Source organism: Protomyctophum bolini (assembly GCF_963924005.1).
Source record: "Protomyctophum bolini genome assembly, chromosome: 2".
NCBI classification, from domain to species: Eukaryota; Metazoa; Chordata; class Actinopteri; order Myctophiformes; family Myctophidae; genus Protomyctophum; species Protomyctophum bolini.
This window is the reverse complement of record NC_137863.1, coordinates 5,271,998-5,416,176: the sequence shown is the minus strand read 5'-3', so window position 1 is coordinate 5,416,176 and position 144,179 is coordinate 5,271,998. Positions and strand designations below refer to the sequence as shown.

Genomic DNA, 144,179 nt, shown 5'->3' with positions numbered 1-144,179 from the left:
TAATGAAAATATGATCAACATTCTTAAAAATGCCACTTTTGATAACCACTTGAACGCCAGCATGCCAATTCTGGGGAAAGGGGGGGGGGGGGGGGGGGGGGGTCAGCCAATCTACAAGCTCACAACGCGTTGTGAAGAAAAGCTACAGTATGAACTATAAGTGCGCTCTTTACAGGGTACATTTCACTAGCATAGACGGCTTAAGTGGTGCCGGATATGCAGCTCAGCAAAACTGAATTGATTCTAATTAAATTAAAATGACTTTCTTCCTCTTTTTCTTTCACGATAAATGATGATAACGATTATGGCCCCATGCCTCCCGGTTGTACATGACTGTCTGAACTGGACCTATTCCATCCCATGTGTGTGTGATCTCAGCCCCAGCTCCAGGCCTGCATGTGGGCCACACGCAGCGCTAGCTACGCGCTAATTAACGTATACTCTTCTTGGCAGCTAGTTGTCTTTGTTTTCCATAAACATAAATTGTGTTCCCTGCTGCTGTTCCTCATTATTATCACATATGCATGCTGGCATTGCCCGTTTGTTCTTTGCTTAGTAACATGGTTTCATTGTGCAATGGGGCATATATTTTTACCCCATATGAACTCTGCTATTTAGGGTTGAAACAGTGGGGTGGGAGCCATCTTTGGGAGAGCTTTTGTTCTGTTTTGTTTTGTCTTGTCCTGTCTGTGTGTATATGGTTGTACTGTTGTATTGTTTTGTGAACTGTGTATTGTACAATGTATCAGTGCTGAGGACCCCCTCTAAGATGAGATGTGACATCTTAACCCATTCTGACCGGGAACCCATGTTGGTGTTAGCATCATGTTATGCTTTATCTATTGAAAAATATCAGATCTACAAGCTCATATAGCGCGCCACCGAGTGGCGCGCTACGAGCTTGTAGATCTGATATTTTTGAAAAATCGAAGAACGACTGACATTTTTAGAATCTGATCTCAGGTCAGAATGGGTTAATCAGACCAGTGTGTGTCCAGTGGAAACCTCGTATGAATCTGATCTCAGGTCAGAATGGGTTAAGGGACTTATCCTTTCAATAAATGAGAGGCAGGCTGGCACGACCAGTGGTTCTCAAACCGTCTCCTGTCAAAAGAACCCCTAAAGACTAAATGAACCCATTCTGACCTGAGATCAGATTCTAAAAATGTCTGTTTGAAATTGACAGTTTTCTGAAAAAGCTATGTTTCTATGTCAGTGGTTCTTCGATTTTTCAAAAATAGCAGACCTATACAAGCTTGTAGCGCTATGAGCTTGTAGATCTGCTATTTTTCAATAGCTAAAGCATAGCATAATGCCAACACTAGAAGGGGTTCCCGCCCAAAATGGATTAATGTGGATTTGGCTGCGGAACCCGCATCAGAAAGACCCAAAGCGGTGAAAATAGCAGATCACACATTTACTACTGTGTAAACATGTACAATGAACAGCCATTTTTCACGACTTCTTAATAGTGTTCGTTATGTCCAGAGGCGACCGAGCCTTTTCCGTTGTAGCCCCTAAACTTTGGAACGCACTCCCCTCCCACGTCAAATCGGCCCCCTCCATCGAGACTTTTAAATCTCGCCTAAAGACCCACCTCTTTACCTTGGCTTTTAACCCCGCTTGAGTTCCTTCGGTCCTTGTATATGTTGTATATAATGTATATTGTCTCATTTGTTTTCACTGTTTGTACTTTGTTTTCTCGCTGTTGTTTTTCTGTGTGGTAGCTGTAGTGCATTTGTTTTTATTTTCTCCTGTACAGCACTTTGTAAACTCTTGAGTTTTGAAACGTGCTATATAAATAAAGTGGATTGGATTGGATATAAGTTTGAACATAATTTTATTTCTGAACATGTTATTAAGATGTTTTTTCTATAGGAAAGAAATGTAGATATTTACTCATGACCCATATAATAATGGGCCCACGACCCACACATGGGTCCGATTCAGACTAGTGATGCTCAATATAATCGGTAGCATATCGAAATCGGCCATAGAAATGGAGGGAAAAGGAACTGGTCAGAATAACGTGTTCCTTCCACGCGCTACGTACTGTACGTCCGGCCGGGGAAACTCCCCTCTGTCAGGTGAAAAGAAGCAGCTTGGACTCCTCATGCATAGAAGGAGGCATGAGATCAGTCCACTGCCCCCCCCCCCCCCGGTTGGCAGAAGAAGTGTATAGCACCCAGGATTACATTAGATAATTGACACTGGGTGAAAAGAAATGGGTTACAAAATTGTGGGATAAAACATTTAGTAAAAAAAAATGAATCGGTATCGGCAGATTTAACCTTGCAAATAATCGGAGATGGGATATCTGTCATAATTTCATAATCGTGCAGACGTGCACCCCTTTTGATGAATTGAACAAGGTGGACCCTCTTGTAAACAAGTGTAATGCTTAATTGGGTCGTCCACTCTCACAGTTAACAGTCTTTGTATTGAGTTTGTGCTTTAAATGTAACTGTAACTGTTAATAAATATTTCAATCAATCAATCAATCAATACTACAGACCATGAATGCAGCTTTTCGTGAGAGACATACCAATGCTCCCTTTTCCATGCCGTACCTGAACACAGCATTTCCCAACTATCGTGAACTTGAATGCATTGTTTTATGTTGAATGTAATGAATTTCCCTCTCCATGCAATGCATCTCCAGTAATTTTGGACCGTGGTGCATGTCATGGTCCCCCCCAGTGCCCAGCCGTGGTGCACGTCATGGGAGGAATGAAGGGATCCTAGAAATTATAGGTGTTGTTGATCGGTCCAGCACGCTGTGAGATTATCTACTGGACAGCTCGCCTCGGAGGAGCCACGACATAAAGATTATAATAAACATTGTTGTGTGTGTGTGTGTGTGTGTGTGTGTGTGTGTGTTTAGCTTTACGATCCATTTTTCAGATGGTGAATAAAAGTGTGCACGACATGAGTGTGATGAATGATGACCGTGTGTGTGTGTGTGTGTGTGTGTGTGTGTACACACACACTGGTCCTCTTTTCCCATTAGCCACAGAAGCACTCGGGTGTCATAAGGGAGAGAGATAGAGGAGACCGGAGAATGCCATTGACTGCGTCGACTAATTCAAGTCTTTGAGTGGACTACAAAAATCTAATTCAGTGGTTAGACATGTTCATGTGAAGGACTCCCAGTCCCCACATTAATGATGTCCCCCCCCCCCCCCCCACACACACACACACACACACACACACACACACACACACACACACACACACACACACACACACACACACACACACACACACACACACACACACACACACACACACACACACACACACACACACACACACACCTGAAAATATTTTGTCCCAGGGCGTGCGTGCGTGCGTGCATGAATGCATGCATGCACGCACGGGGACAAAATATTTGCTTGCGCGTATCACATTCATTCATCCACTTATTCATTCATTCATCCATCCATTAATTTGTTCCCTCATTCATTCATCCCTCCGCACTGTTCATTAATTTATTTCATATTCATATTCATAGCTCTAGGACGGTTCCAGTTATATAAATATTCACGGTGAATGAAACCGTCTTGGATCAAAGCCAGTGTGCAAGCAGCCAATGATTAAGGCTGTATAGCCCTATACTGCAAGTCTGCCATTCAACAAACTGAACATGAATGAGAATACTGTTCATATGCAGGCTGTAGGCTATAAATACAGTGAGTCACATGCACAGATATCCTTCCTGTATAGGCTACATGTTCCCATTCAGAAATATAGCCAAAAAACACCTCTTCCTTTTTCCATAAATTGATTACCCCTTACTTCAGCATACAAGACAAGAGTATAGACTCGCACTCTTTATTTCATTTCGTAGGATAATAATAATAATAATGCAATGGTTTTGCACATACAGTCAAGTCTGCAGCAGACCTTGTATTGAACTGTGCTTTAATTCTACAAACTGTTGATAAAACGTTCAATCAATCAATCAATCAATTCCAACCCGACCGCAACGTCACATGTTTCGGCAACGCAGCGCTTTGTGTGGACGGCGGCCATCCATCACAACCAACCAGGCGTCTCCTTCAATGTGGAAACCGACCGTGTGGCTTTTTGTTCACTTCAATATCAATACCAACACAATCCATCAATCGTCAACCCGGAGAAAGAACAGCTTTTTTACGCACATGAGCGAGCGTGCGTATACAGGCCGCCGTGCCTACTATACAGCCAGGTATACGCCCGTCGTCCACTATACTGATGACATTCACACGGCTGCCATCTTGCCAGCAAGGTGATACCTATAGTCCATTCTGACCTGAGATCAGATTCTAAAAATGTTCTTCTACATCCTGACAGTTTTCTGAAAAAGCTATGTTTCTATGTCAGTCGTTCTTCGATTTTTCAAAAATAGCAGACCTACAAGCTCATAGCGCGCCACTCGGTGGCGCGCTATGAGCTTGTAGATCTGCTATTTTTCAATAGCTAAAGCATAACATAATGCTAACACCAAAAGGGTGACACTTCCCATAGAAGTGTCATATAAACAGAAAAGGAGGGAAGTTCTCTCTAATGAATATGAAACAAGTCAAAATCACCAACATTGCAGCTTTAGAGAAAGCTTGAATTATCCTCTTTCAATCTGTAAAGATTTTGTTTAATAAATAAATCCACCGTAGACATTATTTAATGAGCTATATACTTCCTGTCAAGAAATTCCTTTGCAGATGATTATTTATGAAGTATCAGAGTTTGGAAGCGCTCATTATCTGTAAAGCAACCTCCTGCTGCCTCCTGCATTATGTGCACATTCAAAACAGGTGGTGCGCCTGGGCCGTTGAGTGACTGTCAACGAGCGCTTCCAAACTCCAGCACAAAAAATCACCTGCAAGGAATTTCTTGAATTAGGAAGTATAGCTCATAAAAAGGTTTACGGTGGATTTTTATGAAACAAACCCTTTACAGATTGAAAGAGGATAATTCAAGCTTTCCCTAAAAGCTGCAATGTCGGTGATTTTGACGTTGTTTAATATAATTAGAGAGGACTTTTCTGTTTGGATGAATGGGATGTCTATCTATGGGAACTTGGGAAGTGTCACCTATAGGTGTCACCTTGCTGTCAAGATGGCAGCCGTGTGAATAAGGCTAATAAGGCTAAACAAGCCATGTCCGAGTGACAGCAAACACACACCCACCCACACACGCACGCGCGCACACAGCACAGGCACGCACGCACGCACATGTCAGACATTCCACATGCCTGGTTCCCAAGCTACTGTACGGTCCGAGACCAACGGAATAATTGCAATTTACAGTAGCCAGTGCCACCACTGTATGCCGTTACGCAATAAATAGAGTGCGTGCGAGAGAATTAATCCCTGCCACTCTAAACCAGCCATTCTCAACCTATTTATCCCCCCCCCCCCCCCCCCAAAGGAAGGACCCACCGTCACATAATCATCAGAAAACAGATCATATTTTTTGTTATTTAAGTTATATCGATATTATTCGGTCGAGGATGCATTCACTCGTGTAGGCTATGGTGAAGAGATAGGGGTTAGGGTATTATTTACGACGAAAAACACGCATAAAGTTGAAGTAGATACGAGGCGAACTGTGATATTAAAATAGCTGGAGACGAGACCCCCCCCCCCCCCCCCCTTCATCAGAGTGTTCAGATTGAGAAACAGTGGACAGACAGGAAGAGAGATCTGAGCTGAGCATCCACCCATTATGGGTTATAAACGACAGCCATATAAACCAGCTTTACACGCGTCAATTTACCCCATAAATCCCCCTTAATGTCATAAGAGAGTACACAAATGTGGTTCTATAATCGGCTATTGTGTACTCTTCTGAGACAGTTACATTCACTCCATTTATCATGCATTCATCAAAATGCCACTCATATACTTCTCCTGTAGGCTACTGTTCCAAATATTATCAATAATCTAGCCTTGGAATCCAAGGCTAGATTATTGATAATATTTGGAACAAGGCTTGGATCAAGACTATATATATTTTTCTTTTTTACATTTGCATATGACCATAGATAGTGAAAGTAAAAGTCACTGTGACCCGATCACATGAATCTATGACAGTCTTGGTCCAACCAACGGCTAACAATAATCATAACTTCACCGACATTCCATTCAATACAATAACTTACTCATCGTACATAAATGGGTCAATATCAAATTGCGGGACTTTTTGAGTTTAAAAATTTCTGGAAAAAAAGTTATTATTTTCTAATATATTATTATTTTATCTTACAGAGTATTCCTTAGAGATTATGTTTTCAGTAATTGCCAAGCTCAGGCATGTTCTGATTTTAGATATTTAATCAAAAAACAGAGATGGTAACTCATTTTTGGTCAACTATGTTACGGACAAAAACTGTAATTGTCTGTATATGGATAAATGTCAGATTTTTAAACAAATCATTGTTCTTGGAAGAATATGTGTCCGCTTACCTTCATTTTCAATTATAATCTCCAATTATTAAAGGAAATGTGTTTTTTTTGCATTAAACCTCCTAATTTCACAGAATGCTGTTACCGGTCCAGATGTTTTCTCCTAAAACTCCTGAAATTCATGATAATTTTATTGAAAAAATTATACTGAGCTACATATTTCACTGCTACTAAGTTGCTAAGTTATTTACTTGGAGTTTATGGAACAACTATATATATGTTTTCTTTAAAAACCTAATGGTAACTTAGTTGACAGCATGGTAACATAGTTGACTAAAGTAACAGAGTTGACTGGACATGAAAAAGTATAATGATTTATTTATCAAATAACCTAATCATGAATAAAATGAATTCATGATTATTATTGTATGTTAGCAAACTGCATATTCCACCTCTTAGTGTATTGAATTAAGACCATTTGATATATTGACAAACAAATACAGATAGTTAACATGGAACACTTGCCAGTTTATTAACACAGATTTTACAGACATTGTAAAATGTGCTCCTAACCTGCAAAAAGAAAACGCCGTGTGAAGTGAGTGGTACAACTCCGTGGGGGGGTCCCCGGGGGGGTCCCCGGAAGTTTTCGTGCTCAGACGGACACAGACAGCTAGCCAGCCAGCCTGGGACGGACACAGCCAGAGACACACATAGCTGTCTATAGGAGTGGTTGCACCACTAAAAAAACACTCTTAGCTTACCACTATAGATGACTTTCATTCTATGCTTTCACATCGAGGGACAGTGACTGCAGACTACACACTTGTAGACAGATGATTCCTCATGGAGGGCGTCCCCCTGGGATTGGCCCTAGCCAGGAAAGTCACCAGCTTGACAGGGTGGGGGCCCACCCACAGTGACAGGATGACCAGGGGTGTGTAGGACGGAGCCCTGAGGCTTGCCCACATCAACTCCTGAATTTCTTTCTTTCCCTAAGCTTTTCAAACCATTCATACAAGTTTGCCATGTTCTGGTAAGAATCGAGAACACTACGACCATGTGCTACATCAACAGGAAAGGGGGACTGAAGTCTCTAAGCCTGCACATGTTTGGCACACAGGCTGTTGACGTGGTGCGACAAGCACCTCTTGTCACTCACGGCCTGTCACGTCCGGGACTCCTGAATACAGGGACTGGTGTGCATTCCGTTACCACAACTGGTCCTTTGCAGAGGTGGCGGCCCAGATATGGGACAGGTTCGGGGCACCCGAGGTGGACCTGTTAGCCTCAGAGAAAAACAAGAAGTGTTGACTCCTTTATCTCCCTGGCAGGATCACCAACCCTAGGCCTGGATGCCATGGAACAGGCACTGGCCCAAGGGTCTGCTCTACGCATTCACTATTGGACCTGATTCCTCCCGTTCTGGCCAGTGTGAGGACTCCAGCCTGGAGGCAAGAAATATTTCCCCTCCTTTACGACCAGCCTTGGTGGCTCCTCCTATGGAGGGACCTGCTCACGCAGGCAGGGCGCAAGATCTTCCACCCACATCCACAGGACCTGGGCCTCTGGGTCTGGCCCGTGAGGGGTCAAACCTGAACGCAGAGGGCCTGCCCCTGAATGTCGTCGCGATGATTCTAGGCGCCAGGGCCCTGGCGACTATAGACAACAGTACAGCATCGCTTGGAACATGTTTGAACGTTGGTGCTCGGCTAGACCTCATCGGGTGGTCCCGTTCCAGGCCTTGGTGGTGCACATTCTGACCTTCCTGCAGGAGATCCTGGATAGAGGCCTGGAAGGCCTCCGTTAAGGTCAACTTGGCAGCCATTTCGGCATACCACGTCGGCATAAAGCAAGATGGTGGGAGAACACCTGCTGGTTCGACAGTTCAAGAGAGGCGTCAAGCGTGCCTGTGCGGTTTCCAGATCTCTGGTCCCGTCCTGGGATCTGACTCTGGATGCCCTATCACATCATTCCTTTGAGCCGCTGGAGAAGGTGCAAGACCTGAAGTTTCTTCCGCTCTATTGGTTGCCCTGAAAACTGCAAAGCGTGCTAGTGACATGCATGCACTCTTGGTCAGCCCGAGCTGCATGAGATTTAGTGGGAACTCAGGGTGTCTATTAGGCCGAACCTGGTTTTCGTGCCTAATAATTTCCCCTCTGTGAGTGCTCCAGTCGACCTAGTGGCGTTCCATCCGCCTTTGTTCTCCTCGGTGGAGGACAGGAGACTGAATCTACCCGGTTAGGGCATTTAAACTGTATGCGGACAGAACTGCTCCCTTCAGGAAGGGTGATAAGTTATTTGTGGCATGGTCAAGGGAAAACCCATATCAAAGGTAAGACTTTCAAAATGGATTATGGAGCCATAGAGCGGAATATAGCCCCCAGAGGGTCTGAGGGCACACTCTACTATAGAGGCATGTCTGCATCCTGGGTATGCCTCCCTTTTTGCAGGGTCGGCATCTCGCCGGGGACAAATTACCAACGCTGCTTCTCTGCAGGTGATAATCGTGACATTTTCCCGAAAAACATGTTTGTCTTTTATTATATTTATTTATTTAATATTTAAAACAGTGTTTTTATTTACTGTACAGTTAGAATAGTAAATTAACTGCTGAAAACTATAAGAACATGACATGAGTGTCAACTATGTTACTCTTAGTCCACTAAGTTACCTATACAAGGGTAACATAGTTGACAGTAACATAGTTGACATATTTGCTGTTTTCTGGTCTAAAATCAACATGGCTGCCTATCACCAAACACCACATGGCATTTTTACAGAAAGATTCTTCTAAATATTAGATCCACGTTTGAGAAAAGTTGAAATTAAAAGTTATTTATAACAATATTGTAGTAACACTGTTGACATGCGATAATTCCACACATGACTCACACACTACTTCATGTTAAATATTGAAGAAAGAGGAGAAAGAACATACATTGGAGCCATGCCAGTCTGTTCATCAGTAGTTAATGACATCATGTGTAGCAGGTCATGTGATTTAGAAATGACACACCCCCTTGAGAGGTGCTTTTGTAATGGGTAACTTAGTTGACAGTGACTTCTCGGACACGGATAAAATTTGTTATTTTCCATATAATAGTTGATATATTGCCAAAAACATTATATATGAAATGATTATCTTAGCCGTATAAAAATAAAATTATCAAAACAATTTTTGATTAAGCTAATTTTATTGCTGTTTAACTAATTAGAAGATGGTTGTTATTACATTCGGACAGTAACTTAGTTGACATTTTAGTGATATCCAGCCATTTTTGTATTAATTAATGATAAAATTTGTATAAATAAGTATAGTATTTGTAAAGACAGGATCATAATGATCATAAATAGCATTAGTTTTTTTTATTTTACTAAAAGTACATACAAGTTACATCCCTCGGACTTCAAAACTCCCGCAATTTGATATTGACCCAAATAACAACAACAACAACAACTTACTTTTCATGGCTGACATTCTCTTCGATAGCTCCCAGTGCCGTGGTGGTGGTGGTGGTGTTGGTGGGGCTGGTGTCGGGGTGACAGCAGCAGCAGCAGGACGCCACCACATGCCGCCGATGGAGCTCCGCGAGGCGGCCGTTCTCCTCGCACAGCTCCGCCACCTGGAGCTCCAGCGCCTGGATGCGGTGCTTCTGCTGCTCCAGCAGCCGCTGCTGGGTCTCGATGATGTTGTTGAGCTCCGTGAGGTACTCCGCCGCCTTGCTGGGGTTCTCCGACGTCTCCCCGTCCTGCTCCATCATGGCCGGGTGGAAATAGCGGTGGCTCTGGTGGTGGTGGTGCGCGTCCATTTGGCGACGGAACCTGCGGTGGGTTTTGGGTTGTTATTCCAGACAGACTGCGCCGAGCGTCGGTCCTCCTCCTCCCCGGCGTCCCTCCTCCTCCATGGCTGGTCCGGTCGGTGTGTGGTGGTGGAGCCTCGGCCGGGGAAGCGAACCCGCTCAACCCGGTGGGAAGCCCTGGGTGACTGCAGGTCCGCAACCGGGTCCGAAGGCGCGTGCGTTTACCAGTCGACTAAAGAGCGAGCCTCGACAGCGAGCAGTAACGCTGCACAGAACCTAACCTAACAGTTATACAGGGAGGCACTGGAGGGGCTGCTCGGGTCGTTTCTCTTTCTCTACCCGCTGCTGTCGACGTCCAACCCGGGGCTTCTGGTGGCGCTGCGCCGCCAACCCAGCACCACACACACACACCCTCAACTCCGGTCTCCGGAGTGTTCCTTTAACTCCCCCCGGGACGCAGAGCGCACAAAATAGGCTATGCGACCATTGTTGACAACTTGGCACACTAAAGAACTGTGTGGTTCTTCTTCTCAACCGCCACCGCGTTTCATTTCATTATAAGGGGGGAGTGGGACCCCCCCACGTTGAAAGCATTAGCACACGGACAGACGGACCCCCATTTGATAATTATATTATTGTATCTGTCAGTCACGGGACGCGTGTGTGTAGACTAGAGTAGTTCACTGTTTCTATATTAAATCCACACACGACGACAGTTTGCGTTCATAATAGTGCGCTTCCGCTTTCCCAAAACACACAAAATGGGAGGTCCACTCAACAGGTAGTTTCATTGGTCGGTTGGTACTGATTACTTGCACCTGCGGCCATGATTATGCCACAATACAGGACTCCCAGCCTGTGGAACCTGAACCTCCAATCTAAGGTTTAATTGAGCCAAAATAAATTGCAATAGTTCAATGTTTTTTATTATCCCTACCCTAGGGTCATCCAAATTACATATTAAAATTTGTTGTATTGAAAAATTGTATTGATTATGATTGATTGATTGATTGCTTGATTGATTAACAGTTTGCAGAATTGCAGTACATTTCAAGTAGGCTACAACTCAATACAACTGTTTCTGAGTGGACTTTATGGCATAAAGCATTACACTTGTTTACAATAGGGCCCACCATTTTCAATTCATCAAAATAATTAGAGACAATATTATACAACTATATATAGTCAAAACAGGAAATCATGGCAAAATCCAGGGGTTGAAAGTTGGGGTACCATTAAAAAAGTTCACACAATGTTGTTTCATTAACTCTGAGAGCGTACAAATGAATAAATGAACACTGAGGATTTTTACCGGTGTACAGTAATAATAATAATAATAATAAACTTTATTTGTATAGCACCTTTCATACATAAATGCAGCTCAAAGTGCTTCACAGGGCAGGACACAAAAATAGCAAATACAATAAAACACAAGTAGTTAAAATGATAGAACAATGGCAAAGAACAATGGTAAATCACAGCAGAAAGCTGTACAGTAGATATTGAATGGCAATTTAATTATGGTGGTAAACATCGCTGTCCTCTAGTGGTGGGATTGAGAACACACTCAGCTGTTTGGCTTAGATTCAAATCTTTGGGTTTTTTTCCCTTTTCCATTTCAGCAGATGGACAGTAATGGGGATCAACTAATCAAGCAACAAAGTGCCAAGATGTGCACTGCATTAATTCACATACGCACGCATGCACAGTCGCACACACACACACACACACACACACACACACACACACACACACACACACGTGAAGCTCAACTCACAACATGACACATTGTGCAGTTGGAGATCTATTTTTGGCTAATGTTCCCCACTGGTCCAAGTGATATTAACATAAAACTGAAAACGCACGCGCACGCACGCACACACACACACACACACACACACACACACACACACACACACACACACACACACACACACACACACACACACACACACACACACAGATTAGAATAGCAATACAGTGCAGAGTAAATAAATAAAAAAAACAGCAATCAGAGAGGTTATCTGGGCTGTGATGTAAGGTATCAGAGAGTTGAAGCAGACCTGCTACTTGTCTGGGACTTTGTTCCAGACGGATCAGAGGTTGCCGTGGTAACGGTGAAATAATCATCCTCCCCATCTGTGATGAGAGGAAGACTTGAATTAAGGACCATCACCTCCTCCAACTCTGAGAGTGTATGATAATGATAATGATAATGAACTTTATTTATCCCATTCTGACCCGAGATCAGATTCTAAAAATGTTTTCTACATCCTGACAGTTTTCATTCTGACCTGAGATCAGATTCTAAAAATGTCTTCTATGTCAGTCGCTCTTCGATTTTTCAAAAATAGCAGACCTACAAGCTCGAGTGGCGCGCTATGAGCTTGTAGATCTGCTATTTTTCAATAGCTAAAGCATAACATAGTGCTAACACCAAAAGGGGTTCCCGCCTAGAATGGGTTAAATAGCACCTTTCAAAACAAGGACCTATAACATAAAATTCAACTTTTTCCATTTATTTTTGTGTTTTTGGGGCTCCCATGTGTGTTTTCTATCCCCACAAATAACCAATTTTGAACAATCATATTATAGGTGCTTTAATGGAAATTGCTCTCAGGAACAGCTCAACTGATTTTGTCCTCCTGGTGATGTCATCAATGTCACCCTACTTTGTATAATTCCATCTCTCCTTCAGTCTTCAGTTCCAAATTAGCATTTCCACTTTGTTTACAATGTCCACCATTGTTGATTTTCCAAGCTGGCATGGAATGGAAACAAGCCTGGTTTTATCATTAGACTGCATTATTAGTAAACATTAGACTGCAGTATTAGTAAACATTAGACTGCAGTATTAGTAAACATTAGACTGCAGTATTAGTAAACATTAGACTGCAGAATTAGTAAACATTAGACTGCAGTATTAGTAAACATTAGACTGCAGTATTAGTAAACATTAGACTGCAGTATTAGTAAACATTAGACTGCAGTATTAGTAAACATTAGACTGCAGAATTAGTAAACATTAGACTGCAGTATTAGTAAACATTAGACTGCAGTATTAGTAAACATTAGACTGCAGTATTAGTAAACATTAGACTGCAGTATTAGTAAACATTAGACTGCAGTATTAGTAAACATTAGACTGCAGAATTAGTAAACATTAGACTGCAGTATTAGTAAACATTAGACTGCAGTATTAGTAAACATTAGACTGCAGTATTAGTAAACATTAGACTGCAGTATTAGTAAACATTAGACTGCAGAATTAGTAAACATTAGACTGCAGTATTAGTAAACATTAGACTGCAGAATTAGTAAACATTAGACTGCAGTATTAGTAAACATTAGACTGCAGTATTAGTAAACATTAGACTGCAGAATTAGTAAACATTAGACTGCAGTATTAGTAAACATTAGACTGCAGAATTAGTAAACATTAGACTGCAGTATTAGTAAACATTAGACTGCAGTATTAGTAAACATTAGACTGCAGTATTAGTAAACATTAGACTGCAGAATTAGTAAACATTATACTGCAGAATTAGTAAACATTAGACTGCAGTATTAGTAAACAAGTACAAAGGCAAGAATAGTAACAACAACTTCCTTTCTTGACTGAAGCAAATACAGAACATCAACCACATAAGCATTAAGGTCAAGCCAAATATCAGTCCAGTGGTTTGGACCTAATAATAATAATAATAATGAGTCAAAGCTCAAATTCAAAGGCAGAGGAGCGAGGCGTGACAAGTAACAACTTTGAGGGACATATAGACAAACTATTAAAAAAAACATTTTAAATTGCACGTTATTTCTGCTTTAAAAAAGGTTTTAAAAAAAAAACTAAAATCAAAAACTACAACAACATAGCAAGTCACAATCGGGAGCAGTTTGAAAACGAGAAACACAAAAGGAAAAGAAGACAAATAGCAGCAGTTGAATAATGTACAATCTCCTATAGAAAGGGTAAAAAAACATTCTGTGTAATAATGGTGAGTTAAACACAGGCACAGATGGTGCTAACCTTACATGCACCGGTAGAGCATTACATAATCTAAGGCCCGATCACCTCTGGTGACCTCTGGTATACGCAAAGTAGGCTACTATATTCACACATCCACTTCGTTCAGATCCAAGTACGTTGGACACTATAACCATTAACCCGACCTGGGGCCGATTCTTCTAAATCTGTGGCTCTCAACACTTTCAAGATTTTTCAAAGAAATGTTCAAAAATAACAGATGAACAAGCTCGGAGTGTGGCGCGAAGTGTCAGCTTGTATATATCTGCTATTTCTGAATGATGCTCGCCCATTGTCTCTAAGCCAGCTAGGGTGTCTGCAACCTTTATTTCTTCACCCGATGCCCATTAACCCATTCTGACCTGAGATCAGATTCATACAAGGTTTCCACTGGACACACACTGGTCTGATTGACCCATTCTGACCTGAGATCAGATTCTAAAAATGTCAGTCGTTATTCGATTTTTCAAAAATAGCAGATCTACAAGCTCGTAGCGCGCCACTTGATGCTGACACCAAAATGGGTTCCCGGTCAGAATGGGTTAATTGTCTCTAAGCCAGCTAGGGTGTCTGCAACCTTTTTGAAACAAAGTGCCATGTTTTATTTTCTAGGTAGTCAGTGTGCCATGTCATGAATTTTAATGCCACCACACAAAATAAAATCCAACTTATTTTGATTAACCACGAATATAACCTTTTCCCTTTCTTTTTAAATATCTTCTGACTGTCACATTGTTACAATGATCATTAGACCCAGAGCAATATACCCTCCAGTCATGAGTTCAGAGTTATAATGAATGCACTGTTGTTTATGTGCATTGTTATGTGCAATTACGTGCAGAATGTAATTTACATACAAATGTGAGTGACTTTATTTATTTATTTTATGCCAGCTATAGTGATAACCGATCACCCTCCTTTGTGCACATGTTGGCACCGGTGCCAAATGTTGCTTACCCCCTGGTCTAAGCTGTAATGGTTTTACCCCCTGGTCTTACCCCCTGGTCTAAGCTGTAATCCTGGGCACTCTCCCTCTGCCAACCTGGGGAGAGCCCCAAACTGTTCAGCTCATGCTTCTTATAGCGTCTATGCCATGAGGAGTGAGCAGGCCGCTTCTCCTAACCGGTATAGGATGTAGTGTGTGGGAGGAACATGTTAATCCCACCAGTTCCTACCCCCTCCATCATGGCTCATGACCAGGGGAGGCATGTGTTTTGTGGGGGTACCTATACCCTAGATCCTAGGGTATAGGTACCCACAGGGTACTAGGGGCCTAGGGGACATGGGGAGAACATGCAAAAATGTTGTAACCCATTTTTCACCCCTGTGTCAATCATCTAATGTGATCCTGGGCTCTACACACCCTCCACCAACCTAGTCCCCATATATGGGGGACATGGGGAGAGCAACGGACTTGAACTCATGCTTCCTTCATGCCTGAGTGTCCAAGTTGCTCCTTTACACCTGACAGGGGGGAGTTTCCCTGGTTGGACGTAGCGCGTGGAAGGAACACGTTATTCCAACCAGTTCCTTTCCCCTCCATCAGGCGCCCCGGCTATCTATCTATCTATCTGTCTGTAGAAAAGAGTCATAGCTATCAACAGCAACCCTCCCCCTGGCCTACTCATGGATTGGATCCACCCACTTCCTGCTGTCACTCCCTCTCAATCAGCAATCTCACCTGCTCTCACACCTCAATCAATGGCCAGCTGTATATATACTGCCTGAGTCCCTGTACATGCAGTCAGTGTTTGTCAGCAGCAGCAGCAACAACACCTCCACCTCCACCTCCACCTCCACCACCACCTGAGAGCCCTCTGTCCTGGAGCCTCAGGCCTTTGTTATGCATCATTGAAGTGAGTTCAGTTTGTTCATGTTCATTTGTATATTGCATTTTATTGGTTAGTGTTAAATGTAATCCTTATCTGTTTTCCTGAACTGTAGAGAATGTGTGTAATGCGCAGTGCACATAGTCATGACTTCAGTATTGGTAACTTATATTAGATAATTATTGAATGTTTCATTCAATTTCACATGATGTTTGTGTACTCGTAGTGGTATAGGCCTACCCACCCCCCCCCCCCCCCCTTTGAGTCTATATGGCTTAGGTACCTAATTGTCTGTCTATTTATGCACTGTTTAATTGTCTAATAATTATGTTTCTCTTGTCGTTTTAGTAAAAACCATAACTGTGACGAAGCCTCACCACCTCCTTGCTCATCTCAAAATGCTTGTCTGTGCAAAGGAAAATAAAGGCTTAAACGGCACTCTCCTGGCTGCAAGCACTGCCAACATCTATGATCTTGATGACGTCCTCCGCTGCAGAGACACCCACTTCCTGCAGGCCGACCACCTGAACCTGCTGCCGATCATCCTCCAGAACACGCAGTTGGGTCTTGGGTCTCACGCAGTTGGGCAGTTGGGTTGCACCTCCCAGTGCAACCATTGCCTACATTTGCTGCACCTAAAGGTCCCCAAGGTAGAATATGAATGAACTATGAGCTTGCCTGCTGGAATGCAGTTGTCTTTTAAAATGTCATATGACAAAATTGTCATTGCTTGAATGAAATGTCATATGACAAAATTGTCATTGCTTGAATGAATGAATGCTTAACAATGACCTGATAGTAGACACTTTCAGCATTGCTCATATAGACTCATTTTGAAAACTTTGTACTTCCAGACATTTCTCAAACAAGAGCTGCAGGCCCGAAAATGGCCAGAAAATGCAAAAAAATCAAATTATTTTTGCGGCGCTCGGATGCAAGGTCTGCCCCCCCACAGTAAGTGTTCGTACCCCCTGTGCCCCCCCACTGAAAATGAGCTGGAACCGCCCCTGCTCTCCTCGTCTTGTATTCTGACCGATGCACCATGGTGATGTGACTGGCCCATGAGCCAGTCTAAACCCTACCCTAACCCTAACCCATGAGCCAGTCTAATCCCAAACCATGAGCCAGTCTAAACCCAAACCCTATACCCTACAAGTGGTGCTGTCGGTCAGGTCCAAGGCCACGTTGTGGGAACCTTCCAAAGGATCCAGCAGGGCACCAGTTTTGGGGTCTCCCGACGGCCAAGGAAGGAGGCGGTGGGGAGTGCACAGCCCTCCCTCAGGGATATGACTCTGCTGTGGAACTCCAACGAGGCGTAGAAAGAGAAGAAGGCACCCAGCAGAGTGCAGAGGTCCCCGCATCGCTCCCCAGCTCGACCGACCCAGCCCTTAGAGCCAATCCTTATCCCGAAGTTACGGATCTGACTTGCCGACTTCCTTTTCCTGCCTTGTTCTAACATGCTTTTGGTCTCAACATCTGTTTGCTTTCCCTGTCGTTTCTTTAATCATTTATGTGAACCTGCTGCGTATATGGGTACGGCCTGGCGCGAGATTTACACCTTCTGGCCCGGAGTTTCAAGGGCCGGCGAGAGAGCTCACCGGACGTCGCCGGAACCGCAACGCTTTCCAGGGCGCGGGCCCCTCTCTCGGGACGGACCCATTCCAGGGCGCCCTGCCCTTCAAGCGCCATTATGTCTAGAACCCAGGTAGATGCCTCTTACAACCTTACACACCTTTCCGAGTGGCTGCAAATGGAGTCCCGTTGCCAACCCCGAAGTGACTGCCCAGGCTTAAACCCCCCCCCCCCCTCGACCACAGAGACCACACGTATATCTACTCACTCTACAACCATATCCCATGGAGCTGACTGCACTGGTGAGCATCTCCAACCTCAAATGCCCCCTCCGGTGTCCCCGGTGTCCCCCTGTGCCTATCGTGGATCCACAAGCCACCATATATAAGCCAGTGTGACGATTTCAAAGTCTCAATTAAACAAGCAGCAAGTCACAGAATGGATTAAAGCAAAGCGGAGGTGTTCATGGCGATGTGCCCGGCCACACCTCACAGCTAAGTGCACCCTGAAGAGAGACTGTACCACCTGCAAGAAGAGACACCTACAGATCCTTTGTGAGATCAACAATCCTTCTGTTGCCAATTGTCCCTGGACGCCAACTAGCAGTATTGGTAATTAGTAACTTATATTAGATAATATTTAATGTTTGTGTACTCGTATGTAGTGGTATAGGCCTACCCACCCCCCCCCCCTTGAGTCTAGTTATGTCTTAGGTACCTAATTGTCTGTCTATTTATGCACTGTTGACTTGTATAATAATTATGTTTCTCTTGTCGTTTTAGTAAAAACCATAACTGTGAAGAAGCCTCACCACCTCCTTGCTCATCTCAAAATGAAATCAAAGGAAAATAAAGGTTTAAACGGAACTCTCCTCGTCTTGTATTCTGACCGATGCACCATGGGGAAGTCTCCTTGTCTTATATATTCTGACCGATGGATGCACCATGATGTGAATGGCCCATGAGTCAGTCTAAACCAGAACCCTACCCTACACTGACCGATGCACCATGGTGATGTGAATGGCCCATGAGCCAGTCTAAACCAGAACCCTAACACTATCTATCTATCTATCACCAGTGCCAACATTGGCACAAAGGAGGGTGATCACTGGCACACTGGACAGTGTGTGAGAGTATTTTTGGTTTTAAATAAACTATTAAAAAAAAAAAGTCATATAAATGAAGTCTCTCTCCTCTGTGTGTAAATTACATTCTACATTCATTAAAACTGAACTCTATATTGCTCGGAGTCTAATGATCATTATAACAAAATAGTTAAACTTTACATTTGTGGACAATCAATATGTTGGAATCTTTCACGTGGGGGCATTGGAATGGAATAAAAACATGGAACTTAATTAAAAGGTTGCAGACCCCTGGTCTAATGCGTTCTCTCATCATGTCACTCCTATTGAGAATCATAGCATCCTGACCTCCGTCTTTTCACCAGTGTTTCACATTGTGCCACAATATTTGGACAGTATGGTATATGTTCATTTGTTTACGTTATTCTATAGTTTCAATGTACATATTGTTTAGACCGACGCTAGTTCATTGACTACACTGCAACTTGTAAGTAGTTGACCCCCGATGTAAACGTACGACACTTCAGAAAATCTGAAGTTTGAGTTTGGCAGATTATTTCTCTGTTGCAACAATAATGCTCGTTTGCAATAACTTTTGTGCTATATTATATTGGAAAGCCTGATCATTTCCCTTTGAGATGAGTGAGGGAGGTATCTGCAAGCCCTCCAGGGAGATCACATTAACATATCAATATGCAGCAGTTCCACAAGTGTGTGCGTGTGTGTGTGTGTGTGTGTGTGTGTGTGCGTGTGTGTGTGTGCGCAGGTGAAGTGCATATACAGTGTACTTAAACCATTTGGACCCGAGGACGATTCTGCAAATTTCTTCTAAATCCTGACACCGTTTTCTGGAAAGAAAAAAAAAAACATGTTTCTATGTCGGTCGTTCTCAAACATTTTCATCTCAAGGACCCCCATGTAATTGACCGCCGACCCCCATCTGAAAACATGTTGTTCCAGGAACCCCCCCCCCCCCCCCCCACCACAGAAGCAAAGATTTGAGTTAAAAACGTTTGCTCCGAAAGAATATATATTGCACCGCACTTTCACGATTTTTCAAAAAATAGCAGATCTACAAGCTCTAGATCTGCTATTTTACTTTATGCATAAAGTAAATGGCAAAGTGACAGGAAAAGTGAGTTTAACATTGTTTAATGTCGTTTAATGCAATTAGATATGACTTTTCTGTGCGGATGTAAATGGGCTGTCAAGGCCAGAAAGTAGTTTTTAGCCACTCAGTGGGCATTCCTGCATAACATCCTGGTTTGATGATGACGATGTCACGCGCAAACCCTCTATAGCTTAAAGTATAACATAATCCTTAAAACACCAATAAAGGGGTTCCCGTCATGAATGGGTTAAACCTATCTATCTTCATTCCCATCAGGGCGGTCTGAAGCGGTCTCAGAATATTGTTTAGCCGTGGGATCCATATCGACACACATGGGCAGCTCTCCCCACAATGGGACGGATAGATAAGAGCCTGGGGATGTTACAATGCATATTGATGGCCTTTAATAAGGGACAGGGGGAGAAAATGCAACCGTGTGCGTCTTCGTGGCGGCTGACAAAGCATTCTGGGTAAAGCCCTGTTGTGTGTCCCTGACACAATGCATTGAATATATTGGATTTAGACTTTAGTATAAGTGGCCCATGTCTCAGCACTGTCGAAACCCTATTGGCTTTCTTTAAATCCCTGATGGTGCTGCACACAATGGAACGGGTCCATTTGGTTCTGTTTGTTCTGACTTTATGAAGGGGTGCTGTAGCCAGCTTTGAGGGTTTGTGCGCGCAAACACACACACACACACACACACACACACACACACACACACGGTTCTTGGATATTGACCTGCGGGTTGCCTTAAGTGAAGGTACCGGTGGTGTTTTTAGTTTAGTTTAGCTTTAGTTTGATCATCTTCACAGTAACAAAACAGCTTATTTCTACAAATGCCTTCTAATCGGAATCATGACCCCCCCCCCCCCCCTCCTCTCTCTCTCTCTATCTCTCTCTCTCATTAGCAGGCAACAGTGCAGCACTGTCTCTCTCTGTTTCTGGCACAACAGCGCCCCTACTGGTACTCAGTCATACTGGTGCTCATTAACGTCACATAGGTAGTCACACGTAGGTGAACCAACACACAGGTGAACACGGACTCGTAGCGTGCCACCGAGTGGCGCGCTACGAGCTCGTAGGTCTGCTATTTATTGAAAAATCGAAGAACGACTGACATTTTTAGAATCTGATCTCAGGTCAGAATGGGTTAATCAGACCAGTGTATGTCCAGTGGAAACCTTGTATGAATCTGATCTCAGGTCAGAATGGGTTAAGGTAGACACCACTACAACGTGACACACAGAGATGAGTACTACTGCACTGCACTCGGGCCCATGCAGTAGAAACAGAGTGTTGTTCAGAGTAATGATGAGTACTACTACACTGCACTCAGGCCCATGCAGTAGAAACAGATGAGTACTACCACACTGCACTCAGGCCCATGCAGTAGAAACAGATGAGTACTACCACACTGCACTCAGGCCCATGCAGTAGAAACAGATGAGTACTACTACACTGCACTCGGGCCCACGCAGTAGAAACAGAGATGAGTACTACTACACTGCACTCGGGCCCACGCAGTAGAAACAGAGATGAGTACTACTACACTGCACTCGGGCCCATGCAGTAGAAACAGAGATGAGTACTACTACACTGCACTCGGGCCCACGCAGTAGAAACAGAGATGAGTACTACTACACTGCACTCGGGCCCATGCAGTAGAAACAGAGATGAGTACTACTACACTGCACTCGGGCCCTGCAGTAGAAACAGATGAGTACTACTACACTGCACTCGGGCCCTGCAGTAGAAACAGATGAGTACTACTACACTGCACTCGGGCCCATGCAGTAGAAACAGAGATGAGTACTACTACACTGCACTCGGGCCCTGCAGTAGAAACAGAGATGAGTACTACTACACTGCACTCGGGCCCACGCAGTAGAAACAGAGATGAGTACTACTACACTGCACTCGGGCCCACGCAGTAGAAACAGAGATGAGTACTACTGCACTGCACTCGGGCCCACGCAGTAGAAACAGATGAGTACTACTACACTGCACTCGGGCCCTGCAGTAGAAACAGAGATGAGTACTACTACACTGCACTCGGGCCCATGCAGTAGAAACAGAGATGAGTACTACTACACTGCACTCGGGCCCATGCAGTAGAAACAGAGATGAGTACTACTACACTGCACTCGGGCCCTGCAGTAGAAACAGATGAGTACTACTACACTGCACTCGGGGGCCCATGCAGTAGAAACACAGAGATGAGTACTACTACACTGCACTCGGGCCCTGCAGTAGAAACAGAGATGAGTACTACTACACTGCACTCGGGCCCATGCAGTAGAAACAGAGATGAGTACTACTGCACTGCACTCGGGCCCATGCAGTAGAAACACAGAGATGAGTACTACTGCACTGCACTCGGGCCCTGCAGTAGAAACAGAGATGAGTACTACTACACTGCACTCGGGCCCTGCAGTAGAAACACAGAGATGAGTACTACTACACTGCACTCGGGCCCTGCAGTAGAAACAGATGAGTACTACTACACTGCACTCGGGCCCTGCAGTAGAAACAGATGAGTACTACTACACTGCACTCGGGCCCATGCAGTAGAAACAGAGATGAGTACTACTACACTGCACTCGGGCCCTGCAGTAGAAACAGAGATGAGTACTACTACACTGCACTTGGGCCCTGCAGTAGAAACACAGAGATGAGTACTACTACACTGCACTTGGGCCCTGCAGTAGAAACAGAGATGAGTACTACTGCACTGCACTCGGGCCCTGCAGTAGAAACAGAGATGAGTACTACTACACTGCACTCGGGCCCTGCAGTAGAAACAGAGATGAGTACTACTACACTGCAGTAGAAACAGATGAGTACTACTACACTGCACTCGGGCCCATGCAGTAGAAACAGAGGCCAGACACTGTAAGGCAGGACGGGTGTGTTGTTCAGAGTAATGGATTCTTGCTGTGAATGTTTAATAGAGTGTGACGGTGCGACCGGCCGCACACAGACATTATTAGGAAGCTGTCAGGAGAATATGGTTCACGTGACGCTTCACGAGGATCTGCTCTCTGCCCCTCTGTCTCCGCGAGCACTAATGACACACAGACACTTATCGTCGCTGTATACAGTATAGCTGTGAGTGACTCCATTCAACCCATTAAAGACCACCAGGCCCTGCATTCTACAAATGCCTTATTCTAAATCAGTATATAGTTCTCACACTTTCAAGATCTTCGAGGGGGCGCTATAGCCTCTCCTATATGTCCAGCTTTGAACATTGAAGACAAAAGTGTGTAAACGCAAACATTGATGAAGACAAAAGTGTGGACGCAAATTGCGATCGGCTAGAGTGTAGAGATTATAAGGATGTACACAATCCACATGTCATTGTGGTTCTTATACTGTAGAGATTATAAGGATGTACACAATCCACATGTTATACTGTAGAGATTATAAGGATGTACACAATCCACATGTTATACTGTAGAGATTATAAGGATGTACACAATCCACATGTTATACTGTAGAGATTATAAGGATGTACACAATCCACATGTTATACTGTAGAGATTATAAGGATGTACACAATCCACATGTTATACTGTAGAGATTATAAGGATGTACACAATCCACATGTTATACTGTAGAGATTATAAGGATGTACACAATCCACATGTCATTGTGGTTCTTATACTGTAGAGATTATAAGGATGTACACAATCCACATGTCATTGTGGTTCTTATACTGTAGAGATTATAAGGATGTACACAATCCACATGTCATTGTGGTTCTTATACTGTAGAGATTATAAGGATGTACACAATCCACATGTCATTGTGGTTCTTATACTGTACAGATTATAAGGATGTACACAATCCACATGTCATTGTGGTTCTTATACTGTAGAGATTATAAGGATGTACACAATCCACATGTCATTGTGGTTCTTATACTGTAGAGATTATAAGGATGTACACAATCCACATGTCATTGTGGTTCTTGGTTAGATTGAGATTTTCAAACGTTTTTTTTTATTATTTTTTAATTGCGTTTCAGCAACCTTGATTGGGAACATCTACCTTTTAAACCAACATATTTCATAAAAATAACCGTTTCTGGTATCATTAAAGGAGAATTCCATGCTAGAAGGCTTTCTTACCTTTATTTGTAGTCGTTACGTCCCCACCAAAGAGGTCCAGGTGTTGTTTTGTGCAAAAGCGCATTATTGGCTATTTCCCCTACCATAAGCCCTCAATGAATTGCATTGAATGGGGATATGGGGTGTTGTGCTAATTCGCTTATTTCCATCGCTCAAAAATCAAATCAAATCCCAAGTGGCACACTTTACTATTATTTAGATGGAAATAAGCGAATTAGCACAAAAACCCAACCCCCATTGAGGGTTTATATTAGGGGAATTGGTGATGAATATTTTGTGTCAAATGACCCTTGTCTTGTAGCAGCGATGGTTGAATGAGTGAGAAGAAACGGAGGTAGGCAGCAGGTTGCAGTCTTACGAATCCAGCTTTATTGTCAGGATTCACTCGGTACAACAAGGCAGAGGCACGGGCTAAAGGCCCCGTGCCCTCAGTTCGGAGTCACATCATAGTACAGTGTTTCCTGCAGGAAAAAGCTTTGGCATGGTGCTGGGCGCGGAGGGGGGGTTCCGAAATTTTTAATTAATTTGATTGATTAATTAATAATTAATAAGATTAATAAAGTAAGATTCATTTGTATTATTGCTCTTGTAATGCTATTGGAGAAACTGGGGGGACACTGGGCAGGCACTGGGAAGACACTGGGGAGGCACTGAGGAGACACTGGGGAGGCACTGGGGAGACACTGGGGAGGCACTGGAGAGGCACTGGGGAGGCACTGGGGAGACACTGGGGAGGCACTCAGGGGAAAACTGGGGAGACACTGGGGAGGCACTGGGGAGACAGTAGGGAGGCACTGGGGAGGCACTGGGGAGGCACTCAGGGGCAAACTGGGGAGGCACTAGGGAGACACTGGAGAGACACTGGGGAGGCACTCAGGGGAAAACTGGGAAGGCACTGGAGAGACACTGGGGAGACACTGGGGAGGCACTGGAGAGACACTGGGGAGGCACTCGGGGGCAAACTGGGGAGGCACTCAGGGGGACACTGTGGGGAGGCACTGGGACGACATTGGGGAGGCACTGAGGAGACACTGGGGAGGCACTGCAGGCACTGGGGAGGCACTCAGGGGGACACTGGGGAGACACTGGGGGGCACTGCATGGGCAGACACTGGGGTGGCACTTGGGGAGGCACAGGGGAGGTACTGGACATTTCATATCACATATCTTTTTTTTTTTTTTTTAAGCTTGGCATGGCGCGATTTATTTCAAGCATGGCACAGCGCCATGCCAACAACATTGTGCAGGAAACCCTGTAGTAGCCAATCTATGTGAACACAAAACAGTGGTCCCAAACATTGCCATAATTATATTCACTTCACAAAGTCCCCCCTCCGGATTCAAACAGGCTGCCTCCTCTCTATGGGAGCCAATCAGATTGTTGCTTTCACCGGATCTGCCTGTAAGAGGTAGGCGGGACATCTGGCATGTAGCTCATGTGGCACAGTGACTATACGGTTTATATCAATAGGACTAACTAAATATCAATACTATATTATAAGGTATGCGGAACCTTATTTAACACATAATGTCACAAAGGTAGAATGTAATGTATTATTAACAGGTCTAACTGATTGAATCACAAATACATTGTATAGCAGAGCAGGAAGCTCCCTGAACACAGTTGAGATATTTCATCAAGATTAGAACTGTCCCGTGACCCCCTGGGGTCTTGACAGCTCCTAACAGAGACATTGTATGTACAGACCTGATTGTAAATAACTCTACGCAGATTACTCTTTCTATGAAGTTACCACAGTTTGCATGTTCCAACTGTGTCTGCCCGTGTACCTTATCTGATCCATATCCATCATTGGCCAATAATGCACTTTTGCACAGAATAACACCTGGACCTCTTTGGTGGGGACGTAACGACTACAAATAAAGTTAAGAAAGCATTCTAGCATGGAATTCTCCTTAAGGCTAGAAATAAGCCATGCAGTTGCTCAACATTGATACATTCAAATTATTTTCTCATTTACAGTATCTAGTTTAAACGTGTGTTTTATGGTAGAGTGCAGCACAAAGATATGGTCTAACTATAAATGTTGGAAATGCACCATAACGGTTCACAGTATTTTCACTACAGTGTTTGACTTTTTGTGTGTTTTTATTTTTTGTGTTATTCTCCTTGCAGGCTGAACAGTACCAGAAGAAGAACAGAAAGATGCTGGTCATTTTGATCCTGTTTGTCATAGTCATTGTTCTAATAATTATTCTTTTTGGAACAAAGTTTTAATTCCTCATTCCTCCGGCTTTTGGTGTGTGTGTGTGTGTGTGTGTGTGTGTGTGTGTATGTTTGATGTGCATCTGCGTGAACTTGGACGAGGGTCTCTGCTGTGGTCCAAGCGGTACCGACTGGACGAGGGTCTCTGCTGTGGTCCAAACAAACAGTACTGACTGTTGCCTTTCATACAAACCACCATGTGAAAGAAAATAACTCCACATACTTGTCCCTGGCTAGACTAGACTGCACTGAGTGGCCGTTCTGTGGATGTGACCTTAGACTAGACTAGACTAGACTAGACTAGACTAGACTAGACTAGACTGCACTGAGTGGCCGTTCTGTGGATGTGACCTTAATAAAAGTAAGGCTGCTCCAGTTTGAACCTGGTCTGCCGTCTCGTGTGACCCGACCGCAATCCATCAGACATACTGTACTCGTGACTGACTTATTAATGACTCCAACAATGTCGAGGTAAAGGGGTCTCGCCTCGCCAGAAGATCCAGAGATTGTCCGTCGTGCCTACCGTATCGGTAGGCGGACGTCTCTTCTTGACGATCTAACATCTTAATGTAGGGGCTAAAACTAAACCGGGCAGAGATCGTTCAGAAATGTAAAAAAATTACAAACTGCAAAAAGTAAAGGTACTATGTTTACCCTGCAGGGTAACTGGACTATAAGCTCCAGAACTTGTTTACAGCCAGGCCCTGCTCATAGAGAACATTTCATGGTAGGGGGTTCAATGCCTTGTCCATAAAGGGCACTTCAGCGGTGGTCATTTTAACGTGCCGGTCCGGGGGATACGAACTATATAGCGACCTTCCGATATCAAGACCGCTCCGCAAACCGTTCATCCACCGCTGCCCAATGAACCAATGCAAAGGCTTGAGACGTCACACACTGGGACGGTGATATATTTGCATTCAAAGATCATTGCACGCATAATGTTTGTGGGGGAAAAAGTTGTGACAATAATTGTTTGTAAATGAGAATCATTCACCGCATCTTTTATTTATTCTACAGATTAATTCCAGTTATATATACATTTGTTCTGCTTTCATATTGTTTCCTCGTAAGAAAGGAAGTTTATTTTATTTTCTTTCCTGTAAAACTGAAGCCATTCGGTTGTGAATTCAATACCCCGACAACAACATTCATTTTGACTATAACGGCTTGCCTGTTCGCCTCGTTCTAATATTCATGCCTTTATTATTATTAACACTATTATTTTAACACTTCACTATTTTTGTTCTCTGGACCGCCCGTATAATTTGCTACCTTTTTTTGCAGTTTGCACATATTGATATATATATATAGTATATATATATATATATATATATTATACACATATTGAAGGCTGATGGCGTTTTGTGTTTCCTGTATGTCATACTACTGTTTCCTGTAAAAAATAGAAAATATTTATTTTTTAATGACTTCAAAATAATTAAGAGGTCAAAGTATATATTTTGCCTTTGGGGGGCATAATTCTGAAATATTGAGTAAAAATATGTCTAGTCTAAATTGGAGTTATTTTTCAATGCAATTACAATCCCTTACACGGCTAATGCGTTACAAATGACAAACACACGTTTCTGACATATCTACTCAAGTGTACACTGTATCCATTTGTTCCATAATTGTCATTGATGTGAAGTTATTATGTGTGGAAAAAACGGTCCTGTGGTACTGTACTGAAAGCTTTCTTTCATTTCCAAACAAACGTTGAAATAACATTTTTTTTTTAAAATAAACTGGGAAAACTGTGTTTTTTTTGTGTGTGTCTTTGAACTGCTTAAAGCATTCCCGCCATTCTTATTTAATAACGTTTAGTTGAAGGGGAAGTATAAAAAGTAATAACTTAAAAATGTCTGACATATTTGTCTGTCTAGCACTAGAATCAATGTAATATACAAATTAATGTTAATATTTCTATATATTTGAATAGTTGGTTCCAAAGTCGGGTGGAAAGTGAAACTTTCATGGACTCTTATGGGTCTGTAACTCAGAGCGTGTACAAATGGACCCTAACGGTTCTTATGGGTCTGTAACTCAGAGCGTGTACAAATGGACCCTAACGCTTCCATTTTGTTCCATTTGTTAAATTACATTGATTTTACAATATCAATTGGGATCTCAGAGATAGAAATTCCATTAAATGGAGGTCCGTAGACTAATGCATGTCAAACTGGGGGTCCTTGAAATAAAAAATATATGTTAATGACGTTTAGGAGCTTTAGAACACTTTCCTGGGGGTCTTTATGTGTGTAATATGTGGTTTTAGATATTTTAGTACATGATTGATTGATTGAAGTATGTATTAACAGTTTGCGGAATTACAGTACATTTTCAAGCACAACTTAGGCTAACTGTGAGTGGACGACCCAATAAAGCATTGTCAGTCAATAACACCAGGATAGACTAGGGGACTAACATGAGCAGATAACTAACAAAGAAGGTGACATAATGTAATGCAATATGTAATCATAATTCTGTTTCAGGAACTGTTTTAATTCCTGTGAAATACATATTTAAAAAAAATGATGGCAGCATCACCAGGCTTCCTTGCTGAACCTGTTTGTGAAATACACATTCATTCACTGTCTCTTTAAAAACCCCCGTCTCTTGCAAATATCCAGGAAGCCACACCCTCTTAGCCTCTCCAATAGAGTATTAAAAGGAGGCCTCTCCCAGCTCTCTTCAGAAGAAATGAAACTCAGAGCTGTGTTTTCTCTCTCCCCGTCAGAGTAAACCAAAGTGTTGTGTTGTGCTTTCTCTCAGTGTGTGAACGTGGTCGTCAGTGAAATGGCAGAACAACAACAGGGATGTGACCAGGACCAGGACCTGCAGTTCTGCTGTACTATCTGTCTGGACATTCTGAAGGAACCAGTGGCTCTAAACTGTGGACACAGTTACTGCAGCGGCTGTATCGAGGGTCACTGGGACCAGTATGATGACACTGGAGTCTACTGCTGTCCCCAGTGCCGAGAGAGCTTCAGTCCTAGACCCGTTTTGAAAAAGAATACCTTGCTGGCTGAGGTAAGATGACCTTACAAAGTTACAACCACACTAGCCTGGAACTCACCTATGCTTTTTATGGCATAGGCAATATATGCGCAGCTGCGCGACATGATACTAATTAGCCTACTTAGAGCGACAGAGAGAGAGGAGCGTGTGTACATGTGTGCGTGTGTATGTCAATTTTACAAAGGTGCAGACAATCAGAAATCAACAGAGAGTGAGCAATGTTTGCGCTACTCTATGCCGAATTGAAGTCGACTCAGACCCAGACTTTTTTTTCCTCCCTGGAAATAAAAACGTCTGGGTTTCCGAGGCTACAACCACACAATCAGTGTTTTCGTCGACTACCTATTTTCGCTGACAAAAACAAATGGAAACTAAATAAACTAAGCTATGATGACTAAAACTAAGACTAAATATACTGACAATTTCGTCGACAAATAAAACCTAGACTAAAATGTTAGGAAGGGACTAGTGGACAAGCGATCCAGTATAAGTCATTTTACACTTGGTTGCATGCTGATAATATTTTCAGCAAGTGTAAAAACACTCATTACGACGGCATCAAGACCCGCCAAAATACATTTTAGTCGACTAAATCAACTGTAGATTTATTCGACTAAAATCCAAGTTTCAGTCCAAAGACTATGACTAAACTAAAATAGAAATTTGCTGCCAAAAACAACACTGCCACACATGAAACTCCATTTTCGGCCACAGCAGTTCTACTATGCACATGCTGTGACTGTGTAGGCTATTATTTTTTCACATAGTATGTTTATGTTGATAATTATAGCCTATAGTCTACATTGTTTGTCCATAAATACTAAGCATGACTTTTTTAGGTTCTCAAAGTGGGGCCTGGGGACCCCCAGGGGTCCATGAGGCAGTTAAAGGGCCATAAAAATGTGTTGATGATAGAGCATGATCACAGTCTGTTTAACCACTGTAAACGGTACATCAGCTATTTGAACATTGCAGATCTACAAGCTCACAATGCATATCTGAACACCATATGCAATGACATAAATCTTTTATGAGGGTCCCTGGCAAAAGTATTTTGAGATGGGAGGGGAGTCTGTGGACAAATGCATGATTATTCATTTGACAACCACTGGTTTAAACAGGTTTGATGGTATTATAGCACTTTGTTCTGTTGACTAGGGTAATTTACTCTGATCTTTGACTTTGTTATAGTCACTGCACTGGTTAATCATTAAACCCTAGTGCCCCTATTCTTGGCTTGTAAATGGTGCATTCACACACACACACATTCACACACCGATGCTGGAGGAAACCATGAAAGGCACCAACCTGCACATCGGGAGCAATTTGGGGTTCAGAGTCTTGCTCAAGGACACTTCGTCACTCTAGCCCTGAGCCACTATAGCTGCCACCCGGGGTTGTCATTCATTTAGGGCAAACCTAGTAGTGGTTAAGAGTGTCTGCTAAATGCGTACGTTGTAAGCTACATTTTTAACAAGGCTTCAGAACAAAGTTCAGAACCTGTGTTAAAATAACGTTTTTATCACCATGAAGCTCACAATGACTGTGTTGAATGTCTCCTGGGTGAGTGACCTCCCCTCCTCTTCTCTTTACTTCCAGCTGGTGATGAAGCTGAGCAGTGCAGGAGCTCAGCAGTCTCCTGCTGCCTCCTCCGCTGCTCCGCTGTACGCCGCTCCAACAGACGTGGCCTGTGATGTCTGCACCGGAGCCAGACGTCGCAAAGCTCTCATGTCTTGTCTGACGTGTCTGGCCTCTTACTGTGAAACTCACCTCCAGCCTCACTACAATGTTTCTACTTGGAAGAAGCACAATCTGGTCCCGGCCACCGACAAACTGCAGGAGAAGATGTGCTCCAGTCATGACAAGCTGATGGAGGTGTTCTGTCGCACAGACCAACAGTCCATCTGCTATCTGTGCACCATGGATGATCACAAGGGCCATGACACGGTGTCAGCTGCTGCAGAGAGGGCAGAGAAACAGGTACAGTAGCACCACCACCATCACTTGAAGACACAAAATACATTATTTTTTAGAGATGTTAAACAAATAGCAGATTTAAAACAAGCTCGCAGCATGGCACAAACACAAAGCGATGCACTGTGAGCTTACATTTCAAGGACTGACAGGCTTCATCTTATCCACAATGTTTACAAACCAAACTGTATCTCTTCCTGCTTCTTGCAGAAACAGCTGGCGACGAGTCAGGAGGAAGTCCAGCAGAAGATCCAGGAGAAGAAGAACGAGCTGAAAGACCAGAGACGGGTCTTGGAGGCCCTGAACGTGAGTGGTTCTCAAAACGATTTAACCCATTCTGACCTGAGATCAGATTCTAAAAATGTCTTCTACATCCTGACAGTTTTCCATTCTGACCTGAGATCAGATTCTAAAAATGTCTTCTACATCCTGACAGTTTTCCATTCTGACCTGAGATCAGATTCTAAAAATGTCTTCAATCCTGACAGTTTTCCATTCTGACCTGAGATCAGATTCTAAAAATGTCTTCAATCCTGACGGTTTAAAAAAATAGCAAACCTACAAGCTCGTATTGCGCTATTGCGGCACCATGTGACATGATATGAGCTTGAAAACAGCCAACGTATAAAATATATTGTGCGCGTGTGTGTGTGTGTGTGTGTGTGTGTGTGTGTGTGTGTGTAGGAGAGCTCTGCAGTGCTGGCCAGTGACAGGATCTTCAGTGAGATGATGGTCTCCATTGAGAGAAGACGTGGCGAGCTCGAACAACTGATCAGAGGTCAGCAGCAGAATGCCGTGGCTCAGACTGAGGCTCTCCTGAAACAGCTGGAACAGACCCTGGAGCAGCTGGAGAGGAGACATGCTGAGCTGGAGGAGCTGTCCAACACTGAGGACAACACATTCATTCAGGTTCCACACGTGGCTTTTTGACACTTTGGTTCTGAAAGAACAAATCGGCTTCATATTTCATATTCCATTCCATGAAGTGATTAAAATACGTTATAATTTAATGTATTACATTATAGTGGAGTACTTGACATGGCATAACATGCCATTATTCATGATGGTAGTTAATAATACTAGTATTATTGTACAAATTATTACATAATCGCCTAATCACAATAATTTTAGATAATCATTTTAGTGCATGATTGTTTCCATTAAAAAAAAAAGTTTTCCAAAACTAGCAGACCTAAATGATCAGCATAAAGAAATAAAATATAGGTGTGCTTCCTCTGGAGACTGCCCTTACAACAACAACAAATAATAGAACGTAACATACCTGACAATGTGAATAATAACAAACACGTCTCCACGTTAGTTCTTAGTGCAACAACTCCTCTCTCTAAACAGGGTTAAACAAACACTGTATAAATCAATTTGCAAGTACAATGCTTATCATGTTATACAGAGCATTCAACAAAGACACCCACCTCGTTCCAAGACGGAAGTACAGAAGGAAGAGGTGGGGGTGTCGCAGGACATTTATACAGGGGGACAAGGAGGAAACTTAAAGGAGCTGTGACCTTTAATGCACTATGTATTCCTATACACATGAACCATGGAGAATTAAGTCAGGTAGAAGCACTTATTTGTATCATATTTATTTTGTGTAATTATATAATACTGTTACACTTCCTCTGGAGACTGCCCTTTGTTTAAGGCAGTGGGAGCTCAGCTTTAAAATAACTTATAACTCATAAACCAACTAAATGGAATAAGCAGCACTCCAAAATAAAATGTGTTTCGTCACGTTTTAGTCTGCTCTGAAGAAGGCTCTGCCGAAACGCGTCAGCGTTCACAAATAACCCATTCTGACCTGAGATCAGATTCATACGAGGTTTCCACTGGACACACACTGGTCTGATTAACCCATTCTGACCTGAGATCAGATTCTAAAGCTCGTAGCGTGCCACCGAGTGGCGCGCTACGAGCTTGTAGGTCTGCTATTTTTCAATAGCTAAAGCACGATAGCACGATATGATGCTAACACCAAAATGGGTTCCCGTTCAGAATGGGATAAACAACAAGAACATCAGCTCAACTCTACAATATTGTGATCAATGCACTGATCTATTGATCATCTTATTATTTTTTTATATATATTTTTTTTGATCCCACGATTTTGTAACCCATTTTTCATCCCTGTGTCAATCATCTAATGTGATCCTGGGCTCTACACACCCTCCACCAACCTAGTCCCCATATATGGGGGACAAGGGGAGAGCAACGGACTTGAACTCATGCTTCCTTCATGCCCGAGTGTCCAAGTTGCTCCTTTACACCTGACAGGGGCGAGCTTCCCTGGTTGGACGTAGCGCGTGGAAGGAACGCGTTATTCCAACCAGTTCCTTTCCTCTCCATCAGGCGCCCCGGCTGGCCAGGGCGAGGCAGTTTTGTGAGGGTACCTACCTACCCTAGGGGGCACGGGGAGAACATGCAAACTCCACACAGAAAGGCCCTTTCGCCAACCCCGCCTTCGGGTATGGGCACTGATGATCATCATCGATGATCGGATGACCGGATCTGTCTAAAGTGGTTTACTGGTCTCTCTGCTTGTCTCTCTCCAGAGTTTCCAGTCTCTCTCCAGTTCCACTGTATCTCCAGTCTCACCCAGTGTGGTCGTCGGTCCTCTGAGGTCCTTCACAGATGTGACTGATGTCGTGTCTGGTCTGAGAGACCAACTGGACAACATCCTGACGACAACTTGGCCAGAGATAGGTGAGATTTAAAAGTGTTTCTTGTTTTTCATAGTAAACATGGATGGATGAAGCCAGAAGGCAAGTGGAGATGTTTGAACTAGAACAGACTGATGGTACACATCAGTCCAGATTGGACAGTAAAATAAGAATTAAGCAACAATAATATTACTCAAAGGAGAGATGAGATTATTAGTATTTGATGATCTTGAGGAGTTCTCTCTCCTGATTGGTTGAAATTTGTAACCCACCTGAACATGTATTTTCTGTTTACTAAAGCAATGATTACTATCGAGCTATAATAGCTTTAACTTTTTGGAACTTCAGTTGAATCCATCCTTCAGTATGACGACGTTTACTGTTTTCTTGTGTCTCCAGAGTATGCAGTTGATGTTTTACATCCAGCGGAGCCTCAGACCAGGAAGGACTTCTTACGATGTGAGTCCAAGTTGGTGTTGTTTCTGAACGTTGACGTTTCAACCTGAAATGTTGTTATCTGAGATAATTATTAACTCTAAACACAATGAGGTTGATGAGGTTTGGATTTTCTTTTGTCGTGTGTTCTCACAGATTCCTGTCCTCTGTCTCTGGACGTGAACACAATACACAAACTGCTCTCCCTGTCAGAGGAGAAGAGGAAGGTGACTTTAACAGAACAACAACAACCTTACCCTGATAATGCAGAGAGATTTGTAGGGGACTATACTCAGATGTTGTGTACAGAGGGTCTGTCTGAACGTCGTTACTGGGAGGTAGAGAGGAGTGGTGGAGCCGGGGCTCATATAGCAGTCTGTTATAAAGACACCGACAGACGACCAAAGACCGTCTTTGGACGCAATGATACATCCTGGGGTTTATCTTGCTATAGTGGCGGCTACAGGTTCTACCACAACAGTGTTGTCACTACAGTGTCAGTGCCTGTCTCCTCCAGAGTGGGGGTGTATCTGGATCACAAGGCAGGCACCCTGTCCTTCTACAGTGTTTCTGACACAATGACCCTCCTCCACACAGTTAAAACCACGTTCACACACCCTCTCTATCCAGGGATAGGGCTTTGGGGCGCATATGGAGATACAGTAGAGCTGTGTAAGACATGGTAGACATGTTAAGAATACTGATAGCGATATTCAGTTGAACACTTTGTATTCTTAATTCTGATTGTAGTTGTTCCCTTCTTGATGAATGCATGTGTTAGAATGATGTGTCACCATCATGATCAGTCAACCAATTGATTGATTTAAATGCTCATTGCATTCCTTTGCAGATCAATGGTTATTCAGTATGTCTGTTGTCTTGTTCATGTTACTGCAGATCAATGGTTATTCAGTATGTCTGTTGTCTTGTTCATGTTACTGCAGATCAATGGTTATTCAGTATGTCTGTTGTCTTGTTCATGTTACTGCAGAGCCCTCTGTCAGTGGTTATTCAGTATGTCTGTTGTCTTGTTCATGTTACTGCAGAGCCCTCTGTCAGTGGTTATTCAGTATGTCTGTTGTCTTGTTCATGTTACTGCAGAGCCCTCTGTCAGTGGTTATTCAGTATGTCTGTTGTCTTGTTCATGTTACTGCAGATCAATGGTTATTCAGTATGTCTGTTGTCTTGTTCATGTTACTGCAGAGCCCTCTGTCAGTGGTTATTCAGTATGTCTGTTGTCTTGTTCATGTTACTGCAGAGCCCTTTTGCCTTATTGTGAGCTTGTAGATCGGCTATATTCAATATAGGCTATACTTTCAATCCAATAAAACATTGAATACAGGTCTTTTATTTGTAACCTTTTTATTTCTATCTTGTGATATCGCTACTTTTATTCTGAAACATAATAGTACTTACTTCCACCACTGTACCCAGAGCCAGGCAGGATTGTGGTTAAAAAAAATCACACCCGTGTGAAGTGAGGGGCGCTCTTATCACTATACATCATCTCATTCTGGCCAAAATAGCCCATATGCTCGCCTACATAATTTTGGGCGGGAACCGATTTTGGTGTTAGCATCATGTCGTGCTTTAGCTATTGAAAAATAGCAGATCTACAAGCTCATAGCGCGCCACCGAGTGGCGCGCTACGAGCTTGTAGGTCTGCTATTTTTGAAAAATCGAAGAGCGACTGACATAGAAGACATTTTTAGAATCTGATCTCAGGTCAGAATGGAAAACTGTCAGGATGTAGAAGACATTTTTAGAATCTGATCTCAGGTCAGAATGGAAAACTGTCAGGATGTAGAAGACATTTTTAGAATCTGATCTCAGGTCAGAATGGAAAACTGTCAGGATGTAGAAGACATTTTTAGAATCTGATCTCAGGTCAGAATGGGTCAATGTTTGTGTTGCTACAAAAAGCCGATTGGTTCAGACACACATGATGTAAATTCTCCTTTCTGATTGGTTCAGACACACATGACGTAAATTCTCCTTTCTGATTGGTTCAGACACACATGACGTAAATTCTCCTTTCTGATTGGTTCAGACACACATGATGTAAATTCTCCTTTCTGATTGGTTCAGACACACATGATGTAAATTCTCCTTTCATTGTCAATGGTAAATGTGACAAGAGTTCAGGACCAAAAAAGCTGTATATAATATATATATATATATATATATATAGCCTCAAAATAAGAAGGGAAAATCATAAAGAGCTCAAAATCCGCTGTGGGCTTGAATGGGAGGAGATGGAAGATGTGGATAGGGAGAACAGAGAGCACAAAGTGACCCCTAGTGGCCACAACCTTTTGAATGGGAGGAGATGGAAGATGTGGATAGGGAGAACGGAGAGCACAAAGTGACCCCTAGTGGCCACAACCTTTTGACTGGGAGGAGATGGAAGATGTGGATAGGGAGAACAGAGAGCACAAAGTGACCCCTAGTGGCCACAACCTTTTGAATGGGAGGAGATGGAAGATGTGGATAGGGAGAACGGAGAGCACAAAGTGACCCCTAGTGGCCACAACCTTTTGACTGGGAGGAGATGGAAGATGTGGATAGGGAGAACAGAGAGCACAAAGTGACCCCTAGTGGCCACAACCTTTTGAATGGGAGGAGATGGAAGATGTGGATAGGGAGAACGGAGAGCACAAAGTGACCCCTAGTGGCCACAACCTTTTGACTGGGAGGAGATGGAAGATGTGGATAGGGAGAACAGAGAGCACAAAGTGACCCCTAGTGGCCACAACCTTTTGAATGGGAGGAGATGGAAGATGTGTGTAGAAGCCATCCTCACTGTTTAGTATGTCTATTTATTATTATTATTATCACAATTGTTGTAGTTATTATTTGGCATTATTGGGTATTGGTTTGAGGGGTTATTATGTATTGGAATCACTGTTTGGACACCAAGGGCACGCCTCCCCAGGCCTAATTGATTGATTGAGAGAGAGCATATGTAGGCCTGGGTGATTGGGGAGCGGCATGCACCTGGTGGACAAACCAGTTTTACCAGACAGAACACAGAAGAGACAACACAGAAGGAGCTGCTTGTAATGTACCATGCACTTTAAAGGAAAGTAAACACAACAACATGACATTGAACCTGTGGACAATCTCTTTCTTTGACCTGCGTACATCCATAGTCCCTAGGTGCATCAGTGGGTTTGTTGGCTATAAGGTAGAAATGTTTGGAACCAACAAAGAGCCACAACATAGTAAAACTGAGTCCTGTTGGATTTAGATGTATTGGTTTTTCAAAGTAAAAAAGAGGACTTGAACCAGAAATGTTACATTCTGGGACAACAAGGAAAAAGGATTGGAACAACAGACTGAAGGGAATTAACTAACTGGACGCGCAGCTCAAAGCCACAAAGACTCATCAATTAGGAGCCTGGTATGTAGTGGACACTGGACATCGAATTTAAAAGCTGTATAGGAAAACAGCAATAACTATTGGAGTTATTTTATTTTCGTGTTTTCCACTGCTTAACTTTTATTGGTGACTTGTTTGCTGGCCATTTGCTGCACTGCCGTCCATTATTATTCTTGTTTTTGTCACTGCCGGACTTTTACTAGTGACACGTACCTGCTGTTTTGCACTGCCTTTATTTATTTGGGCATTTGCATTTGCGCTGCTGCACTTTCTTGGAAGTTTACACTGCACAGCACTTTTACGTGTGGCAAAAAGGGAATTACAATGTCTGACCCAGATGTCACGAGAGCAGTGAGTGATGTTGCTCTACAACCTGCAGAAGACTGGTGGGAAGACCCTCCAGAGCTCAGTCGAAAGGAGATTGAAATTATTGTACAAAAGTGGATGGCACGAGAGATGGAGAGTGAGCACAGAAAAATAATTTTGGCCACATACGGCGTGGTGGAAGAAGATACACCCCCAGGAGAGGATGGCAGAGAGACATGGCAGGAAGGAGAGGACAGTGTCTCCGAGCCGAACATCCCTCAGGAGGAGAACATTCTACAGCTGAAAGACTTCCAACAGGAACAGCTGACTGACCCTGCAGAAGAGGACGGAGCGGAGGACGGTGAGATGGCTGTGGAGACGGGCGGCTCCTCAGCTCTCGGCGTCACATCTGAAGCTGGAGATCACTATGGACAGATGTGTGAGGGAGATGAAAACGGCAAGCAGGATGCCATGATCAACAACGCTAGCTGGGTTGAGTCAGCTGACACAAAGAGGCTGAACAGAGTGGTGAGGAATCCACTCAGTGGAGAGAGGCGTCCTTCCCCATCACGGAGGGCCAGTGGTGGAGGGAGAAATGGCACCATGGAGAGGGCTGCATCTGACCATGACCAGCGGGGTGGCAAGGGAGCTGCCTCTGAGCTGCCTCTGAGGAAGAAGAGAGGCTGGCGTAGGAACCAAAAGGAGGACAAAGGGCCTGTCCAGGAGAAGAGCGAGCAGAAGGAGAACGAGGAGGGTGATGTGCCGGAGGAAAGGGACAACCACCTGCTCCGCTTCCTGTGGTGGCTTGAGGGCTACATCAAGCCTTCTCCAGACCACTGAGAGCTTTAACTTTTCTTTTCTCCATCTTTCCCTTTCTTTCTTTTTTGCAGTTTCGACCAAAGAAGATTCAGTCAAGCCTAAATACAACACACATACCACATACCTTTGAATAATGTTTTTTGTGTTTGGCTTCTTTGAAATGTATTTTGTAATTGTGTCCATATACTGTGCACAATTAGGGGGGAGTGTAGAAGCCATCCTCACTGTTTAGTATGTCTATTTATTATTATTATTATCACAATTGTTGTAGTTATTATTTGGCATTATTGGGTATTGGTTTGAGGGGTTATTATGTATTGGAATCACTGTTTGGACACCAAGGGCACGCCTCCCCAGGCCTAATTGATTGATTGAGAGAGAGCATATGTAGGCCTGGGTGATTGGGGAGCGGCATGCACCTGGTGGACAAACCAGTTTTACCAGACAGAACACAGAAGAGACAACACAGAAGGAGCTGCTTGTAATGTACCATGCACTTTAAAGGAAAGTAAATACAACAACATGACATTGAACCTGTGGACAATCTCTTTCTTTGACCTGCGTACATCCATAGTCCCTAGGTGCATCAGTGGGTTTGTTGGCTATAAGGTAGAAATGTTTGGAACCAACAAAGAGCCACAACATAGTAAAACTGAGTCCTGTTGGATTTAGATGTATTGGTTTTTCAAAGTAAAAAAGAGGACTTGAACCAGAAATGTTACATTCTGGGACAACAAGGAAAAAGGATTGGAACAACAGACTGAAGGGAATTAACTAACTGGACGCGCAGCTCAAAGCCACAAAGACTCATCAATTAGGAGCCTGGTATGTAGTGGACACTGGACATCGAATTTAAAAGCTGTATAGGAAAACAGCAATAACTATTGGAGTTATTTTATTTTCGTGTTTTCCACTGCTTAACTTTTATTGGTGACTTGTTTGCTGGCCATTTGCTGCACTGCCGTCCATTATTATTCTTGTTTTTGTCACTGCCGGACTTTTACTAGTGACACGTACCTGCTGTTTTGCACTGCCTTTATTTATTTGGGCATTTGCATTTGCGCTGCTGCACTTTCTTGGAAGTTTACACTGCACAGCACTTTTACGTGTGGCAAAAAGGGAATTACAATGTCTGACCCAGATGTCACGAGAGCAGTGAGTGATGTTGCTCTACAACCTGCAGAAGACTGGTGGGAAGACCCTCCAGAGCTCAGTCGAAAGGAGATTGAAATTATTGTACAAAAGTGGATGGCACGAGAGATGGAGAGGGAGCACAGAAAAATAATTTTGGCCACATACGGCGTGGTGGAAGAAGATACACCCCCAGGAGAGGATGGCAGAGAGACATGGCAGGAAGGAGAGGACAGTGTCTCCGAGCCGAACATCCCTCAGGAGGAGAACATTCTACAGCTGAAAGATTTCCAACAGGAACAGCTGACTGACCCTGCAGAAGAGGACGGAGCGGAGGACGGTGAGATGGCTGTGGAGACGGGCGGCTCCTCAGCTCTCGGCGTCACATCTGAAGCTGGAGATCACTATGGACAGATGTGTGAGGGAGATGAAAACGGCAAGCAGGATGCCATGATCAACAACGCTAGCTGGGTTGAGTCAGCTGACACAAAGAGGCTGAACAGAGTGGTGAGGAATCCACTCAGTGGAGAGAGGCGTCCTTCCCCATCACGGAGGGCCAGTGGTGGAGGGAGAAATGGCACCATGGAGAGGGCTGCATCTGACCATGACCAGCGGGGTGGCAAGGGAGCTGCCTCTGAGCTGCCTCTGAGGAAGAAGAGAGGCTGGCGTAGGAACCAAAAGGAGGACAAAGGGCCTGTCCAGGAGAAGAGCGAGCAGAAGGAGAACGAGGAGGGTGATGTGCCGGAGGAAAGGGACAACCACCTGCTCCGCTTCCTGTGGTGGCTTGAGGGCTACATCAAGCCTTCTCCAGACCACTGAGAGCTTTAACTTTTCTTTTCTCCATCTTTCCCTTTCTTTCTTTTTTGCAGTTTCGACCAAAGAAGATTCAGTCAAGCCTAAATACAACACACATACCACATACCTTTGAATAATGTTTTTTGTGTTTGGCTTCTTTGAAATGTATTTTGTAATTGTGTCCATATACTGTGCACAATTAGGGGGGAGTGTAGAAGCCATCCTCACTGTTTAGTATGTCTATTTATTATTATTATTATCACAATTGTTGTAGTTATTATTTGGCATTATTGGGTATTGGTTTGAGGGGTTATTATGTATTGGAATCACTGTTTGGACACCAAGGGCACGCCTCCCCAGGCCTAATTGATTGATTGAGAGAGAGCATATGTAGGCCTGGGTGATTGGGGAGCGGCATGCACCTGGTGGACAAACCAGTTTTACCAGACAGAACACAGAAGAGACAACACAGAAGGAGCTGCTTGTAATGTACCATGCACTTTAAAGGAAAGTAAATACAACAACATGACATTGAACCTGTGGACAATCTCTTTCTTTGACCTGCGTACATCCATAGTCCCTAGGTGCATCAGTGGGTTTGTTGGCTATAAGGTAGAAATGTTTGGAACCAACAAAGAGCCACAACATAGTAAAACTGAGTCCTGTTGGATTTAGATGTATTGGTTTTTCAAAGTAAAAAAGAGGACTTGAACCAGAAATGTTACATTCTGGGACAACAAGGAAAAAGGATTGGAACAACAGACTGAAGGGAATTAACTAACTGGACGCGCAGCTCAAAGCCACAAAGACTCATCAATTAGGAGCCTGGTATGTAGTGGACACTGGACATCGAATTTAAAAGCTGTATAGGAAAACAGCAATAACTATTGGAGTTATTTTATTTTCGTGTTTTCCACTGCTTAACTTTTATTGGTGACTTGTTTGCTGGCCATTTGCTGCACTGCCGTCCATTATTATTCTTGTTTTTGTCACTGCCGGACTTTTACTAGTGACACGTACGTGCTGTTTTGCACTGCCTTTATTTATTTGGGCATTTGCATTTGCGCTGCTGCACTTTCTTGGAAGTTTACACTGCACAGCACTTTTACGTGTGGCAAAAAGGGAATTACAATGTCTGACCCAGATGTCACGAGAGCAGTGAGTGATGTTGCTCTACAACCTGCAGAAGACTGGTGGGAAGACCCTCCAGAGCTCAGTCGAAAGGAGATTGAAATTATTGTACAAAAGTGGATGGCACGAGAGATGGAGAGGGAGCACAGAAAAATAATTTTGGCCACATACGGCGTGGTGGAAGAAGATACACCCCCAGGAGAGGATGGCAGAGAGACATGGCAGGAAGGAGAGGACAGTGTCTCTGAGCCGAACATCCCTCAGGAGGAGAACATTCTACAGCTGAAAGATTTCCAACAGGAACAGCTGACTGACCCTGCAGAAGAGGACGGAGCGGAGGACGGTGAGATGGCTGTGGAGACGGGCGGCTCCTCAGCTCTCGGCGTCACATCTGAAGCTGGAGATCACTATGGACAGATGTGTGAGGGAGATGAAAACGGCAAGCAGGATGCCATGATCACTTCACTCGGGAGTGGTTTTTCTTGTGAGAACGCAGATCCATTTTTAATGGCTCCTGTTCTGTCTCTTTTCAGCTAGGTAGGCATATAGGCATACGTATATGAAAGGTAGGCAGATATGGTGGCTATCTCTCATAGGCTAGCCCCCCCCCAGCGCACGCACGCACGCACCACTGCAGTAAATCAGGCATGTCCTGCAGCTGACAGCCCATCATCCAACCAATCAGCAGTGGAGAGAGGAACCATTCAACCAATCGGCAGTGGAGAGAGGAATCAGTCAACCAATCGGCAGTGGAGAGAGGAATCATCCTTATCCAACCAACCAAAAAAGTTGTATAGGTTCTTTTCATCCAAACGTTTTATGTGATATATAGACTCTGAATATACACACACACACGCACACACACACGCACAACAGCAATGTTGGGATAAGAGGGGAAGTGAAGTGTCTTGTTAGTTCAACTCAGTTGTACCCGGCCTGCCGGGCCCGGGTCCCGGTGGCGACGGCGGCAGTCAGCCAAGACCTGCTGAGACAGTGAGGTCACACGCACACACACACGCACGCACGCACGCACACACACACACACACACACACACACACACACACACACACACACACACACACACACACACACACACACACACACACACACACACACACACACTGTTTTCACTGCTTTCGTGCAACACTCTTCGAGGAAATCTTCATTAAATTGTTCCATTCCCAAAGCTCATGCACTGACCTGCTGCTCTCTCTCTCTGTGTTGTGTGTGTGTGTGCGTGTGTGTGTGTGTGCGCGCGCGCGCGTACATATAGTATAGTGTTAGGGATTACAACCATTATCTTCCAGGGCATTGGCTGCTGCAGTGCAGTGCTGGCTGGCTGGCTGGCTGTCTGTCTGTCTGTCTGTCTGTCTGTCTGGCTGGCTGGCTGGCTGGCTGTCTTCATCATCAGGCTGGTTTCAACAGAAGTGACTGAACAAGCAGCAGCATTCTAAAGAAGATAGTCCCAGCCAGACCTTCATTCTAAAGAAGATAGTCCCAGCCAGACCTTCATTCTAAAGAAGATAGTCCCAGCCAGACCTTCATTATATTCTGATACTATAAAATGGTGCATTTATATACAGTACCTTTTTCCAAGGCGCTTTACAGTGCATTACATTCACCCATTCATACACCAATTGCAGCGGAAGACATGCAAGGCACCAGCCAGCACAACAGGAGCAATGTGCGGTTCAGTGTCTTGCCCAAGGACACTTCAACATGTGGACAGGAGGAGCCGGGATTTGCGCCGTCTACCCATGTATCATTGGACGACCTGCTCTACCTCCTGATGCCACAGTCGCCCTGATCTGAACACAGTACCGGTACCTATAGCTTTCAACCAATGTCAGTGGTCCTCAAGGGGGTTCCAGGTGGTCCCCAGCTAAATGATGGAGTGGGTATAACTTGTGTGGACCCTTAATATATCTTTAACTCTTGAGAGCGTAAAATGGAACCAAATGGACCCTTTGATTGGTTTCATTTTATGCTCTTGAGAGTAAAAGTATTGTTCACCATTGTATCACCATTACTTAAATCACAAGAAGTCTACACACAATTAGAGAATGTAGAGAGAATGCCTGTTATCTCTCCTATAGGCTACTACTGTAGATCAACTACTGTAGATCAACTACTGTAGATACATTAGAGAATGTAGAGAGAATGCCTGTTATCTCTCCTATCGGCTACTATACTGTATTCGATACAAGTTTGTGGTCTGAGAGGCTAAATCTCCTGGTGGTTCTGTGGCTCAAATTCTGAATAAATAAATGGGCCTTGATATGAAAAGGATTGAAACCCACTGACATAATATCTGTATACAGTGTATACACAGAACCGAAGTCTGACATCACTGCCACTAGAGGCCGCTATCTCCCTGGGTCACAGAGTTATTTACATGGACTTCCATCATGATTGTGCATGTTATTAATTGCATGTTATTAATTTATCATTTTAGAAAAGCAATTAACCACGCGAGGGTTTCACTGGGACTCATCCGTTCTCCATGATAAACAATAAGCCATGCCTTGCATGGATTATTACTCTAAATCTTTACATGATGCAGACCTATTGGCCTATATCGTTGCGGTCGAGGTGGAAACCTTGTATGTCCAAAAACCGTTCCCGCGGAAAAAGTCTTCTATGTCAGTCACTCTTCGATTTTTCAAAAATAGCAGACCTACAAGCTCGTAGCGCGCCACTCGGTGGCGCGCTATGAGCTTGTAGATCTGCTATTTTGCAATGCGAACAGGCATTAGCATCTCTATAGTCTGCATGCAGTGACCGGCGCCTGCAATTCAATCATTAGACGATACGACTGGGAAAGAAACTTCATTAACCCATTTCCACCGAGACCAGATTTTACAAATCAAAAACCATGTTTCTATACGTATGTCAGTCGTTCTCAAACCTTTTCATGTCAAGGACCCCCCACAAATATATGATGTAATTGGCCCCCATCTGAAAATATGTTGTTCCAGGGATCCACCCTTATATAGAAGCAAAGATTTGAGTTAAAAGCTTTCGCCCTGAAAGAATATATTCAAAGATTTGCACCACATTTTCACGACTTTTCAAAAATAGCAGACCTACAAGCTCGTGGCGCGCCACTCGGTGGCGCGCTATGAGCTTGTAGATCTGCTATTTTCCAATAGCTAAAGTACAACAGAATGCTTAAAACATATACCAAAAGGGGTTCCCGCTCAAAATGGGTTAATCTCACATGCTGTTGGGGCAGAAAACCTCTTATCTCCGTTATTTCAACGTTTTTTCTCGTAAACGAATGAAAGCCCTACTTCATCGTCATACTAATGTCGGGAAAACAGACCGATCTACAAGCTCACAACATGAACAACGCCTCGCAAAGCACTTTGCATATCCAAAACCAGGGCACTGGTTTCGGGTATGCAAGGTTTCTGCCCGAAAAGCAACACTATTGGAGTGAAGGGAAAGGTTTCATTGGGTCTAATTTGCCAGAGGAGGTGCAGGACTCCACAAACACAAGTTTAGGGCAGTGGATCAGTGGGTAGAGTGGCTGGATGGTAACCGCAAAGGTTCCCAGTTCAAACCCGGGCTCCCCCATGAGTTAGACCCCTTTTCCACCGGTTGGTTCCCAGTGGGAACCGGTTCAGTTCTTTTTGGTTTTTAGTCCATATGAGCCAGAGCTCCAAAATTGGTGGGCAAACTATACCCTATATTAAATTGTTTATAGGATCAATACAAGTAAATTAATACATGATAACACTTCCACAGTAGCAGCTTTTTCATATTTTCTATTATTTTGCATATTTTCCTACATAATGCCTCATTTGCATATTTAAAATAGTAAAATGTGTAATACAATAAATCATTGTCTTCGTGTAAGTACTCAATTGGAGAAGTTTCATGGCGATAACAATCTAATATATAGGTATGGTTTTGCTCCACTCAATTCATAATTAACGTTCCAATTTTGGAACTCTGGCTCATGGACTAAAAACCAAAAAGAACTGAACCGGTTCCCACTGGGAACCAACCGGTGGAAAAGTGTCCTTGAGCAAGACTCTACCCCTAATTGCTGCTGATGTGCTGGTTGGTGCCTTGCATGGTTTCCACCATATGGTGTATGAATGTGTGTGTGAATGGGTGAATGTAATGCATAATCTATATGTAAAGCACCTTGGATAAAGGCGCTATATAAATGCACCATTTACCATTTTACATACAAACTACACACATGATGTGGACACTTTACATACATCAGAAAATGACAAACAAATTGCTGTGCTGTGTAGTGTGTACTCCAATGAACAAACAAGACATTCCTATATACATGGATGAATTAATATATTCATTCATATTCAAATTTGAAATTATTTAACCACTCAGGGACTATTTTGCTTTTCACTTCATTGGTGCACGCACGCACGCACGCACGCACGCACACACACACACACAAACACAAACACAACACACACACACACACACACACACACACACACACACACACACACACACACACACACACACACACACACACACACACACACACACACACACACACACACACACACACTGCGTCTCTGTTAGAGTTGCAGTGATGATCAGAGCCAGGCACTGTTGTCACCAAACAAAACACTGGCATTTGTCCCCTCCCTCCTACTGTCCCCTCCTAACCCCTCATAGTGGGGGGGTCCGGTCTGTCCCCTCCCTCCTACTGTCCCCTCCTCCTAACCCCTCGTAGTGGGGGGTCCTGTCTGTCCCCTGCTGGACCCCCAGATTGATATGAATTGAAACCAGATACACATTGTTATCTCTGGGACCCCAATTGCACAAACTCCTGCACATGATTGTCAAACTCCTCAGTGTTCATTTTACGTCAGAGTGTGAAAACTATACGGGTCCATTTGACTCTGTTTTGCATTGAATCATGACCTTTGTTGACCTCTATTAAAGTTGCTGCACATACCGAAATGCGCCAGACTTCACGGTCCTTCATTGCCACCCCTAGTTCCTGCCTACTGAAGCATGTGTCCCTATAGCGATGACATCAGGGAACGACAGCTTTCTACCTCTGGTCCGCCCTGAGGCAGGACTCCAGAGAAGAAGGGAAGATAATTATAACCTCATTGTCAGCTCTGTATAGCAGTGGCCGGCAAACTGCGCTCGTCTGGATCGGACCAGTGAAGAAACACGGAGAAGGTTGCAGTATATTATATAGATTAGTCAATGGGTGGTTCTTCCAAGACAGATTGTGCGCTCTCAGTAGAAGGCGGGTGTAAGTGCCATCCAACCAATTCTCTTGTTTCTTTGAGTGTCCCATGTCTCGGAGCCATAGAGTAGAATCGGCTCAACGGTCGTCCCAAATATTTTTACTATAGCTAAGCTGGGATGACCTGGGATGTCATTGCAGGCTGACCTGAACATGAACACATCAACACAACCAAAACACTAATAGGCTATGCACAAAAGAGATGGGGAAATGACATTGACCTCGCCCCTTGTGGTCTCCTGAAAGATGTTTTATGCCCATTTAGAGAGAAACCACTGTTCCATCCCTTTAATCATGGATGGTGCATTCCACATTGTGGTGGCAGAGTAGTAGCAGGATTACATTGTTTCTGCCTATACTTTGTTCATCATGTTCTTTGATGTGTTGCTCCCTCTGGACAGCCAATAGGAGGAGCACAACATTGTCCATTATGAAGAAAGCCCCAGATTTGACGGCGGGAAGAATTTTCTCCCTGGAAATATAACGTCGTCTGGGTTTCCGAGGCTAATAGCGGGAAGAAGACCAAGACCCCCCCCCCTACACACACACACACACACACACACACACACACACACACACACACACACACACACACACACACGAGATGTGGTGGAGTCGAACAATAGGACCCCCCTCCCTCCTCCCCCTTGAGCAGATGTACTTTTTTCAGAAGCATGCAAACACAGAGATGACTTTAAATAATTCCATAACCCAACCCTTCGCCAATCAAAGCAGCGTATAAACCAGGCATGCAAAGACACGATCGTTTAATGCAGCTGAAACATTATTTTGATTATGACATATAAAATCCTGCAGAGATCATTTAACCCACTTTGGGGCGGGAACCCCTTTCGGTGTTATAGCATTATGTTATGCTTTATACTATAGCTATTGAGAAATAGAAGATCTACAAGCTAGTGGCGCGCTACGAGCTTGTAGTTCTGCTATTTTTGAAAAGTCGTGAAAAATGTGGCGCAAATCTTTGAATATATATTCTTTCAGAGTCAACATTTTTAACTCAAATCTTTGCTTCTGTCCAAATACAAATAAGTCTGGGGGTCCTTGACATAAAAATGGTTGGACACCAACACTGACATAGAAACATAGGTTTTTCAACTTAGAACTTACAGTAGAAGACTTATTTTTTGTTTAAATCGGCTTCAGGTCGAAATGGATTAACACGCGTTAGCAAATCAATCCCACTAGACAATAATCACCATCAGCAGAGTGGTCACGTTGTCTGTGCCGTGCAGAACCAATAAGCATGCAGTCGTGTATAATATACAGCTGTGCTGCTGCCGTGTCCATTATGGGAACGACCGGACGTGATGGATGGTGTTTATGTGGTGACTGATGAACTGCAGAGCGCAACGCCGTTATCTCTCTCTGCGCAATGCATGCTGTGTACGTGTGTGTGTGCCACACTGCATACATACTTATTACTTATACAGTCACATGCATTACGCTTTAGAGTGTGTGAGTGTGAGTGTGTGTGTGTGTGCGTGTGTGTGTGTGTGTGCACTGTAATCTGACAGGCTTTATTGCCAAGGTCGTGACGGGCTTCATTTCTCACTATAATGTCCAGCTCTCAGTTCGTTTATTTATTTACACTGCGCGCTACACTATTACTATATTAATGTGAAATCAATCACTCGCCACGAAATACAACAAGACTGTGTGAAAAGGGGACACATTCTGCATAATGAGCACTTATACTAGCTATACAGTATACATTTTGATGCCAGTCCAGTCCCGTTCGTTGTGCTCGAGTATTATGACTGCAGGCCTGGTAATAATATAATAGAGTCCCATCAGGACACGCCCCCCTCATATTCTAGACCAGACTGTACAAAATGATGTTCCCGCAGCTTATTGCAACCCAACCTCTGATAGTCCAGAGCCCTATAGCTAAGCTTGCGTCAAACTATAGAGAGTATGCACATGCATGACTTTCCCATCAGGACACGCCCCCCTCATCTAGACTGAGTGGCAAAACATTGAGCAGCATGTTGGGGTGTTGGTGGTCCGTGGTCAAATACATGTCCATTTTGGGGTCCTTGGCACAACCAGCCCCCGCTATAGATCAGTGTATTTTTCTTCTTTTTTTTTTTACACAAAAATGTGAAGTTTGTTTGTGTCCTTTTGTGCTCAAGTATTTTGATTGCAGGGCCTTAATTGGTAACAGCGTTATACGTATACTGAGCACTTTCTGATGGGTGGAATCCTAGCTGCTACACTACTATGTCCAAAAACTGTTACTTTTCAGGATTCAAATATATATTTTTAAGCAAAAAGTACAGTGGCAGACAGTTGCTTTTCAGTAGGGCAATTCAAACAAAAAAGGAATTTGTGAATTAGAAAAAAAAGAATGGAGGTTGTGTGCGTGACATCATCATCATACCCAGAACTTACCTACTGTAATACACGTCACTGGAGAACCGTTCGCCACACCGACGTCGGTCACATGCACACGCATTCCACACCCCCACAGGGAGTGGTGCAGCGCCCGGTGTCGAGTCGGTTGGACCCACGGTTGTCCAGAACCGCCACAAAATACCTCTGCCCCGACTGCCCCGGGCTCTGGACAGAATGGAGAGAGAGAGACAAAAAAACAATGTTGAGATATGGAGATATGAGGTTTTCGCTTAATTGACGACAGCAACAATGTCACAATTGTTGTGTGATATCGTGTCCCACGGCTGTTACTGTATGAGGAGAAATATGCTGCATGTCTGGGATGCTGTTTATTGAGAGAGAGAGAGAGAGAGAGAGAGAGAGAGAGAGAGAGAGAGAGTGTGGGTTTATTGGCTTGTGTTGTTATTTACCCCTGAGGAGATGTGTTGGGGGGGGGGGGTTCATATGTTTATATGTAGCCTATACTGTAGGTTTATTAGATATCATTTATATTGTATGGGTATAATTTGGTTAGCATGATGAGCTACAGTATAGGATTACATAGAGGGAGCACCCCCTCTAAACTGGACCCACCTGACTGAGTTGCTATTCTTTCTTTTCCAACAATGTATTTATTTTCCTTTTTTACACACAAATGACAATACAAATATACAAAAAAACAACAATGAACATTACAAGACAATTACTGATATAAAGCAAAACAACAATAAACCAACAATAAAAAAGCACTACTCCTCTTCAGCTCCATCCATTAAATGTGACAAATTATTGTTCTTTATGTATCTTATAAAACGGCCCCACACCTCCTGAAACACTTCTTGTTTGTCATTCTGACCTGAGATCAGATTCTAAAAATGTCTTCTACATCCTGACAGTTTTCTGAAAAAGCTATGTTTCTATGTCAGTGGTTCTTCGATTTTTCAAAAATAGCAGACCCACAAGCTCGTAGCGCGCCACTCGGTGGCGCGCTATGAGCTTGTAGATCTGCTATTTTTCAAAAGTCGATGTTTAAAACACCAAAAGGGGTTCCCGCCTGCTATTCGACTGAGTATAGGCTATTTGAACAAGCTGTCTTTTTTTCAGATGTATTTATTTGTATTCTTTCTGAACATGTTTTGGAAAGAACTGTGAGGGGAAATATAGGAAATGTAAAAAAGTAACAATGATATTATTTACTTTACCCATAATAACATAACGGGTCCGTGACCCGTACGTCAGACAAAGTGTATCCTATAGGTGACAGCTTGCTCTGCACTCCCGCCCTGTTATCATCGACAGCCAATGAGCATCGAGGACACGCATGACATCATCATGGCAGTGATAAAACATATATTACATAATCACGATCATCATAACACAGACATGCTATAAATAGCCTGTGTGCTCATTTATTTTCCTTCATGTTGACACAATTTAAAATCACCCTTTTATTGTTACAGTAATACATAATAAAAAAGTCTGTCGGGTGGAAACTCGGTGTGTCCAAAACTCGTACTTTTCAGGATTCAAATTGTAAAAATAGCAGATTAACCCATTCTGACCTGAGATCAGATTCATACGAGGGTTTCCACTGGACACACACTGGTCTGATTAACCCATTCTGACCTGAGATCAGATTCATACGAGGTTTCCACTGGACACACACTGGTCTGATTAACCCATTCTGACCTGAGATCAGATTCATACGAGGTTTCCACTGGACACACACTGGTCTGATTAACCCATTCTGACCTGAGATCAGATTCATACGAGGTTTCCACTGGACACACACTGGTCTGATGAACCCATTCTGACCTGAGATCAGATTCTAAAAATGTCAGTCGTTCTTCGATTTTTCAAAAATAGCAGACCTACAAGCTCGTAGCGCGCCACTCGGTGGCGCGCTATGAGCTTGTAGATCTGCTATTTTTCGATAGCTAAAGCATAACATGATGTTATGGGTCAGAATGAGTTAACAAGCTTGAAACGCATAGCTTTGAGCTCGTATATATGCTATTTTTGATACTTCTTGCGTGACGATGTATGACAGAACAAACACACACACATTTCGCATGATTATGGTGATAAGATATTTCTGCCCGACTCCCGACAGCAACATACTGTAAGCCTACTTGAGTATCTGAAGTACATGTTTTTTTTTTGCTACCAATAATGGACCAAATGGACCATTACGGGTCTGTAGCTCAGAGTGTACAAATGGAACCAAATGGACCCGTTTGTAAACTCTCAGAGTTAAAAAATAACTTTGATTCTACAATATACATTGGGGGGTCCCAGAGATAGAAATGCCATTAAATGGGGGGTCCGTACGTAGCCTATATTTCAGGTCAAGCCTGGGGGGGGGTTCCTTGAAATGAAAATCGGTGAAAATCACTGCCAGACCAGAGCCGTAAAGATCTTCTCTTATGGGGCTTTCTAATGGGGGTCCGCGGGCTAATGAGTGTCCATTTGGGGGTCGTTGACATGAAAGAGGTTTGGAACCACTAAAAAGGAAAAGAAACATGAATATTGCACTGTTCAGTAGAAATGTTGTTTGAGGACCTGTAAAAGGGATGTACTATTTACATTTGTATTATTTTAATTTAATGGACAAAAGGGTAGACGTAATATAGGGTAATTTTCCAGAATAAGAAAAAGAAAAAACTGATGAACTAAAAATGTTTTGTATGGAAAGAAAAAACAAACTAATAAACTAAACTAAACTAAACTAAACATCAGTGGTTCCAAACCTTTTTCAAGACAAGGCCAAATGGAAGTATAGACTACAGAATACAAACTCCTTCCGTTTGGCACAAATATTCCTTTGTCCGTGATTCCGTTTGCACATGACAAATGAATGCTGCTGAGGGAAGGTGAAGGAGACAAGTTAACCTATAGGCCTTATATATGAGCACTTTATTGGTCTCGCGCCTATAATGCACCTTCTATGGTCAATGTGCACTTTATTGCATACTGTAGCACTTTTAACGCTTTGCACTTCATGGTCAATTGTATGGTTATATTGTACTTTCTTGCATGGTATCTGCTATGTGTACTGTAGTATGTTTTATTGTATTGTTCTGATTGTTCTATGTGTACTGTATTATGTTGTATTGTATTGTTCTGGTTGTTCTATGTGTACTGTATTATGTTGTATTGTATTGTTCTGATTGTTCTATGTTGTATTATGTTGTATTGTATTGTTCTGATTGTTCTATGCCGCTGCAACTCAAGTTGCCCTTCGGGGACAGTAAATAAACTTGAACCTTGATCTTTGAATAAAAAAAGGTTGAGCACCATTTGTTTTACTACAACATATAGTGTAGGCTCCACATTTGCACGAGGGACAGACAGACAGACAGACAGACAGACAGACAGACAGACAGACAGACAGACAGACAGACAGACAGACAGACAGAAAGACAGACAGAGAAGTCACAGTGTAGTTATGATAAGAGACAGGCGTTGTTGTCACCAAACGTTGGCATTTGTCCCTTATTTTTAACTTCATTATTATTAATCCCTGTCCCCTCCATACTGTCCCCTCCCCTCCTAATCCCGTCTCCTACTGTAGGTCCTGTCTGTCCTGTTGATTGGAAAATCACCAACAAGTACAACCAACTCAAAATACAGTCTAAACATAAAATTAACTCAAATCATATCATGTTTACAACAATGCCAGTCTGTCATTCACTGCGCAGCCAGTCTGTCAGTCACTGCGCAGCCAGTCTGTCAGTCACTGCGCAGCCAGTCTGTCAGTCACTGCGCAGCCAGCTAACGTGAGCAACAGAATCAATCTTTGCTCAGTGGTGAGTATAGCTACTAAGTACACTTTTGAGGTAAATTCCTTTTAGTATTTTAAAATTTCAATACTTTTTACCACACTACTATTAAGTTCAAACTTTACTAGTTACTTTTGTGCATTTTGCCTACTGTATGTTTGTTTTTTATGCGCTGTCCAGCACTTTGGTCAACCTTGGTTGTTTTAAATGTGCTCTAGAAATAAAATTGACTTTGTAGATTTAGATTATTATTACAATGATGCCAATACTTGCTGTGTGGGGGCACGGTGGCACAGTTGGTAGTGCTGTCTGTCGCCTCACAGCTAGAAGGTCCTGGGTTCGATTCCCGCTCGGGACGCTGTGGGTGCTGGCGGCGTGTTTCCTCCTCCGCGTCATCAGTGCCCATACCTGAAGGCGGGGTTGGCGAAAGAGCCTTTCTGTGTGGAGTTTGCATGTTCTCCCCGTGTCCCATAGGGTAGGTACCTTAAACATGCAGTAATCCTGGTCACTAAACTGCCTCCCCCTGGCCAGCCGGGGCGCCTGATGGAGGGGAAAGGAACTGGTTGGAATAACGTGTTCCTTCCACGCGCTACGTCCAACCAGGGAAACTCCCCCCTGTCAGGTGTAAAGGAGCAACTTGGACACTCAGGCATGAAGGAAGCATGAGTTCAAGTCCGTTGCTCTCCCCTTGTCCCCCATATATGGGGACTAGGTTGGTGGAGGGTGTGTAGAGCCCAGGATCACATTAGATGATTGACACAGGGGTGAAAAATGGATTGCATTACACCACTGCTTATGGACTGCTGTGGTGGAAAGCCTGGTGAGTGGTGAGGCAGGTTAATGGACTGCCAGTACTACTACGCTCTCTACGTAGCTTACGCACGTTGCGCAGCGCAGGACAGAAGAAGCACACAGACAGACAGTACAGTAGTGTGTGTGTGTGTGTAGTCGGTGGAAATGTTGCTGCTGCGTTTACTTTGATCTCGTTGTTGTAGTTACACAGAAAGAATCCCGTTTGGACAGGGAACAAGATCCTGCACTCCCTCCAGCGATCTGTTCTGTTGGCGTTTCTGATCTGTGCGTCTCTCTCTCTCTGTGTGTGGTTATTTCTAAGCAGGTGAGTTTTCCAAGCAGCCTCACAAATTAATATACATCTGTTGTTGTAAATCACGTCGATATGAGGAAGATCGAGATGCAACGTCAACAATGTTTAAATGCGTATGAAATGAACGTACGATAAAGGATAATGTGTGTTGTGTAGAAGAGTATTAAATCATGTTCTTCCTTGTGTTGCGTCTTTAGCTCTGTTTATGTGCTGCTGCTGCGCTATGCGCATGCGTCACTGGCACTGCTATGGACCAGAGACTAAAGGGACAGTCCACTGTTTCTCAAACAGTGGGTCGGGACCTTAGACTTTTAGAGTATATATTAATATAGTATATAATAAATATAAATAATTATTATATACATAATTATTATATAAATAAGGTAGGGACCCATTTTTGGGTTGTGGGCTCATTTGCATGACCCAAACACAAAAGTTTGGGTCACACAGTTGGCAGGTGGTGTGATTAATTACCCAGCACCTATCGCAAAGCACCTGCCAATTGTGTGACCCAAACTTTTGTGTTTCCCTGGTCAATTGTTGATGACGTCTGCGGTAAACAAAGACGTATTTGTAAAATCAGTTCATCGATTATTCCCGCCCTCGCCCGGAGAGAAAGATGTCCGTGTGCATCTCTTGAAAAAGTGGAGATAATTGACTAAATACACGTTTTGTGCCAGAACTTTAACATGGATATAAAACTAGAGGACCATTTTTCACTCTTTGGAGTTATTTAATGGGTGAGTACAAACGGAGCATTTATCACATTTAGGCCGCGCATGTTAAAGTCCGACCAGAAAGTCATGAACCGCATGGCTAGCTCTGTATGTGAAATACTGTATGAAACAACAAGAGCCATTCTAGGGCTAGGTTAGCCCCTCTCGAATGTTCGAAACCCTCCGAAAAAGTCTTAAAAATGTCAGAAACTTTACTACCATTGGGTTCTGCTTGTGGGGCTAGGGCTAGGTGTAGTCAAGTGATATACATAAATTAGCCTATAGGATGGAATAATAAACAATTTCTGGCTCCAGCCCTTGAATCACTAGCTACGCTATGCCCATTATTATGCCCCCGTGGTGAGTGAGTGGTGACTCCATATCATGTAAACATTGTGCGATGTGTTTCATGTGCACATGTATATAGATAGTATTTGACAGTTCTATGATTGTTTTTCATGTGCAGATGAGAACAAGAAATGCCTGCTGGGGAAAATGTCTCACAAAGAAGATAGTGAACAGAAAAAAAGGTAAGTGCACAAACAATGCATTATTTAGACTTTACACTTTATTGTCTCACAAGGACACATTCCTCTCCAGTTATCAGTGTATACTGTAGAAGAGTGGTTCTCAAACTGGGGTCCTTTGGGGGTGTGTGTGTGTGTGTGTGTGGGGGGGGGGGGGATCCTGCAAAAGTAGTTAATCACAGCAAAAGTAGCATCGCAATCATTTTAACCACTTTATATGTTGGCCATTCGAAAATAGCAGATGTACAAGCTCACAGTGTGTCACTGCGCTGCAAGCTTGCCCCCCCTTTTTTTTCCTTTTTGTGCCAGGGACCACCTCTTCTGGGGGTATAGCCCCTGGCACAAACCGCTTTCAGATGGGGGTCCGAGCTGAAATGCATTTATCAATGTGGGGGTCCTTTAAGAACCACGTGCTGTACAACGCAACAGCAAAACAGAAACGCACTGACGGTAGTATAGGCTACTTAACTCATCAAGGCCTGTTGTTAACACCTTTAGACCTTCTGTCTGTCTGTCTGCGTCTCTCAGCAGTGGTCTGTCTGTCTGTCTCTCAGCAGTGGTCTGTCTGTCTCTCAGCAGTGGTCTGTCTGTCTAACAGCAGTGGTCTGTCTGTCTGTCTCTCAGCAGTGGTCGGTCTGTCTGTCTCTCAGCAGTGGTCTGTCTGGCTCTCAGCAGTGGTCTGTCTGTCTGTCTCTCAGCAGTGGTCTGTCTGTCTCTCAGCAGTGGTCTGTCTGTCTAACAGCAGTGGTCTGTCTGTCTCTCAGCAGTGGTCTGTCTGTCTAACAGCAGTGGTCTGTCTGTCTCTCAGCAGTGGTCTGTCTGTCTAACAGCAGTGGTCTGTCTGTCTAACAGCAGTGGTCTGTCTGTCTCTCAGCAGTGGTCTGTCTGTCTAACAGCAGTGGTCTGTCCGTCTCTCAGCAGTGGTCTGTCTGTCTAACAGCAATGGTCTGTCTGTCTCTCAGCAGTGGTCTGTCTGTCTAACAGCAGTGGTCTGTCTGTCTCTCAGCAGTGGTCTGTCTGTCTAACAGCAGTGGTCTGTCTGTCTCTCAGCAGTGTTCTGTCTGTCTAACAGCAGTGGTCTGTCTGTCTCTCAGCAGTGTTCTGTCTGTCTAACAGCAGTGGTCTGTCTGTCTCTCAGCAGTGTTCTGTCTGTCTCTCAGCAGTGGTCTGTCTGTCTCTCAGCAGTGGTCTGTCTGTCTCTCAGCAGTGGTCTGTCTGTCTCTCAGCAGTGGTCTGTCTGTCTGTCTCTCAGCAGTGGTCTGTCTGTCTCTCAGCAGTGGTCTGTTTGTCTGTCTCTCAGCAGTGGTCTGTCTGTCTGTCTCTCAGCAGTGGTCTGTCTGTCTGTCTCTCAGCAGTGGTCTGTCTGTCTCTCAGCAGTGGTCTGTTTGTCTGTCTCTCAGCAGTGGTCTGTCTGTCTGTCTGTCTGTCTCTCAGCAGTGGTCTGTTTGTCTGTCTCTCAGCAGTGGTCTGTCTGTCTGTCTCTCAGCAGTGGTCTGTCTGTCTGTCTGTCTGTCTAACAGCAGTGGTCTGTCTGTCTGTCTCTCAGCAGTGGTCTGTTTGTCTGTCTCTCAGCAGTGGTCTGTCTGTCTGTCTCTCAGCAGTGGTCTGTCTGTCTGTCTCTCAGCAGTGGTCTGTCTGTCTGTCTCTCAGCAGTGGTCTGTCTGTCTGGCTCTCAGCAGTGGTCTGTCTGTCTGTCTCTCAGCAGTGGTCTGTCTGTCTGTCTCTCAGCAGTGGTCTGTCTGTCTGTCTCTCAGCAGTGGTCTGTCTGTCTGTCTCTCAGCAGTGGTCTGTCTGTCTGTCTAACAGCAGTGGTCTGTCTGTCTGTCTGTCTCTCAGCAGTGGTCTGTCTGTCTGTCTCTCAGCAGTGGTCTGTCTGTCTGTCTAACAGCAGTGGTCTGTCTGTCTGTCTAACAGCAGTGGTCTGTCTGTCTGTCTGTCTGTCTAACAGCAGTGGTCTGTCTGTCTGTCTGTCTCTCAGCAGTGGTCTGTCTGTCTGTCTGTCTAACAGCAGTGGTCTGTCTGTCTGTCTGTCTCTCAGCAGTGGTCTGTCTGTCTGTCTGTCTAACAGCAGTGGTCTGTCTGTCTGTCTGTCTCTCAGCAGTGGTCTGTCTGTCTGTCTGTCTAACAGCAGTGGTCTGTCTGTCTGTCTGTCTAACAGCAGTGGTCTGTCTGTCTGTCTCTCAGCAGTGGTCTGTCTGTCTGTCTGTCTAACAGCAGTGGTCTGTCTGTCTGAGGAGGACAGATTGATCAGCTTCTGCTTAAACGCGAAGCTTTCTGGATTCAGTCCTTAAAAACATTATCTCCCCTTGGCCTTAATGTAGATTTGGACCTCAAATCCTTTTTGTAAAAATAAATTACAATCAAAATATTTTTGTACCTGTACAAAACTTAACCTTTTAATACATTTTTGGTAAACCCTCCTTTTAACCTTACTTTGATGGCCGCCTTCCCCTTTTCACCTGCAGGTGACCTATACATATACAGGCCGACTCCATAGAGGGGCATTCAGGTCTATTGCCAGTATATGTATTGAATCCACTTTAAAATGTTTTTTCTATATTGATTGCATTGAATGTATTTAATTATGTATTTTAATTTTATTTTTGTATAGATATTGCTGTTATATGGTTCTTTATTTCACATTTGCTTTTCTGCTGTAACTCTTATATACATTGTAGTGTCCCCATGACAAGGAATATTTCGTCCAGAGCCTCTTGGGAGGCCTTATAGTCATTTTTGAGATAAACTCTTGTATGTGAACTTGAGACACCACATGACCATGATCCCTACCTCTCATATCACAGGGACAGGTCTTATTTAACCCGTGTTCCCCTACCCCCTTCTGATTGGTTGCATGACTCTCTGGCACCATATTTAAGTGTGAACCATTGTGTGCTCTGTGTATTCCCTGATGAAGGCTTAACCGCCGAAACGTTGGATATTCCTGTCTTACCTGCTGTCCTAATAAATATTGGTACTCTAGCTATTGGTGTGTGCGGCCACCTTCTTGTTTATTCAAGATCTCCTCCACTGTCTGTCTGTCTAAAAGCAGTGGTCTGTCTGTCTGTCTGTCTGTCTGTCTAACAGCAGTGGTCTGTCTGTCTGTCTGTCTGTCTCTCAGCAGTGGTCTGTCTGTCTGTCTGTCTCTCAGCAGTGGTCTGTCTGTATGTCTCTCAGCAGTGGTCAGTCTGTCTGTCTCTCAGCAGTGGTCTGTCTGTCTGTCTGTCTGTCTCTCAGCAGTGGTCTGTCTGTCTCTCAGCAGTGGTCTGTCTGTCTGTCTCTCAGCAGTGGTCTGTCTGTCTGTCTGTCTCTCAGCAGTGGTCTGTCTGTCTCTCAGCAGTGGTCTGTCTGTCTGGCTCTCAGCAGTGGTCTGTCTGTATGTCTCTCAGCAGTGGTCAGTCTGTCTGTCTCTCAGCAGTGGTCTGTCTGTCTGTCTCTCAGCAGTGGTCTGTCTGTCTGTCTGTCTCTCAGCAGTGGTCTGTCTGTCTCTCAGCAGTGGTCTGTCTGTCTGTCTCTCAGCAGTGGTCTGTCTGTCTGTCTGTCTCTCAGCAGTGGTCTGTCTGTCTCTCAGCAGTGGTCTGTCTGTCTGTCTCTCAGCAGTGGTCTCTACGACAGCATCCCTGCTACATGTCTGCCCATCGTCTACCATCCCAACTACAACATCACCTTCATGGGTCTGGAGAAGCTGCACGCCTTCGACGCTGGCAAGTGGGGGAAAGTCATCCGCTTTCTAAAAGGTACACAACGGGGCAGTGGACCACGTATTCATCCCATTCTGACCTGAGATCAGATTCATACGAGGTTTCCACTGGACACACACTGGTCTGATTAACCCATTCTGACCAGAGATCAGATTCCAAAAATGTCAGTCGTTCTTCGATTTTTCAAAAACAGCAGACCTACAAGCTCGTAGCGCGCCACTCGGTGGCGCGCTATGAGTTTGTAGATCTGCTATTTTTCAATAGCTAAAGCGTAACATGATGCTATAACACCAAAATGTTGTTATAGAAATGAAAATGAGAAATAATAAGAAATGAGAAATGAGAAATAATAAGAAATGAGAAATAATAAGAAATGAGACATGAGAAATAATATTGTTGTTATTGAGATTTGTTCGATTTGAGATTTTGTTCGATTTGAGATTTGTCCGATTTGAGATTTTGTTCGATTTGAGATTTGTTCGATTCGATTTGCGATTTGCGATTTGCTCGATTTGCGATTTGTTCGATTTGAGATTTTGTTCGATTTGAGATTTGTTTGATTCGATTTGTTCGATTTGAGATTTGTTCGATTTGAGATTTTGTTCGATTTGAGATTTGTTCGATTTGAGATTTTGTTCGATTTGAGATTTGTTCGATTCAAATTGTTCGGAAAAAAAAGAAAAAAATAGGAAAAAGAAGAAAGAAATAGGGAAAAAATAAGAAAAAAATAGGGGAAAAATAAGAAAAAAATAGGGGAAAAATAAGGAAAATAATAAACAAAATAAGAAATGAGAAATAATAAGAAATTAAAATGATTAACCCATTCTGACCTGAGATCAGATTCTAAAAAATAGCAGACCTACAAGCTCATAGCGCGCCGCTCGTAGCGCGCCACTCGGTGGCACGCTATGAGTTTGTAGATCTGCTATCTTTCAATAGCTAAAGCATAACATGATGCTATAACACCAAAATGGTGTTATAGAAATGAAAATGAGAAATAATAAGAAATGAGAAATAATGAGAAATGAAAAATAATAAGAAATGAGACATGAGACATAATATTGTTGTTATTGAGATTTGTTCGATTTGAAATTTGTTCGATTTGATATTTGTTAGATTTGAGATTTATTCGATTTGTTCGATTTGAGATTTGTTCGATTATTATTTGACAAAAGTGTCAAATAATGGTTAGAAGCTGTTTTTCAACAGCCAAAAGTGTCAAATAATGTTTTAGGAGCTGTTTCTCAACAACCAAAAGTGTCAAATAATGGCCATTGATTTGATTTAGGTCAAAAAGATGATAAAAACTCAGAAAATTACGAAAATTACGCGTGCTATTGGGGCCCTGCAAAGGTTGCGACCTATAGGTTGTGAGTCGCAAAATGATCTTGCCCTTCCTTGCCGTGCCGTGCCGTGCCTTGCCTTGCCCATATAGCAGTGAGCAGAGTAAGGAGTAATGGTGGCGTGTGTGTGTTTCTCTGTCAGAGGAGCAGCTGGTCAGTGATGGGAACATCGTTGAGGCCCGCGAGGCTACGGAGGACGACCTCCTGGTGGTCCACACCAAACGCTACCTACGCAGTCTGAAGGTACCTGTCACACACAACGCACACACACACACACACACACACACACACACACACACAGTTGCTGCCGCTGTGCAGTGGCGTTAATTAGGTGAAGTAATTAAGTAGCGAAACAAAAGCAACATTGTGGTAAATGGAGTGCAGGGTTAGGGTTAGGAAAGCAGACGTCCTTCAATCAGTGATATAATGAGGCAATCAACCTCTCTTCAACTGATGCCAGGTGGAGAAATAAGTCGTTGGTGATTTTGTTCTACAGGGCCTTCATAGTTATTTCCTTTGCTGCCATCTGTCGGTATGGAAACCGTGGCATTATTGGTTGATTGATTGAAATATTTTATTTATTAACAGTTTGCAGAATTACAGTACATTTCAAGCACAGACTCAATACAAAGACTCTCAACTTTGAGTGGACGACCCAATTAAGCATTACACTTGTTTACAAGAGGGTCCACCATGTTCAATTCATCAAAACATTTAGAGACGTACAAATAGAGAGAGAGAGAGAGAGAGGTGTGATTTTTTTTGTATTGAGTTGTACTTGAAATGTACTGAAATACTGCAAACTGTTATTAATCAATCAATCAATCAATCAATCAATCAATCAATCCATACACGTCCTCCTCCTATTGGCTACCCCAGACTCCACCCACACCATCCAGGCACAGCTATAGGCTGACGTAAAGACCTCGGCTCTAAATCTATAGGTGTGTGCGGTTCGACCCTGACTTTGTCCTTTGACGGGCAAATTGTACTTTCAGTCCTGCTTCGTCCAGTTGAGAAACATGTGGAGAATTAAATCATTGCTCACATTCACACAGACCTTGAAAAGGGTAATTCCATGCCTTCATTCTACATCGTCACGCCTACACAGCCATAACACCCTGTACTCTCTGGGCAATTTAATACAATGTGGAGTGGATGATGATGATGATGGGTCCCTCTTTCTCTCTCTCGTCCTTGGCCTGGAACACTTTGGAGACCCCTGCATTATTTGTTTATTTATTGATTAGATGGTGTCTTTTTGGACCTATTCCTTCAGCGCTGTTCAGAGGGTCTGCTTGCCTTTTATAGTTAACCCATTTAGGCCTGACGTCGAAAAAAAAGTGACAATTTTGTGAAAAACCTCATGTTTTAGTGATTCTCAATATATCATGTCAAGGACCCCAAACATTATATGTAATACCACCCAAGTGGTCAGACCACTTGAGTGCTCAGACAGATGGGTGGGCCGCGTGCTTTTTCAGAACATGTTTATTTTCATGATTTGATTTGATTAGATTTTGGTCAAATAAATTGGAGTAGGCCTGGGCCATGGCTCAATGGTCCAGGCACCTTGGCTGGTAATCCAGTCTGGCATGTCTCCCCCCCCCCCCCCCCCCCCATCTCTCTCCCCATTTCCTGTCAGCCTACTGTCGAAAGCCACAACATTTTTTTTGTTTTTTTTTGAGTAAACACAATTTAACTACAAACCCGTAATAAGTGTAATGGCTTCAATTAATGGAATACTGATACTGGAAACCTGGCAGTTCGATCCAGTTCGATCCCAGGCTCCCCCACAGTTAGAGTCTAAGTAAAACGTCTGGGTTTCCGAGGCTAGAGTCTAGGGATGGGTATCGTTAGGATTTTTTCGAGTCCGGTACCGATTCCGGTTCTGTATTCTGTGTTCTATATTACTTACTAATCGCTTATTTGGCAACACTGGCAACACTGGCTAGTCTGGATAGAACTTTCTGTTACAGTTAAATCAATATAAAAGTATCACACAACTGAAAAGTATCGCGACTGTGACCGCAAGTTAGAAACGTGTGTGGCTATAATGACGCACAGCTGTTTACAGCGTCTTCTGCATGCATCTAAGCCAGGGGTGTCAAACTCATTTGGGGCGAGGGCCGCATTGGTCAAAAGGTCACTTGATGGGGGCCACAACCAGTTGCGGACGCACGCTCGATGTCTCAAGCCCAACACACACCGGCTCCGTCCGACGCGGCGCGTCAGCGCACGTCGGACGCCGCCGGTGTGCGATAGGTTCATTGAAAATGATGGAGGCGGCTGTTTTGACGCGCGGCGTTCGCAGACGGTGTGGGAGGCCCTTCAGTCAGTCACTGCTATAATATCTATCTATCTATCTATCTATCTATCTATCTATCTATCTATGCTCAGACCCAGCCAGCCAGCCAGCAAGCCACACACATAGTGCTCAGACCCAGCCAGCCAGCAAGCCACACACATAGTGCTCAGACCCAGCCAGCCAGCCAGCCAGCCACACACAGTGCTCAGACCCAGCCAGCCAGCAAGCCACATACATAGTGCTCAGAGCCAGCCAGCCACACACATAGTGCTCAGACCCAGCCAGCCAGCAAGCCACACACATAGTGCTCAGACCCAGCCAGCCAGCAAGCCACACACATAGTGCTCAGACCCAGCCAGCCACACACACCTCCGTAAGGGAGTGGTTGCACCACTCAAAAAATCTTCAAAAAACTGAAGAGGCTACTGGAGATTGGAGAACCTGATTTGGACATGATCTGATGCAGGACAATGTCACTATGACAGAAAGAGAAGATGGGTCTTCACACATTCACACACACACACACACACACACACACACACACACACACGACTTTGTCCCTATAATGTGCACGGCACCGTTCTACTTCATCATATCACGCAAGAGACGCCACACACCAGTATGGAAGAGAGATAGTCACTTACTCACTTGTTGTAACTTGTAGGGATGCCACAAAGTGAACATCAGCCAAATTGAATAGTCGACAGCTCTGCCGATTAATAATCGATTAATTGAACCCACCCCCCATATTAATCAATATCAGATAAAACGTATAAGATTTTATATTATGCACATGCCATGGTCACATAACCATTATGTTGAGTGCATGCTTTGATGGTTACAGTTATATAATCAGTTTTGATGAGTAAACCTTTGTGGAGATCTTCTCAGTTCTCATTGTATGCTAGTTACTGCCATTCAAGATGGAAAATGAAATCCATTAGGATTTGGGGAGAAGTAGTTTCATAAGGGGCTGGTATGAAGTACTTGATATAAAGAGAACATGTTCAGTTCACTAGTCTACACTCTACTCTACACCTGCCTTCATTTCATCTGATTGTCTGTCTGGCAGGCACTTAACAAGCAATCGTTAACTGTGTCTGTTAGAGAGAGGGGCAGAGAAGAGTGGCTTTGCTCAACTTGATTTATACTTATATTCTCCACTCTGATGAAGGTACATGTTCGATATATCATGCAGCCTTACTTATAAGCCTATATTTTGGCTATAAAAAAAAAAAAAAAAAAAAAAAAGTTTGACACCCATGATCTAAGCATTAACATCGAGTCTAAGTGTCCTTGAATAAGAGTCGGAACCCCTAATTGCTCCTGATGTGCTGGTTGGTGCCCTGCATGGTTTCCTCTGCCATCGGTGTTTGAATGTGTGTGAGAATGTGTGAATGTAATGCACAATCTATGTAAAGCGCCTTGGATAAAGGCGCTATATAAATGCACCATTTACCATTTTACCATTTAGAGAGAAAGCTTGTAGGTTTGTCTTTTCATTTTTTTAAACCGGGGTCTTCAACAGGGACTCCTAGAGAGTCAGTCCTCAGAGATACTGCAGGGTTTCCTACACGGCCTATAATTGCAGCCCTCGCCATCGTTTTTGAGCTTTTTTTTTAACTTATCCTTCAAGACCCACAGAACATTTTGTTCTATGACTTTGTAAACACCACATTAACATGAATTAGTGCACACAGCAATAGTCATTGTATGAAGTTCACACATGCATGTTTTAAGGGCCACTTTTGCAACCATATCTTTCCTGGGGATTTTATGTGGTAATTGTGTTTTTAGACATTTTTGTCTCTTTCATTTTTGTAATTTTGTAATAAAATATAAAACGACGAAAAATCATATTGCGTTGTTAAATCAAGCAGGCAGTATCAGTTGTATGACTCAGGCGGTCCTATGCAAGATTAGAACGATAGCACTCCAGATTCTTTTGTTTTTTTAGATGAAAATGCTTCAATGTGGTAAAAATGGCTAAAGAGGCTAGATCTATAAAGAACTATACACACATCATGTGTATGACTATTATCATCTTTACTGTGCTATTATTGCCATTTGCCAACATCAGCAGTAGGCTACAAAACAAAACATTGGATAGGGATTTTTGCTATTTTTAAAATTGGAATCCTGAATTATTTTCACCTATTTTGAAATTGGAATCCGGAAAAGTAATCTTTTTTTATTTAATTTCAAATACATTAACTTTATGATTATGAACTGAAATGTAAATATTGGACATAAAAAAGACTAGTACTAGTCATTAAGCTATTAACACATTAGACTGAAGTAATTAAAGCGGGTCATGTTCGCATGTTTGGAATTGCAATTGGAACAGCTGAAATACCACATTAAGTGCGTCTGTGCTCAAAGAATACATTCTTCAGCGTGTCCACAATAGTCCACAGCCCACTTTGCCACTCTCTCTGATCAACTGCATCAATAGCACCCCTCCCCCCCAATGGCAGACAATCATGTCGGACACATACATTCAGTTGATCTGAATTAACATGTGTTAAATCCCTGTGCATCAGGAATGTCGTACTTCCTGTTCTTTCCAGATGGGAGATGGCCATAAAACCAAAGTTACTCTCTATACTGCTGCATGTACAGAAAGATATTTCACCAGGACATGTTAAACTACATGTAAAGAACAGCCACTTTCTAACTGTTTTACACATTTACAAGGTGTTTTCAGCTTCTAGATTGGCTATTTTCATCTTCTAATCTACACCTGCACAAGTAGTATTGTCTTATTTAATGAAGCAACGTCTGGGTCCCTTCCTCAGGCAGGGAGGTCCCTTCCTCAGGCAGGGAGGGACCGGAACGTTGCTTCATTAAATAAGACCCTTGTGCCGAGCAGATACACAGTGTGCGGGTGTAGGCCTACCTTATTGTTTTCATTGATGTCCACTGGCCTACGCACCTGTGTGAACGTTTTCTCCTACAACCTTCTAATCTACAACATACTATAAAAAAGGTCTTGAGAGGTTCAATGAGTGAATTTAACATTTGCTTAAAGGGACACTTCACCCTTTTTGCAAAAAAATATATGTTAATGACGTTTAGAAGCTTTAGATCACTTTCCTGGGGGTATTTATGTGTGTAATATGTGGTTTTAGATATTTTAAATTGTAGCAGTGAGCCTGTTGTCTCTGATGTCATGGACACTGGTGCACTGCTCCCCCTTGTGGATAGGGGGAGAGCTGTCTTACTGAGATGTAGTCCAGGAAGGAAGTGAGCCCAGTGTCCATGACATCAGAGACAACAGGCTCACTGCTACAATCTAAAACCACATATTACACACATAAAGACCCCCAGGAAAGTGTTCCAAAGCTCCTAAACGTCATTAACATGTATTTTTTTGCAAAAAGGGTGAAGTGTCCCTTTAATGTTTGATATAAAACTCATTGAATTGCTTTGTTGTTGGGAGCAGTGATTGGCCAGTTTTGTTTCCCGCCCCCAAGCTCACTCTGATTGGATGATCAGGGCCCTCTGTTAGTATTTAACAAGAGCTTGGTCTGCTTTGTGTCTTTAATCTCTTCTAGTTGTTAAGAGCTGAACTTCTCCTTCTACACTAGCTGAAGCATTTAGTTTTTGTTTTGGTTCAACTTTAGTACTTTAGATTTTCGCTCTTTAAAAATAGATCTAGTATCAGTTTATTTGGGCAGGTTTTGAGTCATGGCTTTACTACAAACATTGAAGTCCCTGGTCAACCAGAGACTATCTGCTGCTGCTGAAGAGATATTTGGGGTCGTTGGAAGAATTCTAACAGAGTACGAGGATGAAGCTTTCCACATCAAGCAAGAAACTGACCGCCAACGCAGACTACTGGATATGGTTTTACAACCAATCGTCAAACTACACAGAGCCGGTTGGTAAAACCTTTACTATGTTACTTTAATCTAACCGTTAATGTTTGAACACAGTTGGAAGAGGAGCTGGTTGAAACTTTGCAATCGATCCATTCATGTTAGGGTTAAACTTGCATTCAAAAACATTCTCTGTGGATATTATCTGATAGCAATAGGTTGTAGCTAATGATAATTTATATTTGAGGAACAAGGAGACGCTTGTTTTAGAAATCAAAACGATATTAGGACAGATACAGAACTAACAGCAGAAGTTTCATGTAATAATAATGTGTTTCTATTCTGTATCTTCTGTCTAGACTCCATACACCTCCTGGTGTGTAAAGAGGAGGTATTTACTGAGCAGCAGCAGGAGAGAACCTCCAGTCTGGTCAAAGAGGAACCAGAGTCTCCACATATTAAAGAGGAGCAAGAGGAGAGAACCTCCAGTCTGGTCAAAGAGGAACCAGAGTCTCCACATATTAAAGAGGAGCAAGAGGAGAGAACCTCCAGTCTGGTCAAAGAGGAACCAGAGTCTCCACATATTAAAGAGGAGCAAGAGGAGAGAACCTCCAGTCTGGTCAAAGAGGAACCAGAGTCTCCACAGATTAAAGAGGAGCAAGAGGAGAGAACCTCCAGTCTGGTCAAAGAGGAACCAGAGTCTCCACATATTAAAGAGGAGCAAGAGGAGAGAACCTCCAGTCTGGTCCAGGAGGAACCAGAGTCTCTACAGATTAAAGAGGAACATGATGGATTACTTCAAAGATCAGAGGAGGATGGTGGATCAACAGAGACACAACTGTCAGTGAAACATGAAGATGCTGAAAACATACCAGCAGAACCTGTAGCCAGTACCTCATCTAAACACATGGAAACACAAGCTGGTGTAGAGGACTGTGGAACATCACAACCAACTAGTGATGACCAGCTCCTGTCTTCAGGCTGTTCTGAATCTGACATCACTGAAGACAGTGATGAGTGGGATGACCAGTCAGGTTTAAACCGGCTGAAATCACACAATACACAACACATGGGAGGAAATAGTTTATCTTTGAGCAACAAGCTCCTCCATGACCTCAAAACACCAAAACAAAGTCACTCCACTCACACAGGGGAAAAGCCCTTTACATGTACAGTTTGTGGCAAGGGCTTAGTTCGAAAGGCAGATCTAAAAATACACACGATGACTCATACTGGGGAAAAGCCCATTACATGTACAGTTTGTGGCAAGGGCTTAGTTCGAAAGGCAGATCTAAAAATACACATGAGGACTCATACAGGGGAAAAGCCCTTTACGTGTACAGTTTGTGGCAAGGGCTTTATTCGTAATAGCCAATTACAAATACACATGATGACTCATACAGGGGAAAATCCCTTTACGTGTACAGTTTGTGGCAAGGGCTGTAATTTAAAGACTGATCTAAAAAGACACATGATGACTCATACAGGGGAAAAGCCCTTTACGTGTACCGTTTGTGGCAAGGGCTATATTCGTAATTTTCAATTAAAAATACACATGATGACTCATACTGGGGAAAAAACATTTACGTGTACAGTTTGTGGCAAGGGCTGTAATTTAAAGACTGATCTAAAAAGACACATGATGACTCATACTGGGGAAAAGCCTTTTACGTGTACTGTTTGTGGCATGGGCTGTACTCATAATAGCCAGTTAAAAATACACATGATGATTCATACAGGGGAAAAGCCCATGACATGTACAGTTTGTGGCAAGGGCTTAGTTCAAAAGGCAGATCTAAAAATACACATGATGAGTCATACAGGGGAAAAGCCCTTTACATGTACAGTTTGTGGCAAGGGCTTAGTTCGAAAGGTAGATCTAAAAGTACACATGAGGACTCATACAGGGGTAAAACCATTTACGTGTACAGTTTGTGAAAAAGGCTTTAGTCAGAATTCCCATCTAAAAACACACATGAAGACCTGTCATAAAGAGGGAAAAGCTGTTAAATAATTAGTGATTTTTCTTAAAATAAGGCATTATGTTGACACTTAATGTCAATTATCAGCAGTTTAGCTAAATACATTAAACTTGATGGACTATACATTTTTTAAATCGATTTTCAACTTGTATAATGCTGATACTAATATGAGAAGCAGTGTTTTCTCACAGTTGTCATATTCATGAATATTCATGCACTAGTGGTACAATTGAAACTTGTCTGTGTGTTGACATGTTGTTTGGACTAGTGTAGGTGGACTGGTGTATTTCAATCACTTAGTTTAATTGTGTTAAGATTTTCATAGCCTAGAATGCATTGTAACAGAACATATTTACTCTGTAAAAAACACTGTCCGTAATTTCTTTTTTAAATAAAGGTTTGACAGCTACAGATCCTTTGTGTGTTCAATACAGAAAGCTCACCACAGTAGGCTACAAAACATTGGATAGGGATTTTTGCTATTTTTTAAATTGGAATCCTGAATTATTTTCACCTATTTTTAAATTGGAATCCGGAAAAGTAATCTTTTTTTATTTAATTTCAAATACATTAACTTTATGATTATGAACTGAAATGTAAATTTTGGACTAGTACTATAGTCATTAAGACTGGTAACACATTAGACTGAAGTAATTAAAGCGGGTCATGTTCGCATGTTTGGAATTGCAATTGGAACAGCTGAAATGTGCTCAAAGAATACATTCTTCAGCGTGTCCACAATAGTCCACAGCCCACTTTGCCACTCTCTCTGATCCACTGCATCAATAGCACCCCTCCCCCTCAATGGCAGACAATCATGTCGGACACATACATTCAGTTGATCTGAATTAACATGTGTTAAATCCCTGTGCCTCAGGAATGTCGTACTTCCTGTTCTTTCCAGATGGGAGATGGTCATAACACCAAAGTTATTCTCTATACTGCTGCATGTACAGAAAGATATTTCACCAGGACATGTTAAACTGCATGTAAAGAACAGCCACTTTCTAACTGTTTTACACATTTACAACGTGTTTTCAGCTTCTAGATTGGCTATTTTCATCTTCTAATCTACACTTGCACAAGTAGTATTGTCTTGTTTAATGAAGCAACGTTTGGGTCCCTCCGGACCTTCCCCAGGCAGGGAGGGACCGAAATGTTGCTTCATTAAACAAGACAATACCCTGTCCCTTGTGCCGAGCAGATACACAGTGTGCGGGTGTAGGCCTACCTTATTGCTTTCATTGATGTCCACTGGCCTACGCACCTGTGCGAACGTTTTCTCATACAACCTTCTAATCTACAATATACTATAAAAAAGGTCTTGAGAGGTTCATTGAGTGAATTTAACATTTGCTTAAAGGGACACTTCACCCTTTTTGCAAAAAAATATATGTTAATGACGTTTAGAAGCTTTAGATCACTTTCCTGGGGGTATTTATATGTGTAATATGTGGTTTTAGATATTTTAAATTGTAGCAGTGAGCCTGTTGTCTCTGATGTCATGGACACTGGTCTCACTACCTTCCTGGACTACAATTCCCATAATTCTTTGGTGCACTGCTCCCCCTTGTGGATAGGGGGGAGAGCTGTCTTACTGAGACAACATGTAGTCCAGAAAGGAAGTGAGCCCAGTGTCCATGACATCAGAGACAACAGGCTCACTGCTACAATCTAAAACCACATATTACACACATAAAGACCCCCAGGAAAGTGTTCCAAAGCTCCTAAACGTCATTAACATGTATTTTTTTGCAAAAAGGGTGAAGTGTCCCTTTAATGTTTGATATAAAACTCATTGAATTGCTTTGTTGTTGGGAGCAGTGATTGGCCAGTTTTGTTTCCCGCCCCCAAGCTCACTCTGATTGGATGATCAGGGCCCTCTGTTAGTATTTAACAAGAGCTTGGTCTGCTTTGTGTCACTTTAATCTCTGCTAGTTGTTAAGAGCTGAACTTCTCCTTCTACACTAGCTGAAGCATTTAGTTTTTGTTTTGGTTCTACTTTCAACTTTAGTACTTTAGATTTTCGCTCTTTAAAAATAGATCTAGTATCAGTTTATTTGGGCAGGTTTTGAGTCATGGCTTTACTACAAACATTGAAGTCCCTGGTCAACCAGAGACTATCTGCTGCTGCTGAAGAGATATTTGGGGTCGTTGGAAGAATTCTAACAGAGTACGAGGATGAAGCTTTCCACATCAAGCAAGAAACTGACCGCCAACGCAGACTACTGGATATGGTTTTACAACCAATCATCAAACTACACAGAGCTGGTTGGTAAAACCTTTACTATGTTTAATCTAACCGTTAATGTTTGAACACAGTTGGAAGAGGAGCTGGTTGAAACTTTGCATCGATCAATTCATGTTAGGGTTAAACTTGCATTCAAAAACATTCTCTGTGGATATATCTGATAGCAATAGGTTGTAGCTAATGATAAATTATATTTGAGGAACAAGGAGACGCTTGTTTTAGAAATTATTGAGGTAAGAAACAATCCTTTTGTGACACTTCACACTGGAACCATAACAACATTGGGACGGATACGGAAATAACAGCAGCAGTTTCATGTAATAATAATGTGTTTCTATTCTGTATCTTCTGTCTAGACTCCAGATACGGAACTAACCGCAGAAGTTTCATGTAATAATGTGTTTATATTCTGTATCTTCTGTCTAGACTCCATACACCTCCTGTGTAAAGAGGAGGTATTTACTGAGCAGCAGCAGGAGAGAACCTCCAGTCTGGTCAAAGAGGAACCAGAGTCTCCACAGATTAAATATGAGCAGCAGGAGAGAACCTCCAGTCTGGTCAAAGAGGAACCAGAGTCTCTACAGATTAAAGAGGAGCAAGAGGAGAGTTCCTCCAGTCTGGTCAAAGAGGAACCAGAGTCTCTACAGATTAAATATGAACAGGAGGAGAGAACCTCCAGTCTGGTCAAAGAGGAACCAGAGTCTCCACAGATTAAAGAGGAGCAAGAGGAGAGAACCTCCAGTCTGGTCCAGGAGGAACAAGAGTCTCTACAGATTAAAGAGGAACATGATGGATTACTTCAAAGATCAGAGGAGGATGGTGGATCAACAGAGACATTACTGTCAGTGAAACATGAAGATGATGAAAACATACCAGCAGAACCTGTAGCCAGCACCTCATCTAAACACATGGAAACACAAGCTGGTGTAGAGGACTGTGGAACATCACAACCAACTAGTGATGACCAGCTCCTGTCTTCAGGCTGTTCTGAATCTGACATCACTGAAGACAGTGATGAGTGGGACGAGACCAGTGATGACCAGTCAGGTTTAACCCGGCTGAAATCACACAATACACAACACATGGGAGGAAATAGTTTGTCTTTGAGCAACAAGTTGCTCCATGACCTCAAATCACCAAAACAAGGACACTCCACGAGGAGTCACGCCGGTAAGAAATATTTTAGTTGTGCAGATTGTGGCAAAATGTTTACTCGTAAGGGAAATCTGAAGATGCACACAATGACTCACACAGGGGAAAGGCCATTTGCTTGCACAGTCTGTGGACAAGGCTGTACTCATAATGGCAACTTAAAAATACACATGATGACTCATACAGGGGAAAAACCCTTTACGTGTACAGTTTGTGGCAAGGGCTTTAATTTAAAGACTGTTCTAAAAAGACACATGATGACTCATACAGGGGAAATGCCATTTGTTTGCACTGTGTGTGACAGTGGCTTTAATCAAAGGGGTAGTCTAAAAATACACATGATGACTCACACAGGGGAAAAACCCTTTACGTGTACTGTTTGTAGAAAGGGCTTTAATTTAAAGACTGATCTAAAAAGACACATGATGACTCATACAGGGGAAAAGCCCTTTACATGTACAGTTTGTGGCAAGGGCTTAGTTCGAAAGGCAGATCTAAAATTACACATGATTACTCATACAGGGGAAAAGCCCTTTACATGTACAGTTTGTGGCAAGGGCTTAGTTCGAAAGGCAGATCTAAAATTACACATGATGACTCATACTGGGGAAAAACCCTTTACGTGTACCGTTTGTGGCAAGGGCTGTATTCATAATGGCCACTTAAAAATACACATGATGACTCATACAGGGGAAAAAACATTTACGTGTACAGTTTGTGAAAAAAGCTTTAGGCTAACATGTGATCTAACAAGACACATAAGGACTCATACAGGGGAAAAACCATTTACGTGTACAGTTTGTGAAAAAGGCTTTAGGCAGAATTGCCATCTAAAAACACACATGAAGACCTGTCATAAAGAAGAAAAATCTGTTAAATGATGTTTTTTTCTAATCGATTTTCAACTTGTATAATGCTCAATTTTGTCATATTCATGAATATTCATGCACTAGTGGTACAATTGAAACTTGTCTGTGGGTTGACATGTTGTTTGGACTAGTGTAGGTGGACTGGTGTATTTCAATCACTTAGTTTAATTGTGTTAAGATTTCCATAGCCTAGAATGCATTGTAACAGAACATATTTACGCTGTAAAAAACACTGTCCGTAATTTCTTCTTTTTCAAATAAAGGTTTGCCAGCTACAGATCCTTTGTGTGTTCATTACAGAAAGCTCACCACAACACATGTGTTTCACCTCTTTTGAGTGTGGACATCTTGTACTGTGAACAATACAGTGACAACGGCTTAATTTGAATCATTTTACATCCTTCATACCAAACTATTACTATAAGGACCATGAGTATAATTGTACAGTCTACACGTATTTTACTTGAACTTGCTATACTGAACATGACATGAGTATGTCTTAATGTGTGCATACTGTCCATTGTACTTAGCCTGTAACTACAAGTACATCTAGTAGAATAAGAACAGGGTGTTCCGTCCGTGAGCGGCGCATCCCCACACAGGCACAGGTGCTGGGAGCAACAATGGCCAGGGCCGGCTGATGCTAATACCTGTTAGAAGATGAAGAATATTGGATCTCATAATTATACAGTGTTGCAAGGCCTTTGTGTCAATTGTGTAATTTACATAGGCTACAGGCTACAGACAGTAGGCTAGATCTATTTTGGTTTATCAGCTGTGGTCACCTAAGGGGTGTCGGTATGGTATATTATATACATCAAAGACATGGGTTGTGAATGTTGTGGAATGTTTAGGAGCATGTCTGTCCCATTGTTAACGGACAGGTGATGATAATGGGTTAGGGTGTGTAACCCTATTGCTGAATGGATCGACCAACCAATTTGCATGTGATCCTTTTAGTGGATATACTCCTACTGTAGTATAGTGTGAATGGAGAGGAACGTGTATAGGATTGGGAATCAATCAATTGCATTTAAATTATTTAGACTGGAAAGTACTTAGCATCCCTGTGACATCTGAAAGGTGACAAAAGCAATTTGAGCTATTTGTCACTCCTACATCATGTCAAATAGACATTTCAAACACATGCATGTTTTAAGGGCCACTTCAGCCCTTTTGCAACCATAACTTTCCTGGGGGTTTTATGTGGTAATTTGTGTTTTTAGACATTTTTGTCTCTTTCTGAGACAACATGTAGTTCAGGAAGGAAGTGAGACCAGTGTCCATGACATCATTGGCACTTTGAAATACTAAAATATCTAAAAACACGTATTACACACACACACAGTGTGTCTTGTTTAAACATAATAATAATTAATAATAATTAAAAATAATTAAGACATGGTTGCAAAAGGGGTGAAATGGCCCTTTTAATGCAAGACAGGCTCGATTTTCATCACAACATGTTGAAACTACTACAGCTACTTTCTTCCCATTTTGATGACAGGTGGAACATTTACAATAAGTTCTCAGCTTCTAGATCGGCTATTTTCATCATCTACAAACATTAAAATAGGGCTTGAGAGGATCAAGGATGAAGTTATCCTATACAAAATAATTCACCAATAAGGCCCCACCCATACGCTCAAAGCATGTCACAATTGTAACCTTTTAAATAGGTGTATTAAAAATTGTGCATTTTTAAGTATATTTCCATGCAAGATATATCTTTTTATGTCAAGCTGAAAAGGTTTTGGAAATCAGAAGCGGACAAACATGATGGGCCATTGAGTCAGTTAATGGACTCTGAACTTTAACAGTCACAATATCACCGTCAAAGTCATATTAAATGTCTTATGTAACAGAGTCTGATGACTGAAGTTCATTCAGAACGCTGAATGTCTTCAGAAATATAAAGAAAGTTGCACATCTTAACACTGGGTCACTGTGTGTCAAATAATGCAATTTTAAAATAATACTGTTTGTCTATAAAGCATGGTTTGGGGCATCTGATCGTGTGTTATATCATCATATATAATATTCATACCTCTATGGCCATGTGGCTTTATGATCCTAGAAAAAAACATAGTATTTAGTTATATCTGGAACAAACTCCCTAAAAACTGCAGCTCTGCCTTTCATTTAGAATTATTATTCTACACTGACAATGTATTTATCCAGGGTGGAATAGGAAAGTTAAACAACGCAGCTGTAACTTTATATTTTACTGAATCTGATTGCACTTTTATAATGTTTAATTTTCTTAATGTTTTATATAAAACACATTGCATTGCCTTGTTGTTGTGAGCAGTGATTGGCCAGTTTTGTTCTTGGTTTGTCCCTCCCCACTCACTCTGATTGGCCCACTGTTAGTATTTAACAAGAGCTTGGCCTGCTTGGTGTCACATTAATCTCTGCTAGTTGTTAAGAGCTGAACTTCTCCTCTCTGCACTAGCTGAAGCTGTTTTGGTTCTACTTTATACTTAGGATATAATATTTTCGCTCTATATTTCGCAAGTTTTGAGTTATGGCTTTACTACAAACATTTAAGTCCCTGGTCAACCAGAGACTATCTGCTGCTGCTGAAGAGATATTTGGGGTCGTTGGAAGAATTCTAACAGAGTACGAGGATGAAGCTTTCCACATCAAGCAAGAAACTGACCGCCAACGCAGACTACTGGATATGGTTTTACAACCATTCGTCAAACTACACAGAGCCGGTTGGTAAAACCTTTACTATGTTTAATCTAACCGTTAATGTTTGAACACAGTTGGAAGAGGAGCTGGTTGAAACTTTGCATCGATCCATTCATGTTAGGGTTAAACTTGCATTCAAAAACATTCTCTGTGGATATATCTGATAGCAATAGGTTGTAGCTAATGATAAATTATATTTGAGGAACAAGGAGACGCTTGTTTTAGAAATTATTGGGGTAAGAAACAATCCTTTTGTGACACACTGGAATCAAAACAACATTGGGACAGATACGGAAATAACAGCAGCAGTTTCGTGTAATAATAATGTGTTTCTATTCTGTATCTTCTGTCTAGACTCCAGATACGGAACTAACCGCAGAAGTTTCATGTAATAATGTGTTTCTATTCTGTATCTTCTGTCTAGACTCCATACACCTCCTGGTGTGTAAAGAGGAGGTATTTACTGAGCAGCAGCAGGAGAGAACCTCCAGTCTGGTCAAAGAGGAACCAGAGTCTCCACATATTAAAGAGGAGCAAGAGGAGAGAACCTCCAGTCTGGTCAAAGAGGAACCAGAGTCTCCACAGATTAAAGAGGAGCAAGAGGAGAGAACCTCCAGTCTGGTCAAAGAGGAACCAGAGTCTCCACAGATTAAATATGAACAGGAGGAGATAACCTCCAGTGTGATCAAAGAGGAACCAGAGTCTCTACAGATTAAAGAGGAGCAAGAGGAGAGTTCCTCCAGTCTGGTCCAGGAGGAACCAGAATCTCCATTTGTTTGTACTGTGTGTGACAGTGGCTTTAATCAAAGGGGTAGTCTAAAATTACACATGATGATTCACACAGGGGAAAAACCCTTTACGTGTACTGTTTGTAGCAAGGGCTTTAATTTAAAGACTGATCTAAAAAGACACATGATGACTCATACAGGGGAAAAGCCCTTTACATGTACAGTTTGTGGCAAGGGCTTTGTTCTAAAGGCAGGTCTAAAATTACACATGATGACTCATACTGGGGAAAAACCCTTTACGTGTACAGTTTGCGGCAAGGGCTGTAAGTTAAAGAATAATCTAAAAATACACATGATGACTCATACAGGGGAAAAGCCCTTTACGTGTACCGTTTGTGGCAAGGGCTGTATTCATAATGGCCACTTAAAAATGCACATGATGACTCATACAGGGGGAAAAACATTTACGTGTACAGTTTGTGAAAAAAGCTTTAGTCAAACATGTGATCTAACAAGACACATAAGGACTCATACAGGGGAAATGCCATTTGTTTGTACTGTGTGTGACAGTGGCTTTAATCAAATGGGTAGTCTAAAAATACACATGAGGATTCATACAGGGGAAAAACCATTTACGTGTACAGTTTGTGAAAAAGGCTATAGGCAGAATTGCCATCTAAAAACACACATGAAGACCTGTCATAAAGAGGAAAAATCTGTTAAATGATGTTTTTTTTAATCGATTTTCAACTTGTATAATGCTCACATTTGTCATATTCATGAATATTCATGCACTAGTGGTACAATTGAAACTTGTCTGTGTGTTGACATGTTGTTTTGACTAGTGTATTTCAATCACTTAGTTTGAGTATGTGTTAAGATTTTCATGGCCTAGAATGCATTGTAACGCAACATATTTACTCTGTAAAAAACACTGTCCGTAATTTCTTCTTTTTCAAATAAAGGTTTGACAGCTACAGATCCTTTGTGTGTTCATTACAGAAAGCTCACCACAACACATGTGTTTCACCTCTTTTGAGTGTGGACATCTTGTACTGTGAACAATACAGTGACAACGGCTTAATTTGAATCATTTCACATCCTTCATACCAAACTATTACTATAAGGACCGTGAGTATAATTGTACAGTCTACACATATTTTACTTGAACTTGCTATACTGAACATGACATGAGTATGTCTTAATGTGTGCATACTGTCCATTGTACTTAGCCTGTAACTACAAGTACATCTAGTAGAATAAGAACAGGGTGGTCCGTCCGTGAGCGGCGCATCCCCACACAGGCACAGGTGCTGGGAGCAACAATGGCCAGGGCCGGCTGATGCTAATACCTGTTAAAAGACATGGGTTGTGAATGTTGTGGCATGTTTAGGAGCATGTCTGTCCCATTGTTAACGGACAGGTGATAATGGGTTAGGGTGTGTAACCCTATTGCTGAATGGATCGACCAACCAATTTGCATGTGATCCTTTTAGTGGATATACTCCTGCTGTAGGATTGGGAATCAATCATTTGCATTTAAATTATTTAGACTGGAAAGTACTTAGCATCCCGGTGACAACATCTGAAAGGTGACAAAAGCAATTTGAGCTATTTGTCACCCCTACATTTGGACTTATAAGGTTAGGCATTCCTAATCCTAAATTCACAGCACCCACTTCACACAGCAATGGTCATTGTATGAAGTAATTATCTCATGGTCAAATAGACATTTCAAACACATGCATGTTTTAAGGGCCACTTCAGCCCTTTTGCAACCATAACTTTTCTGCGGGTTTTATTTGGTAATTTGTGTTTGCAAACATGGTTGCAAAATGGGTGAAATGGCCCTTTTAACGCAAGACAGGCTCGATTTTCATCCATCATATCAAGTTAAAACTACATGTACAGAACATGTTGAAACTACTACAGCTACTTTCTTCCCATTTTGATGACAGGTGGAACATTTACAATATCTTCTCAGCTTCTAGATCGGCTATTTTCATCATCCACAATACATTAAAATAGGGCTTGAGAGGATCAAGGATGAAGTTATCCTATACAAAATAATTCACCAATAAGGCCCACCCATACGCTCAAAGCATGTCACAATTGTAACCTCTTAAATAGGTGTATTAAAAATTGCATTTTTAAGTATATTTCCATGCAAGATATGTATCTTTTTATGTCAAGCTGAAAAGGTTTTGGAAATCAGAAGCGGACAAACATGATGGGCCATTGAGTCAGTTAATGGACTCTGAACTTTAACAGTCACAATATCACCATCAAAGTCATATTAAATGTCTTATGTAACAGAGTCTGATGACTGAAGTTCATTCAGAACGCTGAATGTCTTCAGAAATATAAAGAAAGTTGCACATCTTAAATCTTAACACTGGGTCGCTGTGTGTCAAATAATGCAATTTTAAAATAATACTGTTTGTCTATAAAGCATAGTTTGGGGCATCTGATCGTGTGTTATATCATCTACTATTCATACCTTTATGGCCATGTGGCGTTATGATCCTATAAAAAGACATAGTATTTAGTTATATCTGGAACAAACTCCCTGAAAACTGCAGCTCTGCCTTTTATTTAGAATTATTATTCTACACTGACAATGTATTTATCCAGGGTGGAATAGGAAAGTTAAACAACGCAGCTGTAACTTTATATTTTACTGAATCTGATTGCACTTTTATAATGTTTAATTTTCTTAATGTTTTATATAAAACACATTGCATTGCCTTGTTGTTGTGAGCAGTGATTGGCCAGTTTTGTTCTTGGTTTGTCCCTCCCCACTCACTCTGATTGGCCCACTGTTAGTATTTAACAAGAGCTTGGCCTGCTTGGTGTCACATTGATCTCTGCTAGTTGTTAAGAGCTGAACTTCTCCTCTCTGCACTAGCTGAAGCTGTTTTGGTTCTACTTTATACTTAGGCTATAATATTTTCGCTCTATATTTCGCAAGTTTTTATTTATGGCTTTACTACAAACATTGAAGTCCCTGGTCAACCAGAGACTATCTGCTGCTGCTGAAGAGATATTTGGGGTCGTTGGAAGAATTCTAACAGAGTACGAGGATGAAGCTTTCCACATCAAGCAAGAAACTGACCGCCAACGCAGACTACTGGATATGGTTTTACAACCATTCGTCAAACTACACAGAGCCGGTTGGTAAAACCTGTACTATGTTTAATCTAACCGTTAATGTTTGAACACAGTTGGAAGAGGAGCTGGTTGAAACTTTGCATCGATCCATTCATGTTAGGACTTGCATTCAAAAACATTCTCTGTGGATATATCTGATAGCAATAGGTTGTAGCTAATGATAAATTATATTTGAGGAACAAGGAGACGCTTGTTTTAGAAATTATTGAGGTAAGAATCAAAACAACATTGGGACCAGGGCTCGACAGTGCGACTAGGTACTCGCATTTGCGACTAAAAATATCACTGTGCGAGTTGTAAAATTCAATTTGTAGCACAGGTGCGACTACAGGATTTGACCATTCAATCGTGATAAAGACAAGTCTCTGTCTACAGCAAGTGTACATTCTATAGTCGTGGTTCTATACCTAAATTTATATTTCTGAACGGCGGTGTCGTTCGCCAAAAAGAGAAGAGCTACAAGCTAACAACGTTCATTTGAAGATCTGTCCCCTTTGCTCCCACCGCACCTCCCCTCCCTGTGTTGCTGCTCCGTGCTCTTCCCTGTCAGCGGCAGACTGCCAGACAGAAAATAAGTCAGAGCGAACTCAACGGGATAGCATTAGCATGATAGCACAGATTCAGAAGGAATTGCTTGGACTCCGACACGTTATTTGCAAAGTTTGTTTGTAATGTTCAAAGTTCAAACGTATCTTACTTTTAACCAAACGCGGGTGAAACAGCGTGCAGCCGTGCACGCACGCGCGCACACACACATGGAGTGGACGGATTGATGTTAATCAAAAACAACCCTTGTTTAGCGTTTGCTTACAAAAGCGTGTGCCCAGCGTAAATGATAATGTGAATGACCGAACTGGCTGGATTACCGTATTAATATCAGTCAGTCAGTCAAAGCCAAGGAGAATGTTACAATACTAATTCACCATCGAGCAGCCTCTGCACTGTCTGAATGTCACACTAACATGATAGAACAGCAGGATAAAAACGGATATCCTGTCTATCCATCCATGAGCAACATATTATCTATCTAGCTCTGGTCCATAGCTCTAATGTGTTGCACGTATTAGAGGTATGGAATGGAACAGAGCTACTATCGATCTATCTACAAAGTATTAGCGTAAAACAAATTGATCATATATATATGAAAACAAACATAACAATGATATGATGAATATCACTATTTTGTGATAATTGCTGAAAAGATAGTGATATAATATTTTGACATATTATTTCCACCCCTACCTCATCACAAGAAAAATCACACCCATGTTAAGTGAGGGGCGCTCTTGTCATCATACATCATCAGATATCATCTCATACTGGCCAATCAGAATGCCTGTTGCCTGTGATTGATTAGCTGATTTGCTCGTTTACATATGACATACATTTTCCCTTCAATGTCAATGGCGTTTAATTTGTCATATTTAGCAGAATTTTGACGTAATTTCTCTGTTGATCGTCAATGGCTCATTTTGAGATGTGTGGGGACAAAGGCTGTATATAGGACGGGCTAGCGCCCCTTAAAAATACATCATTTTTCATCGTGCTCCTAAAATAATTTGTGTGCTACTAGATTTTTCAACTTAGGCGCACACGTGCTACTTGGAAAAATGCTAAGCGTCGAGCCCTGATTGGGACAGATACGGAACTAACCGCAGAAGTTTCATGTAATAATGTGTTTATATTCTGTATCTTCTGTCTAGACTCCATACACCTCCTGGTGTGTAAAGAGGAGGTATTTACTGAGCAGCAGCAGGAGAGAACCTCCAGTCTGGTCAAAGAGGAACCAGAGTCTCCACATATTAAAGAGGAGCAAGAGGAGAGAACCTCCAGTCTGGTCAAAGAGGAACCAGAGTCTCCACAGATTAAAGATGAACAGGAGGAGAGAACCTCCAGTCTGGTCAAAGAGGAACCAGAGTCTCCACAGATTAAATATGAGCAGCAGGAGAGAACCTCCAGTCTGGTCAAAGAGGAACCAGAGTCTCCAAAGATTAAATATGAACAGGAGGAGAGAACCTCCAGTCTGGTCAAAGAGGAACCAGAGTCTCTACAGATTAAATATGAACAGGAGGAGAGAACCTCCAGTGTGGTCAAAGAGGAACCAGAGTCTCTACAGATTAAAGAGGAGCAAGAGGAGAGTTCCTCCAGTCTGGTCCAGGAGCAACCAGAGTCTCTACAGATTAAAGAGGAACATGATGAGTTACTTCAAAGATCAAAGGAGGATGGTGGATCAACAGAGACATTACTGTCAGTGAAACATGAAGATGATGAAAACATACCAGCAGAACCTGTAGCCAGCACCTCATCTAAACACATGGAAACACAAGCTGGTGTAGAGGACTGTGGAACATCACAACCAACTAGTGATGACCAGCTCCTGTCTTCATGCTGTTCTGAATCTGACATCACTGAAGACAGTGATGAGACCAGGAATGACCAGTCAGGTTTAAACCGGCTGAAATCACACAATACACAACACATGGGAGGAAATAGTTTGTCTTTGAGCAACAAGCTGCTCCATGACCTCAAATCACCAAAACAAGGACACTCCACGAGGAGTCACGCCGGTAAGAAATATTTTAGTTGTGCAGATTGTGGCAAAATGTTTAATCGTAAGGGAAATCTGAAAATGCACACAATGACTCACACAGGGGAAAGGCCATTTGCTTGCACAGTCTGTGGACAAGGCTGTACTCATAATGGCAACTTAAAAATACACATGATGACTCATACAGGGGGAAAACCCTTTACGTGTACAGTTTGTGGCAAGGGCTTTAATTTAAAGACTGATCTAAAAAGACACATGATGACTCATACAGGGGAAATGCCATTTGTTTGCACTGTGTGTGACAGTGGCTTTAATCAAAGGGGTAGTCTAAAAATACACATGATGACTCACACAGGGGAAAAACCCTTTACGTGTACTGTTTGTAGCAAGGGCTTTAATTTAAAGAATGATCTAAAAAGACACATGATGACTCATACAGGGGAAAAGCCCTTTACATGTACAGTTTGTGGCAAGGGCTTAGTTCGAAAGGCAGATCTAAAATTACACATGATGACTCATACTGGGGAAAAACCCTTTACGTGTACAGTTTGTGGCAAGGGCTTAGTTCGAAAGACTGATCTAAAAAGACACATGATGACTCATACAGGGGCAATGTCATTTGTTTGTACTGTGTGTGACAGTGGCTTTAATCAAAGGGGTAGTCTAAAAATACACATGAGGACTCATACAGGGGAAAAGCCATTTAGGTGTACATTTTGTGAAAAAGGTTTTAGCCAGAATTGCAATCTAAAAAAACACATTAAGACCTGTCTTAAAGAGGAAAAAGCTGTTAAATGATGTGTTTTTTCATCATCATAGTGTATTTCATTGACTTAGTTGGATTATATGTTTAGATTCTCTGTATTATGTTGTCTTCATAAAATTGTAACAGAAAATATTTACTGTAAAACACTGTCCGTAATTTCTTCTTTTTCAAATAAAGGGTTGACAGCTACACATCCTTTGTGTGTTCATTAAAGCGCACCACAACACATGTGCTTCATCTCCTTTAAATATGGACATCTTGTACTTTGAACAATACAGTGACACAAACTTCTTCATTTTACATCCTGCATGCCAAACTATTACTAGAGCATGATAGGAGTATTAATTAAATTAAACGGTCTACACATATTTTACTTGAACTTGACTCTTAATGTTACAGTGTGCATACTGTCCACTGTACTTAACCTGTAAATACATGTAGATCTAGCGTATAATAATAAATGCTTCATGTTCTAACAATTGTGTGTAAGGATGGTGACACATTCCTTAGTCATACTGTGATTAAAACTATGACACAATAATAGTTGTGGACGTGAGTTGACTCTGCCAATTGGTATGAATGAAACATGTGAAACGTGTCTTTCAGATTGACCATTTACTCTTGATGGACAATTGAGTCAGTTGTGTGTAGATGTGTGTCTTTACATGTACGGTAAGCATGACGCTATACTGTACAATACCAGTGCATTATTATTTCTAGTCGTAGGCTATGGGAATTCCACCTTTATCTACCTTGTTAGAAGAAATGGGTTGTGAATGTTGTGGAATGTTTAGGAGCATGTCTGTCCCATTGTTAAAGGACAGATGATGATAATGGGTTAGGGTGTGTGACCCTATTGCTGAATGGATCGACCAACCAATTTGCATGTGATCCTTTTAGTGGATATACTCCTACTGTAGTATAGTGTGAATGGGGCGGAACATGTATAGGATTGGGAATGAAGCATTTGCATTTAAATTATTTAGACTGGAAAGTACTTAGCATCCCTGTGACAACATCTGAAAGGTGACAAAAGCAATTTGAGCTATTTGTCACCCCTACATTTGGACTTTATAAGGTGAAGCATTCCTAATCCTAAATTCACCCACTTCACACAGCAATGGTCATTGTGTGAAGTCATTCTCTCATGGTCAAATAGACATTTCACACATGCATGTTTTAAGGGCCACTTCAGCCCTTTTGCAACCATAACTTTCCTGTGGGTTTTATGTGGTAATTTGTGTTTTTAGACATTTTTGTCTCTTTCTGAGACAACATGTAGTTCAGGAACGAAGTGAGACCAGTGTCCATGACATCATTGGCACTTTGAAATACTAAAATATCTAAAAACACGTATTACACACACAAAGTGTGTCTTGTTTCATAAACATAATTAAAATAAGACATGGTTACAAAAGGGGTGAAATGGCCCTTTTAACGCAAGACAGGCTCGATTTTCATCCATCATATCAAGTTAAAACTACATGTACAGAACATGTTGAAACTACTACAGCTACTTTCTTCCCATTTTGATGACAGGTGGAACATTTACAATATCTTCTCAGCTTCTAGATCGGCTATTTTCATCATATACAATACATTAAAATAGGGCTTGAGAGGATCAAGGATGAAGTTATCCTATACAAAATAATTCACCAATAAGGCCCACCCATACGCTCAAAGCATGTCACAATTGTAACCTCTTAAATAGGTGTATTAAAAATTGCATTTTTAAGTATATTTCCATGCAAGATATGTATCTTTTTATGTCAAGCTGAAAAGGTTTTGGAAATCAGAAGCGGACAAACATGTTGGGCCATTGAGTCAGTTAATGGACTCTGAACTTTAACAGTCACAATATCACCATCAAAGTCATATTAAATGTCTTATGTAACAGAGTCTGATGACTGAAGTTCATTCAGAACGCTGAATGTCTTCAGAAATATAAAGAAAGTTGCACATCTTAAATCTTAACACTGGGTCGCTGTGTGTCAAATAATGCAATTTTAAAATAATACTGTTTGTCTATAAAGCATAGTTTGGGGCATCTGATCGTGTGTTATATCATCTACTATTCATACCCTGAAAACTGCAGCTCTGCCTTTTATTTAGAATTATTATTCTACACTGACAATGTATTTATCCAGGGTGGAATAGGAAAGTTAAACAACGCAGCTGTAACTTTATATTTTACTGAATCTGATTGCACTTTTATAATGTTTAATTTTCTTAATGTTTTATATAAAACACATTGCATTGCCTTGTTGTTGTGAGCAGTGATTGGCCAGTTTTGTTCTTGGTTTGTCCCTCCCCACTCACTCTGATTGGCCCACTGTTAGTATTTAACAAGAGCTTGGCCTGCTTGGTGTCACATTGATCTCTGCTAGTTGTTAAGAGCTGAACTTCTCCTCTCTGCACTAGCTGAAGCTGTTTTGGTTCTACTTTATACTTAGGCTATAATATTTTCGCTCTATATTTCGCAAGTTTTTATTTATGTCTTTACTACAAACATTGAAGTCCCTGGTCAACCAGAGACTATCTGCTGCTGCTGAAGAGATATTTGGGGTCGTTGGAAGAATTCTAACAGAGTACGAGGATGAAGCTTTCCACATCAAGCAAGAAACTGACCGCCAACGCAGACTACTGGATATGGTTTTACAACCATTCGTCAAACTACACAGAGCCGGTTGGTAAAACCTTTACTATGTTTAATCTAACCGTTAATGTTTGAACACAGTTGGAAGAGGAGCTGGTTGAAACTTTGCATCGATCCATTCATGTTAGGGTTAAACTTGCATTCAAAAACATTCTCTGTGGATATATCTGATAGCAATAGGTTGTAGCTAATGATAAATTATATTTGAGGAACAAGGAGACGCTAGTTTTAGAAATTATTGAGGTAAGAAACAATCCTTTTGTGACACTTCACACTGGAATCAAAACAACATTGGGACAGATACGGAAATAACAGCAGCAGTTTCATGTAATAATGTGTTTCTATTCTGTATCTTCTGTCTAGACTCCATACACCTCCTGGTGTGTAAAGAGGAGGTATTTACTGAGCAGCAGCAGGAGAGAACCTCCAGTCTGGTCAAAGAGGAACCAGAGTCTCTACAGATTAAAGAGGAGCAAGAGGAGAGAACCTCCAGTCTGGTCAAAGAGGAACCAGAGTCTCCACAGATTAAAGAGGAGAGAACCTCCACTCTGGTCAAAGAGGAACCAGAGTCTCCACAGATTAAATATGAGCAGCAGGAGAGAACCTCCAGTCTGGTCAAAGAGGAACCAGAGTCTCTACAGATTAAAGAGGAACATGATGAGTTACTTCAAAGATCAGATGAGGATGGTGGATCAACAGAGATACTGTCAGTGAAACATGAAGATGATGAAAACATACCAGCAGAACATGTAGCCAGCACCTCATCTAAACACATTGAAACACAAGCTGGTGTAGAGGACTGTGGAACATCACAACCAACTAGTGATGACCAGCTCCTGTCTTCACGCTGTTCTGAATCTGACATCACTGAAGACAGTGATGAGTCGGGTGAGACCAGGGATGACCAGTCCGGAAACCGGCTGAAATCACACAATACACAACACATGGGAGGAAATAGTTTGTCTTTGAGCAACAAGCTGCTCCATGACCTCAAATCACCAAAACAAAGTCACACCACGATGAGTCATGCCAGTAAGAAATATTTTAGTTGTGCAGATTGTGGCAAAATGTTTAATCATAAGGGAAATCTGAAGAAGCACACAATGATTCATTCAGGGGAAACGCCATTTGTTTGTACTGTGTGTGACAGTGGCTTTAATCAAAGGGGTAGTCTAAAATTACACATGATGATTCACGCAGGGGAAAAACCCTTTACGTGTACTGTTTGTAGCAAGGGCTTTAATATAAAGACTAATCTAAAAAGACACATGATGACTCATACAGGGGAAAAGCCCTTTACATGTACAGTTTGTGGCAAGGGCTTAGTTCGAAAGGCAGATCTAAAATTACACATGATGACTCATACTGGGGAAAAACCCTTTACGTGTACAGTTTGTGGCAAGGGCTGTAATTTAAAGAATAATCTAAAAATACACATGATGACTCATACAGGGGAAAAGCCCTTTACGTGTACAGATGATGAAAACATACCAGCAGAACCTGTAGCCAGTACCTCATCTAAACACATGGAAACACAAGCTGGTGTAGAGGACTGTGGAACATCACAACCAACTAGTGATGACCAGCTCCTGTCTTCACGCTTTTCTGAATCTGACATCACTGAAGACTGTGATGAGTGGGATGAGACCAGGGATGACCAGTCAGGTTTAAACCGGCTGCAATCACACAATACACAACACATGGGAGGAAATAGTTTGTCTTTGAGCAACAAGCTGCTCCATGACCTCAAATCACCAAAGCAAAGTAAATTACACATGATGACAGGGGAAAAGCCCTTTACATGTACTATTTGTGGCATGGGCTGTACTCATAATAGCCAATTAAAAATACACATGATGACTCATACAGGGAAAAAGCCCTTTACGTGTACAGTTTGTAGCAAGGGCTTTAATTTGAAGACTGATCTAAAAAGACACATGATGACTCATACTGGGGAAAAGCCCTTTACGTGTACTGTTTGTGGCATGGGCTGTACTCATAATAGCCAGTTAAAAATACACATGATGACTCATACAGGGGAAAAGCCCATGACATGTACAGTTTGTGGCAAGGGCTTAGTTGGAAATGCAGATCTAAAAAGACACATGATGACTCATACTGGGGGAAAGCCCATTACATGTACAGTTTGTAGCAAGGGCTTAGCTCGAAAGGCAGATCTAGAAATACACATGATGAGTCATACAGGGGAAAAGCCCTTTACATGTACAGTTTGTGGCAAGGGCTTAGTTCGAAAGGTAGATCTAAAAGTACACATGAGGACTCATACAGGGGTAAAACCATTTACGTGTACAGTTTGTGAAAAAGGCTTTAGTCAGAATTCCCATCTAAAAACACACATGAAGACCTGTCGTAAAGAGGAACAAGCTGTTAAATGATAAGTGATTTTTCATCATAGTGTATTTCATTGACTTAGTTTGATTATATTTTTATATTCTCTATTATGTTGTCTTCATAAAATTGTAACAGAAAATATTTACTGTAAAAACCCTGTCCATAATTTGTTTTGTTTTGTTTTTTAAATAAAGGGTTGGCAGCTACACATCCTTTGTGTGTTCATTAAAGCTCACCACAACACATATTCTTCACCTCCTTTAAATATGGACCTGTACTGTGAACAATTCAGTGACACAAACTTCTTCATTTTACATCCTGCATGCCAAACTATTACTAGAGCATGATAGGAGTATTACTTAAATTAAACGGTCTACACATATTTTACTTGAACTTTTTACATTGAACATGACAGGAGTAAAGTCTTAATGTTACAGTGTGCATACTGTCCACTGTACTTAACATGTAACTACATGTAGATCTAGCGTGTAATAAGAAATGCTTCATGTTCTAACAATTGTGTGTAAGGATCGTGACACATCCCTCCTCAGTCATACTGTGATGATGGTAAAACTATGACAAAATAATAGTAGTTGTGGACGTGAGTTGATATGTTATCTGACAATTGGTATGAATGAAACATGTGAAACGTGTCTTTCAGATTGACCATTTCCTCTTGATGGACAATTGAGTCAGTTGTGTGTAGATGTGTGTCTTTACATGTACGGTAAGCATGACGCTATACTGTACAATAGAAGTGCATTATTATTTCTAGTCGTAGGCTATGGGAATTCCACCTTTATCTACCTTGTTAGAAGAAATGGGTTGTGAATGTTGTGGAATGTTTAGGAGCATGTCTGTCCCATGCTTGCATTCCTAAAGATATCCATGTTTTATTTTATTTTTTTATCTCTACAAGTGGATCCTAGATACTTGTAAACGGATGGGACTGTTTTTGTTCTTTAGATAGAAGCTTTTGCCTACTCCAAAATACACTTTTTGTTACCTCCAGTGAATGGGTACGTGGCACTAGCTAGCTACTTATAGCTAACTGGCTCTGGATACTTGGCAAATAACCAGCCATGGCCCCAGCAATCTCTTCAGAGGACTTTCAGAAGCTGCTTCAAAAGATTGCATTCCTGGAAACGGAATTACACCTTTTAAGAGTGAATTTGGGAGTAAAACATGGGAAAGAGAATCACACGGAGAATAAGACATTCGGCTGGAGTACCCTTGGCGCAAGGCCAAAGGACTCGAAAGGACGTAAAACTGTGAGTAATTCTCCGCCTGTTATCAACCCTATCTCCACGGTGATTACGAACAGAGATAACATGAAAGGACGGTTAAGTGGAAGGACTCGGAGCCCTGATAAGACCAGCTGGCCTACGCTCCCAGCCCGACCCAAAACCACCCCTCCGCAAAAGAAAAATGTGAAAAGTAAATCAAAATCCACGCCTCCCCAAAGGGAAATTATGTTGTCAAATAGATTTAGCCCTCTGCTGCCTGTTGATAGTGGGCCATCAGATAACCGTGTCAACGCCACTCCGAGCACGGTAAGATCTAAGAGCCACTCAGAAAGACGAGCAAATGGAGAGGAAATGACTGAATTTCTGATTGTCGGCGATCAGGCTGTAAAGTATCTTAAAAGCAACAAAAAGATAAAAGTTTTATGCTTCCCCAAAGACACAGTCTCTACTATAGGGGAAAGAATTGAAAAGATTGTTCTGGCTCACCCCGTGGTAAAAACGCTGATACTGCACATCGGTGCACGTGATGCGGAAAAAGGAGAATCTGAAATCCTAAAACAGGATTTCAGTGCCTTATTGTGTGACCTGAGCACTGTGTCTAGCATTCTTGATGTTGACATTACGATTAGTGGCCCACTGCCCCCGATGACAGGCAGTGAGCGTTTCAGCAGATTGTTTGCACTCAACGAATGGCTCTCAAGGGAATGCACAAAATAATCACACTTGCAAAAATCATTCAATTTTATTGACAATTTCAATTTTTTTTGGGACAGACGGCATCTCTTTGTAGACGCAACACACCTAAACAAGCTGGGTGTTAAATTATTTTCCACCAACATGCTTCATAACATGAAGCATCCCTGTCAACTCTCCAAACTGGCCAGTAACGTGTTGCCCATAAACATGAATTGGGAGAGAAAACTCACAGGGCGTGATGTCACAGCGCCCCCTGGGGGAGAAAAACTGACAGAGCGTGAAGTCACAGCGCCCCCTGGTGGAGGAAAACGCACAGAGCGTAGAGCGCCCCCTGGTGGAGGAAAACGCACAGAGCGTAGAGCGCCCCCTGGAGGAGGAAAACGCACAGAGCGTGGAGTCACAACACCCCCTGGAGGAGGAAAACTCACAGGGCGTGAAGTCACAGCGCCCCCTGGAAGAGTAAAACTCACAGGGCGTGAAGTCACAGCGTCCCCTGGTGGAGAAGAAACATCAGAGCTTGAAGTCACAGCGCCCCTTGGAGGAGAAAAACTCACAGAGCGTGAAATCACAGCGCCCCCTGGAAGAGTAAAACTCACAGGGCGTGAAGCCACAGCGCCCCCTGGAGGAGTAAAACTCACAGGGCGTGATGTCACAGCGCCCCCTGGAGGAGTAAAACTCACAGAGCGTGAAGTCACAGCGTCCCCTGGTGGAGAAGAAACATCAGAGCTTGAAGTCACAGCGCCCCTTGGAGGAGAAAAACTCACAGAGCGTGAAGTCACAGCGCCCCCTGGAGGAGTAAAACTCGCAGAGCGTGAAGTCACAGCGCCCCCTGTTGGAGAAGAAACATCAGAGCTTGAAGTCACAGCTTCCCCTGGTGGAGAAGAAACATCAGAGCTTGAAGTCACAGCGTCCCCTGGTGGAGAAGAAACATCAGAGCTTGAAGTCACAGTGTATCCTGGTGGAGAAGAAACATCAGAGCTTGAAACATCAGAGCTTGAAGTCAAAACGTCCCCTGGTGGAGAAGACACATCAGAGCTTGAAGCGTCCCCTGGTGGAGAAGAAACATCAGAGCCTGAAGTCACAGCGTCCCCTGGTGGAGAAGAAATCACAGAGCATGAAGTCACAGCGTCCCCTGGTGGAGAAGATACTGAGGAATTTCTAACTCCCTCACCAATACATCTCCTCTCGTTCACCCCGGGCATGGTGGACCTGATAAACATTGGAACAAAGTCGACCCCCCTTTCCAGACGAGTTTACCGACTGACGGCGCCCCATATGTCAAGCCCAGCTCCAGATTGCCTAGAAAATACATTTGATAACTGATATGAACAGGGTCCATTATGCGCAGCAACAAACATGTATGGACCCCATGCTTCTAGAAAGCCTGGTGTTTCAATCATTGCACAGGTTGAGGTTCACAACATTTCTACTGTTATTTCAAATAGAGTGTCCAACACAAGGAGTGGTCTGGAGAGAGAATGCTGTTTGGTCACTGTACCTCACAGGCATCACAGCCCCCAAAAATGTGACAACAAGCTTAACCTTGCCTTGTTTAACATCAGGTCACTAACAAATAAGTCCTCCTCTGTAAATGATATAATCTGTAAAGAGAAGCTAGATATAATCTTTCTAACAGAGACATGGCTTGGCTCGGATGGAGCTGTTCTCCTAGCGCCAGCCTGTCCCGCAAACTACAGTTTCATTCACTCTTTTCGTAAGGCTAAGAAAGGAGGTGGACTGGCAATAATTTTTTCAGACACGTTAAAATTCAAGGCTCTGACCCTTGGCAGCTTCACATCCTTTGAATACCAGGCCACTATACTACTTGGTCAACCCTCTATGCCAATGATTAGCATTTATCGCCCGCCAAAATGCAGTAAAGCAATATTTCTAACAGAAATATCAGAACTTTTATCTATCTGCTCCACTAACTATGACAGAACTCTTATCTCAGGTGATCTTAATCTTCACCTGGATGATGCTACAGATGCTGTGGCTATGGGCTTCTTAGAGTTATTGCACTCCTTTGAGTTTATCCAACATGTTGTTGGGCCTACACATAAACATGGGCACACTCTGGACCTGGTGATTTCTAGAGGGCTGAACATCACTGTGGAAAGGACTATTGAAAGGCCTGAGCTATCAGACCACTATCGGCTGTGTTTTAATATGACTGTCTCTGATCTAGAGAAAAACATCACGGAATATACCATAAAAAAGCGTTTTTTTAGCTCTTCTGCAGCCGACGAGTTCTCTCGTCATCTGGGGCCCCCCCTGCCCGATACCCCCCCAGTAAATGATATGGTTCAAATTTTTAATCTTAAACTAGAGTCAGCTCTTGATATAGTGGCTCCTTTGAAAACAAAAAAGAAACATAACACCAGAATAACACCCTGGATAAATGAGCATACACGCTCACTGAAGCAAGAATGTCGTAGAGCTGAGCGAGCGTGGAGAAAAAAAAAACTCACCATCCACCTAGAGATTCTTAAAAAGTCAACAGTCGCCTATAACAAAGCCTTGCGTCTAGCAAGGCAGGCATATTTCTCTGGCATTATTAATGAGAACAAGAAAAATGCCAGAGTCCTATTCTCTACCATTGAACGACTTTTAAACCCCCCCCAGTCCTACAAGCATTCATTCCCGGCCTCTAAAGCTAAGTGTAATGAGTTTGCATGCTTTTTTGATAACAACATTTTTAACATTAGAGCTGATATTATGAATGGTGCTGCTGCTAGCGCAAACCCTCAAACAGCAGCTAATGGTCCCAGAGTAGATCTCTCCAGGGGGAGCCTATTAACGTTCTGCGCAATTGATGAAGATGAACTCCGCAAAACCATATCACAGATGACATCATCCTCCTGTTCATTGGATAAAATTCCCACCACCTTTCTCAAAGAGGTCTTGGACAGTGTGATTGGAGATATCCTAAAAATTGTAAACAGCTCTCTACAATCAGGTGTCTTCCCAGACTCACTGAAGACTGCTGTAGTTAGGCCCCTACTCAAGAAACACAATCTTGATCCCTCTGTTTTGGGTAACAAGGTTTTAGAAAAATGCATCTTTCATCAATTGGATGTGTTTCTACAGAACAACAATGTGCACAACAAATTCCAATCTGGCTTTAGGAAAGGTCACAGCACAGAAACAGCACTTGTAAAAGTAATTAATTATCTTAGGGTGTCTGCTGACAAGAAACATGTATCTGTTCTCCTACTCCTAGATCTAACGGCTGCATTTGACACGATTGATCATTCAATTTTAATACAGCGTCTGGAGCACTGGATAGGCCTGTCTGGTACGGCCCTGTCCTGGTTTTCCTCCTACCTATCAAACAGAAGTTACTTTGTCAATCTAGCCGAGTTTGACTCAGACAAACACGACATCAGCTCTGGTATTCCACAGGGCTCGATTCTTGGCCCTCTGCTTTTCTCCTTGTACATACTGCCATTGGGCGAACTCATTACCAATCACGGAGTCAATTTTCATTTCTATGCTGATGATACCCAACTTTATCTTTCTGTGGCTCCAGATGATCCCTGTGCTTTAGACCCGCTGTTGACCTGTCTGTCTAGCATCAAATGTTGGATGAGTGAGAACTTTCTCAAGCTAAACGAGGATAAGACAGAAGTTCTCATAATCGGTTCTAGTGAGCAGAAAGAATCAATAATAAGCAGACTTGGTAACCTGACTGTAGAAAGTAACAGTAAAGTAAAGAACCTGGGGGTTATTATTGATTCTGAATTGAATTTCAATTCACACATTAATCATGTTACCAAGATTGCCTTTTTTCACCTTAGAAATATTGCACGAATCAGAGCCTATTTGTCCTTGGACGATGCAAAAACGCTAATCCACGCCTTTGTTTTTTCTCGGCTTGACTACTGCAATGCACTTTTTTCAGGACTGCCTAAGAAAACAACTGACAGACTACAACTTGTCCAAAATGCAGCAGCCAGAGTTTTAACTAGAACTAAGATGAGAGAACATATTACTCCAGTTTTGGCATCACTGCACTGGCTTCCGGTTGTTTTTAGGATTGATTTTAAAATTCTTTTACTTGTCTATAAAGCTCTCAATGGTCTCGCACCTTCCTACCTACATGACTGCTTGCCTAAATATGTCCCAAACCGCCCCCTAAGGTCTTCCACTGCCGGCCTGCTCGCTTTGCCAAAAAAAATGGCAACTAAAAAACACGGGGAAGCAGCTTTTTGCTTCTACGGGCCGTCGGCATGGAACAAGCTCCCACTGTACCTTCGTCAGGCAGCCTCTGTAGACATTTTTAAAGCTCAGCTCAAGACCCACTTCTACAACATTGCTTTTAATTGATCTTTTATTTTTTTATTTTTGTTATTCATGTCCTCACTGTATTGCATTACTGCTTGTTTTTAATGTTGTTGCCTTGCTTTTCTTTTATCCTCCATTTCTCTGTAAAGCACTTTGAGCTGCATTTCATGTCATGAAAGGTGCTATACAAATAAAGTTTTATTATTATTATTATTATTATTGTTAAAGGACAGATGATGATAATGGGTTAGGGTGTGTAACCCTATTGCTGAATGGATCGACCAACCAATTTGCATGTGATCCTTTTAGTGGATATACTCCTACTGTAGTATAGTGTGAATGGGGTGGAACATGTATAGGATTTGGAATCAATCATTTGCATTTAAATTATTTAGACTGGAAAGTACTTAGCATCCCTGTGACAACATCTGAAAGGTGACAAAAGCAATTTGAGCTATTTGTCACCCCTACATTTGGACTTTATAAGGTGAAGCATTCCTAATCCTAAATTCACAGCACCCACTTCACACAGCAATGGTCATTGTATGAAGTAATTCTCTCATGGACAAATAGACATTTCAAACACATGCATGTTCTAAGGGCCACTTCAGCCCTTTTGCAACCATAACTTTCCTGTGGGTTTTATGTGGTAATTTGTGTTTTTAGACATTTTTGTCTCTTTCTGAGACAACATGTAGTTCAGGAACGAAGTGAGACCAGTGTCCATGACATCATTGGCACTTTGAAATACTAAAATATCTAAAAACACGTATTACACACACAAAGTGTGTCTTGTTTCATAAACATAATTAAAATAAGACATGGTTACAAAAGGAGTGAAATGGCCCTTTTAACGCAAGACAGGCTCGATTTTCATCCATCATATCAAGTTAAAACTACATGTACAGAACATGTTGAAACTACTACAGCTACTTTCTTCCCATTTTGATGACAGGAGGAACATTTACAATATGTTCTCAGCTTCTAGATCGGCTATTTTCATCATCTACAATACATTAAAATAGGGCTTGAGAGGATCAAGGATGAAGTTATCCTATACAAAATAATTCACCAATAAGGCCTACCCATACGCTCAAAGCATGTCACAATTGTAACCTCTTAAATAGGTGTATTAAAAATTGTGCATTTTTTTTAGTCAGTTAATGGACTCTGAACTTTAACTGTCACAATATCACCATCAAAGTCATATTAAATGTCTTATGTAACAGAGTCTGATGACTGAAGTTCATTTAGAACGCTGACTGTCTTCAGAAATATAAAGAAAGTTGCACATCTTAAATCTTAACACTGGGTCGCTGTGTGTCAAATGATGCAATTTTAAAATAATACTGTTTGTCTATAAAGCATAGTTTGGGGCATCTGATCGTGTGTTATATCATCTACTATTCATACCTTTATGGCCATGTGGCGTTATGATCCTATAAAAAGACATAGTATTTAGTTATATCTGGAACAAACTCCCTGAAAACTGCAGCTCTGCCTTTTATTTAGAATTATTATTCTACACTGACAATGTATTTATCCAGGGTGGAATAGGAAAGTTAAACAACGCAGCTGTAACTTTATATTTTACTGAATCTGATTGCACTTTTATAATGTTTAATTTTCTTAATGTTTTATATAAAACACATTGCATTGCCTTGTTGTTGTGAGCAGTGATTGGCCAGTTTTGTTCTTGGTTTGTCCCTCCCCACTCACGCTGATTGGCCCACTGTTAGTATTTAACAAGAGCTTGGCCTGCTTGGTGTCACATTGATCTCTGCTAGTTGTTAAGAGCTGAACTTCTCCTCTCTGCACTAGCTGAAGCTGTTTTGGTTCTACTTTATACTTAGGCTATAATATTTTCGCTCTATATTTCGCAAGTTTTTAGTTATGGCTTTACTACAAACATTGAAGTCCCTGGTCAACCAGAGACTATCTGCTGCTGCTGAAGAGATATTTGGGGTCGTTGGAAGAATTCTAACAGAGTACGAGGATGAAGCTTTCCACATCAAGCAAGAAACTGACCGCCAACGCAGACTGCTGGATATGGTTTTACAACCATTCGTCAAACTACACAGAGCCGGTTGGTAAAACCTTTACTATGTTTAATCTAACCGTTAATGTTTGAACACAGTTGGAAGAGGAGCTGGTTGAAACTTTGCATCGATCCATTCATGTTAGGGTTAAACTTGCATTCAAAAACATTCTCTGTGGATATATCTGATAGCAATAGGTTGTAGCTAATGATAAATTATATTTGAGGAACAAGGAGACGCTTGTTTTAGAAATTATTGAGGTAAGAAACAATCCTTTTGTGACACTTCACACTGGAATCAAAACAACATTGGGACAGATACGGAAATAACAGCAGCAGTTTCATGTAATAATAATGTGTTTTTATTCTGTATCTTCTGTCTAGACTCCAGATACGGAACTAACCGCAGAAGTTTCATGTAATAATGTGTTTCTATTCTGTATCTTCTGTCTAGACTCCATACACCTCCTGGTGTGTAAAGAGGAGGTATTTACTGAGCAGCAGCAGGAGAGAACCTCCAGTCTGGTCAAAGAGGAACCAGAGTCTCCACAGATTATAGAGGAGCAAGAGGAGAGAACCTCCAGTCTGGTCAAAGAGGAACCAGAGTCTCCACAGATTATAGAGGAGCAAGAGGAGAGAACCTCCAGTCTGGTCAAAGAGGAACCAGAGTCTCCACAGATTAAAGAGGAGCAAGAGGAGAGAACCTCCAGTCTGGTCAAAGAGGAACCAGAGTCTCCACAGATTAAATATGATCAGCAGGAGAGAACCTCCAGTCTGGTCAAAGAGGAACCAGAGTCTCTACAGATTAAAGAGGAACATGATGAGTTACTTCAAAGATCAGATGAGGATGGTGGATCAACAGAGATACTGTCAGTGAAACATGAAGATGATGAAAACATACCAGCAGAACATGTAGCCAGCACCTCATCTAAACACATTGAAACACAAGCTGGTGTAGAGGACTGTGGAACATCACAACCAACTAGTGATGACCAGCTCCTGTCTTCACGCTGTTCTGAATCTGACATCACTGAAGACAGTGATGAGTCGGGTGAGACCAGGGATGACCAGTCAGGTTTAAACCGGCTGAAATCACACAATACACAACACATGGGAGATCATGACCATCAGATAACCGTGTCAACGCCACTCCGAGCACGGTAAGATCTAAGAGCCACTCAGAAAGACGAGCAAATGGAGAGGAAATGACTGAATTTCTGATTGTCGGCGATCAGGCTGTAAAGTATCTTAAAAGCAACAAAAAGATAAAAGTTTTATGCTTCCCCAAAGACACAGTCTCTACTATAGGGGAAAGAATTGAAAAGATTGTTCTGGCTCACCCCGTGGTAAAAACGCTGATACTGCACATCGGTGCACGTGATGCGGAAAAAGGAGAATCTGAAATCCTAAAACAGGATTTCAGTGCCTTATTGTGTGACCTGAGCACTGTGTCTAGCATTCTTGATGTTGACATTACGATTAGTGGCCCACTGCCCCCGATGACAGGCAGTGAGCGTTTCAGCAGATTGTTTGCACTCAACGAATGGCTCTCAAGGGAATGCACAAAATAATCACACTTGCAAAAATCATTCAATTTTATTGACAATTTCAATTTTTTTTGGGACAGACGGCATCTCTTTGTAGACGCAACACACCTAAACAAGCTGGGTGTTAAATTATTTTCCACCAACATGCTTCATAACATGAAGCATCCCTGTCAACTCTCCAAACTGGCCAGTAACGTGTTGCCCATAAACATGAATTGGGAGAGAAAACTCACAGGGCGTGATGTCACAGCGCCCCCTGGGGGAGAAAAACTGACAGAGCGTGAAGTCACAGCGCCCCCTGGTGGAGGAAAACGCACAGAGCGTAGAGCGCCCCCTGGTGGAGGAAAACGCACAGAGCGTAGAGCGCCCCCTGGAGGAGGAAAACGCACAGAGCGTGGAGTCACAACACCCCCTGGAGGAGGAAAACTCACAGGGCGTGAAGTCACAGCGCCCCCTGGAAGAGTAAAACTCACAGGGCGTGAAGTCACAGCGTCCCCTGGTGGAGAAGAAACATCAGAGCTTGAAGTCACAGCGCCCCTTGGAGGAGAAAAACTCACAGAGCGTGAAATCACAGCGCCCCCTGGAAGAGTAAAACTCACAGGGCGTGAAGCCACAGCGCCCCCTGGAGGAGTAAAACTCACAGGGCGTGATGTCACAGCGCCCCCTGGAGGAGTAAAACTCACAGAGCGTGAAGTCACAGCGTCCCCTGGTGGAGAAGAAACATCAGAGCTTGAAGTCACAGCGCCCCTTGGAGGAGAAAAACTCACAGAGCGTGAAGTCACAGCGCCCCCTGGAGGAGTAAAACTCGCAGAGCGTGAAGTCACAGCGCCCCCTGTTGGAGAAGAAACATCAGAGCTTGAAGTCACAGCTTCCCCTGGTGGAGAAGAAACATCAGAGCTTGAAGTCACAGCGTCCCCTGGTGGAGAAGAAACATCAGAGCTTGAAGTCACAGTGTATCCTGGTGGAGAAGAAACATCAGAGCTTGAAACATCAGAGCTTGAAGTCAAAACGTCCCCTGGTGGAGAAGACACATCAGAGCTTGAAGCGTCCCCTGGTGGAGAAGAAACATCAGAGCCTGAAGTCACAGCGTCCCCTGGTGGAGAAGAAATCACAGAGCATGAAGTCACAGCGTCCCCTGGTGGAGAAGATACTGAGGAATTTCTAACTCCCTCACCAATACATCTCCTCTCGTTCACCCCGGGCATGGTGGACCTGATAAACATTGGAACAAAGTCGACCCCCCTTTCCAGACGAGTTTACCGACTGACGGCGCCCCATATGTCAAGCCCAGCTCCAGATTGCCTAGAAAATACATTTGATAACTGATATGAACAGGGTCCATTATGCGCAGCAACAAACATGTATGGACCCCATGCTTCTAGAAAGCCTGGTGTTTCAATCATTGCACAGGTTGAGGTTCACAACATTTCTACTGTTATTTCAAATAGAGTGTCCAACACAAGGAGTGGTCTGGAGAGAGAATGCTGTTTGGTCACTGTACCTCACAGGCATCACAGCCCCCAAAAATGTGACAACAAGCTTAACCTTGCCTTGTTTAACATCAGGTCACTAACAAATAAGTCCTCCTCTGTAAATGATATAATCTGTAAAGAGAAGCTAGATATAATCTTTCTAACAGAGACATGGCTTGGCTCGGATGGAGCTGTTCTCCTAGCGCCAGCCTGTCCCGCAAACTACAGTTTCATTCACTCTTTTCGTAAGGCTAAGAAAGGAGGTGGACTGGCAATAATTTTTTCAGACACGTTAAAATTCAAGGCTCTGACCCTTGGCAGCTTCACATCCTTTGAATACCAGGCCACTATACTACTTGGTCAACCCTCTATGCCAATGATTAGCATTTATCGCCCGCCAAAATGCAGTAAAGCAATATTTCTAACAGAAATATCAGAACTTTTATCTATCTGCTCCACTAACTATGACAGAACTCTTATCTCAGGTGATCTTAATCTTCACCTGGATGATGCTACAGATGCTGTGGCTATGGGCTTCTTAGAGTTATTGCACTCCTTTGAGTTTATCCAACATGTTGTTGGGCCTACACATAAACATGGGCACACTCTGGACCTGGTGATTTCTAGAGGGCTGAACATCACTGTGGAAAGGACTATTGAAAGGCCTGAGCTATCAGACCACTATCGGCTGTGTTTTAATATGACTGTCTCTGATCTAGAGAAAAACATCACGGAATATACCATAAAAAAGCGTTTTTTTAGCTCTTCTGCAGCCGACGAGTTCTCTCGTCATCTGGGGCCCCCCCTGCCCGATACCCCCCCAGTAAATGATATGGTTCAAATTTTTAATCTTAAACTAGAGTCAGCTCTTGATATAGTGGCTCCTTTGAAAACAAAAAAGAAACATAACACCAGAATAACACCCTGGATAAATGAGCATACACGCTCACTGAAGCAAGAATGTCGTAGAGCTGAGCGAGCGTGGAGAAAAAAAAAACTCACCATCCACCTAGAGATTCTTAAAAAGTCAACAGTCGCCTATAACAAAGCCTTGCGTCTAGCAAGGCAGGCATATTTCTCTGGCATTATTAATGAGAACAAGAAAAATGCCAGAGTCCTATTCTCTACCATTGAACGACTTTTAAACCCCCCCCAGTCCTACAAGCATTCATTCCCGGCCTCTAAAGCTAAGTGTAATGAGTTTGCATGCTTTTTTGATAACAACATTTTTAACATTAGAGCTGATATTATGAATGGTGCTGCTGCTAGCGCAAACCCTCAAACAGCAGCTAATGGTCCCAGAGTAGATCTCTCCAGGGGGAGCCTATTAACGTTCTGCGCAATTGATGAAGATGAACTCCGCAAAACCATATCACAGATGACATCATCCTCCTGTTCATTGGATAAAATTCCCACCACCTTTCTCAAAGAGGTCTTGGACAGTGTGATTGGAGATATCCTAAAAATTGTAAACAGCTCTCTACAATCAGGTGTCTTCCCAGACTCACTGAAGACTGCTGTAGTTAGGCCCCTACTCAAGAAACACAATCTTGATCCCTCTGTTTTGGGTAACAAGGTTTTAGAAAAATGCATCTTTCATCAATTGGATGTGTTTCTACAGAACAACAATGTGCACAACAAATTCCAATCTGGCTTTAGGAAAGGTCACAGCACAGAAACAGCACTTGTAAAAGTAATTAATTATCTTAGGGTGTCTGCTGACAAGAAACATGTATCTGTTCTCCTACTCCTAGATCTAACGGCTGCATTTGACACGATTGATCATTCAATTTTAATACAGCGTCTGGAGCACTGGATAGGCCTGTCTGGTACGGCCCTGTCCTGGTTTTCCTCCTACCTATCAAACAGAAGTTACTTTGTCAATCTAGCCGAGTTTGACTCAGACAAACACGACATCAGCTCTGGTATTCCACAGGGCTCGATTCTTGGCCCTCTGCTTTTCTCCTTGTACATACTGCCATTGGGCGAACTCATTACCAATCACGGAGTCAATTTTCATTTCTATGCTGATGATACCCAACTTTATCTTTCTGTGGCTCCAGATGATCCCTGTGCTTTAGACCCGCTGTTGACCTGTCTGTCTAGCATCAAATGTTGGATGAGTGAGAACTTTCTCAAGCTAAACGAGGATAAGACAGAAGTTCTCATAATCGGTTCTAGTGAGCAGAAAGAATCAATAATAAGCAGACTTGGTAACCTGACTGTAGAAAGTAACAGTAAAGTAAAGAACCTGGGGGTTATTATTGATTCTGAATTGAATTTCAATTCACACATTAATCATGTTACCAAGATTGCCTTTTTTCACCTTAGAAATATTGCACGAATCAGAGCCTATTTGTCCTTGGACGATGCAAAAACGCTAATCCACGCCTTTGTTTTTTCTCGGCTTGACTACTGCAATGCACTTTTTTCAGGACTGCCTAAGAAAACAACTGACAGACTACAACTTGTCCAAAATGCAGCAGCCAGAGTTTTAACTAGAACTAAGATGAGAGAACATATTACTCCAGTTTTGGCATCACTGCACTGGCTTCCGGTTGTTTTTAGGATTGATTTTAAAATTCTTTTACTTGTCTATAAAGCTCTCAATGGTCTCGCACCTTCCTACCTACATGACTGCTTGCCTAAATATGTCCCAAACCGCCCCCTAAGGTCTTCCACTGCCGGCCTGCTCGCTTTGCCAAAAAAAATGGCAACTAAAAAACACGGGGAAGCAGCTTTTTGCTTCTACGGGCCGTCGGCATGGAACAAGCTCCCACTGTACCTTCGTCAGGCAGCCTCTGTAGACATTTTTAAAGCTCAGCTCAAGACCCACTTCTACAACATTGCTTTTAATTGATCTTTTATTTTTTTATTTTTGTTATTCATGTCCTCACTGTATTGCATTACTGCTTGTTTTTAATGTTGTTGCCTTGCTTTTCTTTTATCCTCCATTTCTCTGTAAAGCACTTTGAGCTGCATTTCATGTCATGAAAGGTGCTATACAAATAAAGTTTTATTATTATTATTATTATTATTGTTAAAGGACAGATGATGATAATGGGTTAGGGTGTGTAACCCTATTGCTGAATGGATCGACCAACCAATTTGCATGTGATCCTTTTAGTGGATATACTCCTACTGTAGTATAGTGTGAATGGGGTGGAACATGTATAGGATTTGGAATCAATCATTTGCATTTAAATTATTTAGACTGGAAAGTACTTAGCATCCCTGTGACAACATCTGAAAGGTGACAAAAGCAATTTGAGCTATTTGTCACCCCTACATTTGGACTTTATAAGGTGAAGCATTCCTAATCCTAAATTCACAGCACCCACTTCACACAGCAATGGTCATTGTATGAAGTAATTCTCTCATGGACAAATAGACATTTCAAACACATGCATGTTCTAAGGGCCACTTCAGCCCTTTTGCAACCATAACTTTCCTGTGGGTTTTATGTGGTAATTTGTGTTTTTAGACATTTTTGTCTCTTTCTGAGACAACATGTAGTTCAGGAACGAAGTGAGACCAGTGTCCATGACATCATTGGCACTTTGAAATACTAAAATATCTAAAAACACGTATTACACACACAAAGTGTGTCTTGTTTCATAAACATAATTAAAATAAGACATGGTTACAAAAGGAGTGAAATGGCCCTTTTAACGCAAGACAGGCTCGATTTTCATCCATCATATCAAGTTAAAACTACATGTACAGAACATGTTGAAACTACTACAGCTACTTTCTTCCCATTTTGATGACAGGAGGAACATTTACAATATGTTCTCAGCTTCTAGATCGGCTATTTTCATCATCTACAATACATTAAAATAGGGCTTGAGAGGATCAAGGATGAAGTTATCCTATACAAAATAATTCACCAATAAGGCCTACCCATACGCTCAAAGCATGTCACAATTGTAACCTCTTAAATAGGTGTATTAAAAATTGTGCATTTTTTTTAGTCAGTTAATGGACTCTGAACTTTAACTGTCACAATATCACCATCAAAGTCATATTAAATGTCTTATGTAACAGAGTCTGATGACTGAAGTTCATTTAGAACGCTGACTGTCTTCAGAAATATAAAGAAAGTTGCACATCTTAAATCTTAACACTGGGTCGCTGTGTGTCAAATGATGCAATTTTAAAATAATACTGTTTGTCTATAAAGCATAGTTTGGGGCATCTGATCGTGTGTTATATCATCTACTATTCATACCTTTATGGCCATGTGGCGTTATGATCCTATAAAAAGACATAGTATTTAGTTATATCTGGAACAAACTCCCTGAAAACTGCAGCTCTGCCTTTTATTTAGAATTATTATTCTACACTGACAATGTATTTATCCAGGGTGGAATAGGAAAGTTAAACAACGCAGCTGTAACTTTATATTTTACTGAATCTGATTGCACTTTTATAATGTTTAATTTTCTTAATGTTTTATATAAAACACATTGCATTGCCTTGTTGTTGTGAGCAGTGATTGGCCAGTTTTGTTCTTGGTTTGTCCCTCCCCACTCACGCTGATTGGCCCACTGTTAGTATTTAACAAGAGCTTGGCCTGCTTGGTGTCACATTGATCTCTGCTAGTTGTTAAGAGCTGAACTTCTCCTCTCTGCACTAGCTGAAGCTGTTTTGGTTCTACTTTATACTTAGGCTATAATATTTTCGCTCTATATTTCGCAAGTTTTTAGTTATGGCTTTACTACAAACATTGAAGTCCCTGGTCAACCAGAGACTATCTGCTGCTGCTGAAGAGATATTTGGGGTCGTTGGAAGAATTCTAACAGAGTACGAGGATGAAGCTTTCCACATCAAGCAAGAAACTGACCGCCAACGCAGACTGCTGGATATGGTTTTACAACCATTCGTCAAACTACACAGAGCCGGTTGGTAAAACCTTTACTATGTTTAATCTAACCGTTAATGTTTGAACACAGTTGGAAGAGGAGCTGGTTGAAACTTTGCATCGATCCATTCATGTTAGGGTTAAACTTGCATTCAAAAACATTCTCTGTGGATATATCTGATAGCAATAGGTTGTAGCTAATGATAAATTATATTTGAGGAACAAGGAGACGCTTGTTTTAGAAATTATTGAGGTAAGAAACAATCCTTTTGTGACACTTCACACTGGAATCAAAACAACATTGGGACAGATACGGAAATAACAGCAGCAGTTTCATGTAATAATAATGTGTTTTTATTCTGTATCTTCTGTCTAGACTCCAGATACGGAACTAACCGCAGAAGTTTCATGTAATAATGTGTTTCTATTCTGTATCTTCTGTCTAGACTCCATACACCTCCTGGTGTGTAAAGAGGAGGTATTTACTGAGCAGCAGCAGGAGAGAACCTCCAGTCTGGTCAAAGAGGAACCAGAGTCTCCACAGATTATAGAGGAGCAAGAGGAGAGAACCTCCAGTCTGGTCAAAGAGGAACCAGAGTCTCCACAGATTATAGAGGAGCAAGAGGAGAGAACCTCCAGTCTGGTCAAAGAGGAACCAGAGTCTCCACAGATTAAAGAGGAGCAAGAGGAGAGAACCTCCAGTCTGGTCAAAGAGGAACCAGAGTCTCCACAGATTAAATATGATCAGCAGGAGAGAACCTCCAGTCTGGTCAAAGAGGAACCAGAGTCTCTACAGATTAAAGAGGAACATGATGAGTTACTTCAAAGATCAGATGAGGATGGTGGATCAACAGAGATACTGTCAGTGAAACATGAAGATGATGAAAACATACCAGCAGAACATGTAGCCAGCACCTCATCTAAACACATTGAAACACAAGCTGGTGTAGAGGACTGTGGAACATCACAACCAACTAGTGATGACCAGCTCCTGTCTTCACGCTGTTCTGAATCTGACATCACTGAAGACAGTGATGAGTCGGGTGAGACCAGGGATGACCAGTCAGGTTTAAACCGGCTGAAATCACACAATACACAACACATGGGAGGAAATAGTTTGTCTTTGAGCAACAAGCTGCTCCATGACCTCAAATCACCAAAACAAAGTCACACCACGATGAGTCATGCCAGTAAGAAATATTTTAGTTGTGCAGATTGTGGCAAAATGTTTAATCATAAGGGAAATCTGAAGAAGCACACAATGACTCACACAGGGGAAAGGCCATTTGTTTGTACTGTGTGTGACAGTGGCTTTAATCAAAGGGGTAGTCTAAAATTACACATGATGATTCACGCAGGGGAAAAACCCTTTACGTGTACTGTTTGTAGCAAGGGCTTTAATTTAAAGACTAATCTAAAAAGACACATGATGACTCATACAGGGGAAAAGCCCTTTACATGTACAGTTTGTGGCAAGGGCTTAGTTCGAAAGGCAGATATAAAATTACACATGATGACTCATACTGGGGAAAAACCCTTTACGTGTACAGTTTGTGGCAAGGGCTGTAATTTAAAGAATAATCTAAAAATACACATGATGACTCATACAGGGGAAAAGCCCTTTACGTGTACAGTTTGTGGCAAGGGCTGTAATTTAAAGACTGATCTAAAAAGACACATGATGACTCATACAGGGGAAAAGCCCTTTACGTGTACCGTTTGTGGCAAGGGCTTTAGTCTGAATTGCCATCTAAAAAGACACATGGTGACTCATACAGGGGAAATGCCATTTGTTTGTACTGTGTGACAGTGGCTTTAATCAAAGGGGTAGTCTAAAAAGACACATGATGACTCATACAGGGGAAATGCCATTTACGTGTACCGTTTGTGGCATGGGCTGTACTCATAATAGCCAATTAAAAATACACATGAGGAAAAAGCATCATAGTGTATTTCATTGATTTATAGTTTGATTATATGTTTAGATTATCTGTATTATGTTGTCTTCATAAAATTGTAACAGAAAATATTTACTGTAAAAACACTGTCCGTAATTTCTTCTTTTTCAAATAAACGGTTGACAGCTACACATCCTTTGTGTGTTCATTAAAGCTCACCAAGCTTCACCTCATTTAAATATGGACCTGTACTGTGAACAATACAGTGACACAAACTTCTTCATTTTACATCCTGCATGCCAAACTATTACTAGAGCATGATAGGAGTATTAAAACGGTCTACACATATTTTACTTGAACTTTCTACATTGAACATGACAGGAGTAAAGTCTTAATGTAACAGTTTGCATACTTTCCACTGTACTTAACCTGCAACTACATGTAGATCTAGCGTATTGTAACGATCTCAGGAACCGGAGGCAGAGACGTAGTTACCAATGATAAAGATCTCTCTTTATTCCTTTTAGAACACTCATGTATAAACAGCAACAACAGCATTTATATTCCTCCTAGGTAGACGTGCGCTCTCAACCTAACTACCCGGCACACCGAGCCTCCACGTAGGACCCCCGTCACTCACTCTCCTCGTCCCACCCCCAAGACAGTCCTATTGGCTGCAGCCAAAGTTGTCCGCTACAGTATAATAAAAAATGCTTCATGTTCTAACAATTGTGTGTAAGGATGGTGACACACCCCTTAGTCATACTGTGATGATGGTAAAACTATGACAAAATAATAGTAGTTGTGGACGTGAGTTGATATGTTCTCTGACAATTGGTATGAATGAAACATGTGAAACATGTCTTTCAGATTGACCACTTACCCTTGATGGACAATTGAGTCAGTTTGTGTAGATGTGTGTCTTTACATGTACGGTAAGCATGACGCTATACTGTACAATACAAGTGCATTATTGTTTCTAGTCGTAGGCTATGGGAATTCCACCTTTATCTACCTTGTTAGAAGAAATGGGTTGTGAATGTTGTGGAATGTTTAGGAGCATGTCTGTCCCATTGTAAACAGACAGGTGATGATAATGGGTTAGGGTGTGTAACCCTATTGCTGAATGGATCGACCATCAATTTGCATGTGATCCCTTTAGTGTGATAATTAGAGTGGATATAGGCTACTCCTACTGTAGTATAGTGTGAATGGGGTGGAACATGTATAGGATTGGGAATCATTTGCATTTAAATGATTTAGACTGGAAAGTACTTAGCATCCCTGTGACAACATCTGAAAGGTGACAACGGCAATTTGAGCTATTTGTCACCCCTACATTTGGACTTTACAAGGTGTACATATGCACTCCTAATCCTAAATTCACATTCTCTCATGGTCAAATAGACATTTCACACATGCATGCTTTAAGGGCCACTTCAGCCCTTTTGCAACCATATCTTCCCTGGGGGTTTTATGTGGTAATTTGTGTTTTTAGACATTTTTGTCTCTTTCTGAGACAACATATTTTTCAATAGCTAAAGTATAACATAATGCTTACAACACCAAAATAACCAAATTCCTCCCCGTTACATTCTGTCATCCTTTTTTTCTGGTTTCCACAACCCAAGTGGTCGGACCACTTGAGTGCTCAGACAGATGGGTGGACCGCATGCTTTTTCAGAACAAGTTTATTTTCATGATTTGATTAGATTTTGGTAAAATAAATTGGAGTAAACACAATTTAACTTTAGACCCGTAATAAGCGTAATGGCTTATGTGGGTGCTTGCAGATCTACAAGCTCGTAGCGCCAGGATGAAATCACTGAGGGGTCCAGATTTTTTTGTTTTTTGCGATCAATCTGGTGCACTTTGAGATCAAAATGAAGAGGCTAGATCTATAAAGAACTACATCATATTGGACTAGTATCATCTTTGCTGTGCTATTATTGCCATTTGCCAACATCAGCAGTAGGCTACAAAACATTTATTGTTTATTATTTATTATTTTCACCTATTTTTTTAATTGGAATCCGGGAAAGTAATCATTTTTTATTTAATTTCAAATACATTAACTTTATGACTATGAACTGAAATGCAAATATTGGACATAAAAAAGACTAGTACTAGTCATTAAGCTATTAACACATTAGACTGAAGTAATTAAAGCAGGTCATGTTCGCATGTTTGGAATTGCAATTGGAACAGCTGAAATACCACATTATCTCAAACTTATATAGCGCTTTTCTGAGTACCCAAAGACGCTTTACATGGGGGGCTTTACAGAGGTAACACTCTGCCACTCTCTCTGATCCACTGCATCAATAGCACCCCTCCCCCCCAATGGCAGACAATCATGTCGGACACATACATTCAGTTCATCTGAATTAACATGTGTTAAATCCCTGTGCCTCAGGAATGTCATACTTCCTGTTCTTTCCAGATGGGAGATGGCCATGACGCATGCTTTTCCTTGCATGCCTGCACAATACTTTTTTGTTTGTTTGTAGCAGCATGTTTTGAGTTGTTATAACCAGTGCTGCTAGTGAATATCACTGCCAAATATCACTAGAAAACCAATCCAGCACAAAAGGTTGTTTTATATTTTATTTTTGACATTTTTGAGGGGTCAAGGAGGTCGGGTTGAGGGGTCAAGTACCCCCTTTGACCCGTCGTGGCGCCGAGCCTGATAATGCTTAACACCAAAGTTACTCTCTATACTGCTGCATGTACAGAAAGATATTTCACCAGGACATGTTAAACTACATGTAATGTACTCTCTATACATGTAATGTACTCTCTATACTGCTGCATGTACAGAAAGATATTTCACCAGGACATGTTAAACTACATGTAAAGAACAGCCACTTTCTACACATTTACAACGTGTTTTCAGCTTCTAGATTGGCTATTTTCATCTTCTAATCTACACCTGCACACTGTGTATCTGCTCGGCACAAGAGTATTGTCTTTTTTAATGAAGCAACCCTTGTGCCGAGCAGATAGGCTACACAGTGTGCGGGTGTACCTTATTGCTTTCATTGGTGTCAACTGGCCTACGCACCCGTGCGAAAGTTTTCTCCTACAATCTTCTAATCTACAACATACTATAAAAAAGGTCTTGAGAGGTTCAATGAGTGAATTTAACATTTGCTTAATGTTTGATATAAAACTCATTGAATTGCCTTGTTGTTGGGAGCAGTTTTGTTTCCCGCCCCCCTCACTCTGATTGGATGATCAGGGCCTTCTGTTAGTATTTAACAAGAGCTTGGTCTGCTTTGTGTCACTTTAATCTCTGCTAGTTGTTAAGAGCTGAACTTCTCCTTCTACACTAGCTGAAGCATTTAGCTTTTGTTTTGGTTCTACTTTCAACTTTAGTACTTTAGATTTTCGCTCTTTAAACATAGATCTAGTATCAGTTTGTTTGGGCAGGTTTTTAGTTATGGCTTTACTACAAACATTGAAGTCCCTGGTCAACCAGAGACTATCTGCTGCTGCTGAAGAGATTTTTGGGGTCGTTGGAAGAATTCTAACAGAGTATGAGGATGAAGCTTCCCACATCAAACAAGAAACTGACCGCCAACGCAGACTACTGGATATGGTTTTACAACCATTCATCAAACTACACAGAGCCGGTTGGTAAAACCTTTACTATGTTTAATCTAACTGTTATGTTTGAACACAGTTGGAAGAGGAGCTGGTTGAAACTTTGCATCGATCCATTCATGTTAGGGTTAAACTTGCATTCAAAAACATTCTCTGTGGATATATCTGATAGCAATAGGTTGTAGCTAATGATAAATTATATTTATAAGAGTTATTGAGGTAAGAAACAATCCTTTTGTGACACTTCACACTGGAAACAAAACAACATTGGGACAGATACGGAAATAACAGCAGCAGTTTCATGTAATAATAATGTGTTTCTATTCTGTATCTTCTGTCTAGACTCCAGATACGGAACTAACCGCAGAAGTTTCATGTAATAATGTGTTTCTATTCTGTATCTTCTGTCTAGACTCCATACACCTCCTGGTGTGTAAAGAGGAGGTATTTACTGAGCAGCAGCAGGAGAGAACCTCCAGTCTGGTCAAAGAGGAACCAGAGTCTCCACAGATTAAAGATGAACAGGAGGAGAGAACCTCCAGTCTGGTCAAAGAGGAACCAGAGTCTCCACAGATTAAAGAGGAGCAAGATGAGAGAACCTCCAGTCTGGTCAAAGAGGAACCAGAGTCTCTACAGATTAAATATGAACAGGAGGAGAGAACCTCCAGTCTGGTCAAAGAGGAACCAGAGTCTCCACAGATTAAAGAGGAGCAAGAGGAGAGAACCTCCAGTCTGGTCCAGGAGGAACAAGAGTCTCTACAGATTAAAGAGGAGCATGATGGATTACTTCAAAGATCAGAGGAGGATGGTGGATCAACAGAGACATTACTGTCAGTGAAACATGAAGATGATGAAAACATTCCAGCAGAACCTGTAGCCAGCACTAAACACATGGAAACACAAGCTGGTATAGAGGACTGTGGAACATCACAACCAACTAGTGATGACCAGCTCCTGTCTTCAGGCTGTTCTGAATCTGACATCACTGAAGACAGTGATGAGTGGGATGAGACCAGGGATGACCAGTCAGGTTTAAACCGGCTGAAATCACACAATACACAACACATGGGAGGAAATAGTTTATCTTTGAGCAACAAGTTGCTCCATGACCTCAAATCACCAAAACAAGGACACTCCACGAGGAGTCACGCCGGTAAGAAATATTTTAGTTGTGCAGATTGTGGCAAAATGTTTAATTGTAAGGGAAATCTGAAGATGCACACAATGACTCACACAGGGGAAAGGCCATTTTCTTGCACAGTCTGTGGACAAGGCTGTACTCATAATGGCAACTTAAAAATACACATGATGACTCATACAGGGGTAAAGCCCTTTACGTGTACAGTTTGTGGCAAGGGCTGTAGTCGTAATGGCCTCTTAAAAACACACATGATGACTCATACAGGGGAAAAACCCTTTAAGTGTACAGTTTGTGGCACAGGCTTTATTCAAAGGGCTAATCTAAAAAAACACATGATGATTCATACAGGGGAAAAACCCTTTAAGTGTACAGTTTGTGGCACAGGCTTTATTCAAAGGGCTAATCTAAAAATACACATGATGACTCATACAGGGGAAAAGCCCTTTACGTGTACAGTTTGTGGCAAGGGCTGTAAATTAAAGACTGATCTAAAAAGACACATGATGACTCATACAGGGGAAAAACCCTTTACATGTACAGTTTGTGGCAAGGGCTTTAATTTAAAGACTGATCTAAAAAGACACATGATGACTCATACAGGAGAAATGCCATTTGTTTGCACTGTGTGTGACAGTGGCTTTAATCAAAGGGGTAGTCTAAAAATACACATGATGACTCATACAGGGGAAAAACCCTTTACGTGTACCGTTTGTAGCAAGGGCTTTATTAAAAGGACTAATCTAAAAAGACACATGATGACTCATACAGGGGAAAAGCCCTTTACATGTACAGTTTGTAGCAAGGGCTTTATTAAAAGGACTAATCTAAAAAGACACATGATGACTCATACAGGGGAAATGCCATTTGTTTGTATTGTGTGACAGTGGCTTTAATCAAAGGGGTAGTCTAAAAAGACACATGATGACTCATACAGGGGAAATGCCATTTACGTGTACCGTTTGTGGCATGGGCTGTACTCATAATAGCCAATTAAAAATACACATGAGGAAAAAGCATCATAGTGTATTTCATTGATTTATAGTTTGATTATATGTTTAGATTATCTGTATTATGTTGTCTTCATAAAATTGTAACAGAAAATATTTACTGTAAAAACACTGTCCGTAATTTCTTCTTTTTCAAATAAACGGTTGACAGCTACACATCCTTTGTGTGTTCATTAAAGCTCACCAAGCTTCACCTCATTTAAATATGGACCTGTACTGTGAACAATACAGTGACACAAACTTCTTCATTTTACATCCTGCATGCCAAACTATTACTAGAGCATGATAGGAGTATTAAAACGGTCTACACATATTTTACTTGAACTTTCTACATTGAACATGACAGGAGTAAAGTCTTAATGTAACAGTTTGCATACTGTCCACTGTACTTAACCTGCAACTACATGTAGATCTAGCGTATTGTAACGATCTCAGGAACCGGAGGCAGAGACGTAGTTACCAATGATAAAGATCTCTCTTTATTCCTTTTAGAACACTCATGTATAAACAGCAACAACAGCATTTATATTCCTCCTAGGTAGACGTGCGCTCTCAACCTAACTACCCGGCACACCGAGCCTCCACGTAGGACCCCCGTCACTCACTCTCCTCGTCCCACCCCCAAGACAGTCCTATTGGCTGCAGCCAAAGTTGTCCGCTACAGTATAATAAAAAATGCTTCATGTTCTAACAATTGTGTGTAAGGATGGTGACACATCCCTTAGTCATACTGTGATGATGGTAAAACTATGACAAAATAATAGTAGTTGTGGACGTGAGTTGATATGTTCTCTGACAATTGGTATGAATGAAACATGTCTTTCAGATTGACCACTTACCCTTGATGGACAATTGAGTCAGTTGTGTGTAGATGTGTGTCTTTACATGTACGGTAAGCATGACGCTATACTGTACAATACCAGTGCATTATTGTTTCTAGTCGTAGGCTATGGGAATTCCACCTTTATCTACCTTGTTAGAAGAAATTTGTTGTGAATGTTGTGGAATGTTTAGGAGCATGTCTGTCCCATTGTAAACAGACAGGTGATAATGGGTTTGCGTGTGCAACCCTATTGCTGAATGGATCGACCATCAATTTGCATGTGATCCCTTTAGTGTGATAAGTAGAGTGGATATGGGCTACTCCTACTGTAGTATAGTGTGAATGGGGTGGAACATGTATAGGATTGGGAATCATTTGCATTTAAATGATTTAGACTGGAAAATACTTAGCATCCCTGTGACAACATCTGAAAGGTGACAAAGGCAATTTGAGCTATTTGTCACCCCTACATTTGGACTTTACAAGGTGTACATATGCACTCCTAATCCTAAATTCACATTATCTCATGGTCAAATAGACATTTCACACATGCATGTTTTAAGGGCCACTTCAGCCCTTTTGCAACCATATCTTCCCTGGGGGTTTTATGTGGTAATTTGTGTTTTTAGAAATTTTTGTCTCTTTCTGAGACAACATATTTTTCAATAGCTAAAGTATAACATAATGCTTACAACACCAAAATAACCAAATTCCTCCCCGTTACATTCTGTCATCCTTTTTTTCTGGTTTCCACAACCCAAGTGGTCGGACCACTTGAGTGCTCAGACAGATGGGTGGACTGCATGCTTTTTCAGAACAAGTTTATTTTCATGATTTGATTAGATTTTGGTAAAATAAATTGGAGTAAACACAATTTAACTTTAGACCCGTAATAAGCGTAATGGCTTATGTGGGTGCTTGCAGATCTACAAGCTCGTAGCGCCAGGATGAAATCACTGAGGGGTCCAGATTTTTTTGTTTTTTGCGATCAATCTGGTGCACTTTGAGATCAAAATGAAGAGGCTAGATCTATAAAGAACTACATCATATTGGACTATTATCATCTTTGCTGTGCTATTATTGCCATTTGTCAACATCAGCAGTAGGCTACAAAACATTTATTGTTTATTATTTATTATTTTCACCTATTTTTTAATTGGAATCCGGGAAAGTAATCTTTTTTTATTTAATTTCAATACAACTTTATGATTATGAACTGAAATGCAAATATTGGACATAAAAAAGACTAGTACTAGTCATTAAGCTATTAACACATCAGACTGAAGTAATTAAAGCGGGTCATGTTCGCATGTTTGGAATTGCAATTGGAACAGCTGAAATACCACATTATCTCAAACTTATATAGCGCTTTTCTGAGTACCCAAAGACACTTTACATGGGGGGGCTTTACAGAGGTAACACTCTGCCACTCTCTCTGATCCACTGCATCAATAGCACCCCTCCCCCCCAATGGCAGACAATCATGTCGGACACATACATTCAGTTGATCTGAATTAACATGTGTTAAATCCCTGTGCCTCAGGAATGTCATACTTCCTGTTCTTTCCAGATGGGAGATGGCCATGACGCATGTTAGATGTTCCTTGCATGCCTGTACAATACTTTTTTGTTTGTTTGTAGCAGCATGTTTTGAGTTGTTATAACCAGTGCTGCTAGTGAATATCACTGCCAAATATCACTAGAAAACCAATCCAGCACAAAAGGTTGTTTTATATTTTACTATTGACATTACAATTTTTTTTTGAGGGGTCGAGGAGGTCTGGTTGAGGGGTACCCCCTTTGACCCGTCGTGGCGCCGAGCCTGATAATGCTTAACACCAAAGTTACTCTCTATACTGCTGCATGTACAGAAAGATATTTCACCAGGACATGTTAAACTACATGTAAAGAACAGCCACTTTCTACACATTTACAACGTGTTTTCAGCTTCTAGATTGGCTATTTTCATCTTCTAATCTACACCTGCACACTGTGTATCTGCTCGGCACAAGAGTATTGTCTCTTTTAATGAAGCAACCCTTGTGCCGAGCAGATAGGCTACACAGTGTGCGGGTGTACCTTATTGCTTTCATTGGTGTCAACTGGCCTACGCACCCGTGCAAAAGTTTTCTCCTACAATCTTCTAATCTACAACATACTATAAAAAAGGTCTTGAGAGGTTCAATGAGTGAATTTAACATTTGCTTAATGTTTGATATAAAACTCATTGAATTGCCTTGTTGTTGGGAGCAGTTTTGTTTCCCGCCCCCCTCACTCTGATTGGATTATCAGGGCCTTCTGTTAGTATTTAACAAGAGCTTGGTCTGCTTTGTGTCACTTTAATCTCTGCTAGTTGTTAAGAGCTGAACTTCTCCTTCTACACTAGCTGAAGCATTTAGTTTTTGTTTTGGTTCTACTTTCAACTTTAGTACTTTAGATTTTCGCTCTTTAAAAATAGATCTAGTATCAGTTTGTTTGGGCAGGTTTTTAGTTATGACTTTACTACAAACATTGAAATTCCTGGTCAACCAGAGACTATCTGCTGCTGCTGAAGAGATTTTTGGGGTCGTTGGAAGAATTCTAACAGAGTATGAGGATGAAGCTTCCCACATCAAGCAAGAAACTGACCGCCAACACAGACTACTGGATATGGTTTTACAACCATTCGTCAAACTACACAGAGCCGGTTGGTAAAACCTTTACTATGTTTAATCTAACTGTTATGTTTGAACACAGTTGGAAGAGGAGCTGGTTGAAACTTTGCATCGATCCATTCATGTTAGGGTTAAACTTGCATTCAAAAACATTCTCTGTGGATATATCTGATAGCAATAGGTTGTAGCTAATGATAAATTATATTTGAGGAACAAGGAGACGCTTGTTTTAGAAATTAAGAGTTATTGAGGTAAGAAACAATATTTTTGTGACACTTCACACTGGAATCAAAACAACATTGGGACAGATAGGGAAATAACAGCAGCAGTTTCATGTAATAATAATGTGTTTCTATTCTGTATCTTCTGTCTAGACTCCAGATACGGAACTAACCGCAGAAGTTTCATGTAATAATGTGTTTCTATTCTGTATCTTCTGTCTAGACTCCATACACCTCCTGGTGTGTAAAGAGGAGGTATTTACTGAGCAGCAGCAGGAGAGAACCTCCAGTCTGGTCAAAGAGGAACCAGAGTCTCCACAGATTAAAGAGGAGCAAGAAGAGAGAACCTCCAGTCTGGTCAAAGAGGAACCAGAGTCTCTACAGATTAAAGAGGAGCAAGAGGAGAGAACCTCCAGTCTGATCAAAGAGGAACCAGAGTCTCTACAGATTAAAGAGGAGCAAGAGGAGATAACCTCCAGTCTGGTCAAAGAGGAACCAGAGTCTCTACAGATTAAAGAGGAGCAAGAGGAGAGAACCTCCAGTCTGGTCAAAGAGGAACCAGAGTCTCTACAGATTAAAGAGGAGCAAGAGGAGAGAACCTTCAGTCTGATCAAAGAGGAACCAGAGTCTCTACAGATTAAAGAGGAGCAAGAGGAGAGAACCTCCAGTGTGATAAAAGAGGAACCAGAGTCTCTACAGATTAAAGAGGAGCAAGAGGAGAGAACCTCCAGTCTGGTCAAAGAGGAACCAGAGTCTCCACAGATTAAATATGAACAGGAGGAGAGAACCTCCAGTGTGATCAAAGAGGAACCAGAGTCTCTACAGATTAAAGAGGAGCAAGAGGAGAGTTCCTCCAGTCTACTTCAAAGATCAGAGGAGGATGGTGGATCAACAGAGACATTACTGTCAGTGAAACATGAAGATGATGAAAACATACCAGCAGAACCTGTTGCCAGCACCTCATCTAAACACATTGAAACACAAGCTGGTGTAGAGGACTGTGGAACATCACACCAACTAGTGATGACCAGCTCCTGTCTTCATGCTGTTCTGAATCTGACATCACTGAAGACAGTGATGAGTGGGATGAGACCAGGGATGACCAGTCAGGTTTAAACCGGCTGAAATCACACAATACACAACACATGGGAGGAAATAGTTTGTCTTTGAGCAACAAGCTGCTCCATGACCTCAAACCACCAAAACAAAGTCACTCCACTCACACAGGGGAAAAGCCCTTTACATGTACAGTTTGTGGCAAGGGCTTAGTTCGAAAGGCACATCTAAAAATACACATGATGACTCATCTTGGGGAAAAGCCCATTACATGTACAGTTTGTGGCAACGGCTGTACTCATAATAGCCAATTAAAAATACACATGAGGACTCATACAGGGGAAAAGCACTTTACGTGTACAGTTTGTGGCAAGGGCTGTAGTCGTAATAGCCTCTTAAAAACACACATGATGACTCATACAGGGGAAAAACCCTTTAAGTGTACAGTTTGTGGCACAGGCTTTATTCAAAGGGATAATCTAAAAAAACACATGATGATTCATACAGGGGAAAAACCCTTTAAGTGTACAGTTTGTGGCACAGGCTTTATTCAAAGGGCTAATCTAAAAATACACATGAGGACTCATACAGGGGAAAAGCCCTTTACGTGTACAGTTTGTGGCAAGGGCTGTAATTTAAAGACTGATCTAAAAAGACACATGATGACTCATACAGGGGAAAAGCCCTTTACGTGTACCGTTTGTGGCAAGGGCTGTATTCGAAAGGCAGAACTAAACATACACATGATGACTCATACTGGGGAAAAGCCCATTACATGTACAGTTTGTGGCAAGGGCTGTACTCATAATAGCCAATTAAAAATACACATGAGGACTCATACAGGGGAAAAGCCCATTACATGTACAGTTTGTGGCAAGGGCTTAGTTCGAAAGGCAGATCTAAAAATACACATGATGAGTCATACAGGGGAAAAGCCCTTTACATGTACAGTTTGTGGCAAGGGCTTAGTTCGAAAGGTAGATCTAAAAGTACACATGAGGACTCATACAGGGGGAAAACCATTTACGTGTACAGTTTGTGAAAAAGGCTTTAGTCAGAATTCCCATCTAAAAACACACATGAAGACCTGTCGTAAAGAGGAAAAAGCTAATAAATAATTAGTGATTTTTCTTAAAATAAGGCATTATGTTGACACTTAATGTCAATTATCAGCAGTTTAGCTAAATACATTAAACTTGATGGACTATACATTTTTTTAATCGATTTTCAACTAATATGAGAAGCAGTGTTTGCTCACAGTTGTCATATTCATGAATATTCATGCACTAGTGGTACAATTGAAACTTGTCTGTGGGTTGACATGTTGTTTGGACTAGTGTATGCGGACTGGTGTATTTCAATCACTTAGTTTGATTATGTGTTAAGATTTCCATAGCCTAGAATGCATTGGAACATATTGGAACATATTTACTCTGTAAAAAACACTGTCCGTAATTTCTTCTTTTTCAAATAAAGGTTTGACAGCTACAGATCCTTTGTGTGTTCATTACAGAAAGCTCACCACAACACATGTGTTTCACCTCTTTTGAGTGTGGACATCTTGTACTGTGAACAATACAGTGACAACTGCTTCATTTGAATCATTTCACATCCTTCATACCAAACTATTACTATAAGGAACATGAGTATAATTGTACAGTCTACACGTATTTTACTTGAACTTGCTATATTGAACATGACATGAGTATGTCTTAATGTGTGCATACTGTCCATTTTACTTAGCCTGTAACTACAAGTACATCTAGTAGAATAAGAACAGGGTGGTCCGTCCGTGAGCGGCGCATCCCCACACAGGCACAGGTGCTGGGAGCAACAATGGCCAGGGCCGGCTGATGCTAATACCTGTTAGAAGACATGGGTTGTGAATGTTGTGGCATGTTTAGGTGCATGTCTGTCCCATTGTAAACAGACAGGTGATAATGGGTTGGCCCTTTTGCAACCATATATTCCCTGGGGGTTTTATGTGGTAATTTGTGTTTTTAGACATTTTTGTCTCTTTCTGAGACAACATATTTTTCAATAGCTAAAGTATAACATAATGCTTACAACACCAAAATAACCAAATTCCTCCCCGTTACATTCTGTCATCCTTTTTTTCTGGTTTCCACAACCCAAGTGGTCGGACCACTTGAGTGCTCAGACAGATGGGTGGACCGCATGCTTTTTCAGAACAAGTCTATTTTCATGATTTGATTAGATTTGTTTGGAATTGCAATTGGAACAGCTGAAATACCACATTATCTCAAACTTATATAGCGCTTTTCTGAGTACCCAAAGACGCTTTACATGGGGGGGCTTTACAGAGGTAACACTCTGCCACTCTCTCTGATCCACTGCATCAATAGCACCCCTCCCCCCCAATGGCAGACAATCATGTCGGACACATACATTCAGTTGATCTGAATTAACATGTGTTAAATCCCTGTGCCTCAGGAATGTCATACTTCCTGTTCTTTCCAGATGGGAGATGGCCATGACGCATGCTGTTCCTTGCATGCCTATACAATACTTTTTTGTTTGTTTGTAGCAGCATGTTTTGAGTTGTTATAACCAGTGCTGCTAGTGAATATATCACTGCCAAATATCACTAGAAAACCAATCGAGCACAAAAGGTTGTTTTATATTTTATTATTGACATTTTTGAGGGGTCAAGGAGGTCTGGTTGAGGGGTACCCCCTTTGACCCGTCGTGGCGCCGAGCCTGATAATGCTTAACACCAAAGTTACTCTCTATACTGCTGCATGTACAGAAAGATATTTCACCAGGACATGTTAAGGTGAGACACCCCAGGTGAAATCATGATTTTTCATTTTTTTTTTTTTTTGCTATTTTGCTTCCTAAACATGTTTTCTTTCAAACTAAAGCAAAATACACATTAAAAATACAGATTTAAATGTTTAGTTGGATAGTTTATTTTAGCCAATGACGGCTCGTTTTTCGGGGTGAAAAGCCACCATCTCTATTTTCATGATTGGTTGTTGGTACAAAGGAAGTGACCATAATTGGATCAGACCACAGTCAGCTTGAGGTCCAGACCTTTCCAATGATATATGCCATTATATGTTGTTGCCAAGGTTTGGATGAGATATTTTGTCTCAAAATAGTGGCTTCAAAAAAAACGTTTTGGAATTTTACAATACAAATCTTTAAAGGCCGTTTTCTCAAAATGAGTTTTCCTCATACTTGGGACAAAGAATCTCCACTTCAGTTGAACTCACATACACCAAACTTTCCAGTCTTATTCCTAACTATATTCCGCAGACATTTACACATGGATTTGTTGATATATCATTCACAGCCTGATTTACATCACATTTTATACCAAAAAAATGCAGAAAAATTGGGTTTTTTATGCCTGTTGACACTATTTTCTGATTTGTGGAGTGATAATTAGAGATATCAAAAATCCCATGTGTAATTTTCTTTGTCTCTAATGTGTCAACAAAATTAAATGATAATTTTGAACCTGGCTTTATCCGATCTTCAGATTTATCGTCCCGAAATGTATGCAAATTAGCGCATATAATGCCTAATTTGCATATTTAAACATATAATTTCAGAAAACTTGTAATACAAAAAATCTTAGTTTTAATATAAGTAATCAACTGGAGAAGTTTCATTGTGATAGCTATTATTTAACTTTTTTTCCCTATTCACCTGGGGTGTCTCGCCTTAAACTACATGTAAAGAACAGCCACTTTCTACACATTTACAACGTGTTTTCAGCTTCTAGATTGGCTATTTTCATCTTCTAATCTACACCTGCACACTGTGTATCTGCTCGGCACAAGAGTATTGTCTCTTTTAATGAAGCAACCCTTGTGCCGAGCAGATAGGCTACACAGTGTGCGGGTGTACCTTATTGCTTTCATTGGTGTCAACTGGCCTACGCACCCGTGCGAAAGTTTTCTCCTACAATCTTCTAATCTACAACATACTATAAAAAAGGTCTTGAGAGGTTCAATGAGTGAATTTAACATTTGCTTAATGTTTGATATAAAACTCATTGAATTGCCTTGTTGTTGGGAGCAGTTTTTTTTCCCGCCCCCTCACTCTGATTGGATGATCAGGGCCTTCTGTTAGTATTTAACAAGAGCTTGGTCTGCTTTGTGTCACTTTAATCTCTGCTAGTTGTTAAGAGCTGAACTTCTCCTTCTACACTAGCTGAAGCATTTAGCTTTTGTTTTGGTTCTACTTTCAACTTTAGTACTTTAGATTTTCGCTCTTTAAAAATAGATCTAGTATCAGTTTGTTTGGGCAGGTTTTTAGTTATGGCTTTACTACAAACATTGAAGTCCCTGGTCAACCAGAGACTATCTGCTGCTGCTGAAGAGATATTTGGGGTCGTTGGAAGAATTCTAACAGAGTATGAGGATGAAGCTTCCCACATCAAACAAGAAACTGACCGCCAACGCAGACTACTGGATATGGTTTTACAACCATTCATCAAACTACACAGAGCCGGTTGGTAAAACCTTTACTATGTTTAATCTAACTGTTATGTTTGAACACAGTTGGAAGAGGAGCTGGTTGAAACTTTGCATCGATCCATTCATGTTAGGGTTAAACTTGCATTCAAAAACATTCTCTGTGGATATATCTGATAGCAATAGGTTGTAGCTAATGATAAATTATATTTATAAGAGTTATTGAGGTAAGAAACAATATTTTTGTGACACTTCACACTGGAATCAAAACAACATTGGGACAGATACGGAAATAACAGCAGCAGTTTCATGTAATAATAATGTGTTTCTATTCTGTATCTTCTGTCTAGACTCCAGATACGGAACTAACCGCAGAAGTTTCATGTAATAATGTGTTTCTATTCTGTATCTTCTGTCTAGACTCCATACACCTCCTGGTGTGTAAAGAGGAGGTATTTACTGAGCAGCAGCAGGAGAGAACCTCCAGTCTGGTCAAAGAGGAACCAGAGTCTCTACAGATTAAAGAGGAGCAAGAGGAGAGAACCTCCAGTCTGATCAAAGAGGAACCAGAGTCTCTACAGATTAAAGAGGAGCAAGAGGAGAGAACCTCCAGTGTGATAAAAGAGGAACCAGAGTCTCTACAGATTAAAGAGGAGCAAGAGGAGAGAACCTCCAGTCTGGTCAAAGAGGAACCAGAGTCTCTACAGATTAAAGAGGAGCAAGAGGAGAGAACCTCCAGTGTGATCAAAGAGGAACCAGAGTCTCTACAGATTAAAGGGGAACATGATGAGTTACTTCAAAGATCAGAGGAGGATGGTGGATCAACAGAGACATTACTGTCAGTGAAACATGAAGATGATGAAAACATACCAGCAGAACCTGTAGCCAGCACCTCATCTAAACACATTGAAGCACAAGCTGGTGTAGAGGACTGTGGAACATCACAACCAACTAGTGATGACCAGCTCCTGTCTTCATGCTGTTCTGAATCTGACATCACTGAAGACAGTGACGAGTGGGGTGAGACCAGGGATGACCAGTCAGGTTTAAACCGGCTGAAATCACACAATACACAACACATGGGAAGAAATAGTTTGTCTTTGAGCAACAAGCTGCTCCATGACCTCAAACCACCAAAACAAAGTCACTCCACGATGAGTCACACAGGTACGGAATATTTTAGTTGTGCAGATTGTGGCAAAATGTTTAAGCGTAAGGACAATCTGAAGGTGCATGCAATGATTCACACAGGGGAAAAGCCCTTTACGTGTACAGTTTGTGGCAAGGGCTTTATTCGTAATGACCACTTCAAATCACACATGATGGCGCATAAAGGGGAAAAACCCTTTACGTGTACAGTTTGTGGCAAGGGCTGTAGTCGTAATGGCGTCTTAAAAACACACATGATGACTCATACAGGGGAAAAACCCTTTACGTGTACCGTTTGTGGCATGGGCTTTATTAAAAAGGCTAATCTAAAAATACACATGTTGACTCATACTGGGGAAAAACCCTTTACGTGTACCGTTTGTGAAAAAGACTTTAGTCAGAATTGCCATCTAAAAACACACATGAAGACCTGTCATACTGTACTGTGAACAATACAGTGACGACAACTTCATTTTACATCCTGCATGCCAAACTATTACTACAGCATGATAGGAGTATTAATTAAATTAAACTGTCTACACATATCTTACTTGAACTTTCTACATTGAACATGACAGGAGTAATAAGTAATAATGTTACAGTGTGCATACTGTCCACTGTACTTAACCTGTAACTACATGTAGATCTAGCGTATAATAAGAAATGCGATCATGTTCTAACAATTGTGTGTAAGGATGGTGACACATCCCTTAGTCATACTGTGATGATGGTAAAACTATGACAAAATAATAGTAGTTGTGGACGTGAGTTGATATGTTCTCTGACAGTTGGTATGAATGGAACATGTGAAACATGTCTTTCAGATTTTACCATTTCCTCTTGATGGACAATTGAGTCAGTTGTGTGTAGATGTGTCTTTACATGTACGCTAAGCATGACGCTACTGTACAATACCAGTGCATTATTGTTTCTAGTCGTAGGCTATGGGAATTCCACCTTTATCTACCTTGTTAGATTAAATGGGTTGTGAATGTTGTGGAATGTTTAGGAGCATGTCTGTCCCATTGTAAACAGACAGGTGATCATGGGTTATGGTGTGTAACCCTATTGCTGAATGGATCGACCAACCAATTTGCATGTGATCCTTTTAGTGGATTGGGAATCAACCATTTGCATTTAAATTATTTAGACTGGAAAATACTTAGCATCCCGGTGACAACATCTGAAAGGTGACAAAAGCAATTTGAGCTATTTGTCACCCCTATACATTTGGACTTTATAAGATTAAGCATGCCTAATCCTAAATTCACAGCACCCACTTCACACAGCAATGGTCATTGTATGAAGTCATTCTCTCATGGTCAAATAGACATTTCACACATGCATGTTTTAAGGGCCACTTCAACCCTTTTTCAACCATATCTTTCCTCTGGGGTTTATGTGGTAATTTGTGTTTTTAGACATTTTTGTCTCTTTCTGAGACAACATGTAATTCAGGAAGGAAGTGAGACCAGTGTCCATGACATCATTGGCACTTTGAAATACTAAAATATCTAAAAACACGTATTACACACACAAAGTGTGTCTTGTTTCATAAACATAATTAAAATAAGACATGGTTGCAAAAGGGGTGAAATGGCCCTTTTAACGCAAGACAGGCTCGATTTTCATCCATCATATCAAGTTAAAACTACATGTACAGAACATTGAAACTACTACAGCTACTTTCTTCCCATTTTGATGACAGGTGGAACATTTACATTTACGATTCTTCTACTTCTACTTTTATAATGTTTCATTTTCTTAATGTTTTATATAAAACACATTGCATTGCCTTGTTGTTGTGAGCAGTGATTGGCCTCTTGGTGTGTCCCTCCCCACTCACTCTGATTGGTCCACTGTTTGTATTTAACAAGAGCTTGGCCTGCTTGGTGTCACATTAATCTCTGCTAGTTGTTAAGAGCTGAACTTCTCCTCTCTGCACTAGTTGAAGCATTTAGTTTTAGTTTTGGTTCTACTTTACTACATACTTTTATAATATTTTAGTTATTTTAAAAAATCTATTTGGGCAAGTTTTAAGTTATGGCTTTACTACAAACATTGAAGTCCCTGGTCAACCAGAGACTATCTGCTGCTGCTGAAGAGATATTTGGGGTTGTTGGAAGAATTCTAACAGAGTACGAGGATGAAGCTTTCCATATCAAGCAAGAAACTGACCGCCAACGCAGACTACTGGATATGGTTTTACAACCAATCTTCAAACTACACAGAGCCGGTTGGTAAAACCTTTACTATGTTTAATCTAACCGTTAATGTTTGAACACAGCTGGAAGAGTAACTGCTTGAAACTTTGCATCGATCCATTCATGTTACGGTTAAACTTGCATTCAAAAACATTCTCTGTGGATGTATCTGATAGCAATAGGTTGCTCTAATGATAATTATTTTTGAGGAACAAGCTTGTTTTAGAAATTAAGCATTGTTGGGGTAAGAAACAATCATTTTGTGACACTGGAATCAAAACAACATTGGGACGGATATGGAAATAACAGCAGAAGTTTCATGTAATAACTTTCTATTCTGTATCTTCTGTCTAGACTCCATACACCTCCTTGTGTGTAAAGAGGAGGTATTTACTGAGCAGCAGCAGGAGAGAACCTCCAGTCTGGTCAAAAAGGAACCAGAGTCTCTACAGATTAAAGATGAACAGGAGGAGAGAACCTCCAGTCTGGTCAAAGAGGAACCAGAGTCTCCACAGATTAAAGAGGAGCAAGAGGAACCAGAGTCTCTACAGATTAAAGAGGAACATGATGGATTACTTCAAAGATCAGAGGAGGATGGTGGATCAACAGAGACATTACTGTCAGTGAAACATGAAGATGATGAAAACATACCAGCAGAACCTGTAGCCAGCACCTCATCTAAGCACATGGAAACACAAGCTGATGTAGGGGACTGTGGAACATCACAACCAACTAGTGATGACCAGCTCCTGTCTTCAGGCTGTTCTGAATCTGACATCACTGAAGACAGTGATGAGTGGGATGAGACCAGGGATGACCAGTCAGGTTTAAACCGGCTGAAATCACACAATACACAACAAATGGGAGGAAATAGTTTGTCTTTGAGCAACAAGCTCCTCCATGACCTCAAACCACCAAAACAAAGTCACTCCACGAGGAGTCACACAGGTACGGAATATTTTAGTTGTGCAGATTGTGGCAAAATGTTTAATCGTAAGGACAATCTGAAGGTGCACGCAATGATTCACACAGGGGAAAAGCCCTATACGTGTACAGTTTGTGGCAAGGGCTTTATTCGTAATGACCACTTCAAAACACACATGATGTCGCATACAGGAAAAAAACCCTTTACGTGTACAGTTTGTGGCAAGGGCTGTAGTCGTAATGGCCTCTTAAAAACACACATGATGACTCATACAGGGGAAAAACCCTTTACGTGTACAGTTTGTGGCACAGGCTTTATTCAAAGGGCTAATCTAAAAATACACATGTTGACTCATACTGGGGAAAAGCCCTGTATATGTACAGTTTGTGGCAAGGGCTGTACTTTTAAGAGTGAACTTAAAAGACACATGATGACTCATACTGGGGAAAAGCCTTTTACATGTGCACTTTGTGGCATGGGCTTAATTCGAAAGGCAGATCTAAAATTACACATGATGACTCATACTGGGGAAAAGCCCATTACATGTACAGTTTGTGGCAAGGGCTTTGTTCGAAAGGTAGATCTAAAATTACACATGAGGACTCATACAGGGGAAAGACCATTTACGTGTACAGTTTGTGAAAAAGGCTTTAGTAGGAGTTGCCATCTAAAAACACACATGAAGACCTGTCGTAAAGGGGAAAAAGCTGTTACATGATACGTTTTTCATCATCATAGTGTATTTCATTGACTTAGTTTGATTATATGTTTAGATTCTCTGTATTATGTTATCTTCATAAAATTGTAACAGAAACTATTTACTGTAAAACACTGTCCGTAATTTCTTCTTTTTCAAATAAAGGGTTGACAGCTACACATCCTTTGTGTGTTCATTACAGAAAGCTCACCACAACACACGTTTCGGTCATCAGACTTCCATCAGGCATCGGATGCCTAATGAAGGTCTGACAACTGAAACGTTGCTCAATAAAATCTAAACTCAAGTGAAGACAGTTTGCGGGATTCTTTTCATCCACTTTGAAATACTAAAATATCTAAAACCACGTATTACACACAAAAAGTGTGTCTTGTTTCACAAACATCACTAAAATAAGATATGGTTGCAAAAGGGGTGAAATGGCCATTTAAACGCAAGACATTTTGATGACAGGTGGAACATTTACAATATGTTCTCAGCTTCTAGATCTTGAATAGTTTTCATTTGTTTTAGTCACATTTTAGTAGGAATGGAGCTCGTTAATTCTTATTGATAACGGATCACCTTATCGATCAGGCTTACCGAGCCGGGTTCTATTTTCTATTTTGTTGAAAGACGGGAGATGGCAATACACTCGGAACCACTATCTTTTACTAGGGCCTTCAAATACAGTACTTTTCTAACAGACAGAAGGCAATTGACCTTTTTACCAATACAATATTATTTAATAAACTGTTAACTGGTTAATATGTGTACCGTAACTTTATAAGTGTAATTTTGTTTACCCGAGCAGCACTGTTTGGCAGGTATCAATACACTTTTAGAGCGACATGTTTGTGCCAGCATGGATGATTACACTTCTTTTTTTGATCACCTCTTGTCTTGATTGTTTAATTAAACATGACGTCATGGGCCATGCTATGGTCGATAACAGGCTTGATAAGCCCAAAGCTTATTGATAACGGGTACTCAATAAGCTTGTTATATTTATTTAGTTTTCGTCTTAGTTTTAGTCGACGAAATCAACACTTCAACACTGCTCCAAAACGTCTGGGTTTCCGAGGCTACTCCTACAGTATTTGGTGAAGGGCCTTAGTTGTCTCTTCGCCACCCCATCCCCCCGCCCCCCCCCCCATCCCCGAGCATCCTCTATACTATAGTATTAAAAGGGTACTGAAAATGGACTTGTTCATTGCATTGAACTTCGGACTATGCATTGCTGAAATATTATGACTTTGCACTGTTACATTGCAGTAGCACTATTGCACTTTGGGTTATTGTACACAGTATGGTTGTTTATTCTCATGCCAGTGGTGAAGCTCTAAACTGAATATCTATCTATCTATCTATCTATCTATCTATCTATCTATCTATCTATCTATCTATCTATCTATCTATCTATCTATCTATCTATCTAAAGAGATGGTTTAAAATGTCCATCCATAACTCTACTGTGCTGGGAGGAGAGGAGATGGGCGGGCTGAAGGCCTATTCATAGTCTGGATTTTCGGTGGTGAGTTGACCACCGCTCCGGTGGTGAGGTGACCACCGGAGCTGAAATAACGTTGAGCGGTGCTGAGTAAAAACAGAGAGAATGGCTGGAGAGGTGGCGGTGGTTTGCTCTTCACCGCGGCTCGTGACGTCATGTTGTAGTTCGGTGGTCACCTAACCACCGAAAATCCAGACTATGTATGAGCCTTGAGGCGGAGACAGCGAGAGAGAACAATGGAAGATGAATGAATGGTACAGTGGAGAGAGTTGTGACGTGATGAATGACGTCCGTCGTCTCACACAAAGACGTGACGGATCCGGTTCAGACCGGGGATAATGTGTTTACCTTACTGTAAATCGTTCTGGATTAAGAGTGTCTGGTAAATTGTGTTTGTCTCCCCCCAGTGGTCAGTGGTGGTGGCGACCATCACAGAGATCCCTCCCGTCGCGTTCCTGCCCAACTTCCTGGTCCAGAGGAAGGTCCTGAAGCCGCTGAGGACACAGACAGGAGGGACCATCATGGTAGGGGGGCGGAGTTATTAATGACCATCATGGTAGGGGGCGGAGTTATCAATGACCCAACATGTTTCTGGAATACATTTTTTTCACTAACAAAAACTAAATTAATGCCGTTTATTTTTTTGTTGAATACCTTTCTTCACTAATCAAAATTACATGAACTAAATAAAAACTACGCGATAATGACTAAATCTGTCGCGTCAACAATTTCGTCAACATAATTAAAACCGTGACTAAAAAGCTTGGCCGTGCTCGGGTGTATCACAGCGGAAATATCTGACCTACAAGCTCACGACGTGCCACAGAGCGACGCGTTGTTAGCTTGTAGATCGGATATTTCTGCCACTCTACTACAGTAGAGGAAATGCACCCCGAACGCCCGGGTTTTTTTTAATCCATTAAAGCATAGCGCCCCCTGTGATTCATAGCAGCGGAGCACATTTAGCGACGGACCGGATGTTATCCCGGATGTAGCTAGAAGTAGCTAGGTGTAGTCAAAACACTCTAGAGGCGATCCACAACAACGGGATTATCATTAATTCTAACGCGACTATAGCGACGGGACCGCGATGGGCCGTCCAACGGGAACTACCCATAGATCCGAAGTCCCGTTAGTCCGAACATGCACTGCTCCCGTGCTTGCGGTTAGGTTTAGGTTTGCTCCCGTGCTTGCGGTTAGGTTTAGCTTTGCTCCCGTGCTTGCGGTTAGGTTTAGGTTTGCTCTCGTGCTTGTGGTTAGGTTTAGGTTTGCTCCCGTGCTTGCGGTTAGGTTTAGGTTAGGGTTAGAGATAGGGATAGTAATTTCGGAACAATGAACCTTCTGACTAAAATGACACGGCACCCGTCTAACACGTAATCTTTTCTTAGAATTGGACAGAATGATTTAGATCAAGAGTTATTCACGTTTTAAGATTGGGGGGGGGACATTTTCGATGAAGTCCCACCGGAAAATAACATTGAATGTTGCGCAACAGACGCTCCTCCCAGCCTGTGGAGCAACAGACACTCCTCCCAGCCTGTGGAGCGATGCGATCGGTTTTGATTTAAACCATCTCCATCCTTTTGATCAATCTCTGTCCTGAGCGCTGGGCGTTACTAATTGATCGAACGGAGAACTCCGTCCTTGCCGCTCAGGGTTGTAAATTACTATCCACCTGTGCTGTTGTTGCTGATGTATTGAAGTCTTCCTCCTCAGGCAGGGAAGCTGGCCGTTGAGCGAGGATGGGCGATCAACGTAGGTGAGTCATTAGAGTCTTTATTTTTGTCTTGACAGTCTGTTAAACAACAACAGGAAACAACACAGAAACACATAACCATATAGCACAAAACAATATATCACACGACCATAGATGACATCCACATTATACACAGAAAACCATCCTATCGGCGAGGCAGATAATCAGTGTAATTTGTGTGTATACTGTATGTATGTATATATATATATATATATATATATATATATATATATATATATATATAGTAGGGCAATAAAATGTGATTTTCACTTGAGCTTGAATGGAATCATGAACGAGCGCTCTGTGTTAAACCCCAGCTTTGTGCATGTATTTCACCTGCCTGCATTTCCAGCTTTGGCCACTAGGGCCACCGTTTCCCAACAGCACTTCTGTTGGGCCCGTGTCAATGTGATATGTCCGTTAAGCATCTTTGGCTGTTGTGCTTGGTCTTTATACACTCACAGATCCTTAAGATCTGAGATCTGAGATATTATCTCAGTCATTCCGTATTATAATGGCACGCGGACACATAGGACTCGCTTTTGTGCTGAGCCTGGGAGTCGATGTCCGCTGATGGGGCGTTTCTTTATACAGTATATAACTCTAGACTGGACCGCGACGGAGGCCCGCCGTCTTTATATAGTATAAAACTCTAGACTGGACTCAAGCAAGTTCGCTTAGCCCGGCTCAGGGCCGTTGGAGTTGCGACCCGATAGGCAGAGAATAATAGTAAAATAATGTCCTGGCGAGGGCGTTTTCCCAATAACCTCGCCCTATACTGGTAGTAGGCGGCGCTGTAAAACAAGCGGTCCCAGGCCGGCCCCGCAAATAAGGCAGTATATAGTCCCACGTGGACAGACAGACACACGGGCAGTTCGACAGGTCTCCCAACGCCTCATCGACCGACCGAGCCTCGTTCCTGTATCGATGATCACATTGTTGCTGCGGTGGCGGGCCTGGGGTGGGGGAGGGGGAATGAGTGGCCATTGCTCGAACTAACAATGCACCCGATAATGGCCCTACTTAACCCATTTAGACCTTCAATTCTATACAAATCATGACAGTTTTCTGAAAAACCCCATGTTTCTACGTCAGTCGTTCTCAAACATTTTCATGTCAAGGACCCCCCCCCCGCCAAAAAATATGTAATTGGCCGCCGACCCCCATCTGAATATGTTGTTCCAGGCACCCCCCCCAGAAGCAAAGATTTGAGTTAAAAACGTTCACTCTATAATGAGTGATAAGAATATATATAATGCGCCACATTTGAATGATTTAAAAAAAAAAACGAGTGCCGCGCTATGAGCTTGTATAGACCTGCTATTTTTCAATAATATTGAAAAATAGCAGGTCTATACAGCAGGTCTAAAGCTATAACATAATGCTTTAAAACAACCAAAAGGGGTTCCCGCCCAGAATGGTTTAAAGGGGCCAATTATGGTCATTTTGAGTAATAGAGCTGTCGGATGGCGAGCGCGCGCTGCAGCCATGGCTAATGGCGGTGACACTGAGCCGCCATCGACTTGTCTCCTGTGTGCTCTCTCTCTCTCAGGGGGCGGATTCCATCACTGCTCTGGTGACAAGGGGGGAGGCTTCTGTGCCTACGCCGACATTACTCTGGCCATCAAGGTAAGACCGAGCCTGTCTGTCCACCGTGCCAGCGTCTTGAAATGAGAACGCATTATGGCAATTATTATTATGCTTCCATTTCTACAGACTCACAGAGCTGGCTGTTAGAGATCATTAAAATTGAATTTGTCCGTGAAAGCATATCTCCATTATTTGTTCATTGTTTGACATTGTCACGCGAAAACCTCCGATGTACAAGCTCACAGCTGCATGGCATCACGATGCGTTGTGAGTTTATAGATCTGCTATTGTTGCCTTTTTGTTTTTACACGCATCGCATTGTGATTTTGTAGATTTTTCTAAAATAGCAGACCTACAAGCTCGTAGCGCGCCACCGAGTGGCACATGAGTTCCCCACTGTGTACAGAAACCATCCTATCGGCGGGGCAGTTTGTTTAATGCCGCGATGGCTGAGGGGACAAAACTCCTACTGAAACGAACCTTTTTTCAGGGTAAGGTTCTGTATCTTTGGCCTTTATGGCAATTTGTAGTAAATGTATGTAGGAAATGTCCATACTGGCTGCACTGCGTAGTGTTGATAAGGGCTGATGATGACGGAGTTTAAATCAAATCAAAGCCGCTATAAAACCTTCCCCGATGGATCGGAACCCCCGGCCGGACTCCACTCCACGGTGCTGGTCCCTTTGGACTGAGAACAGAGGGTGGTAATAATTCTGTCATCCGGAGGATGGAGGCAAATGAATGGTTTCTCTCTCCTCTCTCTCTCTCTCTCGTCTCGTCTCAGTTTCTGTTCGAGCGGGTGGAAGGGGTCTCCAGGGCGGCCATCATCGACCTGGACGCTCATCAGGTGAGTCGCCTCCCGCTCCCGGTCAGTGTGAGGAGGCGAGCTGACACGTCTTTAAAAGGCGAGCTGACACAACGGACGACACCACGCCGTCCGTCTTTTACCGTGCCAGTCAATAAGGCTCAGGGAATCTGGAAGTAGAAGTACTCGCACGTTTTACCTAAAGTAAAATTATCAATAGGCTACCGCAAGAATTACTATGTTACAAGTAGAAGTTCTGCATTCAAAATGTGCTTCAGTAAAAGTACGAAAAGTATCAGTGAGATTTGTTTTTGCTCTTGCTTCCTTCCACTCTGAAACAACTTGTCGTGTTTTCAGCAAAAGTGGCACTTTTTTGTCATTTAAAAAGTTGTGTAGGCTACTGTAAACTAAAGGGTCATGAAGATGGAGTCACCTCCACAGTGTTCCTACTTATAAACTAAAGGGTCATGAAGATGGAGTCACCTCCACAGTGTTCCTATTTATAAACTAAAGGGTCATGAAGATGGTGGAGTCACCTCCACAGTGTTCCTATTTATAAACTAAAGGGTGGTGAAGATGGAGGCACCTCCACAGTGTTCCTATTTATAAACTAAAGGGTCATGAAGATGGAGTCACCTCCATCCAGAGTATTTCTCCATTGCAGTATCGATACTTTAACTTAAGTAAGTAAATAATGTGAGTACTTCTTCTACCACTGAACATGGGCCAACAGAGGGTATTTTCCTTGTTGTTGTGTAACATAATGAGTCATATCCCGCAGCCATTAAAGCCGGAACGCCGGGAACTTTGTTAGCATTGACGATGTGTCACGGCCCCTTCCGGGCCCTCCGGGGCCAATATCCATCCCACACCTTTGTGTGATGCTCATGTAAGCCTTATCTTATTGATAGAGACAGCCAGCCGATCAATAGAGATGCCGTTTAAATAATTCATGAAGGCTGTTGTCTCGAAAACCCAAACAAAACATCACATCTGCATCGAGAGCGTCGAGGAGGAGGAGGAGGAGGAGGAGGAGGAGGCACATTGTTTCTGTTAGGTGGGAAACCTTGTATGTCAGGACATGGATTTACAAGCTTTTGTATAAATAGCAAAATGGTGCATTTATAGAGCGCTTTTTATCCAAAGCCCTTAACCCATTCTGACCTGAGATCAGATTCTATAAATGTCTTCTACATCCTGACAGTTTTCATTCTGACCTGAGATCAGATTATATAAATGTCTTCTACATCCTGACAGTTTTCATTCTGACCCGAGATCAGATTATATAAATGTCTTCTACATCCTGACAGTTCTCTGAAAAAGCTATGTTTCTATGTCAGTCGTTCTTTTTTCGATTTTTCAAAAATAGCAGACCTACAAGCTCGTAGCGCGCCACTCTGCCACTCTGTGGCGCGCTATGAGCTTGTAGATCTGCTATTTTTCAATAGCTAAAGCATAACATATTGCTAACACCAAAAGGGGTTCCCACCCAAAATGGGTTAAGATTAGATTAGATTAGATTAGATTGTGCATAACATTCACATTTCACAGCAATTAGGGGTTCAGAGTCTTGCTCAAGGACACTTTAATTGACACTGACCACCTCAAACACCTCAAACAATATTTGGCTCTCCAAGTACCACCATTGTAACGGATGTTAAAATTCAGTACACCTACCCTGTCCCATCCTATTCAGCTATGCACAGTTCACACAAGAGGATGTTAAAATGCACTAGTGTACACATACCCTATCCCATCCTATTCAGCTATGCACAGTTGAACAGTTCACACAAGAGGCAAATGCATTCCTAAAAATATAAGAATATATATTGTTTCCACAGTTGTCTGCCAAAGTCATACTGTACAAAATGTAACAATAAAACTGGCACTTTAACTCGTACAGTTCTCACACAACGAGACAGACAGACAGACACACACACACACACACACACACACACACACACACACACACACACACACACACACACACACACACACACACACACACACACACACACACACTGCTGCCAGACAGACAGCAACAACATGCAGTAAAAATCAGTGGTTCCTAAACGGTTTCATGTCAAGGACTCCCACATTGACACTAATTAGCCCGTGTACCCCCATTAGAAACCATATGCCTGCAGGGACCCCCATAAGAGAAGATTGTTTTATGGCTCTAGCAGTGATTCTCAACCCGTTTAATTTCAAGGACCCCCATTTAATGGCATTTCTATCTCTTGTATAATAAAATCAGAGAGTATACAAATGGACGCGTTAGGGTCCATTTGGTTCCATTTGTACACTCTCAGAGTTACAGACCCATAAGGGTCTGTTTGGTTCCAAACTATCATTTAGCTGGGGGGACCCCCTGGAACTCCCTCAAGGACCCCTAGGGGTCCCCACCGGGTCCCCCCTTTGGGAACCACTGGTATGAATGCTTAGTGATAAAGTTCTTTCTCCCGCTCTGCTCCCGCTACAGGGAAACGGACACGAGAGAGACTTCCTGGACGACAAGCGGGTCTTCATCATGGACGTTTACAACCGCCACATCTACCCCGGAGACACGCACGCCAAGCGTGAGTTCTGACACCATTCCTTTCATTGTACAATCACATCACACCAACCTCCTCAAACCCATAAAGACGCACCATGGTGGGTGACCGGGCCTTCTGCTTGGTCGCCTCCGAACTGAGAGCCCCACAGTCGGTCGACACTTTTAAGAGAGGACTAAAAACTTTCCTTTTTGCCAAAGCATTTTTTATAGCCTTGCTGCCTTGCCCTTATGTTTTAAATGTTCCTGTTCTATTAGATGTTTTTAATGGTGTGTTGTTTCTTCTGCTTTTATTAATTTGCTGTAGTTATAAATAAAATCCATCATTATTATTATTATTATTATAATTACAACCGCCACATCTACCCAGGAGACACGCACGCCAAGCGTGAGTTCTGACGCCCATTCCTTTCATTGCTTCATTGAACTGCTCTATGATCCACCGACAGATGATAGCACAGCGGTAAACGTTTACAGATACAGCGCATGGACATTATGGAGAATCAAAGCCGATAGAAACGGCAGGTAATTGCTGGAAAGTGCTGTAATAAAAGCATAATAATAATAATAATAACTTTTTCTCTTCACTCTGAAATAAGTGTCAAAGCTGAAATAAATGTTAGAGACCACAGAAGTGAACCTTTCAAGCCTGTTTTCTCAACTGAAAAACCAATATGTCAAACAAAACAAAATATATATAGACATTTCCATTTTCTATTGAACAAGTCTCCTTGGGACACAGTTAGTTGAAGGGTTGTTCATCACAGCAATCATAACGCAGCTCGATACACTCTGCCTTATTCATACAGCCTCTTATTGCATCAGGTCCAACTCCTGTAACACGCACGCACGCACACTCGCGCACGCACGCACACACACACACACACACACACACACACACACACACACACACACACACACACACACGTGTGCGTGCGTGTGGATGTGTGTGTACTGTGCGTGCATGCATGCTTCGGGAATGCTTGGCACGCAGACCACCTGCCTAAAAAATAACCTAACATTTATTTGATTTAATCTCCCAACTTCCCAAGCTCAACAATTATCTCCCCCCCCCCCAGCCCCACAGTGAGTAGTCGATCTGTCTCACCAGCTGTGCTCAATCAGATCCAACATCATTATTAACATGCAAGAACACGAGCCATGAGTACCGAGGCTATAGGGTGCTCTTAACCCATTCTGACCTGAGATCAGATTCATACGAGGTTTCCACTGGACACACACTGGTCTGATGAACCCATTCTGACCTGAGATCAGATTCTAAAAATGTCAGTCGTTCTTCGATTTTTCCAAAAACAGCAGACCTACAAGCTCGTAGCGCACCACTCGGTGGCGCGCTACGAGCTTGTAGATCTGCTATTTTTCAATAGCTAAAGCATAACATGATGCCAACACCAAAACGGGTTCCCGGTCAGAATGGGTTAATATGGACTAGTACAATATAACTTATACAATTGGGGTGGTTGTATTTTGTGTTTGTGCACTTCTATTGAGACATTTAGATCATGTGTCACCTAGACACAATCTAGGTTGAATTTATCTAGATTAGAAGGGATGGGTCTTAACGACAAGACACGAAAATAAAGATTCATTCGTTCGTTCGTTCATTCTCAGCAAATGCTTGCATTACATTCTACCTCTCGTTTCTGTGACTTAATTGGATCCTTTTGCCTAAACTGGCGTTGATCTAAAAGGTCATGATGAACTCGTAGATCGGCTACTTATTTCAGCGACACTGTTGTGTGACAAAGTAGGGCATTAGTATACGATAAAAAAGGAAAACAAAACACATAAATACGTTGAAACATTGCACTCAGGTGGAGCCGACAGATGGGACAAAATGTTCCCACCGAAAAATCCAACCGAAAGAAAATGTCAGAAAGTCAAAGAGCAAAAAAATAACTTCACGCCCTTAAAAACAAACTTGTGCTTCATGTCAGTATAAAGAACAACGAACACACTGTACTGTATCTCACCCTTTGACCTGCTGCTACTGTAAGTCACACTAACGTACTGGCACCAGGAAACCGTGTATGTCCAAAACCATTACTTAATTGTTTTACTTAAAGGACCATACTTCACCACTTTTCAACCTATCTTAATATAATAGTCCTCACTAATAATCATGATAAAATGGCACGATTTTTTTCTACTCAGTCTGTGTCTCATAGGAGGGCTGTGGCCAGTTTAGAAACCGTCTTCCAGTGACATCATCATTAGGTTTTTAAACAAAATGTTTAGATTTTCATTATCGTGAGAACGATGGCTTCCATTTTCACATTGCAACTTTTCAGGACTAGAAAGCCTGCAGTTTCTATTAGCTTGGATTCCCCATCGAGGATGTCACTGGAAGACATCAACTGCCCACAGCCCTCCTATGAGACACCAAAAATTGCGCCATTTTTTCATGATTATTAGTGAGGACCTATTATATGAAGATAGGTTGAAAAGTGGTCCTTTAAAGGTATGTCCACTATAGTATGTACGTTACTCTAGTAAACATACTCTGTGTCCACTATAGGGGCCATCCGGAGGAAAGTGGAGCTGGACTGGGGCACCGAAGACGCAGAGTATCTCCACAAGGTGGCGCTGCACACGGAGGGCGTGCTGAACGAGATGCGACCCGACGTCATCGTCTACAACGCCGGGACGGACATCCTGGACGGGGACCCTCTGGGAGGACTGTGCATCTCACCTCAGGTATTAGGATCTCTGTCTAGACCAGGGATGTCGAGGGCCGGACTGTGTTTCAACACACGGGCCATTTTTGGGGGAGAGGGGTAGCTGAAAGTTGACCACAAGTGATATACTTTCACTGCTGATCAATAGTGAAGAGAAGACGCATGCTTGCGCTTGTGGGCCCACGATACGTGACAATGCACTCGCACAATTATGGTCGTCCGTGCAATATACCAGAGGGCCAGTTCTAATACTAATTAAATATCATCCCGCGGGCCAAAGATAATTAATTCACAGGCCCGATTTGGCCCCCGGGCCTTGAGTTTGACATATATGGTCTAGACCCTCTGGGGGACTGTCCATCTCACCTCAGGTATTAGGATCTCTGTCTGTCCCTCTGGGGGGACTGTCCATCTCACCTCTGGTATTATAGGACCTCTGTCTGGATCCCTCCCCTCCCCTCCCCTCCCCTCCCCTCCCCCTCCCCTCCTCAGGGCATAGTGAAGAGAGACGAGGTGGTGTTCCGTGCGGCCCGGAGCCGGTCCATCCCCATCCTGATGGTGACGTCGGGGGGCTACCAGAAGAAGACCGCCCGCATCATCGCCGACTCCATCCTCAACCTGCATCGGCAGCGTCTGATTGGCCCAGAGGCCCTGGAGCTGGAGGGGGAGGGGTCCTCCACCCTCGTCAGCAGCATGATGAAGGGCCCGGTGTCGGCGGGCTCCGCCCACTCCGCTGTGTGACGACCAGGAGGACATAATGGACCCAGAACCCCAGGCCCGGTTCACCTCTCGTCGTCCGGGCAGACCCGCCGCGCTCCACCTCTAACACGTATGGGCCAATTGTCTTTTAACTCATTCTGACCTGAGATCAGATTCTATAAATGTCTTCTACATCCTGACAGTTTTATGAAAAAGCTATGTTTCTATGTCAGTCGTTCTTCGATTTTTCAAAAATAGCAGACCTACAAGCTCGTGGTGCGCCACTCAGTGGCGCGCTACGAGCTTGTAGATCTGCTATTTTTAAATAGCTAAAGCATAACGTAATGCTAACACCAAAAAGGGGTTCCCGCACAAAATGGGTTAACCTTCGGTTTGAAAATGAGACTCTAATGAGTTGTATAATACGATCCGGAAATCCATATTGTCGCATAATTCTGTGTCAATGATGAGATTTCTCATCATCTATCACTTTGTCCACATTGCCAAAGATGAGAATCTCGTCATTTTCTTTTAAATTTCTATTGATTATAAGTTACATTGCGCTTGTCCCTTCCGTCTGAATGACCCCTTGGTTGCTAGGCGATGCGTTGCGACTGAGACCATAGAATTGTTCCCATACCGATACCAGCATCAGTACAGCTGTCCATACTGTCTCTAAAGTGCTGGTATCGGTAGGCCAGTCTATGCCATTCCGATACCGTGTAATTGTAACTCATCACATGTTGAGATTTCATTTACACCCAGTATATGTTGAATTGACGTTGCACGTACTATACTGTTTTATATTCTTACCGTGCAATTTACATTATTATTATTTTACTAACCAGCTGGAGCTGCTTTAAATAATGCATTTTCAAGGACCCCCGTAACCCCCTGAGAGTGTACAAAATGGAACCAAATGGATGCATGCGTATAAGGGTCAGTGGTGGTTAGAGTGTTCCACGGGCCCTGAGGCCAGATTGACACACGTATTCCACACGCGTTCCACACCCCCACGGAAGTGCAATGCCCGGAGTCAATGTGCAATGTGACAAGAGTTTCAAAGACTCAGGTAATCTGCAGTCACACCAGCGTATCCACACAGGGGAAAAACCATTCCACTGTAAACAGTGTGACTATAGTTGCCGTCAGTTATGCCATCTGAGGACACACCTGCGTATCCACACTGGAGAAAAACCATACCGCTGTAAGCAGTGTGACAAGAGTTTTAATGTCTGAGGTAATCTGAACCCTTGGTGCTACCCCAACACATCCACCCACCGCCAATAGATGCCTCATTGGCCGCTGCAGCCCTGATGGAGCGATGTGTGTGCAAAAGGCTGTGCAGAAGGCACGCCTACTGCGTCGCTGCCCTGCAAGTGACGTCACTCATGCGACTCCTCCATGTCTCTCTCGCTGCCACTCAAGTGACTATATACTGGCCAATCACAGCGCGGCGTCATTTCCGGGATTCTTCCGCTATATGCTTTTGCAAGGAATCTCTTGAAAGCTTTGCCCCCTCTCGAGAACACACGCCCCAGAGCCTGAAGAGGCATAGTCTACCTGTTATATGTCTATGCCGAGGACCACCAGAGTGAGCTCGCCACCATTGGTGTGTGAATGTGGGAAGTGTGGGCCCAGGGTCCACACTGTGCAGGGTCCATTTTGCTATGATGCAATGCATACAGTTATAGATAAAGGGAAAACTTAACAATAAACAATAAAACCATCCCAGGAACCTCCGGAAACCATACCCTGGAAATTCAGGTTCAGGTTACATTATGGAAGGTTCTACAATTTAGAATTACAATGTACTATTTTTTTGCCGTTAGCAGACGCTCTGAGCGATTTACAGTATAAGCAAGGGGTGCAGGTCTTTATTCCGACAGCATATTGATCCGAAACCTCAATCCTAACCTAACCCTAACCGCAAGCACGGGAGCAGCGCATGTCGGACCATCGCTTTTTCGCATCGCAGCGTATGTCCCCCCCCCGCTGCGGAGCGGACCGTTGCCCCGTCGGCTAGAATGCTGTCGGAAAAAAGGCCGCCTCCCATAAGCAAGGTAAACACGAGGACGATCAAATGCATAGAAATAGTAGGATCTATAGGAGTCTAAACAGTATAATATGCAAATGTTAATAATCCGTACATTGAAACTATATAAATAACATATGGATGCCAGTTCTACACGTGAACCTGGCATCTGTCTACATAACATCTACAACAACAGCTATATCTAAATTACATTTTATTTATTTTAGCCGTTGCGTTATAAGCCTGCATGGCTGTCGAGGCTAGGACACGTGCTACGGGCTAAGGTGGAAGTCTTGTTAACTCTTCATAGTGGGGGAAAAATAGCCATGAGAAAACTAAGCCTTTTAAAAATGTCTTAATGAATTACTATTTAAAATGTGATGTTATGTCGGAAAACATCTCAGGAAATGTCACAATTTGATGTGAGGAAAGGCACTATAGGTACATTTATTGTATGGAATTATGCATTAAGGACATAATGTACAAAATGTGCAAACATGTGTTTGTGGTCAGAAGGGTCGTGTGCATCTTCAGAGCATGTCTATTTTAATGATCACTAAAAAGATGTTCCGGTTTTCGTTAACTGACCTCATCGGTATCAATACAAAATGTTCAATGTTTAACAAAACAATGACATTGTATAATATGTTATGATTGATTGATTGATTGGTTTATTGAATGCTTTATTAACACGTGTGTTAACAGTGCATGTAGTACAGTCAAAAGCTATGCTAACGAGGAATAGCACAAAAAGTCCCAGGCGACTTGTTTCCATTGTGGTCCCATTGACTCATTAAAAATAATAACACGACATCTTAGTGTTTTGTCAGTTATTTGGGGTCCCAAGCTTGTAATACCCTCGCACGACCCCCAGGTGGAGAACAGCTGGTCTAAATCAGTGGGTTTGCAAACACATTTCGTTGGGGTCGTGATCCCTGTAAATATACCTTTATCCCATCCTCGGCACCTCTGAATTACATGATTTATTACAGCGCCTTACATTTATGTCATATTGGTATGTATGAACTTGAAAAGAGAAAGAGAGGTCGCACAGCTCAAACTTTCATTGAACCAAAATGCCTTCTTCAGGGTAAGGTTCTTAACCCATTCTGGGTGGGAACCCGGCCCTTTTGGTGTTAGCATTACGCTATGCTTTAGCTATTTAAAAATAGCAGATCTACAAGCTCGTCTGCTATTTTTGAAAAATCGAAGAGCGACTGACATTTTTATAGAATCTGATCTCATGGCAGGATGGGTTAAAGGTTTCATGGCATCAATTTTCTTTTTCTTATATTTTTTCTTTTTAAATGACCTCAATTACACCTTTCATTACACACCCACCCACCCTGAACTTTGAACGTTGAGGAAAACAGGCAAAACAGTGAAAAGAAAAAACTGTGTCATATAATGGAATTTGTGGACTCTTACCTCACAGTCCACAGGAAAATCAGTGAAATCACTGAATATACCTTTATTCAGAGTTTCTTGCATCGTGCCTTGAGCTGTGCCTCTCTTTCTTTTCTCAAGTTGTATCTCCCGCGGTCTGCACCTCGGTCCCACTATTGGTGTGCATGTAAATATTACCGCCTAAGATACAATCAATTATATCTATATATTTATTATATGCCAACCTGGGGAGAGCAACGGACTGACCTCATGCTGATAGGGGGGGAGTTTCCCTGGTTAGACGTATAGCGCGTGGAGGGGAACACGTTATTCCAACCAGTTCCTTTTTCTCTTTTCATGAGAGGAATTTAAGAGAATATCCAGTTTTGCATTAAGACCGATTGAAAATAAAGAACTATACTTGAACCCCAGCATCGGTATTCAGGGGGGAACATTCTATTCTGGTGGGAACATTCGACACCTACAAACTTGTGAGCTTGTAGCCATAGTGATGATCTCATTATGATGATGTCATTGTGTAGTCAATTTGCTAAAAGAAAAAAGGGACAGCCTGCACAAACCTGCATTTATAGCCTTGCACTGCCACACTTTATGGTGTGTTTGTGTGATGTCAGACCTCAGCTTCTGGTCAGCCTACATAAGATGCAATTTGTCTTTAGCCTTTCACTTCATCTCAGTGTGATGTATGAAAGTTTCATTGTCCCAACCCCACAGAGGAACCTAGAAGTCTCATCCCCGCCACAGTCCATTTATATAGCTGCATTTGATGATGGAAGGAAGGAGTGAGCCCCAGTATTTCCAGACGCAGGTCTCATGTTCCGAGTGTCCATATCCCTGTGCCTCCACCTCCCTCCATGAACCCGTGAAGAGGAGCCACAACGACCTTCACAGCCAAACACTGAGGAATGAACAGATCGCCTCAACGGCATGTCAGAAAATGTACTGTTCCGTAACCAGCCAGACACAAAGAGACACAGATGAACCCAATCAACCGAGTTACACTGGAAAAACCTTCCCCTCTCAACAGTGTGACAGGAGTTTCAACACATCAAGTAATCTGCACATACACCAGCGTATCCACACAGGAGGAAAACCGTTCCGCTGTCAACAGTGTGACAAGAGTTTCAATGCGATAAGTGGCTTGAAGAGACACCAGCGTATCCACACAGGAGAAAAACCATACCACTGTCAACAGTGTGACAAGAGTTTCAATGCGATAAGTGGCTTGAAGAGACACCAGCGTATCCACACAGGAGGAAAACCTTACTACTGTAAGCAATGTGACAAGAGTTTCAATGACTCAGGTAATCTGCAGTCACACCAGCGTATCCACACTGGAGAAAAACCTTTCCTCTGTAAACAATGTGACAAGAGTTTCAGTAATTTAGGTAATCTGCAGTCACACCTGCGTATCCACACTGGAGAAAAACCATATCACTGTAAACAGTGTGACAAGAGTTTCAGTCTGTTAGGTAATCTGCAGTCACACCAGCGTATCCACACAGGGGAAAAACCATACCACTGTAAACAGTGTGACAAGAGTTTCAGTCAGTTAGATAGTCTTAAGATACACCAGCGTATTCACACTGGAGAAAAACCATACCACTGTAAACAGTGTGACAAGAGTTTCAGTCAGTTATGTAATCTGACAAGGCACCAGCGTATCCACACTGGAGAAAAACCTTACTACTGTAAGCAATGTGACAAGAGTTTCAATGACTCAGGTAATCTGCAGTCACACCTGCGTATCCACACTGGAGAAAAACCATACCGCTGTAAGCAGTGTGACAAGAGTTTTAATGTGTCAGGTAGCTTGATGAGACACCATTGTACCGGACCCAAGGTTGGCCAGAACCGCCCCAAAAAGGCCTCTGCCCGTGCTCTCTACAGGGCCCCTGCCCAGGGTCCATATATGGAGCTGGCCTGTTCTGACATCAATCTGACGTCTGCATAGACTCCATATTTGGGCATGCCTGACAAATAACTCCATATATGGGCATAAAAGGTTTAGTCAATAAAAGGGACACAGACATAATTTCTGGTTGGGGCATCTGGGTGGGGCATCCCCACTTCCAACTGGGTGGGGCATCTGGGTGGGGCATCCCCACTTCCAACTGGGTGGGGCATCCATTTCCAACTTGCATCATGTGTACAGAGACTGTACACACGTGTTCCACACGTGTTCCACACGTGTTCCACACCCCCATGGAAGTGCAGTGCCTGGAGTCGAGTCGGAGCCTGTTCTGACATCACAACACTCCTATTCTGGGGGGAACATTCTATTCTGGGGGGAACATTCGACACCTACAAACTTGTGAGCTTGTAGCCATAGTGATGATCTCATTATGATGATGTCATTGTGTAGTCAATTTGCTAAAAGAAAAAAGGGACAGCCTGCACAAACCTGCATTTATAGCCTTGCACTGCCACAGTTTATGGTGTGTTTGTGTGATGTCAGACCTCAGCTTCTGGTCAGCCTACATAAGATGCAACTTGCCTTTAGCCTTTCACTTCATCTCAGTGTGATGTATGAAAGTTTCATTGTCCCAACCCCACAGAGGAACCATAGAAGTCTCATCCCCCACCACAGTCCATTTATATAGCTGCATTTGATGATGGAAGGAAGGAGTGAGCCCCAGTATTTCCAGACGCGGGTCTCATGTTCCGAGTGTCCATATCCCTGTGCCTCCACCTCCCTCCATGAACCCCTGAAGAGGAGCCACAACGACCTTCACGGCCAAACACTGAGGAATGAACAGATCGCCTCAACGGCATGTCAGAAAATGTACTGCTCCGTAACCAGCCAGACACAAAGAGACACAGATGAACCCAATCAACCAAGTTACACTGGAAAAACCTTCCCCTCTCAACAGTGTGACAGGAGTTTCAACACATCAAGTAATCTGCACATACACCAGCGTATCCACACAGGAGGAAAACCGTTCCGCTGTCAACAGTGTGACAAGAGTTTCAATTTGATAAGTGGCTTGAAGAGACACCAGCGTATCCACACAGGAGAAAAACCAAACCACTGTAAACAGTGTGACAAGAGTTTCAGTCAGTTAGCTCTTCTGCAGAGACATCAGCGAATCCATACTGGAGAAAAACCTTACCACTGTAAACAGTGTGACAAGAGTTTCAGTCAGTTAGATGGACTTAAGAGACACCAGCGTACTCACA

The 144,179-nt window shown here is 42.2% G+C and overlaps 3 protein-coding genes across 4 annotated transcripts in view; 2 read left to right on the top strand and 1 right to left on the bottom strand.

The window, feature by feature from the left end:
- LOC308323120 (IQ motif and SEC7 domain-containing protein 1-like) overlaps nt 1-10,494 on the bottom strand; it is a 192,027-nt gene extending 181,533 nt beyond the window's left edge. Inside the window, exon 1 of one of the 2 annotated variants that reach the window (XM_080774745.1) lies at nt 9,855-10,494. In XM_080774745.1, the coding sequence (XP_080630871.1) occupies nt 9,855-10,201 (347 nt within the window). In that variant the 5' untranslated portion in view covers nt 10,202-10,494. The remainder of the gene's footprint in view (nt 1-9,854) is intronic. The other variant, XM_080774746.1, reaches the window with a different exon arrangement.
- An 18,396-nt stretch (nt 10,495-28,890) lies between these two features.
- On the top strand, nt 28,891-34,968 carry LOC308326436 (tripartite motif-containing protein 16-like; the record flags this gene model as incomplete). The annotated part of the gene is made up of 6 exons (XM_080779320.1): nt 28,891-29,207; nt 30,795-31,175; nt 31,380-31,475; nt 33,740-33,890; nt 34,247-34,306; nt 34,439-34,968. Exons 1-6 carry the CDS (start codon nt 28,974-28,976, stop codon nt 34,966-34,968), a joined length of 1,452 nt encoding a protein of 483 aa, XP_080635446.1. The 5' UTR covers nt 28,891-28,973.
- A 20,581-nt stretch (nt 34,969-55,549) lies between these two features.
- Nucleotides 55,550-137,599, top strand: hdac11 (histone deacetylase 11; the record flags this gene model as incomplete). Its single annotated transcript, XM_080779308.1, has 10 exons — nt 55,550-55,622; nt 59,217-59,356; nt 60,806-60,906; nt 127,862-127,978; nt 129,171-129,213; nt 130,763-130,839; nt 131,585-131,647; nt 134,088-134,184; nt 136,699-136,877; nt 137,351-137,599. Exons 1-10 carry the CDS (start codon nt 55,588-55,590, stop codon nt 137,597-137,599), a joined length of 1,101 nt encoding a protein of 366 aa, XP_080635434.1. The 5' UTR covers nt 55,550-55,587.
- Nucleotides 137,600-144,179: the final 6,580 nt, after the last annotated feature.